Raw genomic sequence first — 144,179 nt, 5'->3', positions numbered from 1 at the left:
TGCAGCTTTATTCATTGTAGTGAGGAGGGGTTGATAGATCAGAGTCTGGGCTTGGGAGTCAGATTGTCGGCACTCAAATCCCACATCGGCACTTTCCTGGCTGTATAACCGTGGGCAAGTCACATCCTCCCTGGGTCTCAGTTTCTACATGTGCAAAATGGGGATAATTACGGAGCTGTTGCCTGAATTCAGTGAGATAATGTATGTAAATAGCTTAACATAGAGATAGGCACATCACAGGGGCTCAATTAGCAAATGTCATCTACTGTTGTTTTAGTAATTTATCTCCTCAAAAGATATCTATTGGATTCTGAACATGAACAAAATTCAAAACAAAAATAAATAAAACAGTAAGACAGCCCTGGGCCTCCAGGAGCTCACCCTCCTGTGTGAGACACAGAGATGGATACGTTTATATCCTAAGTGCTCAAATAGAGGCAGGCATACCCAGAGTACTGAGGCAAAATGAATAAGGGAAAGCTAGCAGCCCAGGGTGGCAGGAGAAGCTTCCAATCATGCAATGTTTTCTTAGTAGGAAGAGAGATAGGGCATCAGCTGGAGCAAAGGTTGGCAACCTTTTTCTGTAAAGGGCCAGATAGTAAATATTTTCAGCTTTGTGGGTCATTCAGTGTCTCTGTTGCAGTTACTCAACCCTGCAGCTATATAGACCATACATGGACGAATGGACATGGCTGTCTTCCAATAACATTCTATTTACAAAAACAGGTCTTTACTATCCAGGGTTCTTCAGAGAAACAGAACCACTAGGATGTGTCCATATACAGAAAGAGATGTTAAGGAATTGACTCATACAATTATGGAGGCTGGCAAGTCCAAAATCTGCAGGGTAGACCAGCAGGCCAGAGCTCCAGGGAGAGGTAGAAACCGCGGTTCAAGTCCTCGAGCTGTCAGGTTGGAGACCGTGAGAAAAGAGCCAAAGTGCAGCTCAAGCCTGAAGGCCATATGCTGCAGAACTTCCCTCCTGCTTTTTGTTCTATTCAGAACAACATATGAGACCCACCCACACTGTGGAGGGTGATCTGCTTTACTCAGCCTCCACTGATATTAATATAAATCTAACCCCAAAACATCCTTCAAGTGGACACATAAAGTCAACCATCACAAGGCCTCAGCCAGATTTGGCCCACTATAGTTTGCCTACCCCTGAACTAGAGAGAGAATTCTTTCTGCTCAGACTAAAGTGGTGGAGATCTTTTTTCCAGAAGCAATAGTACTCTGATTCCAAGGTATTATGCATTAGTCATTGTGTACTCTGCCAAATCCCAAGGCTTAAGGACCAGAGCAGGGAGACTAGAAGGATCTGAGATTGGGTTTGGTTATCCCCAGACCTCTTTCTCCCATCACTGAGAATGGGAAGGCCACTTGGCCTGAGCTTCATATCCAAATAGGACACAGTGGGGAGAAAGGGGAAGCCAGAACTCAGTGGGACACTGCTTTCTCCCCTAACAAATGGGACTGTGGGCAGAAGAGGGAGCTTAGCAGAAGGAAAGGATTATGTAGCCACCTTCCCAAGTGGATTAAACAAAGTCAAGTAGAAAGGGAGCCCCTCTCCTAATTCCAACCCCACATTGATTCAGTGATTTGTTTGGATTCATACAGAAAGACCCCCATCATGTTTGGTTCGAGGTCTGAGAATATGAGACTGTTGGTAAGATAGGAAAAGAAAAAGACTATGGAGGAAGCAGAGGAAGGAGGAACCAGGGAAAAGAATAGAGGGGTATAGAGAGCAAGGTGGGACATAACACAATAAATGAGAGAAAAGGGAAGAAAGGTGATTCTTTTTAAAACGTTTCAAGTTCAGTAGTCACACTCTGCAAATAAAAAAAGCAGGTACAATTCAACTCAACACAGAAGCTTGTGTGCAAAGTTACGGGAAACTGAGACATTGTATAAAAAGCTGGATTAAAGGTGATTCTGTGGTTTTGTGTGTTTTGTTTTGAGGGTGTGGCTCTCTTTCAGTCACCTGAACTCAGCAAAGAAATGGTTATCCTGATGAAATATCAATAGTAAAAACTGAAAAATACTAAAAATTTAAAAAAAAGCATAATTACCCAAAAAAAAAAATTGTCACTTCTTCCTCTCTCTGCACTTTGCTTTTTTAAACTTGTGTGTGTGTGTGTCTTTTAAGTTTTTGATTTTTTTTTTTTTTTAATCCCGAAAGGTAGACAGTAAAAGAGCTCCTGGAAGAAATTACAACCAGCTGCATGAGGGTCTGGGAAGCTGAGGAGCTGGAAGAGGGCTGGGACAAGAAGACAGGAAGGGGCCCTCCCCTCAGCTCTGTAGCCTCACTATACGACCACGGGCCGTGCGGGGTGGTGGTCTAGGAACGGTGATTTTTCATTTCACTTTTTAAATGTAAAACTGACTCTATATCTCTCTTTCTTAGATCTTCTACTTCAAAAACATGTCTTCTCTAGCTCGAAGGGTCTTATAGGCCTTAATTCATTTAAATCACAAAGTATTGATAGTTCAGGACTCTTAGAAGAAAAGTATTACTGAAGTACAGAGCTTAGGTTCATTATTAATAAAATCGGTCCTTAACAGCAGTCTTTTTCAAACTTACTGGCTCCTTGAGACTGTCTAAGGTTAGTAGTAGATGGCCCTCATCTAATAAAAGCATCAAACAAACAGGGGTATGTATGTATCATAACCCCTTTACGAGAGCTTTGTAAGAACTATGATGTCCCACACTAACCTGAAGGAAACATCTTGGTAGAGGGGTAGCTTGCTGTATGTCACAGCTGACCTGAAAAGCTGCATGAGAAAGGAATCAGTGTAAAGTAAAGCAGATTTTAACTACCCCAGACAAGTTTTTATTATTCAGCCCTATGCCAATCAAAAAGCTGTGGTAACTGGGATTTCTGATATTTTTCTAAGTAAATATAATAAGAAAAAATAGAAGAGAAACTCCCTGTCACTGTTTTCACAAACAAGGGTGATTTATATCACTACCCTTTCATTCATTTTTTTAACAAATTTACTGAAGTAGGTTTGAAGTTAAACTATAACCTCTCTGTTGATTTATGGTCAAAAGTATTTTTATTTTCCTTTGAACTGATTTTCTTTCTGTTGATTTGCTGCCCATCTACATTTTATTAGTATGATTTATACAGAGTATTTGTATGAATTATTTGTGTGACATACTTTGTGGAATAACGTGAGATGTAAATAAACATAATATCAATCATATTTATGGAGAAAATAAGACAAAACCAGCAGCTGCCAATTCACAAGAGCAAGCCCTGGTGAATGTTTGTGGTAGTATCAAAAACCTCACTGTGTTTAACCTTCCTAGGAAATTTCCTTCATATTATCTATGAATGTTTAGAGTTTCTTTTCTTGGTTCTCTTGATATGCCTTTCTTATAGCATCTTTTTCCTATTTCATAGCCTGACTTACATCTGTGATGATATTAAGCAATTTTTCCTTTTACTTCCTGCCTTATCTCTGTTTCCTTCAAGTTTCTTTTTTTTTTTCTTTCTTTTCTTTTTCTTGTTTTGGTTCCTTTCTTTCTTTCTTTCTTTCTTTTCTTTCTTCCTTCCTTCCTTCCTTCCTTCCTTCCTTCCTTCCTTTCTTTCTTTCTTCCTTTCTTTCCTTCCTTCCTTCCTTCCTCCCTCCCTCCTTCCTTCCTTCCTCTGTTTTGGTCTATATCATTCAGGTCATAACTCTTCTCAGTGTCTGCTGATCCTTTCCTGTCCATTTATATGGACACAACGTGTCACAACTCGGATCGAAGATGGCAGGCTTTACTTTAGAGTGGTCAGCTGGAGGGAGACTTCTGCTATTGGAATCCACAGGTCTTTTCTTCTAGACAGTGTTTTCCCAAGAAAGGAAGCCTCTGATCACCTGCCTGGAGGTTATAAAGCAAATTGTCAGGTTTCATAGAACTGAGCTAGGTGAGTAAAGAGGATAAAGGAGACTCATAATTCAAGACATAGCTCTCACCATTTAGTGTGTAGATACACATTTAATTCTTCTGGTTTTAATATTTCATCCCACCCTCAACTTTTTCTGATATTCTAAAGCAGAATTTCTGAACCTCTGCATTATTGATGCTTAGGATTGAATAATTCTTTGTTGTTTGGACCATCCTGTAATTGTAGGATATTAGCAGCATCTCTGACATCTACCCACTAGATGCCAATAACATCACCCCCACCCCGCAACTGGGGACAAAAAACATCTTCCCTTGGAGGCAAACTGAACCTGGAGAACCACTGTTCTTAGGGAAGCCCTCTTATTCAAACACTCCAGAGAATAAGTGACTTGTCTTTTTCTGCTATGTGTCTGTGTATGCATAATGAAAGACTAGGAGGGAGTGTTATATGTCATGCTATACAGATCTAAGGATCTAACTAGATGCAAGCATTCAACCAATCTTTACATCTTGATCCCCACTGAATCTTGAGATATCTGATACTTATAATTCCAGGAATTTTACTGGGTTCTGTGACAAGAAACCACTTGTTTCTTGGCTTCCATCATAAAGATTCTTACTCTTCTTTCATCTGCAAAGTCATAAAGAATTGTCCATCTGCTTTCAGCTTCAAAAATTTTCTTGATATGTCTTAACTATAGTTGTTTCCACTCCCATCTTCTTTGTGTTTGAGAGTTGCGAGGAATTTTTTTAACCCCTTTACTCTAATTCTTGTAAATTTGAAGGACAATTTATACATGTGTTCTCTGTCATATTTTTGCATGATTTTTCAATATTAAATGCAAACCTTAAAATAATATCTGTGTTTATGGTTATGTACACAGAATTTGGAAGGTACATTTTATTTTCTCTAGAGTATTATCATTAATCCAGGAACAGGAATCCCTTGTATGTGCATGAAAAGGGGTGCTTATGTCTTTTCAAAACTCACATGTTGAAACCTGTATCGCCTATGTGGTGGTATTTGGAGGGGGTGCCTTTCAGAGGTGATTAGGTCATGAGGACTGAGCCTTTCATAAATGGGATTAGTAACTTTATAAGAGAGATCCCTCACCCCTTCTGCTATGTGAGGACACAGTAAAAATAAGGGTCTATAAACCAGGAAGTGAGCCCACACCAGACACTGGATCTGCCAGCACCTTGATCTTGGACTTCACAGCCTCCAGAACTGTAAGACATAAATTTTTGTTGTTTATAAACCACCCAGTCCATGGTATTCTGTTACAGCAGCTCTAGTGGACTAAGACAAACGGTACAGCTTATACAGCTGGGTGTGGCAATAACTTACTTCTAAGTTTTCAGGATAGCTAGCACATTGCCAAGGCCATCATTAGTGCTTAGTTCATCTGATTGATTAATTGGTTCAGCTGATACTTACAATTGCTCCCTGAAGCTGACTAAATAAATATTAGAACACAGGGAAAGTGAGGCACAGAGAGGTTAAGTGACTTGTTTAAAATGACACAGTTAGGCCCGAAGCCCCACCCACCCTGGCTGCAAGGGTTGCCGGGACAACCCCCATCTTCTTTAGGTGCGTTGGGCAAGCCGCCAGGTGCTGGGGACAGGAGACGCTGCTGTCGCTGTTAGTGACCTGTGGCATGTCTCTGTGGGACCGGGAACTTAAAGATAGCCAGAATGGCAGAAAATGGTGATAATGAAAAAATGGCTGCTCTGGAGGCCAAAATCTGTCATCAAATCAAGTATTATTTTGGTGACTTCAATTTGCCACGTGACAAATTTTTAAAGGAACAGATCAAACTGGATGAAGGCTGGGTACCTTTGGAGATAATGATAAAATTTAATAGGTTAAACTGTCTAACAACAGACTTCAATGTAATAGTAGAAGCATTGTGCAAATCAAAGGCAGAACTCATGGAAATAAGTGAAGATAAAACTAAAATTAGAAGATCTCCAAGCAAACCCCTCCCTGAAGTGACTGATGAGTATAAAAATGATGTAAAAAACAGATCTGTTTATCTTAAAGGCTTCCCAATTGATGCAACCCTTGATGACATAAAAGAATGGTTGGAAGATAAAGGTCAGGTACTAAATATTCAGGTGAAAAGAACATTGCACAAAACATTTAAGGGATCAATATTTGCTGTATTTGATACCATTGAATCTGCTAAGAAGTTTGTCGAGGCCACTGGCCAGAAGTACAAAGACACAGACCTGCTAATACTTTTCAAGGAAGATTACTTTGCAAAAAAAAAAATGAAGAAAGAAAGCAAAATAAAATAGATGCTTAATTACGAGCTAAACAAGAGCAAGAAGAAAAACAAAAGTTAGCAGAAAGTGCTGAAATAAAATCTCTAGAAGAAAAGATTAGCTGCTTGCCGAAATTCTCGGGGGACTTAGATGATCAGACGTGTAGAGAAGATTTGCATATCCTTTTCTCAAATCATGGTGAAATAAAACGGATAGACTTTGTCAGAGGAGCCAGAGAGGGAATAATTCTGTTTAAAGAAAAAGCTAAGGAAGCACTGGATAAAGCAAAAGACGCAAATAATGGTAACCTACAATTAAGGAACAAAGAGGTCACCTGGAAAGTACTAGAAGGAGATGTGGAAAAAGAAGCATTGAAAAAAATAATAGAAGATCAACAAGAATCCCTAAACAAATGGAAATCAAAAGGTCGCAGATTTAAAGGAAAAGGAAAGGGAAATAAAGCTGCCCAGACTGGGTCTGCTAAAGGAAAAGTACAGTTTCAGGGCAAGAAAACTAAGTTTGCTAGTGATGATGAACATGATGAAAATGGTGCATCTAGACCAGTAAAAAGAGCAAGAGAAGAAACAGACAAAAAAGAACCTGCATCAAAACAACAGAAAATGGTGCTGGAGACCAGTAATTTAGTAAACATTTTTCATTCCTTTTAATTAGATTTTAAGCTGCTTTTGTCTTTGGAGGCTTTTAAAAAGAAAACCGAATTAGGTCCACTTCAATGTCCACCTGTAAGAAAGGAAAATTTTTTTGTTGTTTAACTTGTCTTTTTTTGTAGTTGTTATTGTTATCCAAATGAGTATTTTTTAATGTATAATTCTGTTTGTGTTCTTTCAGATTATTCAAATATCAAAAGAAACATCCTTCCACTAAATTGCCTTTGTAATATGAGAGTGTATTAGTACAAAGTAATAAAATGTATACTGCATAAAAATAAAATTAGTTTATATAAAAAAAATTAAAAAAATAAAATGACACAGTTTGCAGCAGATCTAAGACTAGAAACCTAGTTCATTTCTTTTTCACCTATTCTAGTCTTTGTAGAATTAGCATTTCACAAAGAAAGGTCTCACAGCAAAGATGAAATAAGAAGACTGCCTGTTGGTTTTAGAAAGTCAAGGCACTCCTATGGCTTACTCAGTAGAAGTAACCCATGGTTTCTTGGGTGATGATGAGCCCTTAACTGTGTGCAGGCCCTGTGAAGAGATGATAATAATAATAGATAACACCCATGGGCATTTTCCTGAGTGTCTGGCTCTATTGTAGGTTTTTGTATACTTTACCTCACTGTGTCCTCACAACAACTTCTCAAGGCAGGGCTCTGAGTTGGAAGACAAAAGCTGAAACTAGAATCCCTACTGAGAAATGCATTCTTCTAAAAGTATTAGACTTACCCTTTCAAAAAAGAGAAATTATAATTGTTTATGAATAGGAGAATCTCAAAGTCCTATGCTCTCCCCATTGGATGGTAAGCATGGTGCTACCAATATGAACTCATAGTATAGGAATCAAGTCTGTGCATTTTGCTTGTTGGTTTAAGATTCAGTTAGGTGACCCTGAATTTCTAGCTCAAGTCAAAATCCATAATTTTACTTGCCAATTTGGCCACCTGGATGAACCCATAGTTTCCTCATACAGAAATTTTGCAGATTGATTTTTTTTTTTTACCTTTTGAACATAGCAAACCTCTTCAAAACATAGTAGCTTAAAACAACAATCATATATTTTTAGCTCAATATCCTGCTGGTGGGTAATTTAGCTTGGGCTAAACTGGGCAGTTCTGATCTTGCTGGGATCAGCTGATTTCACTCATGTGGCTGAAGTTATCTGGCAGTTATTGGGGGGCTGACTGGCCTAGAAGGGACTTTGCTGGTGTGGTAGACTGAATAATGCCCCCTGCCCACTACCAAGATGCTCACTTCCTGGTCCCTGGAACCTGTGAATATATTATTTTATATAGCAAAAGGGATTTTGCAGGTGTGATTAAGTTAAAGATCTAGAGATGGGGGAGTATAGTGGATTATCCAGGTGGGGCCAGTGATATCATCACAAGTGTTCTTATAAGAGGGAGGTAGAGGGAGATACTTCTACAGAAGAGAAGAAGGTGATGTGATGACAGAAGCATAGATTGCAATGATGAACTTTGGAAATGGAGGAAGAGCCCATAAGACAGGGGATATAGTCAGACACTAGAAGCTGAAAAAGCCTCTCCTCAGAGCCTCAAGAAGGAACCAGAACTCCTGACACCTTGATTTTAACTTAGCAAATCTGATTTTGGACTTCTAACCTTCAGAATTATAAGAGAATATTTTTTTGTTGTTTTAAGCCATTAAATTTGTGGTAAATTTGTTATAGCAGCAAAAGGAAACTAATACAGCTGAGATAGCTTGAATGACTGGGGCCCCTCTCCAAATACATGTTCTTCCTTCCTGCCTTCCCTCCTCAATGTACATCCTGCCCTCGAGCCATACTGAACTGCCAGCAGATCCTATAGCATTGCTATAAAATCTAGAAACATAGATAAGTTTATTTTTTTTATTATTTGTATTTACTTCTGAACACCCAGGCTTACTTTTTTATGGGCTACGTTAAATGTGAAGATTTATTCAGTGAAAATCGGAGGTGTAATTCATCTAAAGCAATGAATCATAGATGCATATGCAAAGATTGATGGAAATACTTCATTAATGCAGTGTAGTCATGGTAATTTTGTGCAGCCCATTTAACTGCACTCTTAGTAAGGAGTGCCACATAGAACGTACCATGTGATGTTTTTGAATATGCCATGTATTTTAATGTAATATCAATAATTCACTTGTAAACATTTATATGTACATTTGTCAATGTTTCCAGACATTATGGACACCATGTATAATGCCCGTGATGTTCCATGCTTCCCTGTGTGAGATGCCCTATCCCCCCTTGATGGCTTTACTATATCCTAATTTTCCTTCAGTACTTGGATCAATTAATTTCTTTATGAAACACTTCCCTATCACTCAATCCTAGTGGCTGCATTGCCATCAAACCTCCTCCTTATTCCCTTGATCTTTTGAATTTAATAAAGTGTAAAATGAAATGTATTCTATAAAGGATTAATACAGGATACATACCTTAAGCAAAAGTTGACTTCAACATGACAGGTGCTATTATCTCAGGGAAGGTAGAAACAAGTCTAATTGGGGATAAATAAACAGAAAAGCTAGTTCTCTGAGAGTTAAACTGTCCACAAAAGGTAGGTAAGCTCCTCTCAGATAATAGAGAATTACAGAAGTTAAATTATGTGCTTGAGAGAAGCAGTCAATGAAGTCTGTCAGCTGGTTAAAAATAAACCTAGAGATGTCGTCACTATAAATTTATTTTTTATCTAGGGTCTTTCCTTTCCCATTTAAAATCATTCTCAAATCTTACATTTTCTATGAAGTCTTCATCTACTAATATGCATCTCTGTTCAATGTTCACAATTATCTGTACTTTACCCATTTTTTTCTTTTTTCATAAGCATTGGGGGCAGAGTCCTACTTTATCTCTATGATATAAAGTGCAGGGTGCATTCACAAAGCTTCATATATAATCATAATAACAATAATCTGTATTACAAATGACAGACATAGAATTGCTATTCCATACCTCAAAATCTCAAATCAGGAGAAATAAATCTCTATGCATTTCATTGAAACATTTCTCTCAAATCTGGTTTGTGGAACATAGATAACAATCTGCCTATTCCTGCAATGTTTTTTTTCATTGAAAATGTGTCTAGCGATTTCTAATACACGCTCACACAAACTTAGTTTGCATTTAGTAAGTAAAGTCAGATGTTTTATAAAAACAGTGAATTGGTTTTATGTTTCATCCGCTTGATGGAATATTACATAGCCATTAAAATGATGAATGTGCAGACTATCCAGGTACATGAAAAACAATATACTGTGAGAAAAGTAATACACAGTGTGATGATATGATCCTATCCATTGTGTGCATTGTTTGTTATATGTAAAGCTTGGAATTGGCCACAGAGCAGTATAAATAGCTGTTTTCCTAGGAAGCTACTGTACTGTTTTTCATATTTGAAGTTTTTTAAAGCAAGAGTATTTAGGTTGGGATTAACATATACACACTACTATATATAAAATAGTTAACCAACAAGGACCTACTGGATAGCACAGGGAATTATACTCAATATTTTGTAATAACCTATATGGGACAAGAATCTGAAAGAGAATATGTATAACTCAATCACTGTGCTGTACACCTGAAACTAATACAACATTGTAAATCAACTATACTTCATTAAAAATACAGTATTTATTGAAATAAACTTTTACCATACCAGGCATATAGATTCTTATAATTTATGTTATGTCCATACAGATAAAAAGGGAAGTTTAAAGGCAGTTTCTTATCTGTAAAATGAGGACATTGGTTAAAATCATCTCTGGGCTTCCTTTGATCATTCAAAATCAGTCATTCATGACGATATTACTAGGAAGGAGGTTTTCCTCTTTATTCTCATGACTGCAAGAGGAAATTACAAACACTGTCTTTTAGAGTCAGACGGCTTGTTTGAAATCATCCCTCCACCTCCAAATAGCCATTGAATATTTGACCTGGGACAAGTTGCTTACGCTTCCTAAATCTTGGTTTCTTCACCCATAAAATGGAGGTAGGAAAACTTTCCCTTATAATATTCTAGAGAGGACTAAATGAGAAAAAGCATATAAAGCAAGTGCTTTGCTCAGAACCTGGTACGTATTATGCTTTCAGTAAAAGTAGTTATCCACACATATCTTGGGGCCATACCTGATTTACCGATAATTTCTTTTTTCAAAGAAAAGCCCAATGAAAGAATATGCCTAAGAATAGTACTCTGCAACATTTAGGCCATTCTCGATGAAATCTCAATCAACAGGGAGTTTCTTTTCTTTAAACGAAATGATTTCATATATTCAAACTTAATTCATAATGAAAGCAGGTTTTTGCATGATGCCTGTAGTAGGTGACCTTTCTGCCGATGGGGCTTTGTGATAGAGTTGCAGGTATCCTGAGAACACATTGAACATTTTGTGAATTGATTCCTTTTGGTGAAAGGCAGTGGAATTTGGGACTAAAGTCTTTAGACTAGATGAAATGTCAATCACGGTGCATTCAACATTTAAATATTTGAATAAATCACTTGTGAGCTTTGTCATTCTCTTCTCCATCCTTCTTCTATAAAGCACATCTAAAATGCTGGGTCTGTATTTTGAGTGTATCTTGTGTTCCCATCCTGACTGTAAGGTTTAGTATAAAGGTGCAGTGAAGAAAAACAAACAGGTAATCAAAAGAATGATTAAAATATGGTCAGATTTCTACATAATTTATATGTCTTACACATCTATCTTAGCCTCATTGTCAATAGGTTTAGAAAACCCTCCAACTTACTAAGAGGGTGCAATTAAAGGCTTTTTGAAACCATGTAAGGGAAAGACTTTTTCTTATCTTTATTATAAAGGTATACAGCTCTCTGTCTTATAGGGAAATATTTAACCTATCCTTACCTCTGTGAGGCCCACTCAGAGAACAGGTAAGAATTTTGAAACAAACCTCTGGCTCTCCAGAATTGGCAATCTCTGATATGTGAGGATCGATTTTAAAGACTATGACACTTGCGTGGGGTTAAATAATCTTGGCTTGTTAAATAATGAGGACTTAGGGAGAACATAGATGGGTTCAAACTAGCCAATGTTAGAACTAGCTTCTTGAGGCTTCTAACAGGTGAATTTAAGACAAAGGAAAAGCTATTGTGTAGCTTTTGTAATCTGCCGCCTCTCTTCAGGCTAGGTTACTGCTCTCTTTTCAGCTCCCATAATTCACTGTATTATAACGATCTGTCTTCAGATCATAGCATGGATTCTTTGAGATTAAGGACCAAGGATTGATTATTCATCTTTGTTCACCTAGCATCTGTTCCTAGGACACTAAACATAACCATGTGACTACCTCAAAAGGTAGAGAGGTCAACATTTTAATTAGGTTCAGGATATGATTTATCTGTAGTGACATAAGGAGAGAACATAGGCTTCAGTGGTTGGTAGCTATTAGAACTACCACCATGGTTTGCAAGAAACCATCTTTTGTGCTTCTGTCAGGAGCAGAACTGTGCTGAATGGAGTATTTTTGTAACCCTGGACTCTTTTCTGAGCTATGGCTTTAAATAATTCTTTAGGTTGATGTCCAGCAGCTTGGAATATCCGTGTAATGCACAGCATTTATCTGGCTTGCACAATAATTAGCAATCATTTAATTATTTTGGACCTCAATTCCATCACCTAGAAAGTGAGGCCCTGGGACTAGACTGACTTCAAGATAAGACTCCACTCTCTGTATGTTTTTACCTGATGATCAATGGTTAGATTTTTATGGCCACATGCTGTTTTTATAACAATAGGTTCTCCTCTCCACCACATCATAACACCTTGATTTTAGTATCCCACTCAAAAGTAGAGAGTAAAGAAAAAAGCTGTTTTCTAACTCAGTACTAAAATAACAGGGGCAAGACTGAAAATAAGTAGCTAAGAAAATTGCTTTTTGTGTCGTATATTTTTTTTTTCAAGTTTGCCTATTATAACTCCTTTTTATTTTCAAGAAAATGCCATCAACTTGGAAGCCTTTCTATTTCCTGCTGGCTGCCTTTTTCTTTTTCCTTCCATCTCCTGCCAGAGACTGTGTACTGAAAGCAATTGTAATGGATGTAACTAATGAAGGGCTGCGTACGTACAGCATTATTTTACGACCAGGAGCTCTTCTAGATCTCTTCTAGACTTTTCTCCTGATTGCTGCAGAGTTTTTGTTTTTGTTTTTGTTTTTGTTTTTGTTTTTGTTTTTGTTTTTGTTTTTGTTTTTGTTTTTGTTTTTGTTTTTGTTTTTTTGCGGTACGTGGGCCTCTCACTGCTGCGGCCTCTCCCGTTGCGGAGCACAGGCTCCGGACACGCAGGCCCAGCGGCCATGGCTCACGGGCCCAGCCGCTCTGCGGCATGTGGGATCCTGCCGGACCGGGGCACGAACCCGTGTCCCCAGCATCGGCAGGAGGACTCCCAACCACTGCGCCACCAGGGAAGCCCTGCTACAGAGTTTAATCACTCTGTATTGTACTAGTTTTCCCATGTGTGAAATGGACGGGGATCTAGCATGCATGTCTCTGGATACTGCTGTTATGTATACCTTAAGTGATCGATACTTGTCTATCATATTAGTATCCCTTGGCAAAAGCACAGCAAGGCACAGTAATCGTTGCATTGCCTACATGTGTCCCTGTGGCTGGTTTGCCTTTTACAGCTGGGGAAGTAGACTGAATTCTGTGCTGCTTTGCTGTGGACAGATGAACTTCATCTTTCTTACTTTACTTGAACTTGACTGCCCTCTTGGGAACTGTTTCGTTCTCTGTGAAAATTCCCAAACCTCATAACTCATCACTGGTAACAAAATAAGCAAGGAAACAACAACAACAAAAATGTTTAATTACAAAAATGAAACCAATATCTTACCAAAGTGAGCAGATTATATTACTTGCCATTGTTACATATCAAAACAAAATGTATAGACTGTACACATTTACTACTGTGACATTAACACTGTCTACTCACCTAATTTGAGATGTGGGGAGCAACTCACTGAATATTAGCAACACAACTTTCCAACAGGTGGACCTTAGGAGGAATTTGGTTTTCCCAGTCATCTAATCCAGTCCGATTCTGTGACCACTTATTGTGCATGGTGTTCCATAGGTATCTTGAAGCATATAAAAATGAATGACATGCATTTCCCATTTTAAACTTTTATTAAATACAACTTGATGTATGACATACCAAAAAACAGTCTCATTTAGAAGATTGGGACCTTTAGGGAACATTGGAGAAAAGGAAGCCATAACTCTTCCTATCTTTATACAAATGGAAAATCTTGGTAGAAAAGTTTGTTAAACATGAGAACTTAAGGTACAGAGAATAATGTAAGGGCATGGATTTTTGAATCAGATATACCAAGGTCTGAATTCTGCCACTTATTTCCCCAGGTATTTAGATAAGTTATTTAATTTAATAACTTATCTTCAGATAAGTTATTTAATTTCCTGAAACTTCACTTTCTCATCTGTGTATAAAATTCCATTTAGTGGTTCAAAATTGGTTGAATATTAACAAGTTAATGTATGACTCAACTTAATAAAAAGGATGTTTATAGGATGGTGGGAAAGACATGATCGAATGCCCAGTATTGAGTATTTGCTACTGCTGGGACTGCTGTTGCTTCTGTTACCACCACTACCATTAGTACTACTACCACCACCACCACCACCACCACTACGACTATCACCAGCACCACTACTACTACTAGTATACTACTATACTATACTATTACTATACTACTAGTAGTAGTACTACTACCACCACTAGCACTACTGCTCCTACCGCCACCACTACTACAATACTGCAACAGTAGTAATACTGCTACTATCACAGCAGTTTCTACTTGCTGTTATCTTCATGACTATCACATTACCAATCACTCTTCTTGTCATTATCGTCATCATCATCATTTTCATTAAGAAAGATGAAGTAATGAGCTCCCCAGATGTGAGAAAAAATATGTTTCTTAAATTCCTCTGAACACTTGGCAAGCTCCCATTCCTATTCTTGGCAGCCTCTACTTTACAGAGCAGTAGCAGTGTAGGTCAGGAAAGAAGTTCAGGGCAGAAACTACCTGTGTTAGACTTCTAGTGATCCCAAACAAATTTTGTTTTAAAATTAGTACCAACAATGAAAATCAAATACAAACAAGGGATGGAAACTGAAAGATAATTAAAGGTAATTCAAGGAACATAGAAATATAGGTCAAGTGGAAATAAAGGGAAGAGAGATCCACCCAACAAATAGAATGTGAGTGCTTAGGAAGAAAAAAAAATGGTGAATCAAGGTAAACCTTCACTTAAAAAGACAGAGAAAAATGAAAGAGAATTTTTTTTTATGAAACAGGCTGAAATAATGGATGACATAGATTCTATCTGCAGTTCTCCTTGGAACATATTACCTGTGTTGAATTCATGCTAAAAATTCTGTCCTGAGAGGCAGCCAGTATAGTGACAATAATCCCAAACTAGGTCCCATGCCTGAATTTATCACTAAATATCTGAGTGACCACGACCAAGTTCTGAGATCCTGCCGTGGGTAGGTACTATGATGATATTCAAAATGCAACATTCCTCAGCTACTTTCCAACTTAAACATGTGAATATTTTTATTAATCAGAAAATAGAAAGGAGTGCCTTGGATGCTGCTTAATTTAAATTTAGAAACAGTCTCTTTCAAGTGAATGTTCAAGATTCCAAGGCAATAATTTAGGAAAGGATATGCCCATTGGAAGAAGAGATGAGAACACATTTTAAAGGTCAAGAATGTATAACATTGTTGTATTGATTCTAGCTGCCCTCTGAGGCCCCATATGGGCCATAGTTGACTATATTAAATACAAACAGTTTCTCAAGCACTGGAGAATTTTGATTGCAAAACGATGACCTGGTATTGTTCTGGGCTGTAAAGTAGTTTCAGATCAATTGGAGGTCCCAGTGTTTAATCGTTGGGGGTGGAGGGTGGAGTGTGGAGGTGATGTGTGATGTGTGAGAGTGTATCTGTATCTGTGTGATAGGGTGAAGTATGAGGACTATTATTTTTTAGACTTAATGCCTGGTCTTTCCACTGTTTTCCTTCCCTGCTCTTCTTCTAAGATATCTGGGAAGATATGCTAGTGAATCATTTTTATGTTGGGGATGGGGATGGGTAGAGAAGTATCCTGGAAGCCAATTGGTTACAAAAAATTTTAACATCTCTAAAAGCACAATCAAGGAACTAATCATTGTTATCTTAAATCTTAGTTAAGTATGTTAAACAGTGTGTACTACCAAATTCCTGTACAAAAGACTAGCTGTACCTCTAAAGAAGTAACTTGCCCAGCACACAGCTCTTTCTAAACTTACTTCAAGAAAAGGTGCATCATTCATTCTCTCTCTACATTTAGCTTAACCTTCATTTTTTCCTCTTTATTTCAATTTATTTGTCTTCAGAAATGACTCATACATATAGTTTAAAAATTCAAATAATACTTTAAGCTTAATGATAAAAATAGCACCCTATCTTTCCCCCTAAATCCTTCCACTTACATTCCCCAGAGGCAACGACTTTCAACACTTTAGCTGTGTGATTGTCTCTGTATCTCTAAATGACATGCTTACACTATTTATTTTTTCAATTTATTATATAATTTATTGACCCCCTAACTATTGACAGTGATTCGTTACACACAGTTCCCTTCTTTTTATATAGGTATAATATAATATGGGATTAGATCAGTAGTCAGTGCATTCATGCACTGTGTTTGTGTAGTGTGGACTGTGTAGCCAATCACTGTCAAGCCATGTAGTCTACTTGAATTTCATTTCCTATCTTGGCCTAACAGAAAGGTCCTTTCTGGGGTTCTGTGGTGCAAATTAGCTTGCTGCTTCTCTTTTTCCATTAATATCATCAGTTTCAACTTTCTCCTACCTGCTGAGTAACTTACCACTCTTTTTCTCCGCTTTCTAACTTAAAAATAACATTACTCTCACTAATAGTATAATTGTTAATATTTATTTTTATTATGGTCAAATTTGTTCATGTATTAATATGACATATTTGTTAATAATATTCATTCACCTATATAACTGATAATTATTAGATATATTGCATATTAATATTAAGTTATTAATATCATTAATGATTAATAACTATTATTTGCTGTGGTTTCCTATACCGTACTCTTTGTCCTTTTGTTAAAAATTATTTTTTTGTCCCTTTATTCTTGTTGTCATGTGGTTTTAGAGAGAACAGAGATAGCTGCATGGATTTCATATTCTGTGTTTGAACAGAAAATGCCAAGTCTCTCTGTGTCAGTTTCTCAAGCCTACATTGTTATTCTCTTATTCATGTGCTGTGCTTCAGTTTCTGTTTACTCCATAAAGGAAGGCAGTGAGTGAGTGCTTGGTGCACATTTGCATTAGTAGGTTAACTATATACTATTAGTTGGTAAGCTAATATAATAATTATTATAGCTAATGAAAATGAAATCATGCAAAAAGTAGTTTTTTCTCAAATTAAGATAAGTATAATATACATCATGATTTGAAAGTTAGGGAAAAAGAAATTGTTTCTATTTATTTGGTATTAACTACATGGTACGTAACTATACTCAACACTTTATATAATAATTTTATTTAATTCTCATAATAACTTTGCAATATAGTTTTTTTTTTAATAGATGAGAAAACTGAGATTTAAAGAGGTAACTTTCCTAACCAGCAAAATTAGTAAAAATCCAAACCTAGTACTCTTTCTACTATACTATGTTTTAATAGGATGGTAGTGGTCAAGAAAAGGCAAGGTTTTATTATATGTTGCTGAAAAAAGTGTACATTGATATAACCTGCATGGAAGAAATTTGGCAATATTTATTAATATTAAAAATTGTATAATTGTTGACAGAAATTAAATTTTTGAACATTTATCCTACAAATCAGGGGCACACATATGAAATGATATAATATCATTTATATTGACAACCATATAATGACACATTATTGCAGCTGAAAGAAAAAGAGATGCTTTTTATGTACTAAAATGACAAGATCTCCTGTTAACCAAATAAATAAATAAATAAATAAAAGGCAGGATGCATAGAACAATGGGAACAGTTGAGAACAGAATGCTATTTTTACATTTAACACGGGGATATGAACACACTGAAATTCAGTTGTATTTCTCTAGATGAACTCTGGCGGGATACTTAAGAAACTAGCAAGAGTGGATACCCACAGGAAGTGGGGGCTGAGAAGAGGTTGGATGGGTGACAGGTATAGAAAAGTTACTTTACAGAATACAGCTTTTTATATGTAAAAAAAATTAACCACATGAATGTTTCATGTTCAGAATATATTAAAGATACTTCCAGTTCTTGATAATTTATGGTAACGTATTCACATGTAAACAATAACGTATGGTACCACACAAAGAAATACCAAGAGTACATGTACATGCCTGAAGATGTAGGTGTCATGTATTTTATAAAATTATTTCTGAATATCATTGATATTGAAGTATTTTAGGAAGACTTTGGGAAATCCCAATAAGAGAAGGAACCAGAAGAATAACCTGAATTGGGAAATGGGTGATAGGAATAGTACTTCTACAATAAGTCTGCCTAAATCAGTGTTGCTCTCATGGCATGTGTAGATATACCTTGGTGAGCTTCAGTACTCTAGCAGAGAAAGGAGTTCTCTAAACCAGCCCCTACATGGCTAACATGGGACCAGTTTAAAGTGTTCTGTGTCCCATCAGCTAAGATTTAAAGCCACCAGGATTGAATATCTGACCATGTGTGTGTCCAAAGTTTGGGGCTTCTTAGACAGATGAGGTACAACAGCAGACACATCAAACTGGGAAGTGGTTTGTCTACCATCCTGACATGCCTTATCTGTGCTTTGATCAGCTGTACATTGGCATCTATTGCCTTCACTCCGATGAATTTTTTCTGGAGTATCAGACCTACTTTCTCACAATCCACAAATGGGGTTTCTTATAAAATCCAGAACTCAAGATTGCAGAAAATCTATAAATATTCAAATAGGTTTTTCACATACTTACTATCCTACAATGGGACATATAACACCAGAGGTAGTGTGCTATTATTCTGACTATGACTTTTGATAAATGTAATATTGATCCTAGGCTGTGCTTCATAGTAAGCTTCTGAAATCTTTTGATTCTATATTAGAGTCTTGACCCTATAAAAAAATTTCCTGCCTGTGAGACATTCATTTTTAGGTCATCCTGCTCAAGACTGTTTATGACTGAAAATGCAATGATATAAATCTTTTGGTGTTCTTATTCTTACGCAAGCTACCTTCCCTTCCATGTAATTAAAGAGAAATATAGTAGAGCAGAACCACGTGTACAATTTTTCTTAGGTTGTCTAGACTTCAGTGTCTAACTTCTTATAAAGTGGAATTTCATGTTTCATTTATTCCTCATAGCAACAAATATATCTATTAAAATGTATTACAGTTAGGGAGGCATAATATTTAAAGAATATGCAGTAAACCCTTCAGAAATCTCTCTACTACTTCCGTCCTAAGGATGTGATGGTATCTTACTGGCACAAATAGTTTAAGTGCCTAGATACCTGTCCAGACCTCCATTCTTTCCTCTCATCAGAATGACCATAATGGGTTGAATTCCCTCAACCATGAATGTACTTTATGGATGAGTTGATTTCAACTTTACAAGAATTCAGCTGCTTACTTTAGAACACAGCTACTACCAAGCAAGAGATCCTATTATATACAAAGAATGTGGCATCTTGGGAATTCCCTGGTGGTCCAGTGGTTACGACGCCACGCTTCCACTACAGGGGGCTCAGGTTTGATCCCTGGTCGGGGAGCTAAAATACCACGTGCTGTGTGGCACAGCCAAGAAATTAAAAACAAACACACACACAAAAAAAAACAGGAATGTGGCATCTTGACAGATTCAAGCATGTTTATCAGAGACCATAAGACAGGATGACCTACCCATCATTAAAGGGCATCTATGTCCCATCATGGCCATTTGTTGCTAGCACCATAATTCAACAACTTTGTGTCATCTGGTGTTTTAAGGCTTGTATAAGCACTTAAAAGAAACACCGAAATTCTATTCAGGATTTTGTAGACATATGTGTTCTTAGTCTTATTGAAAATATTACACAAAGGCATTGACTCAGAAAGTAAACTACATATTAAAATAATCAAACTTTCTATCATAAGTATTATATGGCATCTTTCTTATGACTGAGAGATGAAACTCCTTAATGTACAAACTTTGATACAACTGCAGTTAACATCACAGTCTGTGCCTATGGGATTCCACACTAAAGATCAAAGAAAGGGAAGCTAAATAGTACACACACATATTTTTATACTTAATTTTAAGACATACAAATCATTAGTTTAGTTGTTTTATTTTAGTGTACCTAGATTTTTGCCAAGTCATCTATAATTATGAGTCCTAGTTCACTGGTTTTCACAAAAATTTACTTGTTCAAGGGCAGATGTTGCTTGGTTTTACCTACTTATTTGAAAGTGCAGCTTGCAATACAATCCGATCTTCCCCTGCAAAAAAATGTCCACTGTTAAAGGATGATTATTGCTTAGTCAGCTTTTCAGACTCTCCTGGAAACAGTTATTATGGGAAGAGGAGTGGGTGGAAGATGAATAGACTCAAAGGAACACTTTAAAGAAAAGGTTGAAGCAATTTTTCGTTGTAAAGCGGGCTAATAATTACAAAGAAATTCGTTCTAGAAGAGATCAATAACTAGAAAATTACCCTTTGAACTCATTGTCATAGGAAATCTATTTAATAATATTTTCTCTCCAAAAGACTAATATTTAAATTGACTCATACTGATATTGGCTAGGGCAACTTTTTTTTTTTAACCAAACCACCTTTTTACTTTTATTTATTTCTTTATTTACTTTTTTTTTTAACCAAACCACCTTTTTACTTTTATTTATTTCTTTATTTACTTTTTTTTTTAACCAAACCATCTTTTTACTTTTATTTATTTCTTTATTTTTAACACTTTTGCTGTATCCCATAGATTTTGGGTCATCGTGTCTCCATTGTCATTTGTTTCTAGGTATTTTTTGATTTCCTCTTTGATTCCTTCAGTGATCACTTCACAGTTATTGAGTATTGTTTAGCCTCCATGTGTTTGTATTTTTTACAGATCTATCATCCCCTTACTTGCAGTCTGTATGTGTCTCTAGGTCTGAAGCTATAGCTGTCTACAATAGCAGAATAACTGAGGATTACATCTAGAGTATTTTAAATTTCATTTATACAGGCTTCTTGGTGGCGGCAGCAGCAGCCTTAGCGTCTCATGCCCGTCTCTGAGATCCGCGCTTTTAGCCGCGGCTCGCGCCCATCTGTGGAGCTCCTTTAAGCAGCACTCTTAAGCCCCTCTCCTCGCGCACCAGGAAACAAAGAGGAAAGAAAAAGTCTCTTGCCTCTTCGGCAGGTCCAGACTTTTCCCGGGACTCCCTTCCGGCTAGCCGTGGCGCTAACCCCCTGCAGGCTGTGTTCACGCCGCCACCCCCCATCCTCTCCCGGCGCTCCGACCAACGCCCGAGCCTCAGCTCCCAGCCCCGCCCGCCCTGGCGGCTTAGCCGACAAGCCTCTCGGTCTGGTGAGTGCCGGTCGGCCCTGATCCTCTGTGCGGGAATCTCTCCGCTTTGCCCTCCACACACACCCCTGTTGCTGTGCTGTCCTCCGCAGCTCCAAAGCTCTCCCCCTCTGCCACCCGCAGTCTCCGCCCATGAAGGGGCTGCCTAGTGTGTGGAAAACTTTCCTCCTTCACAGCTCCCTCCCACTGGTGCTGTCCCGGCCCTATTGTTTTGTCTCTGGTTTTTCTTGTTTCTGTTGCCCTACCCATGTACGTTTGGGGTTTCTTGCCTTTTGGGAGGTCTGAGGTCTTCTGCCAGCGTTCAGTAGGTGTTCTGTAGGAGTTTTTCCACGTGTAGATGTATTTCTGGTGTATCTGTGGGAAGGAAGGTACTCTCTGCGTCTTACTGTTCCGCCATCTTCCCGGAAGCCTCTAGGGCAACTTTTTAGCACAGGTAGAAGAAGGCCACAAACATCACTCCAAAAAGCAAGGGAATACAATGATTTTCTTGCTTTTAGAAAAAAGTATATATATATATACCTTATAGGAAAAATTTAAATAACTTCCTTTTACCAATTCAGAAATGGTTAAGGTTTAATCTTATGCTGTCTACTTATATTTATAAAAATGAAAGATGAATTAAGGAGATCTGAAGTAGAGGAAAATATAAAGTGTAGTACTATAGTTACCAGGGAATATATTTTGGACCATTTCATGCATTGAAAGATATCTATAAAAAAGTTTTTTTCTTAGTTTTTGTACAACTCAGCTTTATTGAGGGTACACATGGCTTACAATAAAATTTACTCATTTTAACTGTACATTTTGATGAGTATTAAGAAAGGTATCCAGTTGTATATTCTCAACCACAATCATGATATACATTTCCATTAGCCTGAAAGTAGCCTTATGCCCTTTTGTAGACAGAACCTTCTCTCACCCCCAGTTCCTGACAACCACTGATGTTTCTGTCGCTATGTTGTTTGCCTTTTCTAGAATTCCATATAGGATTTTGGCTGTCTTTTTTCACGTAGCATGATGCTTTACGGATTCAACTATTTTGTTGCATGTATCAGTAGTTAGAAAGTTAATTGCCAAAAGGTATTCCACTGTATGGATCTACTACAATTGTTTATCAGTTCATCAGTCAATGGACGTTTGCGTCATTTCCAGTGCTTTGGCTGTTACGAATAAAGCACCTATGACCATTCAAGTACAAATCTTTTTGTCATCATATGGTTTCATTTTTCTTGTGTAAATACTTAGAAGTGGAATTACTAGGTCATATGGCAAGTCTATGTTTAACTTTATAAGAAACTATAGTTTCCTCCAAAGAGACAAAACTGTTACATTTCCACCAGCAGTGAAGGAGCATTTCATTTACTTCACATTCTCACCAGTATCCTGGGTAGTTCTAGATCAGTGAACTATTTTGATTATGAACCACAGTAAGAATTTCATTTTACAGTACAGCTCATGACGCACACACATAACTGAAACATGTTTTAGGAAATAATACTTTGGTTTACTACAAATAAGACAGTATGATTTCTCCTTTCTGTTCTCATATATTTTGCTAAAAATAAAAATGCATGTCTTAACTACTAAACTAATTGCATAGCATACTAATAGTTTGACCTATAACTTTAAAAACATAGCTTTGATAACATATATACATACCCACACAAGTATCTAATTTTAGGTTTTTGGTTTATTTTTATAATGAGACTGTAGATCTATGGTATAGTGTATATAATTTTCTCTACCAGGGATCAGTTGCTTGAGATTAGAAGGGAAAGCTGGCTGAAGGATTAATCTGGTTTTGGGGTATTGCCAAATAGATAAGAATGACATAAAACAAGGCAAGGGATTGACAGAAGGTGGTTGAAGTTTGAATTGAATCAGGGCTGGATGTGGTAGAAAGTATTAGTGGCAACAAACGTGTAGCAGAAGATGAACACAGTTTGGAGCCATTACAACCATCACCCTCAGCCACCATAGTGGCTACCATTTCTCTTCAGCTGTTCAAACTATTTTCTATCAGAACCTATGTTAAAAGGATGGGTTTAGGAAAAAAAATATATTGGTAATGGTTAAATGTTTAGAAAGAAGACTGAAATTATTACCTAAAACTATTAGGTTTAACCATTTTACTTATTTATACATTGGCCTGAATCTGTTTTTCATGTTTGTTCAGGAATTAGTTACAGTAAAATGATTGATGATTAAATGTGAGAGGCTTAAGATATTAAATGAGGTTGTACTAGAATGATAATTCAGTTGGAAGACAGTGGAGTCATAAAAGGTAAAACATAAACATTTATTTTTCTGGGTAACTCATGGATTTTGTTTCATTTTTTAAAATTTTGCACTGGCCTCTGCTTTTCCTCTTAAAATTCACCAACATTGTTCTTTCCATCAGTGAGTATTCAGCTAAAAACTAAGCTTTTTTCAAGTCTTATATTAGAGGAAACTGTGTGAAGTTGCAGAAATCGTTAGTACACTGATTCAGCATTTCAGATGAGCAAAGGAACATAGTCCAAGGTCACTGAATAAATTACACTGTATCAAAAAATGAAAATTACACCCTGACATTGTACGATTTTAATAAAAAATGAAAATGGGATTTATGACCCCCTTTCTTCAGGCTACTAATGCTCATTGCCAAAAGACGAATCCCTTCTGTGACATTAAATGTGAGATAGGCTACAGAAAATGTTGTGGACTAATTCACTTGCCGGGAAGAGAGCCAAAGTGTATACATGCATGTATTTTTATACCCATCTGCTATCATGGTGAAGCCAAATACGTGTGAGGCAAATAAATTAGGCCAAATAAGGTAATAGTTTTCCCAGTGCAAAAGAAATGGAAATCTAATGAATAAATGAGATGCAGGTCTAACAGAATTAACAGAAGGAAAGTAACAATGCTGATTGGAAAGAAGTGACAGCCGTTTGAATTGTACCACCGAAAAATAATTCAGCATACCCCTTCTAGGAACCGTTGATAGGCTACTGTCAATCTGGAGGGACATGTTTTATTGTCTCTAATCAGATACCTCCAAATATAATATTAATGAATACTTCATTAACAACTCATAGAATCAAGTAAAGGAATATGAAAAGCATAATTTACAGATGGAACAAGTGTAAGGGCCTTGTAACATGATGTGAGTTTGAATCAACGTACATTATACCCTGATTAAATTTGAGAAATTGGTTAAAACCAAGAAGATAAAATCCATATCGTACCAATATAAAATGTCTCGGTGATGGCAGAAATTAACAGATGCCCTCATTTAGAATGACAAAAACTGAGATAGATTCTGCAGGATGGTTGGATGCATAGATTAATGAAGCTGTTAATAAGATACCATTTTACTAAGTATGTCATGAAGGAATATCTTTTCCAGCAGATATTTTTATTTTGTCTTAAAGAGAAAACAGTAGTTTCTGAACTCTAAAATGTCAAGATGCTATTCATCAGTTGTTTCATGAAAACTCTAATTGACAAAAATAGGACACTGCATAGCATAATTAATAAAGCACTTCTTTCTACTGAAGCTCTCTTTGTGTTTAGAGGATAACCTTTCTTAATACAGTATTTGTTTGGTACTGCTCCATCTTTATCACTCCTGTTTAGACTGCCTCTTTTTATTGCCAATGCCTTGAACTTTCCAGCTGTACCTCTGCCTCCATCTCCTACCTACTTATTTCCTGAAGACCCTATATTCAATCTCCTGTTTCCACACTTTGCTCAGATATTTCACTTGCAAGATATTTAAAATGTCCTTTCTAGCTATGCATTGTCTTTTCCTCAGGCTTTATTTTCCTTGAACTCTAACATTTGGCATCAGTTACTATCCACCTCTTTTCTGAAATGCTTTTCTCTTTAGGCTTCTACACGTACATCCTTTCTCCTTTCTCTTTGCAACCCTGGCCCTTCTTTCTTAGTCTCTTTTTCAAGAGCCCCTGCTTTTCTCCTATCTACTAAGAATAAAGGTCCCCAAATGTATGTGCTCCAATCTCTTCTTTCCTGTCTACATTCAATCTATTAATATATTTACTCTTCAGGTATTCAATTAACTTCTCTATCATTATCTAATTCTCCAATCTATATCTCCAGCCTTGAAGCCTTACCTAGTACTCATTCAGTTACTTATCTTACTAGCTTAAAGTATATATTTATTTGGTTTTCCATAGTTGCCTCAAATGTAACACTTTGCCTGAAAGCACGATTCCACTTGTAATCATTTTCTTACTTGGTTTACATGAATAGATGAATAGAACCACTGTTCTCTTCCTCTGCTAGATCTTGACCCTTTCGTTTTTCTTTTCCTTCATTAATTTCTGTCAAGCCCCTCAGATTAGACTACATCTCCCCAGGCCCTGTGTGATCATGTGCTCCAGACACTTCTCACGCTGTGGCCATTCCACTGGAAGGCTTTCTACATGGTCTTAGTGCCTTAACTCTGTCCTGTTCCCACTCAGCCTGCACTCTGCTGCCCCTACATGTCTCCTTAACATACAACTTCCATCCCATTACTTTTCTGATTAAGAACTCTCCATGGTTGCCAAAGCCCAATGCATCAAATCAAAGCTCGTCCAACTATAGTTCGCCCTTTCGTGATCTGTTCCCTTTTTACCAAAACGATTTAATTCCCCACTCATTTCCAATACACAGTGTCTACTTTAGTTAGGCCACCTTCATGTTTATTTCTACCTTGTGCCTTAGTCATGACAGTATTTACATCTGACATAGCAATACTTGAGTTTCAAACCAAGGTTTACTCATAATCATCTGATAGCCTGATTTGCCCCAAAATGTAAGTCCTTTCTTTGTTTCTTTTGGATAAATGATGCCCATTTCCATAGACATTTTTTTCTTTAATTTTCATCTTACTTAGAGTCACTACAAAATAGTTGAGCTATCCAGAATTACTGTAATTTGAATTCCTAAACAAAAAATGAGAAACTTACTGTAGTTTGCTAGGAATAGTTGTACATTATTTTATTATTGTTTATTATTTTATTAAGAATGCTACATATGTCAACATTGTAAAGCTTCTACTTCATATGAAACAGAGTGTAGTAATGCTCAGAATATTACAGAAGAATTTGGTGGTGGTTGTTTTACGTATAACATCAATGTTATTTTCTCATGGTTTTCATTTTCAGTTGCAGGAATGTTTGCTTTTACCTCTAAATCAGCGTTAATTTAGCTCCATCATACTTAATTTAGCTTGTTGTTAGTGGATTCATTAACCCTACAGTATGTAGTGATGCATTTTGATATCACCAAAAATGTTGGCTTATAGTTATTTAATTACTAAATTTTAAGACATTATATGAGTTGCAGTTAAAATATGAATCCACATACCCCTATTTCCAAGTCAAGTGCATACAAAATTTAAAATTGTACATTGGTACATTATTTTTTCCCACAAAGTGGTAACAGGCTGAGTCAGTCTTTTGCCCTGCCTAAAAATACTTTTAGAGTCATTGATTTGAAACATCTAATCAGGACTGGCATGTTTAATAGCTGCTTCTGCCCCAGGTCTTGTTCACAGCTCTCTTATAAACTGTATGTTTGGATCCAAGAATCTCTCCAGGCTACAACTTGTTCTATCTTTCATTTCAAATCTAGTTCTTGTTTATTATTTATTCTTTTGGCTTTGATGAAGGCAGTAGAGCATACTAGTGAAGGCAGTGGCTTAGGAGCCTAACCTATTACCTAAGTTCCCTAAACTTCAGTTTTCTCATCTCTAATATGGGATATTGCTTACATGGATGATCATTTGGGAGGATCAAATGAAGTAGCAACTGACAAGGTAAATCCTCAATGAATGTTGTCACCAATATGCTTTCCTATGGAGCCTACCATTGCCTGGGACTGAGAATTCAGTTCCCCTTTTTTCTTGCACTAGTCAAACTGATTTGGGTTGTAGTTTCAGAAACCCAGTTAAACAAGAAGGACAATGTATTATAAGTATACAATAATCTTTCACTCAGTAGGAAAATATTCCGTGATGAAGCAAAAGATGGACCCACAGATTTGATGGCTTTCAATTTTCTTCCCATGTCTTTCATTTTTTGCTCCATTATTTACATCTGCTTCACTATTCTTCATATTTTCAGGCTGACTTTCTCTGCTTCTGAATCTACAGAGTGGGAAATATATGGCTGTTAGTAGCCTGTGAGCTTCCTGGCTCCCAGTCTGCTCAACCAGACAAAGAAAGATTACATGCAAGCCCAATTCAGAATAGCCATTTGGTCCAGCTAGAGGAAGATATGATTGTCCTAGCTTAAATATTGGGCCCACTTTAAATCTAGCATTTTTAGTAGGGGACAGTAGTGTTATATGGATATGACTGCTTCTGCTATAACTGTATATATGGGGTATTTCCCCCCACCAAATGGAGCCTTTTCCAGAAAGGGGAAATCATGAAGTCTAGTTGCATGGCTTAATAGATGTCCTTCATTGTTATCAGTACTCACTCAACCTTAATTCCCAAGCACCAGTCATAGCTGCAAAGACCCATCTTTACTGGGAGGAGAGGTTAGACATTAAATTATTTACCTTTTCCAACCTCTCCAAATTCTATTCATTCTTAAGGTCCAGCTCACTTAACAATCTCCTCCATTAACACTTTAAAATTATTTATTGTCTATTATCTTTTCAAAAATCTCTGAATATAGAAGTAGGTTAATAGAGTTCAGACAAAGTATAACATTAATTTTCCCTCTTATAATTTCAAGTCTTTGGGCTGTTTTCTTTCTATTGGATTGTCTGTCTTTCTCTTAATGATATACAGGAAGCATTTTATACATTCTCTGTATGAGTCTGGGATGATTTAAATGAATGACCACAAAATTCATCGACATTTCTCCTCTCTTGAGGTGAGATCTTTGTTTTCTACCCTTGATTCTAGGTGAGCTTGTACTTGCTTCAACCAATATAATATGCTAAAAAATAATACCATGTGACTTGCAAGGCTCAGTTATAAATAATGATACAGCTTCCACTTTGTTTGCTGGAACATTGGTGCTGAAGCCCTGAGCCACCATGTAAGAAGTTCTGCTGTCTTGATCAGATGATGTAGGCGATATCTATAAGCATGGAGAGGTCACAAGTCACTTTCTGCCTTTGAGTCTTCCCAGACGTGGTCCCAGACTCTGAGGATCAGGCACAAGCCATTCCCACTGTGTTACTCCTAAATTTTTAACAGCCAAATACATTAGTATATCAAGATGGCTATTTTATACCATTTAAATAATTATGGGGTAATTTGTTACACAGCAATAGCAACTGGAGCAATGTCCCTTGTCAGTTCCATGAACTTTCCCACTTTGCAGCTTGCCTTTTCTTTGTTTTCTTTCTTTTTTTTTCTTTTTGTATATTGAGTTGTATTTGACATACAACATTGTATAAGTTTAAGGTGTACAACATATTAATTTGATACATTTATATTGCAATTTGATTGCCATAGTAACATTAACCAACCTCTAACACCGTTTTATTCTCTTAATGGTGGCTGTTGATGAAGAGAAACCAATTTTCAATCTTATTTTCATGATTGGTGCTTAGAGTGGTCCTGTTTGATAAATGCTTTCCTGCCCAAGGGTTAAACAGATATTTTCTTATGTTAACATTTGGAAGCTTTACTATTTTACTTTTATTTATTATCTGCAATACAAATGAAATTAATTTTATATGACATAATAGTCAAGACTCATTTCTTTTTCCTTATGGCTATCCAGTGGACCCAATACCATTTACTGAAAACCTGATCTTTTCTTCATTTGTGTTTGTATCTATTTTTGGATAATCTATTTTTTTTTCATTGGTCTTCTTATATTTCCTTCCACACTACCATGTCTTAATTACTGTATCTTTATAAGTTTTTATATATGATTGCATAGGTTCTTTGACTTTTTTTGAGAAATTATAGTTCTTGAATATTTTGAGGCCTTTGCATTTCACATGACATTTTAAATCAGCTTTTCAATTTGTACGTGCACACACACACACACACACACACACACACAGTTGTGTGTATTGCAGTTGTTTTTAACCTATGGATCAATTCGGGGAGAATTTACATCTTTACAGTATTGGATTTTCCAATTCATAAACAAGATTTATTTCTCTATTGGAGTATCTTTTAGTTTCTCTCAAAAATGATATAGGGTTTTCTGTGTGGAAGTATTATGTTAACTTTTGTAGGGTTATGCCTAGATATTTGACTTTTATTTTGCATTTTAAAAGATCTTTCATTTTCTATTTTAATTTGATGTATCTTTGTTTCATATACATGGGTGTGCATGTATTGATCTTCTACACAGTGACCTTGCTAAATTTGTATATTTAAAGTAGTGTTATCTCAAGATATCTTTGGATTTTCTTCACACACAATTACATTGTCTAAAAATCATGATACTTTTATTGCTTCCTTTCTAATCTTTTTTTATAGTTTATTATTTTTCATCCCTGAATAGAGCCTTTATTCCTATATATAATAGAAATAGTGATAGCTAATATCCTTTCTTGATCCCAAACTTGGGATAAAGGGCTTAACAATTCAGCATAAAATATGATAATTATCTTATTTTTTTTAGATGTACTTTATCATATTAAGTAACTTTATTTCCTAGTTTTTGAAGTGTCATTTGTTTTTTTTTAAAAATAATGAATAAAACAGAATTTTATTACATGGTTTTTGTCTTTCCTTATTGGTTTGTTAATATGGTCAGTTATAATAATCAGTTCTCAAATGTTAAACCAACTTCACATTCCCATAATAAATGAGATTTGGTTGTGATGTACTATTCTTTTAAAATATTGCTGGATTCTTTTTGCTTTCTTTTTATTTGCATCTATGTGTATCGGTGAAATTGACTTATAATTTCCTTTTCTTGAAATAGCCTTGTCAGATATCAGCTCTGCTACTTATATATTATTTACACACAAGTTTACATATATACAAATATATATAATATACATATATATTTATATAAATAAACCATATATAAACTTTAATGTATATAAAACATTTATATATAAAAACTATATATACTTTAAATAAAATATACTTTATTATAGACATATGTAGTATATTCAGGGAATATGATGTCAGAGTTATGCCAGCTTTACAAAACAAGTTAGACAATTTATTTTTTATGATGAAGACATTGGGGCCTAGAGCTTATTTGCAGGAAACTGTTTGTTTCTATATAGAATAAAATATAATTGTGTGGGGTGTATGGAGTTTTTAGTAGCAAAACATAAATTGTATATGACTATTCAGATTTTCTAATTTAAAAAAATTTTTTGAGGTATAGTTGATTTACAATATTGTGTTAGTTTTAGGTGTACAGCAAAGTTATTCAAGTATTTTTCTCAGATTATATTTTATTATAGGTTATTACAAATATTGAATATAATTCCCTGTGCTATACATTAAATCTTTTTGTTTATCTGTTTTATGTATAGTAGTTTGCATCTGCTAATGCCATACTCCTAATTTGTCTCTCCCTCCCTCTTCCCTTTCATAACCATAAGTTTGTTTTCTATGTCTGTGAGTCTGTTTCTGTTTTGTGTACAGATTCATTTGTGTTATTTTTAGATTCCACATATAAGTGATATCATATATTATTTGTCTTTCTCTGACTTACTGCACTAAGTATAATATTCTCTAAGTCCATCTATGTTGCTGCAAGTGGCAATATTTCATTTTTTAATGGCTGAGTAATATTCCATTGTGTGTATATACCACATCTTCTCAAGCCAGTCCTCTGTTGATAGGTACCTGAGTTGCTTCCATGTCTTGGCTATTGTAAATAGTGCTGCTATGAACACTGGGATGCATGTATCTTTTCAAATTAGAAATTTTTGTATTTTCCAGATATGTACTGAGGAGTGGGAATCCTGGATCATATTGTAGCTCTATTTTTATTTTAAGGAACCTCCATACTGTTCTCCATAGTGGCTGTATCAATTTACATTCCCACCAACAGTGCATGAGAGTTCCCTTTTCTCCACACCCTCTCCAGCATTTATTATTTGTAGACTTTTTGATGATAGCCATTCTGACCAGTGTGAGGTGGTACCTCATTGTGGTTTTGCTTTGCACTTCTCTGATCATTAGCAATGTTGAGTATATTTTCATATGCCTGTTGGCCATCTGTTTATCTTCTTTGGAAAAAATTCTATTTAGGTCTTCTGCCCATTGTTTGATTTTTTTTCTAATATTAAGTTGTATAAGTTGTTTGTATATTTTTAAATATTAACCCCTTGTTGGTTACATTATTTGCAAATATTTTCCCCCATTCTGGAGGCTGTCTTTTCATTTTGTTGATGGTTTCCTTTGCTGTGCAAAAGCTTCTGAGTTTGACTATGTCCTGTTTGTTTTTGCTTTTAGTTCTTTTGCCTTGGGAGACCAATCTAAGAAAATATTGCTACGATTTATGTCTGAGAATGTTTTGCCTATGTTCTTTTCTAGGAATTTTATGGTGTCATGACTTATATTTAAGTGTTTAAATCATTTTGAGTTTATTTTTGTATATGATGTGAAGCAGTGTTCTAATTTTATTGATTTACATATAGGTTAGGTGTCCAGCTTTCCCAACACCACTTGTTGAAGAGACTGTCTTTTCTCCATTGTATATTCTTGCCTCCTTTGTTGTAGATTAATTGACCATAGGTGTGTGATTTATTTCTGGGCTCTCTATTCTGTTCCCTTGAACTGTATGGCTGTTTCTGGGCCAATATCATGCTGTTTTGACTACTGTAGCTTTGTAGTATAGTCTAAGGTCTGGGAGTTGTTTTGCCTCTGGCTTTGTTCTTTTTCCTCAGGATTGCTTTGGCATTTGGGGGCCATATAAATTTTAGGATTATTTTTACTAGTTTTGTGGAAAATGTCATGTGTATTCTGATAGGGATCACACCAAATCTGTAGATTGCTTTTGGTAGTATAGCCATTTTAACAATATTAATTCTCCTAATTCAAGAGCATGAGATATCTTTCCATTTCTTTCATCATCTTCAATTTCCTTTATCAATGTTTTATAGTTCTCAGCATGTAAACCTCACCTCCTTAGTCAGGTTTATTCCTAGGTTTTTTTCCAACACAATTTTAAACAGGATTTTTTTGTTTTAACTTTCTCTTTCTGATATTTTATTGTTAACGCAAAGAAATGCAACAGATTTCTGTATATTAATCTTGTATCCTGCTACCTTGCTGAATTTGTTTATCAGCCCTAGTAGGTTTTGTGTGGAGTCTTTAGGGTTTCCTATATAGAGTATCATGTCATCTGCATATTATGACAATTTTACCTCTTCCCTTCCAATTTGGATACCTTTTATTTCTTTTTCTTGTCTGATTGCTGTGGCTAGGACTTCCAATACTATGTTGAATAGAAGTGGTGAGAGTGAGCAGCCTTGTCTTTTCCCTGAATTTAGCAGGAAGCATTTCAGCTTTTCACCATTGAGTATTATACTGGCTGTGGGTTTGTCATAAATGGCTTTTATTATATTGAAATATGTTTTCTCTATGACCACTTTGCTGAGAGTTGTTATCATAGATGGATGTTGAATTTTGTCTAATTATTTTCCTGTGTCTATTGAAATGATCATATGGTTTTTGTCTTTCCTTTTGTTAATGTGGTATGTCACATTGATTGATTTATGTACGTTGAATCATCCTCGTGACCCTGGAATGAATCCAACTTGGTCATGGTGTATGATGCTTTTTATGTATTGTTGGATTCAATTTGCTAATATTTTGTTGAGGATTTTTGCATCTATATTCATCAAAGATATTAGTCTGTAATTTTATTTAGTGTCTTCATCAGATTTTAGTATCAGAATGATGGTGGCTTCGTAGAATTAATGTGGGAGTGTTCCTGCCTCTTCAATTTTTTTGGAATAGTTTGAGAAGGATAGGCGTAAGTTGTTCTTTGTATATTTGGTAGAATTCTTCAGTGAAGTCAGCTGATCTTGGACTTCTGTTTGCAGGGAGTTTTTTAATTGCAGATTCTATTTCACTTCTAGTAATCAGTCTGTTCAGATTATTTGTTTCTTCTTGACTCAGGTTTGGAAGACTGTATGTTTCTAGAAGTTTGTCCATTTCTTCTAAGGTTGTCCAATTTGTTGGCATATAATTGTTCATAGTATTCTCTCATGATTTTTTTGTATTTCTGTGGTGTCGGTTGTTATTTGGCCTCTTATACTTCTTATTGTGTTTATTTGGGTCTTCTCTCTTTCCTTCTTGGTGAGCCTGGCTAGGGGTTTGTCAATTTTGTTTATGTTTTCAAAAAACCAGTTCTTGATTTTATTGACCTTTTTCTATTGTTTTTTAATCTCTAGCTTATTTATTCCCTCTCTGATGTTTATTATTTCCTTCTTTCTTCTGACTTTGGGTTCTGTTTGTTCTTCTTTTTTCTGATTCTTTTAGGTAGTAGGTTAGGTTGTTTATTTGAGATTTTTCTCAAGGTCTGTATCACTCTGAACTTTCCTCTTAGAACTGCTTTGCTGAATCCCATAGACTTTGTAAGGTTGTGTTTTCATTTTTGTTTATCTCAAGCTATTTTCTGATTTCTTTGATTTCATCATTGACCCATTGGTCTTTTATTAGCATGTTGTTCTTTTCCCATTTTTCTTTCTGTGGTTGGTTTCTAGTTTCATACCATTGTGGTCAGAAAAGATGCTTGAAATCATTTCTATCCTCTAAAATTTGTTGAAGCTTGTTTTATGACATAGTATATGGTCTATCCTAATTAAAATTTTTTGTGTGTATTTTTTTTTTTTAGAAATTTTACTTAATCTTTACAACAGTCCTAAAATGAAAGGAAGGAATGCCCATAAAACATATAGAATAAAAGACAAAAGTCTATTTTCTGTATTATAAAGCAGTTCTTTTCCCCTTTAGATGGTATTTACTATTTATTGAAAGCAACAAAATATGTTTAACTTTTCTAAGATTTTCAATCATGCATTTACTTTGCAAGGTGTTTCACAGCTATTTTCTCCCTATTCTAAGTAAGATATGTGGATAGAAGGTATATTATATTCTTCCACAAAACAAGCATATTTGATTCCTTTTTCAGCAGCTTAATCTATCATTCTATAAAATTGTTTTCTATGGTTTGTTTTTACCCTTTCATTTTCTCTATGATTTTTTTTTTAATTTAACCAAAGCCTCATACTTCATCAGATTTCCTCAGTTTTTTCCTGCTGTTCTTTATTCTGTTTCAGGATTTTATCCAGGAATATCACATGACATTTAGTGATCAGGGCTCCTTAGGCTCTTCTTGGTTGTGACTGTTTTCTTACATTTTCCTTGTTTCTGATGACTTTGATAGTTTTGAGCATTATAGGTTAGGTATTTTGGAGAATATCTCGCATGTAGGAATTTTTTGTTTTTCCCATGATTACACTGAGATAATGTGTTTGGGGGAGAAGACCACAGAACTAAAGTGCCATTCTCATTACATTAAATGAAAGAGACACTCTAGCAATATGACTTATCACTGTTGATGTTAACCTTGATCACCTGGATTGAGGCAATGTTTGTCAGGTCTCTCCTTGGTAAAGTTACCCGTTTTTCTCTCGCTTTATGTACTGTAGTTTTTGAAGAAAGTCATTACATGCAGCCCATACTGAAGTGTGAATTTATAGTCCTTAAAGGTGAGGTATCTACATAAGTCAGAATTGTTCTGCACAGGAGGTTTGTCTATTCTCCCATTTATTTATATATTCAGTCATTTATTTATATCAGGATGATCTCATGCATATTCCCTTTTTACTTTGGGTTATAATATAGTAATGCTTTATTTGTTGCTCAAATTTTTCCAGCTTTGATTATTGGGAACTTTTTAGTTGGATCCTATATTCCTTTGACATACTAACAAACATGGTGAGGTTTTTGGGTTTTGTTTGTTTATTCGTGTTCTGAATATTTTCTTATTTTCTTGTAGCACAACGTGGTCCAGGTTCATCTTGTATATTTCCGATCCTTTCATAAAATCAGCTCTTTTTCCAAGGAATCTTGATTATTTATTTTTAGTTGGAGAATGGCATTAGAAACCAAGATCTGGGTGCTAGGTGTGCTTTCTTGCAAAATTCTTCCTAGGTTATGTTTTCCTAGGTAATTTACATTTTTTCCATTTAGCAAATTATTGGAATAAACTTGTTTGTAATATGTTCATATAATGTCTGTGTGATCTATAGTGATGTCACTGTTATCATTTGATATTGGTTATTTGTGCATTCTTTCTTTTTCCTTGAATAGCTTTGATAAGGGTATATAAATAATATTCTTTTCAAAGAAACAACTGTTGGCTCTGTTGAACCCATCATGGGCCCAGCCACTCCGCGGCATGTGGGATCTTCCTGGACCAGGGCATGAACCCATGTCCCCTGCATCGGCAGGCGGACTCTCAACCACTGCACCACCAGGGAAGCCCTATTGCATGTCTCTTTTCTATTTTTTTCTTAAACTTTGGTTCTTTATTATTATCTTCTCCCTATTTATTTGAGTTTAATTTGCCATTCTTTTTAAATAACCTTTTGAGTTAAATGGGTAGAAAATTAGTTTTTCTATATTTCTAATTATTGGACTTAAGTTTATACACTTCTCCCTGAGCAGAACTTTAGCTGTATTTCACAAGTTTTGATATGTTATACTTTCATTATTTTTTAGTTCCAAATGTTCTCTAAATCCCACTATAATTTTTTTGGTCAATGAGTTATTTAGAAATTCAGTGATAAACATCCAAACATATGAGGGTTATCCAGTTATCTTCTTGTTGATTTCTAGTTTAAGTTCACTGTAATCAGAGACAACAGTCTATGATTTCAATAATTTGATACTTGGTGCTTTTTAGACTGTTTCCTTTATAGCCCAGGGTATGGCCAATTGTGGTTGATATGCCATATACACATGAGAAGAATATCTATTCTACAATTGTTTTATACAGTAGTCTGTATAGGTCAATTAGATCAAGTTTGTTAAATGAGGTAACACAGACAAAATAGTTTTAGAAAAATAGTAGGTATATCACCTCAGATATATAGCAGCAGCACTTGTTTTTCTACATTTTTGTAACATATAACTTTAACTTTTGTAGGAAACTGTTTAAAAAAATTAATTTCTAGGCATGCTATGAGAATTTGGCAAAGTGGAATTAAGGCATTAACTTTAGTCATTGTATGCAAATTACTTAGCTCTATGAGGCCCAAGCAAAGTGAACCAACATCTTTTTTTAAGTCTCCACACCCTTTTTCTTTCTTATTTTACCCCCTACTTTCATGGCTGCCAAGAGCTGCCTTTTTTAAGTATAGATATTGGGCTATTATATGAACCAATTATACTGGTTTCACCCCTTGCCCTCTTGGGGTTTATAAGCCAGAGAGTACCTTTTAAGTATCCTTATACTTTATGTAGGTGAGGATTTAAATGCAAGTCAGATATAAATCCAAAGTATATTATTACCTAGTGGAATATGAAGTGCTATTAATGCCATAAAAAAAAAAGTATGGAAGGAAGGATGAACATGAAGTAACATATTCATACCATGAGATAAAATTTGCAGGTAAGAAAAGGAGGGGGCTGAATACATTTGCAGAAAAATGAATGAAATACGTTAGCTTAAAATTGAGTTAGAAGTATAGAGAGTCCGGGGCAACCTCAGTCATTGCCCACCTGTGAGAGGAAGAGAATGGGGATGGAACAGTGTAAATAAAGACAAAGTAAGTGAGTGATGTGTAAGGGCCATAGGAGGGAGTCAGAGTCATGAGTTGGGAAAAGAAGGAAAAAAGGTGAGAAAGATTGCTAAAATTTGTATGATCAGTAAAGAGTACTTAAGCCTGTGACTTTCTGAATAATGGCTAAATTCAAGGAAAATCGTACAGGAAGGAACAGAAGAATTTGCCTTTCTCCTCAGGTTATTTCCTGTTTCGTTTTCAATCTATTGATCTTTCACTTGAAGAACTTGTAGCAAAAGGTTCCTTTTAAAAACACACACAGTGTGCGAAAGTGTGCTGCAGTCAGAAAGGAGGGAAGAGAATATTCATGCTTTATATGTGCCCTAACAGTGTTCAAAAGCAACTTATTCAATTACAAGACAAGAAGAATAATTTATGCCTTTAAAAACTCAAACAGCTGGAAGAAACAGCGTGAATGTGCTCACACATCCTGAGCTTCTGATTAATGAGTGATTCAGGTATTTCAGGAATAAAAGATGGTGTTTTCAATGGTTGTTCTAAGAGAAATTCTTTTTTAACAGAAACATTAAATCTCAGTACCATAATATTTAAATAATCTCTTGACTTTCCATTTCTATGTACTTATGATTCCAACCTCTATCTCCATATACTATAATCAGTAATTTGGCAGTTGTGATTTTTGGTCTTTAAGATAAGTTTCTGTGTTGAAATTTTGAGGTATGTGTTGTGGGGTGGCTGTATATGTGCACAGTTTTGAGCTATATCTGTGGCATTCTTATTTTCTTGTTTTGCAAAGCTGTCCATATGCAGGCAAAAAGGCTGATGACTTTTATGTTATTATTTCTTTCTATTAATTAGAAAAATCCTTCCCCCCTTTGTCTGTTGCAATGGTTCTCTCTTATTCCCTGGAGATTAATGGGGGCAGATCAGCAAACACAGACGATTCTGCAGCAGGGATGCCAGATTCATTTTCAGGATTCAGTTTTGAGCCAGCATATTGGTTCTACCTGCTGCTTAGTGTTACAGTTATTATTGAATTTAGCAGATGGAAGGGGAGGGTTTTAAACTCGGGAACACAGATGGAGAGCAGACTTCAGAGGATTATTCTAGAGTTTAGAGAAAAGTTGTTTCACTCCGAAACAAATCCTTAGAACGAAAGTGATTAAGTCTCTATGCCTAGACATAGAGAAAATGCACACAATTAAAACCACTCAGCCATCCAAGAAATGTGTTCTGACCAATGGTTTCAGGTTATCCAACAAGAATCAAAACTAACAAACTGGGGCTTCCCTGGTGGTGCAGTGGTTGAGAGTCCGCCTGCCGATGCAGGCGACACGAGTTCGTGCCCTGGTCCGGGAAGATCCTACATGCTGCGGAGCGGCTGGGCCCGTGAGCCATGGCTGCTGAGCCTGCGCGTCCAGAGCCTGTGCTCCGCGACGGGAGAGGCCACAACAGTGAGAGGCCCGCGTACCGAAAAAACAAAATAAAACAAAAAAACTGAAGGCTAGCTTTTTTTTCCTAGCTTAAAAAAAAAAATTAAATCTTGTTTTAGCAGTAACAGCAAAAGTAAGTAAAGAGATTTTCATTGGTATAGCTTATCGAGATTTGGAGGAACAATGTAACATGGGAAAAGGTATTAGATGCTTCTTAAAGGTTTCGTAGGTTAGTATTTAGGGAATTTACAACTATTTATAATATGGCCAAAAGTCCAGCAGATTCAGAAAACTTATCTCCTGGGAAATGACTCACATTAATCAGACTCATAAGAGAATGAGCTATAAAGACAGAATACGAGTTTACTAATTTTCTTTGAGAAATGTAGGTGTATCATAAGAATTGAAATATTCAAGTAATCTCTATGTATGGAGAACAATTTAGAAAAACAAGTCATAACCAGATTGTAACAATTACAGAATTTTTTCCACACAGAAAATTTTTGTCCCTGGGAAGAATATCTTGGAAATTTGAGGAATAAACCCCATAGTTATTTCCACAATGGAGATGACCTTGCTGATGCAACTGTTAAAATCCCTTTTAACTGAGGAGTAGAGCAGCCATGTAGATAGCTGATTCTGGAGCCAGACTGCCTAGATGTGAGTCCCACTGTGCTATTTACTAGCTGTGTGACCCTGGGAAAGTTTCTTAACCTATCTGAGCCTCAGTTATAGTTATTTCATTTAGAGATTAATAATACTACCTGTATCATAGGTTTATTATAAATATTAAATGAGTTAATATTTTCCTGAAAAAAGACTAGAACTATCCTGTAAATAAACACTATGTGTTTGCTAAATATATATTATATATATGTTATTATATATGTTTATATAATACATATGTATGATATGCTCTAAAGAGTAATCTTCTAAAGTTATTTCCTGAATTCAAGTTTTAAAGCTTTGCTTCAGGGACTTCCCTAGTGGTGCAGTGGTTAGGAATCCGCCTGCCAATGCAGGGGACATGGGTTCAATCCCTGGCCTGGGAAGATCCCACATGCTGTGGAGCAACTAAGCCCATGTGCCATAACTACTGAGCCTGCGTGCCACAACTACTGAAGCCCGTGTGCCTAGAGCTCATGCTCCACAACAAAAGAAGCCACCATAATGAGAAGCCGATGCACAGCAACGAAGAGTCGCCCCCACTCGCCCCAACTAGAGAAAGCCTGCACGCAGCAACGAAGAACCAATGCAGCCAAAAATAAATAAATAAATGGATAAACCTTTGCTTCATTATTTCATTGGATAAGACCTTGGAGAAGACCTCTCTAGCCCAGTTATCACATCTCTAAATGAGAATATGAGCAAGGGTACCTTAGAGGGTTGTTTTGAAGATTAAATGAGTTATGCATGTGAAACACTAGGGAAGTGCCTGGCACACAGCAGATATCTAATAAATATAAGTAATTATTATTCTGCTCCTCCTGGACTATACTTAGAAATACTATATCAATTTATTTTCCTTTCCTAATTCTAAATTTTACAGTGTACCCACCAATCTCATTTAATTCTTTTGCTCTTCCAGTAGATATCTTGTAGACCTTGAAGACACTTGGACTTCAAATGTTTCCTCTTTTATTGCTTGTTCCTGTGTTTTAGGTGCTAACATTTATAGAGCTTTATCTGCATGTGTGTGTGCCCCTGAAATAAAGTTTCTACAGCCATCATTTCCACATATCTCTGTGATATACGTACCTCCTCATACTTAACTGATAAAAATTTTAAGGATTAGAGGAGATAAGAAATTTGTTCAAACTCTAGCAGCTAGAATTCAAGCCCAAGACTTTTAGACCCAGTGTATTTGCTCTTGACTACCACTCTATGGCAGGAAGCCTCACAGGAGCTCCCATGTACTGATGATACTGACATGCAGTAAAAATTACTGTGTAATTAACGTGGAAGTGTTAGAGACCACAGTAATGCATATGAATCAAAAATTGCAGATAAAATAAACCATCAATAAAGCAAGGCGAGGTTCAAGTAAGTACAAAGTTCAGATTGAAAAATAATTTAAAATTCCAGTATTGCTTTCTAGCATTATAAATGTTTTAATCAAAGATATAAACTGGCACAGATTGTCAATATATGGCCAGTTCATGAAAGTATACCAAAAAAGTATACCATTCACAGCAAACTTACGTAGTTTTATAAACAATAAACTTAAATGATTTTTTTCAAGCAAGAAGTAATTATATTTTAGTACTAAAGATAGTTTTAATTTAATACAAAAAGTAAAAGCATCTTACATTATTGCAGACTTTAAATTAGTCTGTTCATTTTAGTTCAGTTCAATTTGACTTGATTCTATTTGATACAATTCAAGTCAATATATATTTATGGAATATTATTATGTATGAGGCATTATGCATGAGCTAAACATAATTAGTTTTTATTTTATATGTGTTTGGTTAAGGCACACATAAAAGGAAAGAATGAAGCATTTTATTTTGTTGGCTTTATCGTGTAAAAAATGTTAAAAGTTCTTAACAGGCCCTTTTTTCAAATTTAAAATATAAAACTTTTAAAAGAAAGTATCTTATAAACATGCTTCTGTTTTATATCATCATCTCTTAAAGGATAAAGCAGACAAGGATGAGGAAAGGAGGCAAAGAGACTCAGAGTTAGGTACACATTACTATCAATATAACCAGTGGCGAGCTAGTGACATACTTTCTTTGGTGAAAACAATGTCCTAGATTTGTAAGGTTTGCTGATTTCCCTCCTGTCCTGGCCAAATTCAGTCCACTAATGATTTAACAACCAGCTTGCGAAGTACCTAAATATTTAACAAATGACTTTTAGGAGCCATTTCAAGTAAGAGCAGGCTCCAGTGCACCATTACTGCAACCCCGTGTGTTTCCTTGGTGGAGGCAGATTTGGCCATTATTGTGTGTTTTCTCTATTAGACTGTAAAATCCCCAAAATAGTATTTGTATCTACCATGCATAGCTTTGCAGCTTCCCACACCTGGCCCAGTGCCTAGGGTAGATTAGACTCAGGAAATACTTTGGAATGAATTTTGTTTACTCTGTGTCCCTCCCCACCCCAAACCAGAGGATTCTCCTCACAAGCCTCTTCAGGAAAGGGGCCTAACTACATAATCCTTCATTCTTTGGATGTCTGTATTATAAAAAGAGAACCCTGACAATCATTGGTAATAATATCTACCCACATTTATTCGATTCAACTATTTTAATTTAGGTACCGCCCCAGTGTGGCAAGAATAATGGTAAATTCTACATATACAAAGATGAAAGCTATCAAGAACTCATGAAGGAACACAGTCCAGCCAGAAAGAAAGACAAACATGGACAGTGTTTAGGGCTATCACATTATAGGGAAGAGAAGCATGCACACAGGGCTATGAAAACGGATGGCTCTAGCTCTACCAATGCAGGGTGATACCAAATTGTTTCTTTTAGTTCTTCCATGCCTAGTGCTGTGCTTTCCGATGATAGCGCTGTGCTTGGTTAATATTCACAGATTAAGTGACTGACTTTTCACCCACTCTATCTCAGTGAAGTTCTGTCTCTTTAAAATAACAAGAGATAAAACTTCACTGAGATAGTGTTGTGGAGTAAAGAATATATCTTCTTATATCTATGAGCTCAGATCTTGTTGGAAAATGACTTGAAACCCAGAAAAAAAACAAACAAAAAAAACCGGTGAGTTTAGAGTAGAGCCTGATCACACCGTCCAGCTTTACCAAGTACTTCTGTAGTTGATACCCAAATGAAATGATTGCCATTCTTGAAAGTACCGAGGCTTATCGAATAAAAAGGACTTCATTAGCATTCAAATATGTGGCCATTAGCTGCAGAGCTAGAAGAAAGACTTGGCAGTTTTTCTCTTATTTTATTGAGCAAATTTAAGGAAATGTTTGGCCCGTCCTAGAATAAAATTTTATAAGCAGAAAAGTTATGTTCCCTGTATTTGCAACCGTATGGTCAGTCCACTTAAGGTGGCTGTTCTCTTGCCCTCTGTACTTCCCCTGCCCGAACGGCGCCTGCTTCACCTGCGGCCTACTCACTGACTGAAATTCCTAGGTACTTGCTCCAGGCCCCAGCTGTTGATTGTTCTTATCAAAGGGGCTGTGAGGGGCGTGCCCCTCTGCTGGTTTCCCTGGTAACCGATGAACCAACCAGAGGTCAATTCCCCCATAATTGGCAATCTCCCCTTCCCTCGGAGGAAAGCCGGCCACCATGTTCAGCCCACCATCTCCTGCACACGGTGGGGTATTGCTCCAGAACCTTGCTTCAGACAGGTAAGCTCCGCCATCCATTAAACCATTGATGTCTCTGTCGCTGACTCTTTCTTTGGTCTTAAAGCTGGGCAAGTGCAGGTCAGTAGCAACCATATTAGTAGTCTTGTCCACATCTCTTCCCACAGTGAACACCTGTAAGACAGGTCTTAAATTTTACTTACTTATTGGCTTTTTTGTCTAGCTGGAGGCCAAATGATTTTTAACTTTCAACCAGAGATATATTAATTATGCTCTCAGCTCCTGGTGGAACCGTGCTACCTGAAGGACCCACTAGGCTGAGGGGCCTCTCATTCTTAGACAAAACAGAACCTCCTCCCTCTTCAGACCCTGGCTTCCCCCCATTTAAATCAGCATCAGCTGAGGCACCTCCGTGCCCACGTGCATGTCGTATTCCAATCTGATCTCATTGACTCTCCTACTGGCCGCACTTGGCCAAATGCAAGAACAATTTCATACCCACTTGCTTAAAAACAGCGTTTTGAAAATTACTACTAGCTATTACGATCAGATATAATGTGGTCTTTTATCCCCATTCACCTTTAAAATGCTACTCAACCATCACAGAATTTACAGAAGATGGGCAGAGGGAAAGGGGAACTTGACAGAAATTAAATCGAAGAAACAAAAAGGCCTGAATCCTGCAGCTACCTCTGTTAGGGGGAAAACGAAAGAGAGCAAGTTCCTTTTAAAACCAGGCAACGGGGCTAATGGCTTAACGCTACGAACTCTCAGCCCATGGATGAGGATCCAGCTGACTTATAAAATGCATTCTGTTCAGCTTGCAGTCCTGTTGTTTCTCAAATGGCCTTCCCTGGCATGAACTGAGGCTGGGAAGGGAAGCCACATGTAAACACTGGGCGGGGCCAACAGAATAAGCCTGCATGTGAGCAGCTGCAAACAATCCATTTTAATTCCAAGTCTGTTTAAGGACCGTGGGTGTTATCGTTAGGGTGGTGGAAGTGAAAGTGGAGTTGGATTTGGCAGGCATGTATTTTCCTATGGACTGTGCTCAGTTCTTCTAATCATAGTTATTATGAATGTTCCTTTCCAATTTATTCCTCTTGTCACTTTGTGCTTTCATGTTCTCCCCACCATCTGCTAGTCAAGGGTATGGAGAGTAGTTTTTGATCCTATAAATAATAAGGTGGAAAGGTGATTACTATTGAGCTGTATAAACACATGCACACAAGTCTGCCTGGCTTCTGCCCTGCAGAGCTAAACAATTGCGGACATTTGACAAAGGTTAGAATTATCTGAAGTGTGCGCGGACCTTGGTTGTAATCATGTAATTTTCCAAATACAAATGTCTGAGTGTATCATGGAATTATCTTCAGCTATGTGACCTTGGGCACTTGCCTCCATTCTCTGGGCCTCAGTCTTTCCTTCAGCAAACCAGGAATAATTCCTAAGGTCCTTTCAGGTATGCCATTATTACTTTTATCGTTCATTTATTAGCAGGTCGTCTTTATAATAGTGCTTGAAGTGGGACTGAAGTACAGGACTAGAAAACAAAAGGATATTTGATTATTTAAATTCAATTTCAACCTTTTTCCTGCAGCCTCTATCCTGTGTGTCAGCCCCCTAATTCTGGGCACCTTTTTTTATTCCATCCTTTAATTCACTGCCCATAGTCTAGTCTTTCTGACCCCTCCTATTCTTAACCTCTGGAAACACGTGTGTATGTTAGATTGGGGTATGGATTACACCATAATGAAATTCATGTGGTGGTGGGGACCATTTCGTTACCTTTTATTCTCTGAAAACTCTGTTTTAGCTGAGATATTAAAGTGCAGTTGTTATATGGATGAGTTTTCAAGGCTTTTGAAAAAGTTTCCCCAGTGTGAAGGGTATTAGTAGCTCTGGTATCCTGGCCAAAGTCCAAATGAGTAATTACATTCTTCCCTGCTAAATCTTTCCTGTAGTTTTAATTGGAGATGGCATTCTTTATTTCTTTACCTCTACTGGTATCTATTATTCCTGAGCATCTGTTAAAACTTTGCTGCATTTCACTCCAGTGGTGAATTCTTTGCAGTAGTTATCCTGGTATTAAATGGCCTCTTTAAATACACCCCATTTGCAGTTGATGTGTGGGCGTGAGCAGGTGTGAGTAGAGACTTAAATACAATGATTTATAAAGTGCCTTTGGATCCTGAATGGAAAGGGCAATTTAGACCTGGGTTATCAGCAGTATGTGAAAAACATGCTTCTGTAAACCGGTTACTAATTATGCAATTACCTCTAGTGGCACAAGGAAAAAATGTGATGCTTTTCAGCAAATTCTAGATTTAAGTAAATAATTCTTGGCGACAAATGATTAATTGTATTAAGTAGTCTTTACTAGATGCAATTTAGAGTAAATCATTTTCTAGAATAACAAAAACAAAAAACCTAAAAGAGCATGATAAAATAATTGTAATCTGTAATAAATTTGTCTCCCTAGAAGGAATTTTATATAAAGAAAAATACTTGCTTATTTTCTTTCTAGAAGAGCATTTGCGTACTTTAACTGTACACGGAAAGTGTATAAGGAAAGCTGTTACTTACTAGTAGGGTCAGGTGACATTTTTTGCAGTTAGATGATATTCTCCTGGATCTTATAAACAAAGGTACTCCTAATAGAGGTAATGTGGGGACTGATATTAGCTCTGATTTAAGGACAGTTGCACCAAAGGGACAAATAAAGGCATATGCCACTACTGTCGTAAAACAGTTCTTCCTGGCATGGTAAAAACTAATCCGTAACTCTTCAGTTTGGGGTTCCAGAATTTTTACAGTGATGCTGCAGTTCGTAAATCTACTAGTTAGTTCTTATAAATGTCCAAAATGTCCAGCAGAAGTGGGGACACAGTAGACACCATGGAGGGTGCATTAGACTCTCTGCTAAGTTTGGGGGACTCAGGGTTGTGATTTTTCCCCCTAGCTCTTGATTAATAAGAAATATAGGAAACCCAAATCACTAGTTCCTTCTCGCCAATGGAGACAGAAATATTGGTGCTATTTTCCTGTACCATAAAGGCTGCAGTATATTAAGATGGGAAACATTTTACTCTGGCTTTATAAGAGATTTAAGTATGCCCTGCAAGATCATGGTTCTCTGGCAAAATGAAGTATCTGTACACTTTAGTGAGCCCAAATGACAGACAGTCTGGTGAAATAAATCCAAAAATCATCTCCTCTGAGGAGACTGTCATATTCATCGTTTGCCTAGACCAAAAGGAAGCCTGTGGCCCTGCCCACTTTTAAAAAATAAATGATGTCTATCTAATCTTACCAATCAATACATATCATAAAATGATTAATTGGGCTGTAGTGACCAGGAGTGATTGTGGAAACAACTGAGATTGATGACTTGGCTGTATCCCAGCCCACTGTTCTCTTCAGTGGAGGGCCTAATATAATATCCAGAATGACGTGAACATTCCTAGTAATATTACTGTGTTACTGAAATTGAAAATATGAGCAGCCAGTGGGCAGGGACAGGAGAGAGTATCTTTGGTAGAATTAGCTGAACCCTCACTTGGCACCTAGTGAAAATAAATCTGATTCCACTATTTATCCTTTTGACTTTCTCCAAGATCTGAAGGTGTTGAAAGCCCCAGCTAAGTGTCCTGTTCCACAGAAAACATTTTTGTATTTGCATAATATTTTCAGAGATGCTCAGCTCGTCCTGAGCCTGAAGGGATACGGATGTTCTCTGCATATTTTATGTTGCTTTCATTTTCTACAAAGACTTGGTCTAAATTGCAAGATGGAAATGGATATACAGTGGGTGTTTGTCATGGGCAGTTAGCAGGTCTTTCTGTGATGTATAAAGTAGGAAAATCCCAAACGTAACTTGTCTTATTTGAGTTATAGTGGTCTTGAAAGTTATCAGTGTTTGAACTGAAGAAGGAATTTTCTTTTCCTTATATGTGTTCCTTCTGGACTCTTTAACTTGTTCTTTGTAAGTATAGATAATTGCATATAAAGAGACTTCACATTTCATAGATAGGTTTATTCCAGATTTTTTTATACCGAGTTTATGGTTAATAGGTCAGTCAACATTAAGCTTTAAGTTTCCCTTACAGTCTGTTCAAATCCCAGTTGTCCTCTTACTACTGGTTTATTCATTTATTCATTCAGCAAACATTCATTCTTTGCTGGGTAAGTGCCAGGAACTAATGATACCAAGAAAAATAAAGCATAATCCCTATTCTCAATTGTGTTTCTGTCCACATTCTGCCTAGTATTGGTATTTTTTAGTAGACCATCACTTTAAAAAATCACTTTTCCTATGAGATGTAAATGTAATGAAATTAACAGTGAATTTTTCATGAATTAATTCTGAACTAGGTCTAAGATACAGGATTAGGGGGTAATTCAAGTTATTTTTCTTTCAAATAAAATGTAAAATCAAGATAATCATTTATAGCCATGTAAGAGTCCATGATATTTGGCTTTGAACTGTTTGTTTCCTACCACTTCCCTTTGAGAAATTATATTTCACTTTTCTATATTTTCTTACAGATTCAATTAGAAAACCTTCAATTTCTACTCTTTCCTGTTGTACAGAGTTGCTCTTGTTGTCTGTTAAACAGTAATCATAATGTACTCAAAATGTCCCCATTTCAGTTACTAGTAAAGGGATCCTAGTATACAGAACTCAAAAAGTGCTTCTCAGAACCTTCGAGATATCTGATGATATATTAATTATGATGAACTGAGGGTATACCTCTCTGCTTATATAAGGGACTCAATGTAGTTCTTTTCCCTTGATTTCAGAAATGAAATATGAAATTTATATATCAATTCTTCAAACACTGCCATCATTACACCAGTTTCCTACATGGGTTACCTATTCCAGATTAATGTAAATTCCTCAACCCAGCAGTGAAGATACTCCTTCATAGTTTCTTTTGATCCTGTACAGTCTCTGTGACAGTCAGTATGGCCTTTGCCTTTCACAACACTATATCCGTCTATATATTTAGCTGGAAGTGCTTTTTAAAATTTTCTCTGCCTATTCAATTTCTTTTTTTCTTTTCTTTTTTTTTGGGGGGTGGGAAGTAAGATCCAGCTCAAATCTCACCTAAGTCTTTCCTTAATTTTCTTATGCCACAGTGATCCTTCCCTTGTAATCAATTGTTTCAGCAGTCTGACCCCATCAACCTAGGAAAAAACTCCCTTATGCCTGGAGCTTTGGAACTATTCTCTAGTTTCTTTATACTTTATTCACTCTTATTTATTTGTTTATTCATTCTTTTATTTGTTCATCCATCTATCAATTATTCAACGAATGCCTAGCATGTACCAGACTTTCTGCTAGATTCTGGGAAAACAGAAAGAAAGAAAAACAAAAGAAAAAGGAGAAACAGAGCTTAGCTTATGCTCTGAAGAACTATATAGTCTAATGGGGGGCACAGGAAGTAAATATTCCCACCATGCCCTACCTCAGCCCCAATTCACCCAAAGGATGGAAAACAATTCCATTGGTAACACTGGCTCTCTGTGGTAAAGTTCCCCAGGGATGATGTTAGTAGTCATGGTGATGTGGTGGTGACGGTGGTGATAGTGTAAGTTGTGCTCCATCAATTGGGACTTCAAAATGAACTGCAAACTATGTTCTATCTTGCCCTATAGTCCTAAGCAACTGAAGTTACAGAATAGTGAGGGCATTACCTTGTTACTCTGAGGTATTTGTGTACATGTGTGTGGCTTAAAGTAGTTCCCCATATTATTCTGGGTGGTGTGGAAGTTGGATGGGGCTTGTTACTAAGGGAAGGGACATACATAAAGGAAGGTACACATTATTAGAGTTACATATGATTTCCTTTTTATCTCCACTGGAACAAAAGAAAAATGATACAAGATATTCATAGAATTCTTTGGAAATGTATAGAAGCGGCACCTATCTCAAAGTGCAGGAGTGATGTGACTCAGTATCAGGGAAGAGCGATCATTTGAGCTTACTCCAGGTGAATGAATAGGAGTTCACCAAGCACATAAGAGAAAGAGGATTAAAGGGGAAGTTGTTACAAGTGGAAGTCTTGTCATTTGTAGAAGCTTGATCGTTGGTGTAAATCAACAAATTGTGGGATTGCTGGACTTTGCTTATGACTTGACAATAGGATGCAAGTTAAAAAAGTGAAGAGCCAATTAGGGGAAAATTGTGAAAGGTTTAAATGTTATGTAAAGCATTTAGGATATTATTTAGGAAGTCACTGAAGAATTTTAAGCATGGGTTGGTCAGCCATGAGTTTTGGAAAAATCATTGTGAAAGCAAAATAGAGCATGGATTAAGGGTGAGGGCAGAGAAACCAGTGAGATGCTCTATAAGTTATCCCATTATTTCCTACTGAGCTGAACTAAGAAAGAAGTCTTGGGATAGGGAGAAGGAAATGGATTTGAAAGATAACTGGTGTTTGGTGACTTATTGAACATGAGTATGAGGTGATAAAGGAGTCTGGGATAATTCCCAGGGTTTCCTCTTGGTCCTCAGAGGTCTGTGAGTGGTGCCATTAAGCAAGCTAGGTGATTCACAAACGTGAGTCTGTTTGGGTGATTTCGGGGCATCTATTCTCTCCCCAACCAGAATGTAATATTCTCAAGGTCAGGGACCTTTTCTTTCATTTCTTTTATTCTAGCCATTGTGTGGTACCTACACAAGTTGTATTGACATTAATTGCTGAATAGAATAAAGAAGCACAGATGAGCCATTAGCATTTTACTGAGAGGTACAGTGAAGCATAGGAAATAGTTAAGAGAACCACATATATATTTGCATTAAACATGCATTACATTTGCATACAATTTGAGTAAATCTCTCAAAATAGTTTCATTTTTCATGTCCATTTTAAATATTCAAAGTCTATTATTGATGTCTTTTAAAGGAGCCAATATCCATAATAGACAAAATGTCAGTAGTGTGCTAAGGACAAGAAGGGGCAAACCCACTAGCATTTATTCATATTCAGATAACTCCCAAAGGGCTATTTACTCCTCTTCCTAAAGGTTATTTGTTATACATGTAATTAACACATTAGTTGGAGTTTAACAGGGATCTGGTGAAATTCTCTCTCTCCTGCCTCAGAAAACCTCGGCAGTAGTTAGTAAAGTTCAGTTACTGGCAACCTAATCATGGAAGGGCTTAGAGAAAGCATATTTAGCAAGGAGAATATAAGATTGTACCCTCCTGTCAAATTACGGACATCTTATTCTTCCATTTTGTTTTAATGTATCTAGAAGGAGCTGGACACCTATTGGGAGGATTCTTGGCAGTGAATGCAAGTTAAAAGGGAAGAGTGGGGCTTCCCTGGTGGCGCAGTGGTTGAGAGTCCGCCTGCCGATGCAGGGGACACGGGTTCGTGCCGCGGAGCGGCTGGGCCCGTGAGCCATGGCCGCTGAGCCTGCGCGTCCAGAGCCTGTGCTCCGCAGCGGGAGAGGCCACAACAGTGAGAGGCCCGCGTACCGCAAAAAAAAAAAAAAAAAAGGGAAGAGTGATTTCCAACGGCCCCTCCTACTTATGCCAGTCTGGCAACATTACAATCACCCATAGAGCTCATCAAAAGACAGATTCACAGTCTGCATCACTGGAGATTCTCTCCATACAGCTGAGGGAGGGTTTTGACATGTGCAGTTTAAACACTGAGGCAGAGCCAGGATTGAGAATCATTGAAATAAATGACCTTAGAGGGCTCTTTGTACCTAGTATTTTCAGTATTTTTCTCAATACCTGCTTGCCGTGGAGCAGTGAAGAGACCAGACTGTGACTGACTCCTCACCAAACCTGAGAAGGACTCTGGGGCCTAAACACATGGAATTATTGAGTATAATCTAGATCATGCACTGAGCCTCTGGGACTCAGAGATGGGTCATCTGGATTCCAAAAACTCAAGGACCCTCTCATCTGACCATAGTAACACTAAGTAGAAATCTTGAGCTTCTTGAGCCAAGCTTGGGCCTTATTTTTAACTAGCACGTTATATATAAAATACTTACACTTGTCTAATCATATGTGAGCTCTTTTTATATAACTGCCAAATATTCAGTTTCTTTCCTTCTTCCACCCTCCCTTCCTCCTCTTCTCTCTTCCTCCTATCATTTCCTTTCTTCTGTCAAAATTCAGAGAGCTTTCCTTGATATGAGGTATTTATTGAGCAAGAAGGAAACTATTCAGAAACAGGGAGACTTCCAACCAAAAGTGGTTGAGAAGCTTGGCTCTCAGTAGCTATCGCTCAGTACATAAAGCATGAATGAGAAAGTACATTTGTTGTGGTGGTGTGTGTGTGTTTTAATGGTTGGTTATTAGAAACTTACATTCCTTTTCTCTGAGTAAGCTTACTTGCTTGTAGCTGATTATCTAAGAACTGTAATGTCATGCTGACATGCAGAAAGCATTTCAGGGAAATCAGGGCAGTTTTACGTTTTGGTTACTTGAGTGTTTCATCCAGGGGTATGTTCAAACTGTGGCTTCCACTTTGGTTTTTCTTAACACTTCCTTAACAACAGGAGCAGAATATTGAGTTAGTCACATATCTCATATTGTGGTCCACTTTCAACCTTGATCTGTGCATGGCCACTCTCTGATTTATTTTCTTCCCATTACTCATTTCCCTTATTCCTACCCAGACATAATCAGCTGTGCTAATATGCTAGGTATGTATTCTTAAATATGTGTCTGTCTTTGTTCAATGAATAATGCTGGTTTTGTGGGTCATTTTACATAAATGATGTGCTAAAAAGTCTGTTTCTTATTTTCCTCTGAGTATAATTTTTAGTATCTACTCATTCCATTGTATTTACATTTAATTTGTTTCTTCTCGTAACTGCATTGTATTCTGTTGGATGACTCCAATGCATTTTTCTTATCTGTTCTCGCTTTTATGAATGTATGGATTGGCTTCAGTTTTTGCACTGACATAAACAATAGTGATACAAACATTCTTGTTCAGATCTCTTCCTAGATCTGTGAAAAAGTTTCCCCAGATATATGTCCAGGAGTTGCTGTGTCAGAGGCTATATGTTTAATTAATTGCTCTAAGTACTGCCAAGTTGCTCTCCATTACATTATACTAGTTTACACTCCCACCAGCAATGCTTGGGATTCCCTATTTCCCACTTCCCGCTCACTCCACACTTGGAATCATTCAGATTTAAATTTTGCCAATTTCCATTTTCCACATTTTTCTCATTTTGGAAGAGTTTGCATGTGTTTTCATACTGTTTTTTAACCATGTAGGGTTCATCCCTCATCCATTTTTCTTATGGGCTCCCTGTCTTTCTTCTTGTTGATTTTAAAGAGTTTCTTGCTTAAGCAGAATATTAATCATGTGTCATTTTATATAGAACAATGATCTCCCAATCTTTCACTTGTTAACTAGACCAATGGCACTCTTCATTAAATGAAAGTTTCAAAAATTTTTTTGTTGTACTCAAAACCATTCATTTTTTAAATCTAATTGTTTTTCTTTGGTGGTCTTATTTAGAAAGCCTTTCTCCATCCTTAAGACATATTCCCCCTCCATTTTCTCCATTTAGCTTTATATGTTTACCTCTTATTTTTAGGATTTTAACACATTTTGAGTCAATTTTTCAACATGATATGGGAGAGAAATCTAGGTTTATTTTTCTCCATATTTGTGGACTAGTTTTCTTAACATTCATCTACTAAAAATTAGTCCTTTTCCCATTGATATGTAGAACCACCTTTATAATACTTCACAATTCATATACTTAAGAACTTTTCTGTTGCAGAGGTGTATCTCTGTTTCTTCATCAGTACAATACTGCCTTTTCGGTGCTTTTCATTATATGATAGGAGAATGTCCCTCTTTGCTCTTCATTATCAAACATTGGCCTTATTTATTTTTTACCCTTTGCGTGTGTGTGTGTGTGTGTGTGTGTGTGTGTGTGTGTGTGTATGGTTTGCTAGGTTCTGCAAAATATAATTTTCTTGTTGGGATTTTATTTAATTTATAGAATAAATATTTTTAATAAATATTTTTAATATACTCATGGATTTGATTAGCTAAGTAGAATTTTCTTATGTATGTTCAAAATTTTAATGGGCCTATAATTTCCAGTTGTTGTACTGTTCTTATTTAATTCTTTGAATTTGAATAAACCAAGTTACCATTTTCCTATTTTGTAAAATAATTTTTTAAATTTAAGAATTATCTCTTGAAATTTTAGGAAGATTTATCTATAAAATCACCTGGGCCTAGGTTTTTTTTGTTTTTTTGTTTTTTGTTTTTTTGGGGGGTTTTTTGGGAAGAAAATCTTTGATTACCATGTTATGTAATTATTTATCTATTAAATTTTCAATTCCTGCCTTGATTTATAAATTTCTTACTTTTCTGATATACTTTTTGTTTAGATTTGGAAATTTCTTATATAATAGTCCTTTATAAACATTTTATTGTTTTTCTCATTCTCTGTTGTGTCTTTTTCTCACTTTCCATCAGTGGCATATTCTCTCTGTCTGTTTCTCTCTCTCACTTATTGTGAAAAGTCTCTGTATTTTATTATTTTTCTCAGAAAACCACGTTTTTGGTTTTATTAATTACCTCTTTTCACTTCAATAATTTCTGTTCTAATATTTTCTTTATTTTTGTATTTACTAAATTCTTGACTTTAAATGTTTAGCTCATTTGTTTTTCAATTGTTTTTCAATATTTTTTGTTTTCAGATAAAGCACTTAAAGCTACAAATTTCTCTCTGTTACAAGTTACTGTGCCCAATGATTTTGAATGTACTATTTTTAAAGCCACTTAAGTATTTTTTAATTTGTCTTAAGATTTTATTTGTCTTCTATCTTATTTTTTATTTTTTATACAATTTTAAAGGTTACTTTCCATTTACAGTTATTACAAAATATTGGCTATGGTAACCATTAGCTTGTTCTCTATGTCTGTGAGTCATCTTCTTTTTTGTTATATTCACTAGTTTGTTGTATTTTTTAGATTCCACATATAATTGATATCAGACAGTATTTGTATTTCTCTGTCTGAGTTATTTCACTTAGCATAATGCCCTCCAAGTCCATCTATGTTGCAGCAGATGACAAAATTTCATTCTTCTTTATGGCTGAGTAGTTTAAAAAAGAAAATCTGTAATTGGTGAAAACTCAAAATCTTTTTCTTTTCCTCTTTTTTATTTTATCTTCAGCCAAAGACTTGTTTAGAAATATCAGTGACTTTTTTGTCATTACCAGACAAACTGTGGCATCTTAGCTCTACCTTTTAAGAATAATTTCTCATTTTATTGTATTTTTGTCAGAGAATATTGCCTTAATGATAAATCTTTTGAATTCATTTATGCTTTCTTTCATTAGTATATAGTCAGTTTTTATGAATATTCTCTATGTACTTGAAAAGAGTATGTATCTGTCGGTTATAGGAGGTGAAGTTCTATATTTGTCTATTTAAATCAAACTATTCAAATCATGTTCTTAATATATTCCATATCTTTCCTCATTTTTTTCTTTTGTCTGCTTTTTCGGTTGGTTCTGGGAAGTGTAGTTTAAATCTAAATAAATATTTGATTTATATAATTCTCTTCAGTCAGTTGTTGGTTTATATATTTTAGAACTGTATGGTTAGGTGTATATATATTCATTCTTGTTTTATCTTTCTGATATATTTTATAGAATTTCTTTTTGATTGGCTCATATATTCATTTGCATAAAATACCTGTATCTCCAAAGTCAAAAGTCTTTATTATCTCTTTCCCCTCCTTAGCACTATTGCTATAACAGTTTCATAGCTAGGTATTAGCAAGGCCAACCAATATGAATAACTATCCCTAGCTTTTTCTCCCTACTTCCCAGTATTCCTGTGCTTCCTAAGTCAAGTAGTAGATTATGCGTATGTGTATGAATCAATGAGTGCTGAATTGTCCCTGCTAATGAGCACCTCACTCCCACATTCTGAGTAGAGTGGAAAAGAGAGGTTTTCCCCCAACTGAAAATGGAGGAAGATGCTAGCCCCTGGAAGGTCTCATTGTTTGAAGGGGGGTCGTAGGACATGGGCTAATGGATATCAAGTATAAGCGTAGGCATGTGGCACATGCATGTTGCTTCATTTTTTCTACACCTTTTCCAAAATAGGGCAGGAATGGAGGTTCAGTGAAAAAACTGCATTTACCCCATCTCACAGAGCCAGTTAAGTGATGGAAGTGAAATAGAAACATTGGTCATTCTGATTCTCAAGTTCACATTCTTTGAATCAAGCCAAACTGCCATTCTGTCATTCTATATTAAGGAAATTTGAGGTAAGGGAGTACCTTTTATCTTAGGATTCTCTAGGAATTGAAAGTCAGGGTGAAAATATCCTGGTTTTATACTTCGGTCTGTAGATGGATAGGATGACTCTACAAAAAGAAATACGAGGGAGATGGGATTGCTTTTAAAGCAACTCAGCACTGTTGACCAGCCTAGCACAGCGTTACTGAATGTCTTTCAAGGTTTTTCTTTAAAAAAAAAAAAGTAACAGAGAAATTCAAATTGTTAAAGTTAATTTGCAGGATTAAATTGCCATTTGTCAACAGCAATGTAATTTGTATTATAAATTACAGGACTGTAGCTTTCAGGCATATTTTATCAATATGTTTCCAATGATTTAATAACAATATTTCTCAAAAAGAAGCCAAGCCACTTTTTTCCTCTTTTTAAATGAACATGTTCAGAGGGTTTTCATCAGCATGCTAGCCAACTCTGCAAAATTTCTAGTAAATAAATTATCACCAGGAGGCTCAAAATCCATTACCATAAAAAAAGCCATTTTTCCCTCCCTAATCGATTGCCCACTGTACAGCTGCTAATGGGACCATACACACATGTTGTGCAGAGGGAATTCATTTTCAGGTTCTCTCTCTTTTCTAGAATTTATTTTACAAAGAATTTCTCACTGAACTCATAAATTAGTCAATGCGTAAAATGAACACTTCAGCTTCCATCAGGAGAAACATTAAGGTGGTACAACTAGAGAATTTCCCAAGCTGGTTCCCAAGGAAATGGAGGTTGCACTAGGTGCTTTGCAAACACCACGGCACCTTCCTTCCTGAGAGAGCCAGCCCTTTCCCGGCTCCCAACAATATTATAGTTTGTCTGCTTATGTATCCTTATGGACACACACATTTCCTATATGTGCTGATAGGTATTCCATCTGACAAGGGCACTGAGCAATATTGGCCTTTGAACTTAGAAGTTTGAAAGTCATCTTGGGGCAACTAGATCCATTTTACCAAGTCATCTCAGTTCATTCCCACAATCCCACATTTTACCTCCAGTTCCACTCTTCTTTCTTTCACAAATGATATTGCAGTTGTATAAATTCCAATTTATAGCCTTCTATAAGCCCAGAGCCTTGGCTGTCAAATCAGCCTTGCCTATGCACAGTATAGCTAATCTTAGTGACTAAAATAAGGCAATTGATATGGGAAGAACCTAGCCTGCCAAATTTTATCCCAACTGAGAGCTATTAAATCTGATACTTTATTTAGAAATTATTTATTTTGGCCACTCTGGTTGCCTTCCCTCAACAGCTTAGAATTCTGAAGCTAGAAGCTGACTTAAATTCAATTATTTAATCACCTTCAGTTCACAGATGGTTTGCCTTGATAAAGGTGGTACTCTAGTAAGAAGTAAAGTCTGGAATCTAGTCTAAATTTCCTGATTCTTTATTTTTGAAATGAAATTACCCATTTTGAGGAACATTTCAGTGGTAGTGGAGTTCAACCAGCCTGAGAAGGAGATAACTGCAAATACTGGTGTGAAGTGAGGGTAGATAGGAGAAAGCAGGCCAGGAATGGGGAAACAAGGAACATTTAAAGGGGTTTGGAAAATAGAAAGTTATAGTGGGAATACATAGTGGATTTAGTAATGTATCTATGTGTTCAGACCCTGCTCTGCCTATCAACATATATGCCATGCTTAAGATGTTTTTAAAGTTCTCTGATAGTAACTTTTTTTTTTTTTTTCTCCTTCTCTCCTTAGGTAAGTTGCCTTTCCTGCTTTTAAAACTATTGTTCCAGAAAAAGTCATGTGTATGGGGCAGTAGTCATAACCACTGTATTATGTCTTCTCGACTTTTCATCTTCAGGTAACAACTTCTCTTTGCGTATTTTTATTTGGCTAGAGACCTAATTTCACAGAGTTCAGAGTTTTCATTTATTTAAGAATCTGATGGTTTAATCCTTATGCAAGCCAAATGGTCATTTGGAGACTGTTATATAAGGATTACAATGTTGGTTTATATATTTCTGTTTACTGCTCAGTTTCTTGTGAGTTTCTCGCTGGGTGTTGTCTGACAGATCTTGATGAGTTCTCAAAAACTAAATGAGACTCCTTCTCCTAACACTTGGTCATGCAAAATGGTGTTATGCAAAATTTTCAGAAGAGCAACACAGTTCATTTCTCTATACCAAAGTTATACAGCTATGGTATCATTGTGATTTTCATTTATCAGTATACTGTCTTAGATGCATGCTGACTCCTCAGAAATTCTTATATGATTATGATCTGGCATAAATATAGGTAACACATTTTAGAAATCCTTTTGTCTTTTCTTTGTAAATCTTAAGTTAAATTATCCTTTCTGAGGGTCTCCTGTTTATTATTTCACTATGCTTTCATAAATATAAGATTTAAGGATATATAGGTAGGTAGGTAGATAAAGAAAAGAAGAAAAGGATGGAGAGGGGAGGAAAGAAGGAAGGGAGGGAAGAAAGGAAGAAAGAAAACATATTAACTTGAATAACTATCAAGGAATAAAACTGTGGCTATTATTAAAATATCATAAAAATCACAGTGTGAAGGATGGAGATTTATAATTTGTATGGATTTTTTTTTTTTAACCACTGGAGAGTGTTAATGCCCTGTTATTTGCTCTAATGTGTCATATCCTAAACAAACTAAAATATTCACAGCAGTTTTTCTAAGTACAGAACCCCCAAACACATTTTGTTAGGAGAGAGAGAGACAGAGAGAGAGAGAGAGAGAGAGAGAGAGAGAGAGAGAGAGCGTGTGTGTGTGTGTGTGTGTGTGTGTGTGTGTGTGTATTGAGACAGGATCCAATCAAATCGGAATCTTAAATGGAGTTAACTGAACAATTTCTGTCCCGAAAATAGCCACAGATCCTTAACAGTTTGAAAATAAGTAGCTGTAGTGGGATTTATGGTATTAAAGCTTTGGTCTAATTACAAACATTAATTTTCTTTAGTAGCACTGCTATAGCAACTCTATAGCTAGAGGGTCTCAGGCAAGACCCAAATTATATATCTTAGAAATGCTTTCCTCAGTTATTAACACCTTGCATTATTGGAACTTTAAGATTATTTTATATTCAAAGGGCATTTCATCAACTACATAGTTTGTTTGCTCTTTTAAAAAGTTTTTAACTATTTAAGATAGTGAAATTTCTCCATGTGTAGGTTTTTCACTTTATTCCCTCCTTCTCAGATACTACCTCAAGTTTCCTTTGTGCTAGGTTTTCAACACCACAGGAGAACAAATTTTTAAAATATATATTTTCATTGATATTTTCAAAAATAAATTATAGTTGCTTTGGGAACTTTAACAGAGTTTTCTGACTCCTGTGTAATTGTCATCTCAGTCTTATACATTAGCATATTTTTGCATCTAATTTTATAAACAAATGTAAAACTCCATAATAATGCAGTCTTGAGTGGCAAATCTAAAACCATAGAAGTTAGGTAATTCCTAAACATAAGCTACCTTGGGATAAGAATGGAATATATCACTATATATATTATAACAGATATACACGTATGAAATAAAATAGCTAAAATTGTCAGTGGTTAACATTATTTCAAGTTAGTAAACAAATATAGTTTTTATTCCTCTTCATATAGACTGGTTAGATTACACATTAAAAATAAGCTTAGCTGTAGACCATCTTTTTATCAGGAAGGTCCAAGTCAATAATCATTTAATAAACATCTCTTTATTATTGGGAACTATGTTAAATACTGTTGAGAATAGATAGATGAACAAAATAAAGAGGTTCCCATGTAGCCCTTAATAGAGTGGTGAAGATAAGCAAAGTCAGATATAAAAATAATATAATGTAGAATACATAATATATATATAAACCCAAAATTAGTGTTATAAATGCAAGAAAAAATAATATTTTGGATTGGGAATTAAGAGAAAATTTTATGAAAGGATTACTTGTGAGGCAGGGTTGGAAAATGGATAGAAATTTGATGAAGGTAGTTTAGAATCACACTAGATAGAAAACCCCATGAGCAAGACCCAGGAGAGGAAAGGTCATTTTGGGGAACCCACTGTGTTATAAGAAAAGATATTAGAAGGTGTAATTGTCTATTAAGAAATAGATTAAATAATTCTTAAGTATCCAGAATTAATTAGGTATTTTTGGTGTATGTGGTTTTGAAATTGTAAGAATCTTGATTTCATGGCATTCTCTTCTCTTTAATTTAACGCTGCACCCTTCATAGGAGTTTAGTAGTACACATTTGACAGTGAGCTAATTGTCCCCACAAAATATAAGTTCCTCCACTGGCTTATAAAGTCATTGAAAAGGAGATTGTAAATTTAAGGAAAAATTCATTCATCTTTTTTACGTCCAGCTTTTAGCTAAGGTTTTTGCATGTAGTGGACCTTAAATAAATGTGTATCATTGTCTTCTTAAGACTTTTTTTCGTTGTATTTACTTCTTACTTCATCAAGCTACAACTTACATATTCCTCCCTGGGTTCCCAAACTATTTGACCATGCACCCTAGAACAGAACAGCTGGACCTTACAAATATCTAACCCAAGGTAGTGGTGTTTAAGAGTAGAAACTCTGAAATTGGTCTGTCTATGATTGAATCTATTTCACCACTACCAGCAGTGTAGTTTTGGACAAGTTCCTTAATATCTTTGTGCTTCAGTTTCCTCATCTTTAAAATGGGGATGAAAAAATCACAGTTGTTTTGAAAATAGAAGTCATTGGTATATATAAACAGATAGAAATATGCCTGGCTCATAATAGCTCCTTATGCTATGTTCATCTTTGAATGCTGAAGTATTTGAAAAACAGCTTTAGTTTAGATGTATTAGAGGGTCTTTTCTTAACATTAAATATAATTAAATAGGCATTAAAATAATTTCTTGGATTTAGTTAATGAAATTCATACTATAGACCGTGTTCCTGTTTTAACAATCACTGAGCATATGTATATATAAAAATATTTCATTTTATGTAGAATCGTCCCTGAAGTTGTTTTCAAAGAGTAAATCTGAAGCTGGAGAAATTTTAGGTGCTGTACCCTTTGCCTATAGCTCAGCATCTTATTCTTAGTTAACGTGCTGCATATTTGTTCCTGTGACCAGAAATTTTACTAAGGAGGTCAGACTTATCACCTTTAATTCTCTTCTGATGCCTCTTATTTGTACTTGTATTGCCATTCCTAACAAACAGTCGTGCGTCACCTAGCTTTTTTTAGTATTTCATTCTGCAATGATAACTGAGAAGTGTATTTGATAATAACAGGTATTGCTGTTTTCATTTGTCTCAAGTGCTATTTTATTGGCATCTACTGCAGTGTAATGACACAAACCTTGGCAGCACTCTGGGATGAGCTGTGTAGTAGGCAACACTTGAATGAGAAGGAAAGACTGATCTGCAAAAACATAGAAATGTGAGTTTTCCTTTAGAACAGACTTTTCCAGAAGAAACAAGGACTCTAATGGGAATGTTTTCAATGTTGTTTCTCTGTTCCACTACATAATAGCAGGAAAATATTGAAAAATACAGTTCAATAAAGGTTCATACATTTTATGAACAATTTTATCAGGAGTACTGCTATTTTTGTAAATAGCATTATTATTAGTCTCTGGATTGTGCCAGAAAACTGTGAATATGTCAAAAATGACACAGTCACTTTTACTTATAGTCCAAGGTGCACAAAATCAAATTCTGAACCAGAGGTAAAGTACACACAATGATTTCATTTAATGAAGTTCAGTTGCCTTTCCCTTTACTTTGGAGAGTGAGGGGAGAATGTGTTTGAAGCAGAATTTGCTTGAAGAAGTGAGTTAGTAAAATAGCAGAAAATAATTCAGAACCAAGAGTAAGGGATAGCTTAGAAGAATGCTAAGTATCAGTATGGATGAGGTGACCAGTAGGGGAGAGGCAGTGTAGCATGTAATAAGCATAGGAACTCAACCTTTTATTCCCCGCCCCCCCCGTCCGAGTTCCTAATTGAGTAATGTTTAGAGATAGAATTTCATTATATACTTCAAACTTGGGATTTATTTTCTCAAGGCAGATAGCTATAAAAATCTTTCTGGATTGTAAAGAATTATGCATACACACATAAAAATATTTTGTAGAGTTTGTTATTTAATTAAATAGTGACATTCACCTAAGTTTTGCAATTCAAGATGTTATAGTCCTTTGCTGACTACACCCTGACTATATTTCAAAGTTTTAGTGCGTGTATGTGTGTATATGTATTTATAGCAGATAGATGGATAGTACATAAATCACTTGTTCATTGTGTTTCAAATTTATTCCCCACACTTCCCCCTGCTCTGCTCTGTATCACGGGTCCCTAACCCTACAAACTGTATTTCCCTGGTTCTATTGCCAAGGGGCTTCTGTTAAGTTTAGCAAACGGGAGGCACTGGTAGGAGATTGGCTGTGCGAGCAGATAAGCCAGGCTATTTCTCTCATCTCTGTGTGCTTCTGCATTTCCTCCATAGTCCCAGCTCTCACAGGGCAGCCTCTGCCGTGATTTTGGTTCCTACTGGGTGGCCTGACTCCCAGCCCATGACAACAACTTCTTCTCCCTTGGATTCTAGAGATGGCAGTATCTTTCTGCTGTTGCTAATTCCTGATTTACCTTATCATCCTCTGTTTAGTTTTCAGCTCTTCCATCATCATATAACTTCTTTCCTAGATTAAATGCCTTCTAATGAACTATCTGCCGAGGATTCTGTTTTCCTGACAAGACTTATACTAAATTTATAGGTTGGGCTTAGAATATGGAGTCTTTGTATAAGTCTAGTCCATGAACTTTAAAATGGATATCGAGCCACCATACAGGTGCCAGCATATCCAACCCAGCTTTCCTAGATCTTTGTATCACAAGGCACAGCTTCACCTCTGATACCTCCACGTCAGCCTTGCAGCTTTTCAAGCAGCCCCAGCAATGTTTTCATTCTCTTGCTCCTTACTACAAATGCCATCCTGACTGGAGAAGCAAATCGCTAACAGGCTTTAGAAAAAAATTAAAGAAAAAACATTCCAAACAATGTGATGTTGACTTAAATTTTAATAGGAGTTTAAAGAGGGGGGAAAAGGATTTGGAATTTTTAAAATATTTGACTTTTTTAATGGAGAAGGTTAAGCCTCAATTATACCTGAAGTGTTGGTGGAGCATGGATGGGAAGTGGCCTTCTAGGTAGAAAAAGAATGTGAGAAAATGGGTATGGTAATAAGCACAGGGCGCTGTAAAAGTCTGAGATGGAGCAGACTGTGTGTGTGAGGGGCTTAGGGAAGTAATGGTGGCTAATCAGAAGTAAGACAATGAGGGCTTCCCTGGTGGCGCAGTGGTTGAGAGTCCGCCTGCCGATGCAGGGGACGCGGGTTCGTGCCCCGGTCCGGGAAGATCCCACATGCCGCGGAGTGGCTGGGCCCGTGAGCCGTGGCCAAGAAGTAAGACAATGAAATGTACACAAGAGAGCTCACATTGGCTGGTCTCCAACTTCTGTATGAAGAAGTAGAGGAATTCAGATGAAGAGTAATGGCTGGAATGCAGAGTAGTTGGAAATTCATGAATGAGGAGTAAGTTTTCAGTCATTGCTTAGAGAGTGGTTGGTCAATAGGTGATGAACCTTAGAATTGACATCTTGAAAGGAAGGGTAAGGATCATCAGAATCAACCTCTCTTGGGCCAAGTAGACTGTATTTTCCACTAAAAATTCACTCTTTGAAGCATTGTACAATATCTTGTGCTCTGATGTATACCATAGGATCTAATATAGGTTTGGGGAAATATATAGACTTAATGGGCTCAGTGGCACATGCCAATTTATTGAAAGATAAACCAGTGGCATTTTTTCAGATTTTTGATAAAACGTATCCAATGCGTATAGTTCAATTTGGATGAAAGACATAATTTACCAATACCAAAGCATCAACTTAGGTGCTGCACAGCCAGCCAATGGTAGGAATTATTGTTTTTACTAAGTAAGAATCATTTGTGGTCTGCTCGACCTTAAAAATTGTTTTTGCCTACAAACAACCTGCCTCCTTGGGGTCTCTGATTATAGGATAACGTTTGGTAGATATGTACTTAGTCAAGACTGAAAAGAGTTGAATGAATCTGATGCTTCTGATCACTTTGGGAAAATAATACAAGAGAAATTCAAATTTAAAATGAGCAATAGTAGACTCAATGTGTTTTCTTTTCAAATTGTATTATGGTGCATACTATAGTACATACATAGTATATATGTATAGCACATCGTAAAATTTAGAAAGGCTAACAAGGTAATATTGGCACTAAAATATGTATTACTCTTAGAAATTCACAGTGAATTTTAGAGAGCAAGTGAAGGGTTACTTTCTTTCAAGGATCATTTACATCAAATTATTTAATTTTAGATGCCACTCTTCTTGCTAAAGTCTGTTAAACCCTTGCAAAAAAGATGACGTTTATGAATTTAGTGGTCTCCATTACTTCCTTTGGCTTCTTTGGCTTCGACTTCAAGCTATTAGTTTCAAGGCTAGATTCTTTTCATATGATAGATGTTAGGGCTTATCTCATGCTTCTGTGTGTTCCTTCCTTCATACAACAGGAGATTGCCTTTGAGTAATAACAGAAAAACTTTAGCCCTAACAAAGTGTCTTGTCATATCCATCCGTCCAAAAAAAAAAAATAATAATCTGGACCTCAAATTCCAGCAGTTCCATTTATTACCTGTAGGACTTTAAGCAGGTCATGAATTTTGGGAACCTAAGTGTCCCCAAATGTAAAATATGTAAAGTATTATCTACTTTGTTGGATTGCTGGATTATTAAATAAATATTGTAGATGAAAACTTGTAGATGCTTTATAAACTTTAGAGGGGTATATCAATATTAAGGTTTTCTTTCTTTCTTTCTTTCTTTCTTTTTTTTAATTAGTTCTTACCCTATGGAAAGTCTAGGTTAGGCTCTGGTCGGGGAGGTAAAAAGTGAAATATGGGGCTTCCCTGTCCCAAAAAAAAAAAAAAAAAAAAAAAAAAGGAAAAGAAACATGACTTCTCACCTCAAAACGTGGTAATACAGTTAAGTTGAGCTAGTCAGCTTGTTTTATTTGGTTTATAAACACCCTTGGAAACAGTTTTCTAAGGCTAACACTTATCTTGAAAACTAGGCTTGATCTCTAATAGTTCAAATAGGCATAGTTAGAATATCATGGAAATCAAATAATATCAGGGTTGAAAAGATTTCTAGCAAGACTTTAGTCCAACATCTTCATTCTAACAGATAATAAAACTACAGCCTAAATAAAGTTACTTGTCCACACACAGTCATTCAGAAAGGTAGTGGATGAGTCAGGGATAGAATTCAGTTCTCTTAACTTCAAGCGCAGAAAAATAGGATTACTCATTCTACTGATATTTGTCCCAAATTCTGTTGATCAGCACCTTTGTTATACTCTCATATGTGGAAACTTTGAAGATGATGTGTCAAAAGAAAAATGCATAGAATAAAAGAAGACTGGCAAACCTAGTGGTCCTTTGTTACAGGCTTAGTGAGAAGGATAGTCCCTCTTCAAAATTGCCCATTGGAAAAAATCGGTCAGAAGGTATTAGATTGAGAAGTGTTCAGATCTTAGGAAAGGTCATAGGATTATATGACTGTTGTGTGTGGGTTTTAAGTAAATTCAAGAATAGGCCAATAAACAGCGATTTTATTGGCTTGAAAATCCTAGGAATTATATACTGGTGAGTACTATAATGGTAGTGAAATTAAGACAATAGGAAATAGAAATGTATTTCTAAGTATCTCATCCTAATTTCCAACTGAACCCTAGTTCTATATTTCTAGTTAGGTATGAGATATTGCCAAGTTTATATCACAAATTTCCAATACCACACAGAAGTAATAAATGTATTTACTTTGTTTTTTTATAAATAAAACATTATAAATTGATAATCCTCTTCTTTCCTATTCCCTTCCCCCCCCCTTTTTAAAAACAACTTATCTGTAGCCTTATGGTTATTTCTGTAAATCTAAATGTTTATGATTTCTACTATTTGCTGGGTGTACAATAGATGTTTAACAAGCTTTTTGATTCTAATTTGAAAGAACAGCTTACTTTCCAGTGTCTTTAAAAGTTTTTGTCATTTCTGATCTATTTTATATTTCATCTAATTTTCAAAATCTGGGATTCTAAATATTAAGAAAGAGGCATAAAATTTTAAAAGCACTGAAAGACAAGGTATTTGCCACTTTTTTCATATTCTTACATATCTCCATTGTTCCCTTTGTCTCAAACCTTATTATTGTAATTATTGCTTATACAACCCTTACTTGATGATGATGATGATGGATGACTCTCCTCTTCTCCTGCCTCCCCCCCTCCTCATTACTATTATTATTATTATTATCATCATCATCACCATGTCTTGAATATTTCAGAGAATTCGAGGAGAAACCAGAAGAGGAGAGTCAAGTCAGACCTGCATATGACACCTGAATTGCTTTGGTGGTGTCTTATCTAACTAGAAAATGCCTTAATTCTAAGTTTTCCTGAAGCAAGGAAGACATGGCCTTAGAATGAATTTTCTATACTCGATTTTAAGGATAACTGAACAGAAGAGTATCTGGAATCATGGTTAACTATGGAAGAGGCAATCCCCCTTATCATAGTTTTTTGTCATTGTTGAAATAGTTGGATGAGAGTTCTAAGTTTTCAAGCTATAGCAGGGAGAAAGGAAATGATACAATGGTTTCTTTCCACCCAGATGTTAAAACCTAGAAAACAGTCTAATCTCAGATTGACACGAAATGTAAGTCCTGTTCTTGAATATAGATAGTGTCCCAGTTATCCATACTCTTTTTGAGCCCTCTGGCTATGTGACTGTAATGGGTTGGCCTCATGACATCTTCAAAGGCCAGTAGGAAGCTGGGGAGCCACAGCAGGGTAGAAAGATTCAGTCTAGTCTGTATTGAGGGTCAAGCAACGCATGTGTTTGCATGCGTTCCTCTACCAACTCCCAAGTTAGTATACAACTCGAGGTATTGACAGGTCTGAAAAGCCATCTATGGTTTAAGTATCAGTGGAGCCTGTGTACAACACAAATCACAGAGAGCAACTGTGGTTCTATTATTTCAGTTTTCCTAAGATCTATGTTAACTAATTGCTTTGATTTTGTTTCTGCAGGGTGCTCTGTTCTCTGTTAACCTAATACAATGCTATTATTAAAACCGAACTTAAAATCAGCCTATAGTGTTACTATTGAGCTATCTGCCTACCCACTTAGGTAATGGAATACTTGGTTCCCAGTTAGGACATTCTTTTATAAAAGAGTCACAGTGCCTCTTATAAATATTAACTCATTGATTTGCTCTGGCATCCCTCTGTGACTCCTAGAAATCATTATTTTTTCTCAGTTTGTAAAGGGAGAGAGAACACAGGCACATTTTCCTAAATTCACACTGAAAAGAGGCATAGGCAGAAGGAAGAGACAATCACATGCTTCTCCTAACATATCATCAGACACCCCAGAGCTACAGCATTATTTCTTTCTTTGAACTTGTCACAATCCAAAAAGCTTACCCAGGTCGTGTCTTAACACTCACTAACGTGTGATCTCAGGTGAATGGCCTTGTCTCCAAATCTCAGTTTCCTCATATATATATATAATATGGTTTATTAGGATTGTTGAGAGGACTGCATTAGATTAGATCCTTTTTGTAAACTGCTTAGTAGACTCCTTTCCTGGTATATAGTAAGTGTAAGAAAATGAAAGTATTTCTTAATCAATTAAATTTGAGCCACTTTCAAACAGTCACAGTGTCTAATAATGGAAGCGCTATTTTATAAGGTGGTGAATTACCCATCACTGTCAGGGTGTATACAGAGACTGATACCCATTGCTCACCTATGTTAGAGGAGAGGCCATGCATTGGTGTGTTGCTCCTTGCTTAGTTGGTGTGAGGTCTCTTCCAACTCTAACGGTCTAAGTAGTGGTAGGTTGTGAGGCATTGTACTGAAGGATCATGAAAATCCTTGACACTTGCACAGCTTTGTATAGTTTAAATGTCCTATGATTATGTATATTCTCATTTAATCCTCATAATAACCCTATAAGGAAGATAGGAGAAGTATAATTATCTTCCTTTTTTTATATGGGAAAATATTAACATCAGAGGAGTTAAGTGACTTTCTCAACGTCATATGTTTAGAAAGTTGGAAACCTGGGACTCACACCCTTTTTTTCTGACTCTGTGTTCTAGTATCTTGCACCGTGTGTGATCCATTCATGTTTCTGTTATTAGATGGGTGCCATTTAAACACCATTTAAAAGTTTACCTTCTTTTCAGCATTCCTTTCCTGTGCGCTCCACATCTACTCAATTCTTCCAGCATCCACAAAGCACAACGTTGCAATGCTCATATGCACTGGTCGAAGACCTAGAGTGACACTGAAAATTGGGAAGAACATTACCAGCCCCCGCAACCTCACCTTCCTCCAAATTTTGCCCTGACATCCAGAATAAGATGAATGCCAAGAGCAGATACCATCCTGTGTTATTCTCTGTGTAGCAATGGCATTCTGAAAGGTCATGGGGTGAGGGGAGGAACATTTCTTGCTGTGAATTGATCTTGAGATGAAAACTGCTTTTTAATTTAAATCTGTGGTTCTGTAGTCATTCAGCTGGTGACTAATTGGGATGGCTGTGACTGAGGTGGTAGCAGGAAGCCAATTCTGTGAGACTAAGAATGGGCTCCCACCTTGCTGTAATTTACTGCCATAAGGAGAGGAAGGAGAAAAATGCTGTGTTTAATAGCTAGGCAAAGTGTTTTCAGACCTGATTTGTTTTTCCTTCATGAAGCTCCAGATACACATCACAAGGAGAAGTACCAGTTGCCATTTAGTTGAGATCATTTCAGCCATTTTTTTCACTTTTCAAGCTTAATTCACGCCATCTTTTTCCATTTACTGCAACACATACTTTATCTGCTATCTTAAAAATGAGTTAAACACCATCAGCTAGTGGAGACATTGGATTTGCTCTTCTTCATGTCTCCCCAAGGCAGTAAAACAAAAGACTTAAAAAGGCATGAGTGCTACTTACAAGGATTAGAGATGCTGAAACTTTCTTCCTGTTTGTCCTGATGGGAAGTAGAAGTTTGAACTTAATCCATGCAAAGGTCCTTCTCCGTCTTGTGTTTGGGCCATTCATCCAGTCTCATTGTCTCCCTCCTGTGAAGCAGTAAGGCAATCAGACTAGTTGTAGGAACACATTAGCTCAGTTTATGTGTTTGGGCAGGTCGTACATGTATTCCAAGTCAGAATGATTTGTGGAGAAGGCAACACCAAGAAAGTGAAATCATCAGGAAATCGTGAAAGGAGAAGTTCATTCCTTGTTTTATTCCATCTTTCATTCATTTTTTTTATTCAATAAGCCCTGAACACCATATAATTAATATTAAGATAAATTATAAAACTTTGAACCCTTCTAATACCACTCAGACTCTCATGGGAGACATATCAGTAATAAGACAGTGAACTGGGTAATAATAGATGCGAATTCAGATGTTTCAAAAGCAGAGAAGAAGGGACTCTGACAATGTCTGAGGAGAGCTGAAGAAAGGTTTTCCCAGAGGTGGAGATGTATGAATAGAGTCTCACAGAATGAACTCATGAAGTAGATTTAGGAAAAGGAGTCTTTCTAGACAGCAGGATATACCAATTCATGAACCTGTGAGGAAACATGACATGTCCAAGGCAAATGGTTTGGTGTGACGAAAGCAACGTGCCTACGTGAAGCAGTGGCAAGAATTGTGGTTAAAGAACTATGGAGAGGTAGATTTTAAAAGTCCTCACATGTCTTGTGAAGGAGTTTAGAATTCAATTGCGATGAGAGGTGATCTGGTTAAGTTTCTACATTAAGGCAATACCAAAGGCCACAAGGCCCTAGCATCTGATCTATGTGAGTAGCAGCTGGTCGATATCCCTTTCTTCAGCTTGCTTCCTGTTGAAACTGAGGTTGAGACACTGAGGTTGAGACACTGTTGAGAACTTGATTGGCATCGATATAATTCATCTTCATCTCTATGCCGAAGGGGTAGACTCATCTAAGTGGCAAGGTATGCAAAAGCACTTCATAACTTTAAAGAAATCCTTTTTTTGTGCTGGACTAAGGCCATCATATTGGGTCTTAGAGAAGCGAGAGACTGGAGGGAGATGATACGAGGTAAAAAAATAGGAGGACTTTGACTACAACTCAGTGAACCATTTGGATTCAATGTCAAATGAAAACTGGAACCTGGGCTATGGGAGAATGATAACATTCCCCACTCCGAAAAAGGAGCAGGCATGTGGAAGAACTGTGGTAGGGGAGAAACAGCCTAGGATCCTATATTTCTTATATTGAATTTAAGTTGATGGCTCACACACAGCTCAAAGTATCTAATTGTCCTTGATGTTTCTATAGCAGTGTGTGTGGTAGGTTTTAAATGACTATTACTTCAGTAACATTATTAAATAGGTCCTAAGTAGCCCCTAAAGTTCCTTAGGATTACACGTAAGCCAGCTTGTGGGAACAAGAGCAAGGGGGTCTATATGTTTATGCTAATAATAAAAATAATTTATTTATAATAATAATAATAGTAATGAAACATACTATGCACCAGGCCTGTGTTAAGCGTATTACATATATAATATATTCTATATATTAATACATTATATATTTAATCCTCACAACCATAGGAGGGAGGTACCCTCATGATTAGCATTTTATAGAAGAAAAAATCTAAGAGTTGGTAAGGTGAAATGATTGCCCAAGACCTCAAGCTAGCAAATATCATTAAGTAGGATTTCGACCCAGGTTTGGTTTTAAAAAAAAAAAAAAAAAAAAAAAAGGTGGGGTGCAGTGTGTAATGCTGACTTTTATATCAATAACACATAACATCGGTCAGCCTGTCATCATGAAGCTTCCAAACAAAAAGTCTTTTTTTTTTTTTTCCCCTGAATTGTTTCTTTAAGAAGTCTAAACTTATTAGGCCAGTGAGAGTATTTGCAATGGTAATTCAATAGACGGGGTGGGGGAAGGTGGGGAAGAGAGAGAAAGAGAGAGAGAGAATGAACAAGAAACTTTTTTCTGTGTGTAAAGACTTCAGAAACTACCATTCGATGAGAGTATTTTGTCACAGGTTATAGGGAAGTATGTATTAGGAGTTGGTGGATAGAACCACCCTTGAAGCAATCCTGAAGAAAACAGATCAGATAATTCTGCTTTTACTAATGAACTGTCTTTGCTCACTGGAGATGAATCTCCAGGCTGTTCCCTCAGGCCCTGCCACTGACATCCTGGTGCCCAAACAGAAGAGCTGGCTGTAGACAGCTGCCTTAGCTTTCTTCACTAAGGAGAACTGTGGAGTGGCACCTGCTAACTAAAAAGGGCATCAAGGACATCAAGGGCAGTGAAAAATGTAGGTAGGTAGGTAGGTAGGTAGATAGGTAAGTAGGTAGGGAGGTAGGTAGATAGGTAGGTAGGTAGGTAGATAGATAGATAGATAGAGGCATCTGGGTTTCACTAATATTAGAAAGTAAAGTTTTATAAGAACCTTTTTTAAAAAGTATTCTTGACAATGAGCTTTCAAGTATGATGTCAGATTCCACCCTGTCTTCTTCCTCCCAGTTGTCCTTTTTCTAAAGTTATGATGATGGAAGAAATGTGCTCCAATATCTTGACTTATAGCCAAACCAGGAAATTCTATTAGGCTTCCAAAATTAGTTTTTCCACAGTTTCAATTAGGATGGGAAGTCTTCTTCATCCCCTACTTTAGGAAAGCATGAATGCCTGTTCCACTAACTTCATTTGGATGAAGGAAAGCAAAAATATACTTGCTGAGAAATATATTTGAAAGCCAGGGGGTTGAAAGATTTTCTAGATTTGTGGGGTTATTGCTGTATTTCTGTGAAAATCTATAGCCCAACCTCTGGCCTTTTAGGGGGAAAAGGGTGCTGTGAAAATACCCAACGGTGCCATTACTCCCAACACAAGGAAGTAAACACATAAATAAAATATTAGTGGTGATTGTAACAGCATGTTTTGTTTTTTTTAAGTCTGTTATCACTTTAAGTAGCTGGAACAATGCATTTTGAAATTCACCAAAGGCATTGTGCACACCTCTTTGCGCAGGAAATTAGTGCTCATCAACCTTAATTGAGACTTAAAGAAAGTATTTGAACTGTATTTGGCTGTCATTGTGGGATATCTTCCTTATGTTACATATAAAAAATTCACTTTTTCTGACTTTCCTATTGACAAAGGAATAAAGGGATAGCTGGTACCTGAGCAGGAGAGACATGCAAAAGGCAAGCAGTATTGAAGGAGGATTATGAGAAAATTAAACAGATAAATTTAGAGAAACACCAAATAATTTTTTCCATGCATTTCTTTATCTCTTCCCATTATTCTCTTTGAAGAGCATGAGCCCTGTAATTTCTCTCTTCATCTTACTTGTCCTCCACTGAATCTCCGGGACTTCTAAAACAAATCAAATCAAGAATTAACCTTTTAAGCTTGAAATCTATCTTTTTGCTATGCTCTGCGTGTCCTCTATAAATCATTCTGTGGGAGAAGTGTGGGAGATCAGCGCTGCTCCAATCCTGAGGTGACTAGTCGGGAAGTGCTGGCAGCGGCCCCCCTCGTTTACTATGAGAGCCTTTCCCTGGCTGAAATACTGTTGTGCTACAGCCTTGGATAGGAACAAGCATTTCAGATAATTTCCTCGTGCACTATACCGCAACACCACAATGATAAAACCCGCACGGTGGCGAGGTTATAGGCCCAGAGGAAAGAAGGGTAAAATATACTTATTTGTGAGTAGCAAAGTAATTCCATGACCTAAAGTGGTTGAACCACGCTAAGACTGAATCACAAGGGAAAATATCAAGGAGGCAGGGCAATCCCAGGTTCTTAGCCATTTTTCCCATCCAGTGTTGCCCAAGGCTGCTCTCCCTGCAGAACTCTGAACTGCTAATCCTAGCCTGCTCATCACCCCTGCCCACAACAGTCATGATAATAGCAATGGCAAGCATTTACTGCATGCCTAACCTAGACCAGGCATGGCACACTGTTACCTCGAATCCCTCCCTCAGCCCTGCAGAGTTGGTACAGTGAGAATCTGATCATCGATATCATTGTGCAGAGACATTAAATAGTGTGCCCAGGGTCACACGGTGGGGGGAGGGTGGGAGTGGCTGACCCAGGATTCAAACACAGGTCAGCTTGACTCAAACTCTGCTCTTGCCATGACTCACAAGGTGAGTGAAGACTACCCATAGGTCTTTGATATCTTTCCACTCTCTGTAAGTAGCTATGCTCTAAAATGCATGTTTAAGAAAAGGAGAATTCTAAGAGAAGAGGATTTTTCTCTAAGACAGTGTTTTCCAAACTTTTTCAATGTTATCATACCCCAAGAGCCTTTTTAAACAATTTTTTTTTCTAATTGCCCCTCCTTCCCATGAAATTTTGATACAATAATAGATGGTATATCTTTTTCATGTACTGTGACCCTTTGGGAGACCACAAATCACTGTAGTAGCCAAGATCTTTTCCCACCCCCTTGGGGCTGGCATTGCTCCTGTTGAGAATGCATGCTCTTAAGTGACACAGCAGGCCATCGAAGCTCTTCTTTTATTCAAAACCCCCAACAACGAAAACAGAGGTCTTTTTGCCCTCCTCCTCATTTGTAGAAGAAATACTTTGTGAAAGAATCTCATTGGCGAACACGTACACTTGATCAATTTAGGAAAGAAGGGAAGGTATTCGGAGCTTTCTGAGCACCTTGCAGCCTCTCGAAGGAGAAAGACTGAGGCCAGGGAAAGCAGAGCAAGTGAGGCTGCAGTTGTATAATCAAAACCATTGCTGACCGTTAATTGTTTTTCTTGTAATTGTTGATTGATCTGTAATTTGATTGTAGAATCCAGGCTTTTTAATATAAATCTTGAGCTGAACTATCCAATTAAGAATATAGAAGCTCAAAGGAATCCAAGCACATGACTGGATTTACTGAGAGACTGAGGTGATTTTTAGCAGAGGGACCAATTAAAATCTCCTGGAAAGTGGAAGAGATTTAGATTTAAATTGAATTAGCCTTTATTAAGCACCCACACTACACCAGATATTGGTCTGGATGTTTTAACATGATCATATATCCTAAAGAAACTCTCACCTTTTACGGCCCAGGAACCTGAAACTCTACACAGATATCCAAAACCTGCTTGCTCGAGATGGCATAACTGTCAAGCGGCAGGGTAAACAGCCAAGGCCCGACATGCTTCAATAAAATCCCAGGTCTTACCGTGGTTTGGATTGCAGTTATTCTCTGCTTCACACGAATCTGATCTATGAAAATGTACTTTTATAAAAAAACACCATATAAATCATGAAATATTGGCATATATATATATAGAAGAATTACATCAAAGTTATTTATAAAATTTGACATTAACTTGTATGGTTTGTACTTTTTAAATGAAGAGCTTTCAGAAACCATGCATTTTAAAGGTATCTGTAAACTGCTGACTGGTAAGGAAAGATGATTTTTTTATTCTCTCACCAAGCTTCTTCTGGTGTCTTAATTTCTTTTTCCTTTATCTAAAACTGTCACAGATCAAAACTCAGAACAAAGGAGCAGAATATAAATTACTATGCTTGGGTATGGGAGCTAAGCTAATAAGAATCTGTCTTAAATTGACTGTAACATGCAAAATTTGGGGAAAATAACCCTAAGCATCTCAGCTCCTTGCTTAGTCTTTGGAGAACAATACACTACACTTGTTTTCTGTTAACCCTTTGTATCCTGACCAAGCATCAGGAAGAACAGCTACTTAGAAAATCAGAGCTGACTCATTCATTTGCCAAATACTTAATACATAACTAAGATGTGCCAGGCTGTGCTAGACACTAACTAAGCAGAAGTATATTAATTAGACAAGACTCCCTGCTTTCCAGGAGCTACAGTCTAGGTCAAATTAAACAAGAAACAAGTAGATGAATATCTACTTACAGTGTTAATAAATATTTGAATAGAAAGACCAGGGTGCCTTGACGGGGAATAAGGAAGGGGATGGTGTGAGCCACTTAAGAAGAGCCAACGTTAGTTCTGAGGAGATGGGACCTAAGAGTGGATGAGAACTTGGCCATGAGAAAGGAAAGAAGGTGGGCTTGCAGCTTGCAGGAACAAGTAGGTTCTGAGGAAGAAATGGATCCGGCATATTTGAGGAAAGAAAGGAGGCCAAAGTGTCCGGGGTGCTGTGGGCAAGGGGAGAGTAGCCTGGGAGATACTGGAGAATCTAGGAAGGCCACTGCAGGCTACTGAAGAGAGATGGAATCTTATTCTAGGTGCTATGGGGACCCTTTCAAGGGGTTCAAGCCAGAGAGCAGGAGCCGCTTTATATATCTGGAAGGTCACTTTGGCCGATGGAAAAGGGAGGAGAAGGCAACATAGATATCAGTAAATAGTTTTCTGTTGTATCGCAGTGTCCAGACACAATGTGTTGGTTGGCTAGACTGGTGTGGTAGCCAAGGGAAATGGAAATGAGTCAAGGCCTGATCTTTGATGCATCGGGAGGCAATTCCCTCCAGCTCCACGTGGTGAGGGGGAAGATATCTCAGTGATGAGGACGCTGCAATCACTCCAAGGCCAGCTTGTAATTGAGCAGACCCCACATTTACCAGGACAAAATTCGTATGTGGTTGCCTGTCGCGTAGCTCTCTCTGGCTGCATGTATTCTTTATGACTTTCTTCCCTTAAAAGCAGCCTTGGGTGTTGTCACAGTGTTCCTCAGGAAAAACACTTGTATATAAGTATCAGAGATAGGGTTGGAAGAGAGGAGTAGAGATGTTGATTTGCTCTGTGATATTTCTTTATAAACACTATTCCTAAATTATATGGCATTAGATGATTTTTTTAAGTATTTGATTTCTCCCACCTTAGCATCTTAAATCTAGAAAATAAAAATGCGACCCTACTATTCTAGGAAAAGTAATGGGAAAGATGAATGTAATCACTTCTCTCCTCACATATAAATTGGGGTGCTAGATGTGTTTGCTAATCGGTACATTTTGCAGAACCTATCCTGTCAAAGCAAAACGATGAAGCAGATGACAACTCTTGGGTCCCTGCTTCTTCTGGGGTCTCCAGCTGTTTTGCACTTTCTGGGCAATGGCTGGTGTCCATCCTTCTGCATTCCCCACCTCCAAAACAACAGCTTCTTCAGTGTCTGACTCTAGCTAAATGGTAGTCATATTAGCCAGCAACCTGATAAGCCCCCATTTTAAAGTACTCATGAGTCTTTGCAGCCTAAAATATGACTCCTACAGGGATGTTGCATTATGATAGAAAACTCCTAAAGCCCAGATCCTCAACCTAACATATAGGCATTTCTGGTGGAGAAACATCTCAGGGCCAGGCTGATGGGACTGTTATCTGAGGGCAGTAGTCTTTAGAGCAGCCTCCCTTTAATCAGATGGCAGAGCCAAACGGCTGTTCCATAGGCCTGGGGGGCCAGCCCTGCTGCTCAGGATTCTAGATGGTTTGTTTTCTCCTCTTATTTATGTACTCAGAGATGACAGCAGCCCCTCAGCACTGGAAACTGGCCAACAGTCAGTCAACTGACAAGTATTTATTAAACAGCCTGGAGTACATTGCCTTCTCGAGGCCTGGTCTGATTGCAGTTTCTGTACTTTTCTCTGAGCCATACTTTTCCTGACATGACTTAGCTCAGGGAGGTTTTGCATTTTGAATGCAAATGTTTATGGGTTAAAAGCTTATTTAAGTGTCCCCAGGGTAGGTTGGTTGGGAGACCACCACTGCCTTCTTGTCACACATACTCTATCGGGAACCAGTTAAAGACCAGAAAAATTGCTTGAGGAAGCATGTGGAAATGTAAGAGGTAGAAAGCAATCAAGGCAACATTTTCTGAGAATAGTGTTAAAATCATGATTGGAAATAGAAATAAATATGAATGAGCCTCTTTTTCTCCCCCCCACCCCCCATAAAATCACCAATACAATTTCCTAACTATCTGGGATGGTTCTAAGGGTGAGTAAGTTGAATTCCCATGTTAAGTCACGTTTTATTTTTTCTTTCAAATGTTATGGATTGTTCTCACAGTGAGTGGATATAGCTGTTGCCTGTCATAGGAAGTATGCTAGGAATAGAGAAGACTCAAGATATTGCTTAGGAGCCCATGGTGATATTGGCTGAACACACCTTCCTGAATTGCTGGGCTTATGGATTTAGGGCTGATGACTGAATGTCACCAGTGCGTTGCCCCTTGGAGGCAGAGGCTACCTGCCACTGCCATTATGAGTGGAGTGGAGATGACATTTCTTAGCAAGGATACTGGCTCTGAGGTGCTATGACACTAGGGTCTTACTAGCTCAAAGAAAATAATGCATTCTGTGAGGGAGTGAGCCCCTGTGTGTGTGTGTACATGTGTGTGTGTATGTGTGTTTCAGGGTCGTTAGAAAGAGTCTGAAGAGGTCTAACTAAAATTCCTGTCCAGGCAGAAGAGTGCTGGCAAAGTTGTCCCTCCCTTGATCTGATGCAATTTTATTCCCCGTGTTTTTCCTTAATGTTAAAGTCATCTACAAAATATTTATAAGATAATATTCTATTCAGACATCCACGTATTGAAGAATTTTTATCTTCAACATTTTCTAATCTGTTGCCTTCTCTCCATCCCTGATGCTGTAGCTCAGGCCTTGTAGCATCTTATCTAGACAATTTTAATAGCCTTCCAGCTAATTTCCTTACTTCCTATGTCACCTCTTTCCACCTTATCCTTCTACTACTGCCCAAGTGTTTATTCTAAAGCCCAGATTTTATTGAATCACTGCCTGAAATCACTAAGTGGCTTCTAATAGCTTTAGCTAATACCTAATAGCTGACAATAATATTCCTTTTTTTTTTAAATGTGAAAGTTTATTTTTTTCTTTTTTTGGAATAATATTCTTCATTGATCCCGACCTATGTGGTAGACACCATGCTAGACATTTCCACATGGATTCACTCATTGAAGCCTTACCTTTTCCTTGTTTTAGGTTATAGGACTAATTTGCATCCTTTAACATAAGGAGTGAGTTGTAAGATTCAGAACACCAAGAGACAAACATCAATCAAATGGCGTTCTAGTGTATTTTCAGTTTCAATCTGAAATAATATTAAGCAATATCAAGATTTACGCATCTAACATGCTGAGACCTATGTCATTTATCACATGTCTGAGTCTATCTATGGGATAAGTTCCTAAAAGGCATTGCTCAAAGGGTTTGTATGACTTCACAAATCAGAAATATATTGCCAGATTACCTTCCATAGAGGTTGTACAGTTTATATTCACACCTGCAATGCACAAGTGCCTTTTTACACTTATTTCCTTATCAACATAAACCTCTTGATTTTTGCTACTCTGATAAATGAAAAATAGCAGCACCTTGTGGTTTTAATTTTGTGCTTCGCATTACCTGAGGGAAGTTATATAAAAGGGGAACCTGTGCAATGGTCTCCCAGAACAATTGGAAAATGGGTGCTATTATTATTCACCCCTTTGTAGGGAAAAACTGAGTCAAGACACTGTCTAGCTGAATTCTTTACCCTGTTATCATTGTTTAATTTATTTAGTGAAGTGTCAATGCTTACCTGTTGTATTCAGTATTGTAGTCAATGCTGAAACATGTGGGCTTTAATATCCCCCACCATTCACAAGCTCCCCAAATGCACTGTGTCTTCTCTACCTCCACGTCTTGGCACTTGCTGCCCTGACTGTCTGGAATGGATCCCCTCCGTCCCCAATGAGCTAATTCCTCCTTATCCTTCAAATCCTTGTCCAAGCATCACCTTCTCCAGGAAGACTTCTCAGATTTTCATTCTTCTTTATGCTTCCAGAGCACCCTCTTCTGACATCAAGCCCAGCCCTTAGCACCCTGCACTATAGTTTTGTTTCACTGTAAGATTCTTGGTGGCAAAACTACCTCTTCTTTGGATTTGTTTCCCAAGTACTTGGCCCAACATTTAGCATGTAATAAGTGTTAAATATATGTCTGTTAAATCAGCTAAAGATTGAATGATTGAATATAAAAAACTAATTGAAAATTCAAAGAATGGAAAGAAAAGATAAATTTTGTATATTACTTTTTTTCCTCAAGATGATGCAGTGCAACTTATTGTTAACATAATTGTATTTTCTCAAAGGCTTTATACCTTTTAGAAGCTATTACTTAGGGTATTCTGGCTTACTCTTCATTTGAACAGAAGACAGAGAAAAGGTAATGTATTTCAGGGGGTTTCAATTGTCTTAGGGACTTGGGGAGCCCTTTGAGGGACCCTGAAAGCAACAGTGGGGTTGGGATGCTCTACTACCCCTCCAGATGCCAGCCCAAGCCCCTCATGCACCCTCACCTCTTTAAACAAAGCAACGTGTCATCTGTCTTGCACTTTGGATTTCCATGTAAGCTTTTTTAATAGAAAATGTCTGTGGTTCTAAAATGTTTAATGGTCTTTAGAAGAGAAGAAAGCCCATGTCTTTAAATCGGGAAATGTGGGTTCTACTACTGCCTCTGCCTTTAGCTAGATGTGTGACCTCACACATTTCCTCATGTGAGGCCCAATATCTTCATCTGTGAGATCAATCATTTGGGCTCGATGAGACGAAAGTCCCTTGTAGCTCTAGATCAATGAAACTGTTTATATCCATGTAGTATATTTAAAAATCTGAATCTTCTCTAGTTTTGAAAACTGTAGTTAAAATTTTCTCTTCATTCAGCACTTTAATAATAGAGCCCTGCAACTCTCTCCATCCTTTAAAAAAGTCACTCTTAGTTTCCAGAGTCTAATGTCTTAATGGCACTTTTTCTTGTCCTCACCTTCAAAACCTGTAACAAGGGACACTGTACTAATGAACACTTTTATCTTGTTGGTCCTCTTGTGTGCCCACTCTTTGCATTGATATTCTGTCACTCACACCACCTTTCTTTCTTTTTTCTTTGCATTTAATCTTTTTTTTTTAACATCTTTATTGGAGTATAATTGCTTTACAATGGTGTGTTAGTTTCTGCTTTATAGCAAAGTGAATCAGCTATACATATACATATGTTCCCATATCTCTTCCCTCTTGCGTCTCCCACCCTCCCTGTCCCACCCCTCTAGGTGGTCACAAAGCACCGAGCTGATCTCCCTGTGCTATGTGGCTGCTTCCCACTAGCTATCTATTTTATATTTGATAGTGTATATATGTCCATGCCACTCTCTCACATTGTCCCAGCTTACCCGTCCCCCTCCCCGTGTCCTCAAGTCCATTCTCTACATCTGCGTCTTTATTCCTGTCCTTCCTCTAGGTTCTTCAGAACCTTTCTTTTTTCTTTTTTTTTAGATTCCATATATATGTGTCAGCATATGATATTTGTTTTCCTCTTTCTGACTTACTTCACTCTGTATGACATACTCTAGGTCCATCCAGCTCATTGCAAGTAACTCAATTTCGTTTATTTTTATGGCTGAGTAATATTCCATTGTATATATGTGCCACATCTTCATTATGCATTCATCTGCTGATGGACACTTAGGTTGCTTGCATTTCCTGCCTATTGTAAATAGAGCTGCAATGAACATTGGGGTACATGAGTCTTTTTGAATTATGGTGTTATCAGGGTATATGCCCAGTAGTGGGATTGCTGGGTCATATGGTAGTTCTAGTTTTAGTTTTTTAAGGAACCTCCATACTGTTCTCCATAGTGGCTGTATCAATTTACATTCCCACCAACAGTGCAAGAGGGTTCCCTTTTCTCCACACCCTCTCCAGCATTTATTGTTTGTAGATATTTTGATGATGGCCATTCTGACTGCTGTGAGGTGATACCTCATTGTAGTTTTGATTTGCATTTCTCTAATAATTAGTGATGTTGATCATCCTTTCATGAGTTTGTTGGCAATCTGTATATCCTCTTTGGAGAAGTGTCTATTTAGGCCTTCTGCCCATTTTTGGATTGGGTTGTTTGTTGTTTGGATATTGAGCTGCATGAGCTGCTTGTAAATTTTGTAGATCAATCCTTTGTCAGTTGCTGCATTCGCAAATATTTTCTCCCATTCTGAGGGTTGTCTTTTTGTCTTGTTTATGGTTTCTTTTGCTGTGCAAAAGCTTTTAAGTTTCATTATCTTCCATTTGCTTACTTTTGTTTTTATTTCCATTTCTCTAGGAGGTGGGTAAAAAAGGATCTTGCTGTGATTTATGTCATAGAGTGTTCTGCCTATGTTTTCCTCTAAGAGTTTGATAGTGTCTGGCCTTACATTTAGGTCTTTAATTCATTTTGAGTTTATTTTTTGTGTATGGTGTTAGGGAGTGTTCTAATTTCATTCTTTTACATGTAGCTCTCCAGTTTTCCCAGCACCACTTATTGAAGAGGCTGTCTCTTCTCCATTGTATATTCTTACCTCCTTTATCACATATAAGGTGACCATATGTGCATGGGTTTATCTCTGGGTTTTCTGTCCTGTTCCATTGATCTATATTTCTGTTTTTGTGCCAGTACCATAATACTGTGTTGATTACTGTAGCTTCGTAGTATAGTCTGAAATCTGGTAGACTGATTCTTCCAGCTCCGTTTTTTTTTCTCAAGATTGCTTTGGCTATTTGGGGTCTTTTGTGTTTCCATACAAATTGTGCAATTATTTTGTTCTAGTGCTGTGAAAAATGCCATTGGTAGTTTTACAGGGATTGCATTGAATCTGTAGATTGCTTTGGGTAGTATAATCTTTTTCACAATGTTGATTCTTCCAATCCAAGAACATGGTATATCTCTCCATCTGTTTGTATCATCTTTAATTTCCTTCATCAGTGTCTTATAGTTATCTGCATACAGGTCTTTTGTCTCCTTAGGTAGGTTTATTCCTAGGTATTTTATTATTTTTGTTGCAGTGGTAAATGGGAGTGTTTTCTTAATTTCTCTTTCAGTTTCATCATTAGTGTATAGGAATGCCAGAGATTTCTGTGCATTAATTTTGTATCTTGCTAATTTACCAAATTCTTTGATTAGCTCTAGTAGTTTTCTGGTAGCATCTTTAAGATACTCTATGTATAGTGTCATGTCATCTGCAAACAGTGACAGCTTTACTTCTTCTTTTCCAGTTCGGATTCATTTTATTTCTTTTTCTTCTCTGATTGCTGTGGCTAAAACTTCCAAAACTATGTTGAATAATAGTGCTGAGAGTGGACAACCTTGTCTTGTTCCTGATCTTAGAGGAAGTGGTTTCAGTTTTCCACCATTGAGAACAATGTTGGCTGTGAGTTTGTTATATATGACTTTATTATGTTGAGGTAGGTTCCCTCTATGCCTACTTTCTGGAGGATTTTTTATCATAAATGGGTGTTGAATTTTGTCAAAAGCTTTTTCTGCATCTATTGACATGATCATATGTTTTTTCTCCTTCAAACTGTTAATATGGTTTGTCACATTGATTGGTTTGCATATATTGAAGAACCCTTACATTCCTGGGATAAACCCCACTTGATCATGGTATATGATCCTTTTAATGTGCTGTTGGATTCTGTTTGCTAGTATTTTGTTGAGGATTTTTGCATCTATATTCATCAGTGGTATTGGCCTGTAGTTTTCTTTCTTTGTGACATCTTTGTCTGGTTTTGGTATCAGGGTGCTGGTGGCTTCATACAATGAGCTTGGTAGTATATTTTGGAAAAGTTTGAGAAGGATAGGTGTTAGCTCTTCTCTAAATGTTTGATAGAATTTGATAGAAACCATCCAGTCTTGGGGTTTTGTTTGTTGGAATATTTTTAATCACAGTCTGAATTTCAGTGCTTGTGATTGGTCTGTTTATATTTTCTGTTTCTTCCTGGTTCAGTCTCAGAAGGTTGTGTTTTTCTAAGCATTTGTCCATTTCATCCAGGTTGTCCATTTTATTGGCATATAGTTGCTTGTAGTAATCTCTCATGATCCTTCGGAATTCTGCCATGTCAGTTGTTACTTCTCCTTTTTCATTTCTAAATCTGTTGATTTTAGAGTTCTCCCTTTTTTTCCTGATGAGTCTGGCCAATGGTTTTTCAATTTTGTTTATCTTCTCAAAGAACCAGCTTTTAATTTTATTGATCTTTGCTATTGTCTGCTTCATTTCTTTTTCATGTATTTCTGATCTGATGTTTATGATTTCTTTCCTTCTGCTAACTTTGGGGATTTTTTGTTCTTGTTTCTCTATTTGCTTTAGGTGTAAGGTTAGGTTGTCTATTTTAGATGTTTCTTGAGGTAGGATTGTATTGCTATAAACTTCCCTCTTAGAACTGATTTTGCTGCATCCCGTAGGTTTTGGGTTGTCTTGTTTTCATTGTCATTTGTTTCCAGGTATTTTTTGCTTTACTCTTTGATTTCTTTAGTCATCTCTTGGTTATTTGATAGTGTATTGTTTAGCCTCTTTGTGTTTGTATTTTTACAGATTTTTTTCCTGTAATTGATATCTAGTCTCATAGTGTTGTGGTCAGAAAGATACTTGATATGATTTCAATTTTCTTAAATTTACCAAGGCTTGATTTGTGACCAAAGATATGATCTATCCTGGAGAATATTCCATGAGCACTTGAGAGAAAGTGTATTCTGTTGTTTTTGGATGGAATGTCCTATAAATATCAATTAAGTCCTTCTTTTTTAATGTATCATTTAAAGCTTGTGTTTCCATATTTATTTACATTTTAGACGTGGGTCGTTAAAGTCCCCTACTATGATTGTGTTACTGTCGATTTCCCCTTTTATGGCTGTTAGTATTTGCCTTATGTATTGAGGTGCTCCTATGTTGGGTGCATAAATATTTACAATTGTTATATCTTCTTCTTGGATCGATCCCTTGATCATTATGTAGTGTCCTTCTTTGTCTCTTCTAATAATCTTTATTTTAAAGTCTATTTTGTCTGATATGAGAATTGCTACTCCAGCTTTCTTTTGATTTCCATTTGCATGGAATATGTTCTTCTGTCCCCTCACTATCAGTCTGTATGTGTCCCTAAGTCTGAAGTGGGTCTCTTGTAGACAGCATATATATGGGTCTTGTTTTTGTATCCATTCAGCTAGTCTATGTCTTTTGGTTGGAGCATTTAAACCATTTACATTTAAGGTCATTATTGATATGTATGTTCCTAATACCATTTTCTTAATTGTTTTGGGTTTGTTACTGTAGGTCTTTCCTTCTCTTGTGTTTCCTGCCTAGAGAAGTTCCTTTAGCACCTGTTGTAAAGCTGGTTTGGTGGTGCTGAATTCTCTTAGCTTTTGCTTGTCTGTAAAGGTTTTAATTTCACCGTCAAATCTGAATGAGATCCTTGCTGGGTAGAGTAATCTTGGTTGTAGGTTTTTCCCCTTCATCTCTTTAAATATGTCCTGCCAATCCCTTCTGGCTTGGAGAGTTTCTACTGAAAGATCAGCTGTTAACCTTATGGGGATTCCCTTGTGTGTTATTTGTTGTTTTTCCCTTGGTGCTTTTAATATTTTTTTTCTTTGTATTAATTTTTGAGTGATTCATATGTGTCTTGGTGTGTTTTTCCTTGGATTTATCCTGTATGGGACTCTTTGCACTTCCTGGGCTTGATTGACTATTTCCTTTCCCATATTAGGGAAGTTTTCAACTGTAATCTCTTCAAATATTTTCTTAGTTCCTTTCTTTTTCTCTTCTTCTGGGACCCGTATAAGTTGAATATTGGTGTTTTTAATGTTGTCCCAGAGGTCTCTGAGACTGTCCTCAACTCTTTTCATTCTTTTTTCTTTATTCTGCTCTGTGGTAATTTCCACTATTTTATCTTCCAGTTCCCTTATCCATTCTTATGCCTCAGTTGTTCTGCTATTGATTCCTTCTAGAGAATTTTTAATTTCATTTATTTTGTTGTTCATCATTGTTTGTTTGCTCTTTAGTTCTTCTAGGTCCTTGTTAGACGTTTCTTGTATTTTCTCCATTCTATTTCCAAGATTTTGGATCATCTTTACTGTCATTACTCTGAATTCTTTTTCATGCAGACTGCCTATTTCCTCTTCATTTGTTTGCTCTGGTGGGTTTTTACCTTGCTCCTTCTTCTGTTGCGTATTTACCTCTCTTCCCACTTTGCTTCACTTACTGTGTTTAGAGTCTCCTTTTCTCAGTGTGCTGGTTCATAGTTCCCATTGTTTTTTTTGTCTGCCCCTAGTGGCTAAGGTTGGTTCAGTGGGTTGTGTAGGCTTCCTGGTGGAGGGTACTGGTGCCTGTGTTCTGGTGGATGAGGCTGGATCCTGTCTTTCTGGTTGGCAGGACCCTGTCTGGTGGTGTATTTTGGGTTGCCTGTGGCCTTATTATAATTTTAGGCAGCCTCTCTTCTAATGAGTGAGGTTGTGTTCCTGTCTTGCTAGTTGTCTGGCATAGGGTGTCCAGCACTGTAACTTACTGGTTGTTGCGTGGAGCTGGGTCTTAGCATTGTGATGGAGATCTCTTGGAGAGCTTTTGCCGTTTGATATTACATGGAGCCAGGAGTTTTCTGGTGGATCAATGTCCTGAACTCATCCAGGGCTCAGAAGAAAAGGGAGAAAAAAAAAAGAAAGAAAAAGAGAGAGAGGGAGGGAGGGACGGAGCGGGGTGGGGGGGAGAGAGAAAAGGATAAAAATAAAATAAAATAGAATAAAGTTATTAAAATAAAAAATTTAAAAAAATTAAAAATATTTAAAAAAGAAAGAAAGAAGAGAGTGACCAAACCAAAAAACAAATCCACCAATGATAAGAAGCACTAAAAACAGACAGAACCCTAGGACAATTGGTAAAAGCAAAGCTATACACACAAAATCACACAAAGAAGCATACACATACACACTCACAAAAGGATAAAAAGGAACAAAAACATATATATCTTTTGGGAAGTCTGAGGTCTTCTGCCAGTGTTCAGTAGGTGTTCTGTAAGAGTTGTTCTACATGTAGATGTATTTCTGATGTATTTGTGGGGAGGAAGGTGATATCCATGTTAGTCCTCCACCATCTTGAAGGTCTCTCACACCTTTCTTTTCTTACCTGCTCCCCTAGACCTGGAAATTCTTTACTCTTACTTTATTTATTTGTATTATAAAACACTCGACCAATTAGGCACAGTTCATAAAATCAACTCCATCATTAAGGGACAGTGTTTATTACTTCCTTTCTGTTTTACTCATAGGTCAAAGTACCCTGTCACCATAGACCTCATGAATAGAAAATAAAATTCTTGTTCACATTTACTTTTTTACGGAAAAGTCTCTTTATTATATACATCATATTGATTAAGACTACAAGTTCCTTGGAGACTAAATTTATGTCTGTTTTAATTACTGCATAAATTAGCACATGTGAAACACTTATGTGAATGTGTGCATTTATAGCTTTCTGTGTCTAAAAGGAATCAGATTTAAACTACAAGGCATAGGAGATTCCTGGTTTGGAATTACAAACACTTTGAAAGTAACATATAGTTTAAAAATTATTCTCAAATATAGGCTTCTTAGTTCTTTTCTATTATATCTCCTTCCCTGTAAAGTAAGGACACCTATAATTTTGTGAATATCAATAATGTATTTTCAAAGAAGTCCCCTCTACATAGTGATAATATCCTGGAAAAGGAGAATTCGTTTGTAGAGTATAAGGAAAACCCACTTCTGCCACTTCTTTTGTTTTGTCACTGTTGAAAGCCTACAAGATTTTAAAAAGATCTGTCTCAGGGACCCTTTTCACTACATCCTTTTTCTATATCCTCATCTTTTTGCTACTGCTTGAAAAACAGTAGCCTAACTTCTGAAACAGACGTAGGTGGCCAAGTCCTCTGATGTGACACATCCCTATTAATAAGCCAGGGTGGCCCCAAGAGGCAGTCTGGCTTCCTCACCAGGGCCCCAAGTGCTTCTGCAGCAGTTCAAGTAGATCTTTGTCTCTCCCCCACCTCCACCTAATGAGCTGACTCTTCCCTTTATCTGGGACAACCTCAAAGCTCCACTCCCCCTGAGCCACCGTGGGGAATGGCTTTCTTACTATCATTTTTTCCAACGAGGGTGATACTTCTACCTCCTGTGGGACAAATTACTCTCTGAGCTGCAGCATTCTGTCCCCTTCTGTGTCTCAGAGAGCAGCAGCTGCTCCTTAGACACTGGAATCCATACTGTGTGTCACCACCTCTTATAAAGCTAGACATCCCTCCTCTTTTCTTACTACTTACCACTGGCAGTTTAACTTTCCGTCCTGGGAATATTCAGTGGCACATTCAGTGAGTAGACTAGACAACATAGTCGAGCGATGCAGTGAGAAGAAGCTTTTTCAGTAGGAAATCACACTCTTTAATCATTTCCAAAAGCATATTTTCATCCTAAGAGTTTCAGCCCAATACAAAATGACCTAGCAGGCTAAATAAGCACCCAAAGCCCTGTGTACTTACCTATGTCATTCTTCTAATTGCCCTGACATTGGATCATCAATAGATGGAATGAGCTCTAAGGTCCTCTTGTCTCAGCATCCTTGATGCCGAATGGAACAAGAGGAGGCAGAGCGCCAATAACCCTCTCCCTCACCACCATCCTTTAACTCTCCCAGTGTAAGGGAACCCTCTGATTTTATGGTTTAATTCATTTTATAAGTTTCTTTTCATTGGTTAATCAGAAAAGGCAACACCATTCCACACACATGTTCTAAATCACTGTAGTAACCGAGCCAGATTCTTAATGCCATTATGCTGATTTGGGTCTACAGAGTTCTGATTGCACAAATATGGTGTGAAATGTGTGTGTGTGTGTGTGTGTGTGTGTGTGTGTGTGTGTGTGTGTGTGTGAGGCGGGTAGAGAGAGAGAGAGGGAGAAAGAGAGAGAGGGAGAGAGGGAAGGGAGGAGGGAGGAATAGAATAGAGAGAGAGAGAGACGGAGAAGCATGCACACGCCCTATATGCACATACAGAGACCTGTTTCACCAATTCCTCGTTCTCAAGATCTTCAGAACGTCTAAAGAGTATGGAAACAGAGGGAAATTACTTGGATTTTAATACTGTCACTTGTTTGTAATGTGTTTGAGTGGAGACAAAAAAGTAAGACAGGAAGAAAGATAAAATTACCTTTTATAATTTCTTACCTGTCATGGATAGGAAGATTGAACTGTATCACAGACACAGGTTATAGTTTTGTCTTGTTTTGTTTTGTTTGTTTATTTTACTTTTCTTTATGACCCTCAAGCTTTTCAATCCACTGACTGGTTGGCTTCAAGAAGCCTTCAAATTGTAGGTAATGCATCAGCGGTGGGATTTGGGCCCAGTCCCTTTTCCTTCCTGCTTGCCATGCTCTAATATGCTCAAATTCTGATCAGGACAAAATTCAGGGGACCTTTTTGTATGTTTGATACAGAACCAAGCTGAACTTGTCTCTGGGTATTGCACTCATGTTGGGACTATGCTTACATCCTTCTGTACTTCTTTTGAATAAAAGACAGCCTATGAGATGCTGTTTGGTGCATGCAAGAAAACATTTAAAGGTGCTTCTCCGATATGCACTGTGATACGGAGGGTCCCAACTGGCCTGTGTGTAGTAAGTTCTTAAGATAATCAGTTTAATTTTTTTCTAGGCAGTGATGTATCAAAGCTTTGTTTCTTTCTTAGTCAGAAAACTCCTAGAAGCTCCTCATTACTAATGTTGGTTGATGTTTTAAGATGTTAATTATAAATAAAGGCACATATAAATCATAATTTGAGCCTCCATGTCATTCCAGTCATAATAGCAAAATTTTAATTTTTAGTGCTCAAAACACTTAGAAGGAAGTTAGCGAGTCCCTTTTTACACAATACTTTCTACCCTAGCCCCCTTCCTCCCCACAGTTGTGAACCATAACATCAAACATATATAGAATTGGGGGCAAATAAAACTGGGACATTTAATGTTTGAGTTAGTACTCAAAATTATATGTGAAATACAGTTGTTTCTCATTATCCGCATTCGTGATGTTCTGTAAAATTGCCGTGAACACTGAATTAGCGAATATTGAACCATTGCTCCTAGGATAAATACAGGATTAGATTCCCACAAGTCTTTCGTCACAACGTTTTCACCAACTGATCAATATATAATCTTGTTTTATGCGTGTTTCTGTTTAAAGACACCATATTGAATGTATGTTGTTGATTCATTAACACTAACTTAAACCAACAGCGTCATACCTCATGCGTGAATGAAACTTGTCAAACTCACATCCCATAAGGCATATCACAGCCTTCCTGTACTTAGGAACAATAGACAGCCCTTCAGCACTACACTTGGGGGCCATTTTGAACAGTGAAATCACCAATAAAAACCACAAAAATATGAAAAATGTGGCACTAAATACACCACAAAAAGAACATTTATTTATAGTTTGAGAGCTGAATCAGGAAGGCAGCTCAGCTGTGAAAGTGTACATGTGTTGGCCATCTCAGATTTTTCGCTGCTCTGTGCGTGTCCACAACTGACTAGGAAAGTACAGCAAGTATTGATTTGGGGATTACAAACAAGGTCTAGTGAGTAGGCCAATTCTCAAATAATGGAATCCCCAAATAATGAGAATCAACTGTAACTTATAATTTAGACCAAAGGGCCAGATGATGCAGGCTTCTAGAGAATAGACAATCCCACCCCATAGATCTCCATGACCTACCTGGTCAATCTCCTTTATCTTCCAGAAAACCCTTCCATGGGGCAGAGACTTCTCCAAATAGCTCTGGAGTAATGAAGAAGGTTCATCAAGTATTAAATATGACAGTGTACCTGGAACTACCAGCTGTTCTGTTGATGCCTTTGGTTGAACCTGATTCTTATAACGTTCAGCTTTTAGCTTTTTAAAATTCTTTTTAAAATACTTAACTTTCAAAAAGAATACTTAACTACCTAAAATCTTACTTATCATTGCATTTCAGGCTTTGCCTAGTGCTATCTCAAACTTGCTTTGCCTTCCTACCTGAAGTAACCAACAACCAGCTCATCCTTCATGCCTCTAGAAGGGTACCCTTCCCAGCCCCGGGACTCTTGGCACCTGAGCCAAGTGCACAGCTTCATCCTTCCTCAGAGCCTTTTTAAATGGAAAATACACATTTAAAATGGATATACCCATACCTATAAACATATATACATACGTATGTGTGCGTATTAAGGAGAAGAGTTGTATTTGCAATAAATAGCTCTGAGATTTGGGTTTATTTCAATATTGAATTTTAAAATGAAAACAAAATATCCAGGCAGTATATCAGTTCTTTCTTCTCATCTTAATAGCTGAACTTAATGTAAAAAAATCAAGGACCCTTTCAAAAGATGATAGGCGATGGGACTTCCCTGGTGGTGCAGTGGTTAAGAATTCTCCTGCCAATGCAGGGGACGCGGGTTCAAGAATAATAATTCTTTTCAGACTTTTAGCCTCGGCTAATATTTCTTGAGTGACCTGAACAAAACAAACACCACTTTCTGGCTGCCACTGGTCTTGTAAAAATCTGTCTGTGACTTCCTGTTTCTAATCCATCTAATGCAGTTCTGCTTGGAATTCTAGGTCTCACATACCTGGTCAGGGTTGTTCCTTCCTTTTCTCCAATAGAACAGTTCTGAAACTTTAGGGAGCATCAGAATTCCCTGGGAGGCTTGTTAAAATGTAGATTCCTAGGCCTCAGTCCTACTTCTGATTAAGTAGTTCTGGGGTGTGACCCAAGAATTTGCATTTGTAGCAAGTTTCCAGGTCCTGCTGATGCTGCTGGCCTGGGGACACCACATTTTAGGTACCACTAACCATAGTACAACAAGCCCTTGGATGCTTTGGTACAAGGCCTGCCACATTGTAAATACTCGATAAATGCTTGCTCTATATCACTTTAATTTCCTTACTCTCCAATGAATATGCCATTTTCAACCTGTCCTTGTTTAGTTGCCCACACTTTATAAATCTGTTTTTAACCTACCTAAATCAACCTTCATCTACTCAGATCCACCTTGACTAAGGTAAAATCCCAATCAATTTTCTTAAAAACTTTGAAGTCATCACTAACTCTCCCTTTCCTGAATACACATTGACCAATGCAGTTATTTTTTTTTATTATCTATTGGCATAAATGTGTACTAATTTGTTTCCTTAGTAAAATTGTTTTTCCATCTAAATGAGGAGGGGTGAGGCCTTATCTTCCATATCTGTTCTGTCCATCACAGTGTCCAAAATAACTGTTGAACGAACAGGATGGATTATTTGCTTTTGGGTGCTCACATATGCATCTATTTTGAAGTTTTTAGTGAAACTCATAAAACTATATATTTGGGTAATAAGAGGGTAGATGGCGAGTGCAAATAATTATGCAATTTCTCTTAAAGTACTAAAGGGAGACTTGAAAAAAAAATACTTCAAAACTCAATTCTATTGCCAACTTAAAATTTGCTTTTTTGAAGTTTGAGTGTTTTGAATCTCAAATCCTACTGCATCGCTGAACCTCTTATCTTCATTATAAATATTTAACATAAATATATATTGTATGAAATTAGTATTAGTGAGATATATATATATATATATATGTATACAGATATGTGACTTAAATGCTATAGAGGCTTTATTTTATTTCCCTGGAGTTCTGTCTCCATGTCTTACTATTAAAATCAAGCAAAAGGCCTGGAGAAAGACAATTTCAGGGAGGCCCTTTTTGCTGCTCCCATCATTGAGGCCTGAAGTACTGTTAGGATTTCTGGGCACCAAGCCATATTTCATAAAGTTCTCCATAATTTTTTTCAAGAAAGCTGAGGGTTTCTAATAAAGGGATTTCTCAGTCTTTTTCTCATATTTTAACCCTTTCCTTTCAAAAGAGACATACAGGCAATTACCCATTGAATTAAGCAACTTCTCTTCAATAAGTGCTGACTCCTCTGCTTTTAGATGGTTAACTTGTAGTTAATTTTGAACAGAAAGGAATTAACTTGAACACCATTAGATTTATCAGATATCTCTCAAGGAAGTAACTTTGGTTTAGAAGAAACTGAATTGATTCATTTGTTAATTAATTCAGTAAACATTTATTGAGGTCCTATGAGTGCTGGGCATTGTAACAAACGTTTTAGAGGATAGACAGATGCATCACATATGGAGTCTGCTTTCAATCAGCTTATGCCTGGTAGAAAATATATGTCCATAAAGACCTACATTTTGAGCAGAAAGAATTAAGTGTCATAAAGGAGGCTTTATGTGATACATTTTGAGAAAGAGTACAAAGTCTCCAGAGGATGTTAGGGGAAACTTTACTGCAAAAGCTGTGTTTAGTTGGGTCAGCAAAGATACAGATGACGTGTGGAGTTGGGGAGATGAACTGCTTTTACTAAACCTGGCCACTCTTCACTCCAGTTGAATTCTGGAGAGAGGGACCTACCAGGGATGGAGGGATGTGAAGAAGGCTGGAAGAGCTGGCTGGTGCCATTTCAAGGAGGGCTGGCACCTTTAGGCCAAGGAGAATGGGTTTATGCTATGTATAATGGGAAGGGAAATGAAAGGAATCAATCTATACTTGAACAAGATTACTCTGGCAATAGAGTATAAGTTGAATTGTCTATAATCTCCCTTCTGGTCTCACATCTATGATTTTGATGAATTGGTCTCTTTATGGACCATAACCTCTCCCGAACCTTGAGACTTAAAGGAATTTCTTGGGCAGTGTTGCTTTCCTAAATAAAGAGAGGGCCTAGAATCCATGACCACCTTATTGAAAGGAGGATTAAAGTGGATTAAATAGGTAAGCTTCCTGGAAGAAAGCCTATGGCTCAGTTATGTATATGTATGCTTCATGACTCAACAGGTATATCATGGGCTTCCAAAAAGTATTGAGAGAACAATCAAGAACTGTCAGCACTGCAAAAATATGTAGTTTTCAGTAGCAGAGGTGATTTTTATCCAGCCTCAATTGCTCCAGACTGTCTGAGAATGGAAGAAATTAAGTATATGCACAAGGTAAATATTGACATCCTGCAGATAACCTTCGACTCTCCTATGGGGAAGGAGTCCAGCAAATAAATACTTTAGATATATTATTAAGTTATTAGGTGAGATCTAGAGAGTTGCTGTTTTAGCTTTATATTAATGAATTATGAAGGGTCAGGATATGCATTCAAAGTGAGAGAAAATATGTACTCCCAGAAAACATAATTTTCCTTTCACGTTATTCTGTACCTAAACTAAGGTGAGAAATTAATTACAAAGCCAATACAGCTCCCATCAATGTATTACGAGGCTGAGAAACTCAAAGTCAGCTTTCTAGGTCTGTTTTTAAAATTGATGCACATTTGTGGAAATTAGATAGGTATTAAAAATTACAGAAAATAAATGTTTATTAACCCTACCCATATACACTGACAAAATTGAAAAGTTACCCCGTTTGTTCTGTAAACCTAATATACTTCATCACACAAAAAGCTTTTGAGTTTGATGTGTGAAATGTCATTTTTTTTCGTGCTTCTCAAAGTTGTTTGGGGGCTGCTCTGTGTTACAGGTTTTAGATCTGCCAGGCCCGCTCTCCCCTGCTTCCTGGCCCCCTCTTTATCCGTGTGCCCCCTCTCTGCAGATGGCTTGGTGGCTCTTTTCCAGAGGCATTATTAGGTAGGATATGTTGCAGAAGCAGAACAATTGCGCCCTCAGCTGGTCAGAGAAGTGGTTACATTCTGAGATTACCTGAGCTTGGGCAGAGCAGCCCGGGGGGGCTACAGCATCTATTTTAAGATAGGAAGATGTGCTTTCTTGTGAATTCTAAAGTTTAGCGATTTCCCAAGGCACACTCATTATTGTTGATATCATTACCCCTTCCATGTTATTTCTGGAATTATCAAGGAAGAGAGAAGAAGGTATGCCGAGCTCCTCAAGGAATACTACTTATCACTGGCATTTTCCAGCCTGCCAGATAAATGGAGTCAACAAAAGTTTACGTTCCTAATAGGCACGTGGCAGGCCTATGATAAAAATCTCTGGACAGGATAAGTGAATGACTCATAACTATGTTTCATTTGTCTCTCTAATTCACCTGTCTGCTCTTTAGGAGGAAATCAGCATTAAACTGATTTAGTACTTTCTAAATCTAAGGATGGAAATAAGCATTTGATGTTCCCTCCTGGCCTCCCCAGACTCGATGTGAAGAAAGGAAATAATTTTCCAGGGCCCAGGCGGGATACTGAGCACGCTGACAGGGGGTGGGAAGGCCCTGGATATGCAGCCTGGGCTGACGTGCAGCGGCAGCTCAGCACCCTGGCGGTGGCCCCGGAGGGTGTGGCAACCGCCCTGAGGCCTGTGGCCAACCTCTGACCCTAGTCCTCATCCTTCAGCTCCCCACCCCCAGACCCTTTATCCTAACCCCGTCCCACTCCAGTTTTCTCTGAGTGTGCCCCCGTTTCCCTGATGCTAGCAGAGGACATGACCACAGGACCCTCTCAGACTTCTGAGGAACAGTTGAGGGTCCCACCTGCATGGACACTTCAGGGGAGTGACAAGCCCCAGATGAAAATTTCCATCATCCTGGCTCTTGGTTGTCAGAGGTGAACAAGAGACAGGGATGGTAGGGATGGCAAAACCACCAACTGCGCTCGGTGGTAGGTGGGTGAAGATGGGATGCGTGATGCCAACCTTAGATGTCAGCTTGAAGACCAGCCGAGCTACGTCTCAGGGACCGGTGGGGGAAACTGAGGCCCAGGGTGGATAGTTCATTGCCCAGTTTGGGTTCCTCTCCCCCCATACCCTTAGCAGGTCTCAATTCCTCCCTGCCCTCCCCCAAATAAATCAAGCCTAGCTATTTTCCCTGAAAAAAAAGCTGAGGGACCCCAAGCAACCAAGTCGGTCCCTTCCACCGAGGAGAAGAGCCACATTCTTTCCATGAGGACTCGGAAGGGACAATAACAGGGGCAGAAACGAGCTCTTTGCCTGTGACGCTCAGCTGCTTTGGAAGGGGCATCTCGGGTACTTTCTTCCTGGGCTCATTGGGTGTAACTGGGCTGTCATTAAGAGCAGCTGGGCATTCAGAGTCTCAGTTATTTACATCAAAGTCGTCTGTCAATTGCTAATTGTTTTTCTAAAAGCCATTCACAATTTTAACTTTCAAAAGTGCACTTATACCTTAATTCAGACTGCTGAATTACGATGCATTGATTTGGGCATACAACGTTTCCAACTAATTTATGCAGAATTCTGGTGAGCAAGGGAAGAAGTGTGGTAGTAGATGTAAGAGGAGATAGGTCCCCAGTTAGAGCTGTTTTTCTAGCAAGACAGATACGTATATTACACTGTAATTAATTGGTCCTGAGGCTGTGATAACAAACACACTGTCAGAAATCTCTGAAGAACTGGTATATCCAGCTCTGACCTCCCCCTCCTGACCTAGACCCAAACTCACAACCTCCAACAGGCTTTTTTTTTCTTTTTTTTTTTTTTTTTGACTTGACCCTCTGTTACCTGAAATTCAGTACTTTGTACTTCAAAAATGAACATTTAAAAATGAGCAAAACAGCTTTATCATCTTCCTAGTGAATCCACTCTCCCTCCCGACTTGTGTTTTCTCTCTGTGACAGCATATTTTCTCAGTAATAGATTCATTTCTCACTACTCTTTCTTTCGAGCATCTGTTTTCCAAAGAGATCTCTATGCTACCTTGATACTCCTTAAATTTTCTTCCTTTTCTCCTTCTTCCACTCACACTCCTACCACTGTAGTTCTGTCCTGATACATGAGTAGGTTATACAACAGCACTGTGAGGCAGTCTCTCCATCTGTGGTCCATTCTCACAGGATGCTCACCAATCACTGAAGGAAAGTCGATAAGCTTACTGTGGTTTTCAGTGTGTTCTAGAATCTGCCTCTGGTCTTTGCTGCAGAAGCTCCTACTCTGTGATTTTACTTGTCAGTGAAGCTGGTCCCTCGCACATGCTCTTTGTTAGCTGGATTCTAGGCTTTTGCCATGTAGTTCTCCCTGCCAGAGATACCTTCCCCTCACCTTTCACTTTTTCAAACTATATCCATCTTTCAAGGACAAGCTCACATCCTACCTCTTTTATGATAACTTCTCTGAATGCCATGCCAAGAAAGAGATCCTATAGTCCCCTCACCCAGCCCTCTATACCAAAAAAAAAAAAATGCGTAATATTTGCCATGCCATACATATGGTGCATATGGTATATTGTATCCTTCAAGTATAGTTCTCATTTATTTTCCTAGAATATGTGATATTTGGAGCCTCTTTCATCCTTACGACTCATTCATCCTTATATGCTATCAAGTATCTAAACGTTTAGCACTCTGTACATAACTATTTCTGTTGGTAATTTGAACATATATCTATTTTGAACATATATTTTTAGGGAAAATGCACTTATAGAGAAAATACTTATACTTAATTTTTTCCTTTATATATCAATACACCACGAGTTTCAGCTAGATACCTTGCTGAAAGAAAAATAGACTAGCATCTTACACAGTCATAGGTCTTACAGAGTACTCTAAGACAATTCTTTAGGGCAATTGCTCCAGTGAACAGGTTAAAATCAAATAAAGTTATACAGTGATCATTTATAAGTAAATAGGTACTTTTTTTTTTTTTTTTTTCGGTACGCGGGCCTCCCACTGCTGTGGCCTCTCCCGTTGCGCAGCACAGGCTCCGGATGCGCAGGCTCAGCGGCCATGGCTCACGGGGCCAGCCGCTCCGCGGCATGTGGGATCTTCCCGGACCGGGGCACGAACCCGTGTCCCCTGCGTCGGCAGGCGGACTCTCAACCACTGCGCCACCAGGGAAGCCCGTAAATAGGTACTTTTAAAAATAACACTTGGAATTTTTTTCCCCTTGATTGTTTTTAAACCCATATTCTGACACTTAACAAGAACAGCCAGTTAAGCTTAGCAAACCCTTTCTTTATAAACACTCCATCCAGCCCATATTCAGACACACATTTTGCAATATTAGATATCAAATTAATAAAATTCTTCTGCATTTCTAATCTTACCTGAACTGTGGTCTCCTGGATGCATTTAAATAGAAATGTGGTGAGATACTTGTCATTCAAGAAATATTTACTGAGCAACCAATATGTGTCTGGCACCAGGGAAACTGGTGGTTAGCAAAACAGACAAGGCCCTTGTCCTCATTTCTAAGCTTTATGCTGGGAATATGCCTTTTCTATTTTATTTTCTGTTTGAAATACCATTTTAGGGACGTGAATGATTGTTTAGAAGAGAATTAAGGAATGTAAACTGGTTAGCTACATTTCTGTCATCTGCTTACTTCCTTCTAACTTAAAAATGACAGAATAGTACCATGAAAACTTATTTTTATTTTTGCTTTACATCAGAAAAAATTACCTGAAAAGAAAGCTTAATCACCAGTGTTAACAGAGGACGTTTCTGGGTGTCTCCTGGTTGAGTGCATGTGATTCAAACTTTTTCGTCTTCCTCCTCTCTTCAAATCATAAAACATAACAATAATGTACGTTTTGGATAGATGGAGAAACTAAACAGAAAACTTTATAAAAATTTAAATTTAGAGTTGAAAGGGACTTTTGAGAGCATCTAGTCCACCCACCTCATTTTTCCATAAAGAAAAAGAAAACTCAGAAAGAAAATGACTTTCTCAAGAGTTTGCAGTGAATTAGTCGTAGATCCCAGACCAGAAAGTCTTCAGACACCCCATTCAGTTTTTCTTCCTCTAAACTACATTGTTCCTGACAGCTACTTTTTTCACTTATTCATTCCACACGAACATTGTTTTTTTCTACTGTGTCTAGCATTCCTTTGCAATCGCTGTGGATAGAGTAACAAAAACCCAGTCCATACTATTAAGAACCTCACAACCTGGAGAAGGAGACTGCCTGCTCTAGGGCAGTTTGTTAAATGCTATAATAGGAGATTGCACAGGTTATTATAGGAGCAAAATGGAAGAGCATCTGACACACAGTGGGAGGGCTAGAGAAGGCTTCCTGAAAGAGGAGAAACGCACTCTGGATCTTAGAAAAAATAGATAAATAATAATTCTGACCATGAGGATAAAGCCATGGGTTGATATTCCAGACAGAGGGAACAGTTGTGCAAAGGCTCAGTATGAGATTACAAGGCGAAGTGTATAGGACGTAGAGTCTGATGGGCATAGTAAAAGATGAATCTCAAAAGGTAGAGAGCTAGATCAAGCGTCTTGGATGCTTTGCAAAGGAATTTTGTGGGTTTTTTCCTAATAGTGATAAACAGCTTAAAAATTTTATTTCTAGTGGGAAGTGGTGGGTGTATGCGTATGTTAAATGATTAAATCTTCACTTTCGAGAGATCATTACTGTAGCAGTGTAGAGGACAGAGGTTGATCAGACTGCCAGCAGAGAGACCAGATAGGAGATTGTGGTAGTAATTCACGCAAGTGATGATAAACAATCTAAATCTCATTCTCATTACTCATGTTGACCCAAAGAAAATGCAAGCATCGGGCATACAATCCACAACAATACCAGCCCACAAATCCTAGTCTATGAATGGACTTCAGGAGTACATAAGCCCCTGAAAGTGAAAACTGATTTGGTGCATGTGGGTATGTACATTTCACTGAAAAGGTAGGTATAAAATATTTCAAAGAGGTGAGACCTCCCACCCCCCGCCCAGTTTTTAACATCTACTTCACCAGAAGCCTGAAAGAGCTGAGGCAGTTTCTCTAGTGCCTAACACCGCACCTAGAGAATCCTAGTCTTCCTATAGATAATTAGGTTGGGACTTTACATAGAAGAGAAGTCATTTTTTGATACGTGTATCTTTTGGCTAAAATCGATGTAGTAGATCTGTAACTCTGTAGAAGCAGTGGTAATTATCATGACTCTCCCAGCAGAATTTAGGCAACAATTCATAAAAGTTGAGAGAGATAGAGTCTTTTTCATGGTGGAGGTGAAGAAACATTGAAAAATGCACATTTGGTTGACATCCTTTGGTATAATCAGACTTGCTGGAATTTCTGAGACACAACGTAGCAGCAGGATCCCAGTTTATCTTAAGTCTTAATTTAGATTATTGGGATGTATTCTACACTAGTATAACTCTTCCCTTGTGAGGAACCAAAATGCTATGGGTTTCAGAAAACAGTAAAGATAGTCAACAGTCTCAAAATGACTCAGATTGACTTAATCTGGAGTATGCAATATTGCTACATAAATAGTTTATAATAGATAGGACTTTTCTGTGTCAACATCAAAACTGCCTGATCATTATTCAGAAAAACCAATGAAATGTGTATTTCTTTGATATTGGTACATAGTACTAAATGTTGCATACTGGATACTACAGACATTTAGGAAAAGATGTCAACTGAATGAAATAAAATGCAAATTGGGGCATAAATGCTACCTTCCAAATGCAGTGTGCTTATTGATTGCTTCCTATAAAATTAGTCTTCAGTTATGGAGAATTGTAACTGTAGTGTCATAAACATACTGTGTTTTCCTATTTGGGGGAAATAACATCTATTAACTGAGATTTTACTATGATTTTGCTTTACTTTGTGTTTAATAATTCAAATTCATGGATATATACATATTTATGTTTGTACTCATATATTTATTACATACACACACAAAAATATAAATTACAAAGTAAAATTTGTAACAAATAGCCAAACTAAGGACTGAGATAGTGCCCAAATTTGCTTCTACCTATATGCTCCTTTCCTGCTTCACCCCCTTTTCTCTCCTTAAATGTAACCACCAAGCTTACCTATTTTACCTATTGTAAAAATACAATGAATTTTGTATGTGTTGTTGATTTGCTTTTTGATAAAATATCTATGTTTATATATATATTTATAATATATATTTGAATATATATAAATATATATTGACTATATACTGAACATATATTTAGACTATATATACTGAAATAATAAATTACTTTGTTTTACTTGCTTTTAAGCTTCATAACATAATATTAAATATATGTAGTTTTCTGGAACTTCCTCTTTACTCAGCATTATGTTTATTTCTCATCAGTTTATAATATTCCATTGAGTGAATATTCCACAAGCTATTTACCCATTCTTTTATCAGTGGACACTAAAATTCTAATGGTTCCAGTATGAATGTTATGTAAATGTTTTAATTGCATTTTTGCAGATAATTTATTATTCTCATTTTCATCATCTAACGTAACAGTGTCTAGACTCTGAATCTACGTCTCTGTAGGTATAGACAGTGACACTCTTTGCCTCAGAACTGACTCTAACTTTTGACCTATTATTTTTCCTTCCTGGAAGTATTTCTCCTATCAGCTGACTTTCTGGCCACTCAGTTATTCCCCTTATTTGTGGAGTAAAGAAAGACCAACTGGGGCTTCCCTGGTGGCGCAGTGGTTGAGAGTCCGCCTGCCGATGCAGAGGACACGGGTTCGTGCCCCGGTCCGGGAAGATCCCACATGCCACGGAGCGGCTGGGCCCGTGAGCCATGGCTGCTGAGCCTGCGCGTCCGGAGCCTGTGCTCCGCAACGGGAGAGGCCACAACAGTGAGGGGCCCGTGTACCGCAAAAAAAAAGAAAAGAAAAGAAAGGAAAGACCAACTGTAGGATAGCCTTGGTGGTATATAGGGTAACCTTCCTAGAGAACGATGTATTAAATCAAAGGCCAAAGCATCTTTCTTTTAAGAGATATTTTTGTGATCTAGAAAAAAATATGCTTCTTTATTGGTTGGGCCAGCAATAGTACTTTTTCACCAGCATGGAAATATTTTTATTATCTATAAATCTACAGAGCACAGGGAGGGCCTTCAGCTCCCTCCTCTGTCTCTTTTGCATGGAGATTGTGGATAAGATGTGAAAGAAGAGTGTCCTTCAGTCCACTGGACATTTTTATGAGTGTTTTGGGAAGCGTTTACCCTGAGTTTGTATCATACATCTAAGCATCACTAGCAGTACAACTCCAGCATCATCGCTCTTACCGCCTTTGTCAGAATTGCCTGTAAACCTGAGACCTGGTAGTTCTCCTGTTCCTTAATGTTCAACTTTAAATAGAATTCTAGACATTAAGCAACACTCCAAGTTGAATCTTCAATGATACTACAATTTTGGCATTATGAAATATTATTTATAAAAATATTGTATATTTTGAAAAATACCTTGGTCCTCTGATAAATACAAAGAGATGATATCATCAAACATAAAAATGTAAAAAACATTAACATGACTAACTGCTTCCTTATAAGCGTTATAAGCAGTAACATGACTTTGTTCTTTTTGAGTAAATTGATGGTAATCACAAGTTTAAAAAAAAATGGAGCAAATCTGAAAAACATAGGTATTTTGTCCATCCATGAATATGCTCTATAAGCAGAAATTATTACATGATGATTACATTTTCCTAGTACTGAAATTTTGGTCACTGGTGAATTTAGCAAGAAACACATCAGTGGAACTGTGGTGGGTATACGCCAAGTTGGAGAGGGATAAATAATGGAAGGAAGGTAGAAAATTATTCATAATTCAAATTTAAAATAATAAAGAACACTGATGGTATGAATGGGGAGTGAGAGTGGGGGACAGCATGGGCTTTTTGTGAAAGACATGAAAAGTAAGACTGTAGCTTGAGGGCGTGGCATCATAGTCTCAAGGGTTTGTGTTGGCTTGCAATGTGTGTTAGAGTTTATTTAAATGCTGATGGCATTTAAATGTTTGGTGACATATCAGCAAATGATTAAAAAAATGCATGCGCCCACACACTGTGTGTTGTTACTTGCTTAAACCAAAAGGCAGTGTGGTTAACTGGCACTTACTAGAACAGCACTTGACAATACTAGAATAGCACTTGACAATACCTCCAAAAGAGACGCTGACATAGTGCTGGGAAACTGTTCTGGGATAGACTGGGCTCAAAGATAAATATTCTGAAAAGCTCAGAACACTGTATTGCAAGGTAGCTGCTAAATATTGCTTAACATTTATTGTATTTCCCTTTTTAGTGCTATATCTTTTGATAACATACGTAAACCAAAATTCTGAAATTACTCACATATCAGCCACCTACAATTTCCAATGCATTTATTTTGCTTATTCATATGGCATCGTTACCTATATTGGAGGCATTGGCATGTGCTTTTATGGGAAAATACAGTGACATAACAACAGCTCTCTCCACAGGGAAGACACCAGCTAGCAAATGGCACAGTTCTCCTTGTCTGCTTCCCATTATCTAAACTACAAATCTGCCTTTACTTAAAATTTTATTTCTCTCCTCTCTAGTTACTATGGAGAAAGCATCCCTCCTCCTTCCAAAGGTGTAGCTCTTCAAATTTTCTGAATCTTAATCTCCCCCTCTTTCTGAGAGACACTATTCCATCAGTTATGGAACAACACACACACACACACACACTCACTCACTCACTCACTCACTCGCTCATACGAGCACACATAGAATCTCCCAAATCTTCTTATTCTCTTTTTACTATACCCTCGCCATCAGCATTTAAATAAACTCTAACACACGTGGCAAGCCAACACAAACCCTTGAGACTATGATGCCATGCCCTCAAGCTACAGTCTTACTTCCTTCTTGTCTTTCACAAAAAGCCCATGCTGTCCCTCCCTCTCTCACTCCCCATTCATGACCATCAGTGTTCTTTGTTTATTATTTTAAATTTGTATTATGAATACTTTTCTCCCTTCCTTCCATTAATTGTCCCTCTCCGACTTGGCGTATACCCACCACAGTTCCATTGATGTTTCTTGCTAAATTCTCCAGTGACCAACATGTTGCCAAATTCAAGAAGCACTTTGCCACCCTCATCTTATTTTACATCTAAGCAGCTTTCAGCACATTTGCTTTTGCCTTTCCTCTTGCAACATTGTTTTCACTTGACTTCTGTGACCCCAGTCCTCATGATATTATTCCCATCTTTCTGACTGTTTCTCATTTTCCTTTGTGGGTACCTTTGAATCCTCCCAACGTCTAAATGTTGGACTGCCTCAGATCTCAATTTAGAATCCTCTTTCTTTATTATATTGTCTTCCCAGGTCATCTCACCCGCTTTTCTTGTTTTAGAGACCACATGTAAGCCAAGGCACTGCACTTTCTTTCTTCAGCTCCCTTCTGAGCTCCAGATTCACACTTTCAGATGTTATGTGACATGGCCACTGGGATCCAGGGGCTTAGCTGTAGGTTACAGGTAAAACCCCTTTTAATATCCACCTCCATCAGCAACCACATGAACTATATGAGTTTCAATGGTCAGAACTCTTTGGATAATTGAAGATTTCCATGGAAGGTAGATGGCTAGAAGCACTGTGTAATTTGGAGAGTAAATAACAATGACTAATGATAGAGAATAAAGGGAGAATGGTTCTCTCCTTTGTGCAACTCTACCATTTTCCTTCTTCCTTTTCATAATATTCAGCTATGATGCTGATGGAATTTTTCATAGTTAATGGACCAACTAATAACAGTACCTCTCTTGTAGGTTCATACCTTTCTTTTTCTAATTAGTAGAGGTTGTTCTCTAAGAATTCTTCTGATTATATTTTTTTATTCATGGCTATTCTATCCACTTGAATGTCTGTTGAAGAAAGTGCTGGCATGTACCTCTGTCAGCCTGAGGATGATATCGGCATGGTATTTCTGACAATGATTGCTGCATGAGGGAGAGCATACTGGGCAAATTGAGAACAAAGGCCTCTCCCACAACAGGCACACACAGACATAGTCACACAAGAGACACAGACACGAGCTGGGGGAGGGAGAGTGGGAATGCGTGAATGAGCAGGGGAAGAAAACAGCGGGAGAGAAAGGCAGAGGAGGGGAGAGGAGGAGAGAAAAGGGTCGCGTGGAATATAGAGGTTGTATCCATATGACATTGGGAGGCCAAAACCCAGAGAAGGAAAGGTAGCATGTCAGTGGAAAGACCAATAGAATATCAGGGTGAGTCAAAATGGATTGGGGATGCCATCCTCTTAATTCGGTTCTCTGTGTCCCAGCTTAGAACAGATCTTTTCAAATTCATTGCTATGTGGAGTACTTCATCCTGCCTTGTTAGTACTAACCTTGGGACTTAGCATGCCTCTTAGACTAGCTTTAGGCTCTTGCCTTTCTATGTCAGCAGCGCCCCTCATCCTGCCCAGATCTTTAATTAATTCACAATTTCTCATGGCAGGTATTCTTGTGGGGTGCCTGGCCCCCTTCCCTGATTCTCCTAGTCCTAAATCTTATCCTTGTTAGGGTGAGGAGAAAGTTAGGAAGATACTTTGTGACTTTTGTGCAGTGATAAAATGTCAGAAAATATAATAGTTTCCAGCCAAGCAAGGTTACTAGGTAGATACATCAGCCTCGACACATAGTCAATCTGTGGACGTACAGCTAGGTGAAGACTTAGATGGATATTAAGAGTGACTGTGGGTTTGAATCGTTTTCCTCTTCATCGGGATCCATATATAAAGCATGTCTGTGCTGATATTCTAACCGTGGCAGAGAATCTCTGACTCAATTGTTCTCTTTTAGTTATTACATGTGACTAAGAAAAACAAATATACAAACTCAAAGAACTTCAAGGAGAGAAAGAGACCATAGGGAGGGAATGGCAGAAAATCATTACAATAGTGAATTCTCCCCTGCCCCTCACCATACTCTGTCCCCCATGCTGCCGTTTTTAAACCAAACCTTACTAACTTTTATAGACTCAAATATTCTTGAAGCCTTAGGGGTTTCCAGTGATTTGTTTCAGAATCTTGTTTTTACACAATCTCTCAAGTGCACCTGGTTTAAAAAAATATTTTAAGGAAAAATGCTCAGTTTAGTTCAGTTGAATTCAACACATATGGATTAAGTGCCTGCTGTGTATTAGGCATTGTAATAAGTACTAGGGATGCCTCAGAGATCAAGGCTAACGCCATCCTTGCTTTCATGGAGCTTATGGTCCAATCTGCAAGACAGCATTTAAGATATAATTGCTAGAGAGATTTATGTTTTCAAGGAAGAAAATTCAACTCAAGTGAGATGAACTGTAAAATAAAAATGGCTCTGGGATTTATTAAATTAATAACTATTATATACTTTGCCCTCCCCTGGAGAGTTGTGATTCATATTATCATGTTTGAAACTCTAGGAAAAGAAACTGTCGTAGTCCATTCAAGCTGCTGTAACAAAATGTCATAGACTGGGTGGCTTAAACAACAAACATTTATTTCTCACAGTTCTCGAGGCTGGGAAGTCCAAGATCAAGGTGCTGGCAAAACCAGTGTCTGGTGAGAGCTCAGTTCCTGCCTCATAAGGCGATCTTCTTGCTGTGTCCTTACATGTTGAAAGGGAAAAGTGACCTCTCTGGGATCTCTTTTATAAGGGCACTGATCCCATTCATGAGAATTCCACCTTCATGATCTACTCACCTCCTGAAGACCTCACCTCCTAATGCCATCACATTGGGGGTTAGGATTTCAATAAAGCTTGACCCTTCAACAATGCAGGGATTAGGGGTACTGACCCTCTGGCACAGTTGAAAATCTGCATATAGCTTATAGTCAGCCCTCCATATCTGTTATTCTGCAATCATGAAATCAACCAACTGCAAATTGTTTATTACTGTAGTATTTATTTTACTATCAAAGTCCACGTAAAAGTGAACCCACCCAATTCAAGGGTCAATGGCACATGAATTCTGTTGTTTAAGGGTCAAAAGTACATGAATCTTGGGGGGATACAAACATTCAGTCCATAGCAGAAACCTATTTGATTTGTTAAAGGCTATTATGGATAGAGAGTTATTCTGATGTGAGACAGTCTGCATTTTATTTTTTATTGAATTTTCGTTGGCTGTTTTGTGTTTACAGCACCTTGACCCATGTGCTTTCCTAAAGTGCAGTTTATGTTATATCTTAAAGCTTCTAGGAGTGAAATGTGCCTCAGACTTGCATACCATACTTTTGATTGCTCCAGATATTACAAACTCCAGAGTTCCAGTGGGAACACACTAATCCAGAGGTTTCTTATTTCTTTCTTATGGGGATAGTGTGTTTGGTGCTATTGGTTCAAGGCAGGTTAAGAGCATGAGCTGTGTTCTCTGGGTTCAAGTGAGTCTGAGTCTCACATATTTATTTCTCTGTGTTGCTAGGTAGTGGTCTTTGTTGTGTAATAAGATACTCCAGAAGGGAGAAACATTAACAATAGAATATGTGGATTCACAATAGAGGAGCTATTGAACTCCCATCGTGAAAGGTACAAAGTGAGAAAGCAGCACCATCACAGCATCTTCAAAGGGTTGAGAGAAGGGAGTGAAAAAAAGAGATTTGGAGGAGAAAGATAAGTATGTGTTGAATGGCAGGCTGTCCTGGACAGGAAGTACACAAAGGGGAAGTTTGAGTCCAAGATAGATGGCTAAAGATTAGTGCAATCAGCATCTATTGAGCAGTTACAATGAGTAGTACCAGGGATGTGTCAGAGCAGGAAGCAAGACAGAGGCAGGAAACAGAGCTTTCTCTTCTCTATGTAATCTGGGGGAAAATGAGAGAAGGACCCTGCAATATTGTTTCAGTCCTTTTTATAGCCTCTGCCTCTAACATATTGCCTGATCAGAAAAGATAGCAGATAGATGCTTGTTCATTTCAGTATAATTTTTCAAAATTAAGACACATTCAACTCTTACTGTTTTAGCTACTACAAGTCACATGTTTCTAGTTAAATCCATTGACCTGGCCTTATGAGGAGGTTAGGGAATGAAATTGAAACTAACATGTATTAACTACTTCGAGAATAATTTTCTACCGTGTGAGGAAAAGTTATATATGTACTGACATATATTTTCTTTTTAATTCTCACAAGCCTAGGGAAGCCTGTTACTTTATTTCCCGATATTAAGAAACCAAGGCTCTGAGAAGTTAATAAACTTACCCAAGTAATACAAATAGTAAATAGAAAAATCATGCTTCCAATCCAGTAAGTGGAAAATTGTCATTTGCACTGAGGTCAGTATGACATGAAAACCCCATCCTTAAATTTGACAGCCTAGTTACAGAAATAGGAAGGAAAAAAAATCCTAGATATCTACAGTGAACAAGCACAAAGACAGTAGAAAATAAATGCTAAATTATTCATAATAGATTGTTGATTCTAGACTTTCAGCGAACAGTGGTGTGTGTACATGTTAATTAGATATTATCCTTGGTGCTTACTTCATTAGCCATAATCAGACACTAGTCACAAGGAATTAGCAACTCAAAGCGGGTTAGAACTCACACCGGCAACTAACAGTATGTCCAGTAGAGGGAGCCTCCATCTCACAATTGAGTCTCCTACTACAGAAGGTACAAAATCCTGTTTTCTACAGGGGCCCTGAGATTTCCGGGAAAACAAATTATCTTCAAGTGTATATGAGGGAAGAGTTACTACTATTTTAAAGCCGGTCACTGCCTAGATACAAAGAGGAATGCATAAAATTATTTGCTCATCGTCTAAATTAAAGTTACTGAAATCCAATGGAGTGTTAGATGTTGCCTCTGATTCACTGTATTTTTCAAAGTCTAGAAATGGCCAGTGTTGTCGTGGTCATTACTGAGGAATTTTATTCCCCAGGCTGTGCTGTGGCATCTCCTGGCCTCATTAAAATAGTGACTAAAGGTGCCAACCAACCTTCAATAGGTCTCCTCCTCCCATATTCTCATTTCATCTGATTCCTAAAGGAGAGAGTGAGACAGATCAGGGAAAAGGATAAAATAAATAATAAATACACATAGTTCCCAGCTGGGTGGAAATTTGGGAATAAAGAAGTATCCTAAGGTCAGGTAGAAAAAACAAATCTTAGTTTATTTACCTTTTAGTTGCAGTTCATCTAGAAGATTCTCTGATAAGTGAACTGGGGGAGTAGAAGAAAGAGGGAGACACAGCACATTCTTTTTAGCCTGCATTCAGGGGTTGTTGTTGCTATTGTTGTTATTTAGCAGTTTTCATAGAACTTATTTCCTTGTGACATGGTCCCATCTTTTCCTCTGAATTTTTTGTTGCTGTTGTTTTCTCTGCATTTCACTATTCCATTTTCTTCTCTTCTCTAAGACATCTATTATTTCTTTTCTTTATCTAACTGGTTCATGTTCTACCATTTCACACACAAATTAACTTAGCGAGCTTTTTTACAGAAGCTGTCAGTCTTCTGAGAGTATCCTATATTGTACTGCATCAATTCCATATGATTTGCAATAGTGCAAGAAAGGACCTACCCAAATCCCGCATCCCGTTCCGAAGAAGATGATCTCTAAGAAGGCATAGTAGCTTCTGAGCTCAGGTACTCTTACCAAGCGATGGCTGGGTCACTTGCCTTGCCTCTAATTGGGCAAAGTGGGAAATGGACACAGGGTGCTAGAATTTGATGTACATGAACGAGGGCAGGAAGAGAGGCTAAAACAATTAAGAGGAAAAGATGCAAAGAATGTAGGTATCTGATATTTAGAGAAAAAACCTTGCTGATCGTAAGGTTAAAGTTAGTATAAGAATGCTAACTCTCCTTAACTAGCTGTGTTATTTGATTAGGTCTCTTACATTCTCTAAGCCTCAGTTTCCTTATTTATATAATGGGAATAAAAATCTTCACCCCCACTGGTGTGCCGTGAGAATAAAATAATCAATGTGTATAAAAATGCTTATTAAGGAGCTTGGGTATAACTAAGAGTATGGTTTTGAAAGATGGTGTGATGATGTTGAAAGGGCATAGCCTTGGCCAGCAGAGGTTCTGGTCTCTGTAGACACTTAATCTCCTGCAGAACTTAGGGGCAGATGCAAAAGCTGCAAACCCAAGTTCTGCTTCTGACATGTTATGGGATCTTGGATAAGCCACATAAACTTTTGAGTTTCTATTTCTGTATCTAGAAAATGAGCATAAATAGTACCTGCTTTAAAGTTGACAAGATTGAATATGATGATCTATACGGAAAATTGCTGTAGTCAGGAAGGCAGACTGCTTGTCACCTCTTTTATTCTCCAGCACGACAAAGCCTTGTCACCCCTCCTGTTGGGATCTCAATTACTTCAACCTGGCACACAGCCTGCTCTTTCTTGTCATAAGAGCTCTCCAAAATCTGTTCTACCCACTGTTCTAGGTTGAATGTTCCTCCATTAATCTTCTGCTGTACAAAGTGTACCAATTCCCAAGCTTGGAACACAATCCCGTGTCACAATGGCTCTCCAGGTTCTAAATCACAGTGCATCCTGGAAGAAGATACAAACACTGCTATACTCCTGACTCACCACAAATCATTCTGGCCCTATGGCCAGTGAGGCAGCATTATGTTATCTCTAGTAGATGTTCTGGAACCTTCATGCAAAGACTACTGCAGAACTTTCTTGTCAGTGTCCCAATAAACACCACTTTCAACAGATTTAGCTTCCTCCTTACTCAAATGATGGAGGCCATCTGGTGTAACCACCTCTTCTTACTAATAATTCTCCACCTTTGTGTGTGTGTATGTGTATGTGTGACACACACTCATATACACATACTTTTCTTCTATCAACCTAATATCTGACCATTTCTTCTCTGTCTCCTTAATTCTGCCTCCTTTATTTTCTCATCACTAAAATATGGACATTGTTAAAGACTTAGGCATAAATACTTCTATTCTCCTAGCTTCACTTGGATGTTTTAGTACGTGCATCTATTTTTGTAGAGTCAACAACTTCCTTTGTCTAGGTGACTTAAGGTCAGTACCTCCAGCTTTGTTCTCTCTTACAGCTCTAGTGTTTTACATCCAGCTGCCCTCTGGACATTTCAAGGTTACTCTGTGTTGGTTACAAGATGGTTTATAAAGCAAAACAAGAAATGCATTACCCTGTTCTTAGAGAGTTCATTATTTTTCCATTACTGCTATAACAAACCTAGCAGCTTAAAACTACACAAATTTATTATCTCACAGTTCTGTAGGTAAGAAATTCAGCACAGCATGGCTACATTCTCTGCTCAGAGTCTTACTAGGCTAGAATCAAGGTATCTGCTGTGCTGTGTTTCTCATCTGGAGCTCATGGACTTCTTCCAAGTTCACTGATTGTGGGAGAATTCATTTCCTTCTATGCTCTCCAGGTGGCCTTCTTCATCTACAAGCCAGCAGTGATAGGTAGAGTCCTTCTCATGCTTCCAACCTCTCTGATCTTGTTTTCTGCTTTTAAAGGTTCATGTCACTACATTGGACCCAACCTGGTAATCCAGGAGAATCACCCTATTTCAAGGCCTATTTTTTTGTAATGTTAATTATATTTTCAAAGTCCCTTTTGCCAGGTAAGGTAACATATTCACAACCCCAGGGATTAGAGTGGAGATTCTTATTTGGTGCCAACCATAACTGAAGACACATCTGCTACCTTTAACATAGAAGATTAGAGTTGAAAAGAGTACTAGGTTCTTTCCCATTATAAGTCATTACAAGATGTTGATTATAGTTCCCTGTGCTATATAGTAGGTCCTTGTTGTTTATTTTATATATAATAGTGTGTCTAAAAAGAATATATATGGGGCTTCCCTGGTGGCACAGTGGTTGAGAGTCCGCCTGCCGATGCAGGGGACGCGGGCTCGTGATTTTTTTGCCCCAAAAAAAAAAAAAAAAAAAAAAAAAAAAAAAAGAATGTGTACGTGTGTGTATGTGTACATATATGTATATATATGTGTGTGTGTGTATGTGTAATGAATCACTTTGCTGTACACCCAAAACATTGTAAATCAACTATACAACAATTGAAAAGAAAAAAAAAAAAGATGGGAGAAAAAAGAGTACTAGGGACCACTTGGTCCAATATCTTTATTTTTCAGGTAAAGAAAGTTGTTCAGTAGTAAATAGACTTGCCAAGGTTGCACACTGTTTAGTGATAACATTAGTGCTCTTCCCACTACTTCCCAAGTGCTTCCATCTGTTTCCATAATTTCACCTCTTGAAAACCTCACCATTTTGTGTGTGTGTGTGTGTGGTACGCGGGCCTCTCTCACTGCTGTGGCCTCTCCCGTTGCGGAGCACAGGCTCCTGACGCGCAGGCTCAGCGGCCATGGCTCACGGGCACAGCCGCTCCGCGGCATGTGGGATCTTCCCGGACCGGGGCACGAACCCGTGTCCCCTGCATCAGCAGGCGGACTCTCAACCACTGCGCCACCAGGGAAGGCCTCACCATTTTTAAAATTCTGTTGAAATGATATTCAATCATGACTCTTCCATCTATTACAATAACTGTCCATCTCAGCTTTGGAATTTTATTGAATGAAACCGTTAATAAAAACATTCACAAAAATTATTTTAAGCTTTATGGAGACCTGAGTGAATCAACTAGAGAGAAATCATAATGTAACATGTGAATAATAGTATGTGTGGGCATATGCATATTTATACACACACACAGGGGATGTGGAGTGTAAGAGCTGACACAGAAGGAGTCAGGAAAGTCTCGCTGGAGATGAGTTTTGAAGGAAGATAAAAACATATTGGCAGAAAGTAGAGAAGGTGCTGTTACAAAGGAAGAAGGCACAGATGTGTGAGTTAACAAGTCAAGAGCATCAAGCAGATTGGATTTCATTTCATGAAAGGGAAGGACTCCTTTGAGGAATAAGACAGGGGTGATTTTGGATCCATAAGAATGAACCATTTACCAGAAAGCTTTGCATCTGAGTCCATAGATCAGTTTTTTGGAAAAGCAAATTGAACGATGTATTCCAGCTGGCTCTCTGTCATCCATGGGTAGGATGGAGAGAGACACCAGGGAGAACCAACCAGGGAATGGTTGCAGGAATCCAGACGTGAATTAAGAAATGTGGAAGGGCTGTGGAAATGAAAAGAATGAGCAAATCAGTGAAACATGGGGAAGACTGAGAAGGATTAGTTTGCTGATTTAATATGGTACACATAAGAAAGAAAATAATTCAAGAATAGGATTTTGAACTGAGACGATCTGGAGGATGAATATGCCACCACCAGAGATGGGGGAATTTGAAAATGGCTTGTTTTCCTTCATTATATGTGTTACCTCATTCCAAGGCTGTCATATGTCAACTTGAAAGACATTAAAAATTGTAGGCAGTTACACAAGTCATCGCTTTTATTCTTTTTTCTCACAATAATACCAACCATTTACCCCCTCCCAAAAAAATCATTAAAGGATAATATAATTATTTGGACTTTGTGGTAGGTGAGGAGGTTTCTGATACATATAAAATTAGTGTTGGAAGAACTTTACAGAAAATGGAAAATATTCTTTTAAAAGCAGAGACTAAGGTGTGACCCTCTAGACGTATTACTATATTCTAATTTGTAGAAGTTTCTTTTAAATTATTTTCTCATTGTTGCCCTGCAATGCTCACATTCCCATTACCATCAATGCCTATGCCTTCCTCATCAATATCACCTTAACTGCATTTCCATAGGATTGGCAAGTGTATCTCATCAGGGTTCTCCAGAGAAAGAGAACCAATACTTACTTGTTTGTTTGTTGATATATGTATCTGTTTACTTACATCTATCATGAGGAATTGGCTCATATAATTATGGAGGCTGAGGAGTCTCACCATCTGTGGTCTGCAAACTGGAGATCCAGGATGGTGTAGTTCAATCCTAAAGCCTGGGAACCAGGGGAGCCAATCAATGGTTCAAATCCCCATCTGAGGGCAGAAGAATATTTGATGTCCCAGCTCAAACAGTAAGGCAAAAACAGACTTCCTCTGCCTTTTATTCTATTCAGGCCCTCAATGGATTGGATGGTGCCAACCCAAGTTGGATAGGGTAATGTGCCCTACAGAATTCACTGATTCAAATGCTAATCTCATCTGGAATTACCCTCACAGACACACCCAGAGATACTGTCTAATCTGGGCACCTCATGGCCAATCAAGTTGACATATAAAATCAACCATCCCAGTGAGTGAATTGGGATACACTGACTCCATCCATGATTTTTAATAATCTGACAAAAGCTTCAAAAGTGTGAACGACTGGAGACAAAACTGCCCATAAGGAAGGAAAAAGTTGGAAAATGCTGATTTATATTCTGTCCATCTGTTTATCATAATATGATTATCTCCTCACCTCTGGTTTCTACCTCCTCCGTTCCTTTGAGTGAATTTCCCCAAAACCTTTCTTTAACATTATCACTTTGTTAAAAAAAAAGAAAAAAAAACCAAACAACTTTTTAGTTGCTCCTCTTTGCCTAAAGTACGTAACTCCAATTCTTAATGTGGTCAGTTTTCTGAGATGGTGTTTTGTTTTCTCTCCCAGTTCTTAATGCTCCATTTCTTCTTTCAAGCAAGTAGCCAGACTCTGTTCTCCCTTGTCTCAGGGGAGGTTTGTGACAGTGAGAAGATCAGAAAGTGCCCTCAAGGTGTGTCTTTTCCTGGCTTTTGTTTCTAGTGCATAGCACAGGGAGATCAGCTCGGTGCTTTGTGACCGCCTGGAGGGGTGGGATGGGGAGGGGGGGAGGGAGGGAGACTGCAAGAGGGAAGAGATATGGGAACATATGTATATGTATAACTGATTCACTCTGTTATAAAGCAGAAACTAACACAACATTGTAAAGCAGTTATACTCCAATAAAGATGTTAAAAAAAAAAGTTGGAGAAGTTTAGGATAAATATCTTGGAGGGAGAGGAGAAAAGGCTAAAAAATACCAGGTATGGGTAACATTTAGAGATTTTAACTGATGTTGAAATCAGTGTGAAGTTGGGCATATGGTAGAGTTAAGTACATTCATTTTTGTATAGTCAAAAATCACTTCCACCCAGATGAATGCAAGGCAGTATCTCCAGCTTTGTTCTCTTTTATAAGCTTCTGTTCTTCATATGCAGTTGCCCACTGGGCATTTTGCAGGGGGAGGATAAAGGGGGTAGATATTTTTGAACAAATTCCTAACTTGCTACAATTTTGTTATAGAACGTTTATTTCTGTGTTTTTTGAGATAATTGCATATTTGTTGTCTTTTAAATCTGGGAATAGAGTGAATTAAGTCTATAAATATTACTTTCTGATGCCTGAGATGAAATCAACTAGATTGTAGTGTATTCTCTTTTTCACATACTTCTGTGAATTTTTTTATTGGTATTTTGTTTAGAAGTTTTGTTCTAAACAAAACTAATCTAAGGTATGATTGAGATTGGTTTATACTCTTCCTTTTTAATATGATCCTTGCTTGCTTTGGGTATCAGTGTTATCCTAGCCTCATGAAATCAGCAAGTGTTCTTTTTCTGTTTACTAGAAAAATATATGTAAATTCACTAGAAAAAAATTTATTTATTAGGTTAGCATGACCTATTTCATAAAAGTTTGATAGAGCCTTCTATAAAACTAAGCTAAATCATTTCTTCATGGGAAGATTTTTAGCTGCTCACTCTGTATTTTAGTGATTGATTAGAGGACTCTTCAAACTCTCCAGTTCTTGAATCAGTTTTGATATGTTGTATTTGTATAGGATGTATTTGTATAGTCCAAGCTTCTTAAATTTTCAAATTTATGGGCATAAAGGTATTCGCATACTTCTGTTACTGTAATTTTAATTTTTTACATGTCTATTTTCTCTATTTTTCTTAATCAGTTTTGACAAAGTTTTGTCTATTTTTAAGTGTTTTCATAGGAATATATTTTGCCTTTGTCGAATGTCTTTATTTTATCATTATTTCCTATTTTATTAATTTATCCTACTATATTAAATTTTTTTTTCTATTTCTTTGGGTTTATTCTGATGCTATTTTTCTATACTTTGAACTGGACATTCAGCTCACATGTTTAAAGACACCCTTGTAATTTTTCTGGAATACAGTTGTATTGCAGTAGAGGGGTCTCTCACAGTGTCTGGTTTTCTGTACCGCCCCAAATGGAAGTCCTTGAAGTAAAATTTATTGAGCAGTTGAGGCAAGAGAATAGCTCTATTCCAGCTACTCTGACCACACCTGAAGTATCAATATTATATTGAATTCTCTTTACATAATTAAACCATACATTAACAAATGTAGGACGCACATTGATATAGGTAAATAGGGTGGTAGAATGTCTGAGATTCATGACATATGAGAAAATACTGAAAGAACTATTGATTATTTAACCTGGAAATTATAATGGGGGAGAGGATGAGAAAGTCTTCAAAATCTTGAAATGCTGTAGTATGAAAGAGAGATTAGATACTTTTTAAAATTCTAAATGACAATAATTAGTTTACCAGGTAAAATTTAGAAACTAGAGTTGTATTCTAGAACTAAATAACTCCTAATAAGCTACCTGATGGTAGGAAATCCATTATGATAGGAATCGGTCAGAGGCTGATCCACCACATAAGGAAATATTGTAATGGAATGTCACACATGATTCAGAGTTGAATTTTACTTGGGATTTTATGATTTTAAGCTCATTGACCTTTGAAAGGAGAGCCTGTAACACCTCCTGCTTTTGTTTCCACTACAGGATTCAAAACTCCCTAAATGAGCTCTATGAATACTGGAAATGAATGTATAAATGAATGAGTGAATCAGTCATAACAGCGGCACATATGATGAGCGGTCTCTCGCCTTTCCCATCTTGTCTATAGTTAATACAACCATACACTTAAAACAGTGTGTGTGTGTGTGTGTGTGTGTGTGTGTGTGTGAGAGAGAGAGAGAGAGAGACAGAGACAAGTGGGAGGAAAAGATAATCTGTTAAAATTCAACCCCTGGAAGTGATTTCTTATTCAGGGTGAGTAAAATCCTCCAATGTTTCAACTCAGTGACACCCTGGGAATGTTTTATGGATCAGGTTTCATCACCTGTTAACAGTGGGACTGAGCAGTGGAGCTATTTTTGATGGATGGCCCTTCAGAGTCTGTCTTTAAAACAGTACCCTTGGCTCGCCCCTTCTTAACTATTCCCTTCGTGCAGTATTCTGATAATCTTCCTTCTGCTGGCTCCTGAGTCAGTATAGGACATCTGCTTTCTTCAGTAAACTCTGTCTGCCTTCCTACCTTCACTGTAAATTACTTATCGGACCTGTAATTCTGCCTGTTTTTCCACGCGGGGAGAGAATGGTGTCGTGTATTCTCTGATTTCAGTCATCATCCTCTTATGCCCAGTCCTCTTGCTTCCAGTTTTGTCTCTCACCTCCAATCCAATTTCTGCTCTGCATCCAGGTGATCTTTCAACAACAAAAATGTTGATGATGAAAAAACAAAATGTTGATGATGTAACTTCCTTGTTTACCCTTGTGCAGTGGTTCTGCATTACCAGATAAAGTCCCAAATCTGTAGCATAGCCTAAGAGAGGCTGCAAAATCTGTAACCTGAGTCTTTCCTCACTAAAACCTATCTACACAGGCTGTGAAGTCTTCGATTCTTTGATGCGAACCATTCTCTCTATCTCTTCTCTAGGTGATTACGTAAATTGTTCCTTTTGCCTGGAACCCTCACTGATAAAATGAGTTTCATTTGGCAAAAACAATTAGAAATGATGGAGATGTATGACCAGGGTAAACATTAGTCAACAAAGCATACAAAAAATTATTCTTTTTTTTTTTTTTTTCCCATTAAATGAACTTCATCTCAACTCCAGGCCACAATCTTCCACCTTGGTCAGATTTCCATCAGCACCTTACTCATTCTGTTAGCTGGTTTCTCTGATTCCATTACATGATATAATACCTTCTCTATATTTCTATAAGAATACTTTATTGGGGTTTCAAATATAGTTATGTCGTTCCCATCTTTAGATTCATCAATAGCTCTCTAAAGTCAGTAGTGCCAGTTGTGCTCTCAATATCCGTCCTTCCCTTGATCTTGGAACACTGACTACTTAACTACATTATCTCTCAGCATCCCTTTAAGCTACACCTGGCCCTTTAACTAAGCTCAGGATGATGAGATAATGAATGGAAGTGATGGGTGCAAGTATGGTCATCTCAAGTGCAGAGCTATTATGCTACAGAGTATTCTGTTCCCTCCTTACCTCTCTAGTCTCATATACTGCACTTCCTGAAAATTTTATACTCTAATCATATCAATTTGTGGTTCCCAGTCGCGTTGTGTTATTGCATGCTTATGAACTTATTACTCCTTCTGCCCACCTAGTATGAAATACCCTTTGTCCTTTCATTATCTTCAACTTTTAGAACTCCATCTCCTCCATCTTCCTATCTCTGTTCTGGTCTGCGTTAGATACCCGCCCTTGTGAGCTCCCACCATACCAGGTATATTGAAATTTTTTATTTATATATCTAGTTTGTCGATTAGGCTAAAAGTTCCTGAAGAAGGCTACTGTGTTGTATCCATGTCTGTAGCCTTGACACCTAGCCAGGTGCTTCTTTAATGACTTTGATATTGCAGACATTCAGGTAGCAGAGACCACTGAAACATGATTGGTTAAATGTGTGTGGTAAGGAACTGGGAAGAATAACGCTGTCCAGGAGATATTGGATGTCTCCTTAACTTGGCCATCTAGAAGAAATCAATTTCCGCTGTAAGGGAAAAGAATCTTTGATTATACGTCTCCATTTCTTTCTGCCTTGGGCCTCCCCAGCGGCATTCGTCATTCACGTACACTGTTTTTCTCTCACTCTTTGTCCACATTTTCTTTATTCAGCCTTTTTTCAGAGCATTCTGCCCTCACACTTCAAATTTGCCAACACGAGGAATACATTCTTATCACTGTTTCACAAAGTGTTACAATTCCACTGGGCCAGAGAAAGCAATATAGTTTTAATTTTTTATTGGCTTCAAGTACAGAGAAGTGACGAGATTGGTGAGGCGAGTGTGATTGAGGACAGGGGAGAAGAAATGTTTGGGGGAAAAGATTCCTTTTATGGCACAACGTCATAATGTCATGTCACAGTTGTCACAGGACAATTGTCATTTGCTTTTATATCATATTTATGAATCTGAATCCCTAGCTGACTGAGTGACTCAGATTGTTAGCAATCCATCAGGCCTTCTGCTCACAGAATTAAGCTTAGAGTTTAAAGGTTGTGCTCCGTGCTCCCTTTCAGAGGCCAGGGGAGTTTTAATCCTTCATTTTTCATCTCAAATATGACTGATGTTTTTTTTTTTTGTTTTTTTTGTGTGCGTGCGGTACGCGGGCCTCTCACTGTTGCGGCCTCTCCCGTTGCGGAGCACAGACTCCGGACGCGCAGGCTCAGTGGCCATGGCTCACGGGCCCAGCCGCTCCGCGGCACGTGGGATCCTCCCGGACCGGGGCACGAACCCGTGTCCCCTGCATCGGCAGGCAGACTCTTAACCGCTGCGCCACCAGGGAAGCCCTGACGGTTTTAGTGGTTGTTTTGATAACTCTAATAGTATTGGAATCTGAGGCATTTCTGCTTCATCTTCACACAATGGAGACTGCACACATCTAACTTTCCTATACGCAAATTTTAGCAAGAAAGCTGTTCATTCATGCAAAATATATTTATGGAGTGCTTTCTAAATTTGTGCCTTGACTGATGTCTTAAATTCTTATTTTTTTTCTTCTCCCCAGCTTTTCTGGGTTTTTTTGGTTTGTTTTTTGATATTCTTGTCTGATAGCAGCCTTCCCCAGAGGCCCTGCTAAACTCTCTAGAGCCTTCTTTCCTTTGCCTCATAAGGGGGTCCTGGTTATTTGACTTGCCCCCTGTGGCTCTAACTGACTATGAAGGTACTGACCCAGCCAGGCTTCAGGGCACCCTCCTTGCCTTGATGGAGAACACAGATGCCTCTTCCTTCCATTCAAGATCTAAGTTAACTCTTAGAGTTTGAGGTTTGCCTTTCAAAGACATGAGGCCTAACAGGGCCTCCAATTACGACCAGACTCTTGAGCCTGAGGAGAACCTTTCCCTCTTTCCCGCATGCCTTGCGATAAAACTCCCTCTGTCCTTTTATTCCATTGCCTTCCCTCTTGTGTGGATCTGTAATGAGTGCTGGAGTGCTGGGAATTCATGCTAGTAAAGAGTTCTCAAGAGCAACTTTCCGTTTTTTTTCCTTCTTCTTTCTTTCCTTTTTTTTTTTCTCGAGTGGTTAGCTCTGAAAAGAATAATTTATCAAATCACTTTTATTCAACTTTGGAGGGAGAAGAAAGAGGAAAAGGGAGGGAGAAAAGCCCTTTTGCAGTTTTAATTGCTTTGCAGTGTCTGCAGGAGGCTCTTTTCAGCTTATCAAAGCTCACACAGCCAGGGCCCTGCGCCCCTGGCTCAGTGTGACCTCACTGGAGTGGCTGGGCTCCACTGATGGACCAGATAGGGCCTCAGCTATCTGATGGCTTTGGCACTTAGGAGGTTAATTCAAGTGATGAATTAAAAAAATTTGGGAGGGTGGGAGAAAGGGGATAGAGGCTGTTTTCAGGATTTTTAAAATTAAGATTAAAAAAATAATAAAGTCCTGTTCCTCCCTTCCTGTTTTCCAGGAATTGATGAATTTGTATATGTAATGGGGAAAATAAAGTCTTCTTGAGTGCTAAGATCATAGTATGAATTTGAATATATTGTCTAGTTTACCATTATTTTTTTCTAATACTCGGGAACATCTCGGCAGTATATGTCTCCTTGAGGAAACTGAAAATCCAAGGGGACGTTAAAACCTACAGAAGAGAAGCCTGAGGCACAATGAAGTATTCCAGTGAAGACATGTAATAGGTTGATTTAAGGAGATGTTGACAAGATGGTCCCAATCTCTAGGAAGGCAGAATAGGGGAACATATAGTCAGGTTTGCTGTGAGAGAAACAGATGAGCTGTTGTTAGAGACTTATAAAAGTAAGTGTTTTAAAACTAGTGGTCACCAGCGGGGAAAGAGAAGAGGGAGGGACAATATAGGGGGAGGGGAGTGAAAGGTACAAACAGGTATAAAATAAGCTACAAGGATATATTGTACAAGACGAGGTATGGCCCATATTTCATAATAACTATAAATGGAATATAACCTTTAAAAATAGTGAACCACTATGCTATATACCTGTAACTTACGTTGTACAGCAACTATACTTCAATTTTTTAAAAAGTGTTTTTTAAAAGGGGTTTGGGAACAGCTAAATCACTGGAATCACTAAAAACAGAAGGACTTAAAAGTTGATATTTTAGCTGGAGAGGGTGTGGAAAAAAGGGAACCCTCCTACACTATTGCTGGGAATGTAAATTGGTACAGCCACTATGGAAAACAGTGTGGAGGTTCCTTAAAAAACTTAAAATAGAGTTACCATATGATCTAGCAATCCCACTCCTGGACATTTATCTGGAGAAAACTCTGAAAGAAAAGATACACTCACCCCAATGTTCACAGCAGCACTATTTACAGTAGCTAAGGCATGGATGGAACCTAAATGTCCATTGACAGTTGAATGGATAAAGAAGCCGTGGTACATCTATACAATGGAATATTACCCAGACGTAAAAAAGAATGAAATAATGCCATTTACACCAACATAGATGGACCTAGTGATTATCACACTAAGTGAAGCAAATCAGAAGGAGAAAGACAAATATATGATACAAATGAACTTATTTACAAAAAAGATACAGGCTCACAGACATAGAAAACAAACTTATGGGTACCAAAGGAAAAAGGGGGTGGGGGAGAGATAAATTAGGAATTTGGGATTAACATATACACACTACTACATTTTAAATAGATAAACAACAAGGCCCTATTTTATAGCACAGGAAACTATATTCAGTATCTTGTGATAAACTATAATAGAAAGGAATATGAAAAATAATAGATATATATTTATATAACTGAATCACTTTCTTGTACAACAGAAACTAAGGTAACATTGTAAGTCAACTATACTTCAATTTTTTCAAAAAAGCTTATATTTAAAAACTGGTCTTTATAGGCAGGAATGGTAGTCAAAATTAGCTTGTAATTGTTTTCTTTTTTTTTTAAGATCTTACGTTATCTTGAGGCAGTATAGTATTTCTTTGTGGGGTAGTATAAAAGCCTGGCCAAGCACCAACAGAGAAAAAACACACACCTGTCTATGTGCAACCCTCTCACTGTACTTCAAAACACTCTTGTCTTCTTCCGTAGTGGTTAAGAGTGCCAACTTTGAGACCAAGCAGCCTGGTTCACATCCGTGTTCTACCACTTAATAGCTGTGGCACCTTAGGCATGTCACCTAACCTCTCTGTGCCTCACAGTTCTAATCTGTAAAACTGGGATAATTACAATCACGGCAACATAGCGCTGTCATGAGAATTCAATGAGTTAATATTGTAAAGTGATTGGAATGGTGCCTGGCACACAGTAGGCCCTCTGTGATTTAAGCTGTGTCCATCCATGCCAATCCATTGTCGCAGTACAAAACAGACCAGTTCTTCCTCAGTCCAACTATACTGAGTCTAGATATGAAGCCTCCAAAGTTCCTAACTCCTTGCACACAGATGCTGTGGCCAGTTCACTATTATTGGTGTTACTAAGGGTTTTGCATATTATTATGGTGATCAATTATTAGTACTATTATCTGTCCTTAGGTGGGTATAGATACTTGAGTCAGGTCAAGGCAGGCCAGGAGCTATAGAGTATAATAGAAAGTGCATGGACTTGGGAATCCGTCAGACCTGGTTGTGTTCTATCTCAGCTTTTTTCTCTGACTGTGAGTGATTTACTAAACCTTTGTAAGCCCCAGTTGCCTCAATGTAGAAAAACTATCTTGAGGATAAAGAGGACAATGGTGCTGATTTGAAATGCAATCACTGCCGTAGTAGACTCCCTTTACAGAGAAATCAGACAATGCCTTCTTCTTACCGCAGAGTCTGGTATTATGGGTAGCTGCAAGGGGAAAGGGTTTTGTGTGAAAGATTTTTTTAAAATAATATGCTTAAATATTTTTTGAATAAGATAATTTATAGGTGTTATGTCTGTCAACCCAGTTAATACACATTTAATATTTTAAAAATTTAAAGAACATTTTAACTACTATTTCAGTTGTTTAATTGGAGTCAGAATGCAGGCTTATTGCTTGTCACTTATATCTGATAAAGAACCTGTGTTTTCTGGTTAATTCAATTTAAAATAAATCCCATCACTTTAAATATATTAGGAGAAAGGGGGAAAAGCCTTTCTCTCTTGAAAGCAACAATGGAGCAAGCTATTATTAAATGTAGAAAAGGATGCTAATGCAACCTGATGGCTGAGATTTCACAGCACAAAAATCAGGAAATTCAGAGTTCTGTTTCCCACAGCAACCATAACTGTTCTCCCCTTGAGCATATGTAACATTTCATATTACCAAATATGCTCTTAAATCTAAATGATTACATGTGCACAATGGGGCCAAATTACAGTCACCATGGGCACCAGAAATGTGAAATTCCTGACATGTGTGTACTTGAGAATTTGTTTCAGTGGTGCTTATTATTTTTATTTTATATTCATTTTTTTAGAATTCTCTTTTGAAATATTGAAAATGTTGCCACTGCCTGCAGCCTTGAGCTTCGGTATATGGTGCAATATATATGTCAGAAAGTTTACGATAATTAGTTCCTCTGTGCATGAATTGGGTACGTACTACATGTAAAACCCAATTCTGTGCTCTTTCATTGTCCTGCAGTTTGTCCTACTTGGCCCTAAAAACCATCAGTCAGCAATGATTAAGTTCTACACCTAAGTCCACAGTTTTTCTGTTTGAAAGTGGTATTTGGAAGAACTCACCCTGAAGTTTACTATAATTAATATTCACAGCCCATGTCCTATCCTAATGTACTTACTTGATTAAGAAAAACACAACTAGCCATTCAGCTATTAAATTACTTTAAGATATGCTTTTCAACCCCTCTGCTATGTCTTCGTTCCGTATAACTAAAATCCAAAATAAAAAACAAAAAAAGGAATCAAACAATATTAGTTACTATTAAAAAAATCCATGTAATTCCAGTTTTTAATGATATTATTCTAGATCAGTTCTTTGGTACTAGAAAGCAATCCACAGGGACATGTAGTCTCTTGCCAACCAGAGGGAAAGGAAGTTACTAAAATAGTCGGGTGCTTAGAATCCAACAATCTTATGGATCATTGTATTATAAATTCTGCTTCATGGAATTTGTCCAAACCATCTAATCAGAGAAGGAAACCAAGGTGTATGTGCAGAAACAAGCATCATAGCATACATTATAATGTTAAAAAAAAAAAAAAAAGTGGAGATGAAAAAAATACCCTGTAATAAAGACTGGTTAACTAACTGTTGACACAACACTGTAATAAGCCACATTTAACAATGATAAGTTAGATATACGTTTAAAATTTGTCATGAGAAGAGTTCCATAATCCATTGTTAAAGAAGAAAAACACAAATTTCAAAGTCTGAATACATAACATGATCTAATTTGGGAATATGGATATATATATATATATATATATATAATCATATGTGTATTCTCCTATTTATATAGAACTTGAAAAAAATGTCTGGAATAATGCCTATAAAACATTGGCAATGATTATCTCTGGGTAGTAGAACTTCAGATAATATTTATTTTTCTCATTATGTTGGTGCATGCATTTTTTCCAATAACTATATTATCACTTTCATTATCAGAAAAATTAATTAAATTGCTTTAAAACAATTGTATGCCTTATACATAAATATGTATACATAGATATGTTGCCTAATCTGGTGCCTTTCACTGTATTAGAGAAAATACACAGCGGCCACAGACAAAGACATGGTCAAAGCGCATACCATCCAACACTTGAGCCTTTGCTTTTGGACCAAATCATGACAGTTAATCAACCTCAAATAAAAATAGAGTCCTACCTAAAGTCACTTGGGTGGGCATCCAAGGATCATAGATGTAAGGCCCAAATTTTCAAGATGTGACACTTTTATATGATGCTGAGTAGAAAGGGACCAGGAAGAGTCCTGGCATTTTGTTATGGCTTGAGTGGAAGGGCACTCACAGGGAGCATGTGAAGGTGGGAGGATGTGGTAGAGTGGGTGCTGTAGCAAAGCAGTTCTAAGTGGGTGGGATAGAGATGAGCTGAGGGAAGCTTTTTAGTGGGACATGGATATGGTAGAAGATAAGTATAGAATTTAAGGATACGATTTGAATTGATTAGCAGGAAGAGTGGCTGTCAAAAGCCTAGACTTAGACTATAATTCAATCAGGATTTATGGAATGCTTATTCACCAAAAGGCCAGCCAAGCACTGAGGCAGAGATGTAGCCATCAAGAGCAAGAAAAAGGAAGACATCCTAATGAAGTGAAGAGATAATGTGTAATGAATGAGCACTGAGGCCATGCCTAGAACACTAAGAGGCAACACCTCAGCAGAAAATCTTCCATTGGAATTTTGCACATCATCTTCCTTTCTTTCTTTCTCACTGCCATAACCCTCATCTGGGCTGTTATTTTTCTTCACTCACTCATTCATGCAAAATGTTTGTGTTTTCTGCCATTTGTCAGACATTGTGGCAAATATTTGCATCATGATGACAAATAATACACAGCCCTGACCTCGGAAGCTTATAATCTGATGGGAGAAGCAAACAGGCACTCTTCACATATTTGAAGTGTAATGACATGGAGAGATACAGTGGTAGCAACTAATTCAGACAGGTGAATAGGTTTTTGTTTGTTTGTTTGTTTTTTCCTATCTTATTTCTAGATTCCTTTAGTGGCTTCCTAATTGCTAGACCTTGTCTTCATTCCACTTGAAGCACCTTAATGCTGGTAATAGATCCAAATTTTCTAAAAAAGGAATTGCATTCTATCACTTCTTGTTCACGGACTTACAATGACTCTGTAATTTCTTTTATGCATATTTTAAACTGTTGAGTTCCTTCCACATTCTGATTGTGTCATACTTCTACCCAAACCCATAGTTCTTCACTCATTCATTTACTTAGCTAAGGTATTTGTTTCCACCAATACGGGGGATGCTGAGGTTGCAAAGATGAGTAAGATATAGTCCGTGTCTCTAAGAGCTTATATTCTAGTAATACAGAGTAGAAATATATAAAAATGAGTACAATAAATGTATAATTCTATGGTCAGAGTATATATAGGACACAGTGTAAAGGAAGGAGTTATGAATTCTCTCTAGGCAAAGGAGAATAATATTAGTAGAAGAGGTAGAGTTTGGCTAAATCTTCAAAATGAGATGGAGCTTGCAGATTAAAGAACAGCTTTCTTTGTTAAAGGATGAACATGAGTAAGAGCATAGATAAATGAAGCAACCTATGAATTGGAAGAGAAGCTGACACTGAGATTGAACTCAAAGTACACGGAAAACTTAGGCTGTGGAGATGAATAAAGGCTACATCATAATAAGGTCTCTTTATTATACTAAGTGGCTTGTAGTCACTGACCTCTACTGAAGTCAGAGTCACTGACTTCACTACTGAAGAGAGAGTGACATGAACAGATTTGGATTTTTTAAATTTTTTTTTTTTTTGCACAGTGGAATAGAGAACATTGACAGGTGAGATGAGAAACAAGACCAATTAAGAGCCTACTGTAGTTATTTGGACAACGGTGCCTCAACAAAGGTACTAAGACAAGTTAATAAAGGGAGGAGACTGACACAAGAGCAGGTGAGGCTCTAGCAATAAGAATTTGTGGTATAATTTCAAGATTTTTTTCACTTGGTAACTGGATAGATGGTTGATATTCACTATAGAAGAGATTATAAAAAGGTTATAGGATGCAGAGGAGGTGATGCAGAGATGTGGGGAGGCAAGATACTGAATTCGGTCTTAGGTATGCTGAGTTTGAGATGTTTTGGGATGATTCAAACAGACAGTTAAATATATGGATTTTAAATCTAGGCGAGGGTCCTAGGCTAGAGAAACAAATTTGGAAACCATATAAAAAATTCAATTGAAATCATAGGAGTAGATCCATTTATTCAACAAATATTTAATGGAAGCCAATTATAGACCACAGTCTTCTAGGTGCTGAGGATTTAGAGTGAGCAAAAATACAAAACAATTCCAACCTCTTATAGAGCTTGCATTTTTTGCAGAGGGAGCCAAATAGTAGTAAGTAGGTAAATGTATAATATATCAACTGGTGATAAATAGAGCATGGAAGAGGGCACACAGAGTACAGGGGTGGTAATCACAGAGAGGTCTGCAATTTTTTTAAGGGCAGTCAAGGGAGACTTCACTGAGAGGATGGTGTTTAATCAAAGACAAAAAGAGAGGCAATAGCTGCTATAGTGATGTGTACAAACGGTAAGGCTGAAACTATAAGAGAGGAGGAAAACCTAATAATGTAAGTTTGCAAGTCTCTTTTGAATTTAAAAAATGTTCCAAATTTTTTTTATGTAATTGCAATATATGTTTGGTGATACTTTTAAGTTTAAAATGGAAATGTCATCTGGAAAACGTTTTTATGCCTGAAGTGTAAAATGCTGATTAATTGTTAAAATAATGGAAATTACCACAAATTTGGGAGGTTTACTTAAACAGTGAGAAAGGATATATGAAATTGAGATAGTTTAGAACATCATTCTAACATGTCGTTTTTATCTTTATATCTAAATACGCATCTTTCCATCAGTATACGTGTTCAAGTAACTTTGGATCATGTCTTTAAGTTCATACTCCGTGTCTCTAACAAGTCTACACTGACCCCTCACCATGGTCAGGCGGTCATATTAGGAAACTCTGTACTCCACAAGGGCTGAGATGGAAAGATCATAGAAGAGATGCCTAGAGACGTCTAAAACATACTATCTCCAACACCTTCATGGTTTCTGTGTACCTTTTTAACAAAAACCTCTCATTTTAGACATATAAGTTTACTAAAAACTGTGTGGACATAGTTTAATCTTTTCTTCCTGGTAACAAACAAAAACAAAATTTGTGTTCATTTGTGATTGATGTCCATAGAGCTAGAATAAAGCATTAACTTTTACTATTTATTTACATATTATTTGCCTGTGTCTAACCAAAACAGTAAGATTAGGAATGCCTAACATGGCATTATTTTAATATACCCAGATACTGTACCTCCTGTCCTAACCAGACAAATTGAATTTCTTGATGTAAGAGCAGATTTTCAGATACATTTATCTTTTTTGCCCGAAAGCATTCATTATATGTAATTCATTCCTGTTAACTTCATTCCTCTCTTACTAATATCTAGATATTTATTATTTAATTTGAAGGTCATAATTTTCTCAAAGTATTTGATGTAACCAATGCACACAACCTTTGAGTATAAGTGTGAATCTCATACATTCTCACGATTAGAAGAGATTGTCTGCCCATTGTCTTTATCTTTCCCAGAGATGATACCAAATATCCCCAAGATGCCCCTGACCACTTGTGCTCCCTAGAGCTCAACAGTTCTACCCACAGACACTCTTTCTCTATCCACAGGACTGTCATTATTATGGAAATCCAGAAATCTCAAAATTTCCATTTACCGTCGGATGTAAATCTCTTACTCAGCTGCTTATTTCTTTCTGTTAACTGGATTATTTGTGTGTGGATCTCAGTATTGTGATTCATTATTTAAAAAAAAAAAAAAAAAACCTCAAATACTCTGAAGCCGTCCTGTTTAAATCTCCTTTTGCTATTTCCCTCTCTCCCTCCCTCCCTCTCTTTCACATAGCGCTTATTTTTTGCTCTCTACTTAGCGGTAGTGGACAATTGGACGCAATTATCTAGAAACCAGTTTCACAGGCATGAATAAATGTATTCATTATATTTATAGGGTATAGGAAAAAGTTAGATTAAAAAAAAAAACAGCAACTTTTATTCTTCCCTGTCAGCTTTTCGCTTTAGCTCATCTCTGTATTATTATCTTTATGGGGGGTATATATGTATTTTCCAGTGTACCTTGGGCATAGTTTCTTACTACCAAGCCATATTAGATGTACACTCCTGGAGTCCACAGAATGAGCCCATGGAAGACCATGACTTGAGTTAAACTACTCATAGTGTTTGAACTTCCCTATTAGCACGCAGATGCTGCCCTTCAGTGGTGTGGAAAAATCAAGCGTTAACTGTATTTGCCTTATGAATATTGCTACCGTAAATCTCCATGTTCTCAGCCTTCTCAAGTAGTTTAGAGTGCTTCCTCTGCCAGCTAACTGCAGCTTTCACCCTCACTAAAGATTCTCAAGTTCAGGCATGAGGGAACCAAAGATGGCCAGTAGCCTGCAAGCTCAGGATAAACTACACCATAAATGTATGGCAGATATCTCACAAAGATACAGTAATTATGCAACAAATACCTCTTTGCTAAGCAATGAATTATAGAGTCCAATATCCTGTCATTACAAACTATTTGTATATCTGCTTAAATTACTGTGGGTGCCACTTAGCATAATCACTTTGGTGATTAATCAAACATTATGTACAATATGGAATGCTTCAGAGTTCACAGGTGTGCATGTTTTTCCAATGCTTGCCCTAAAGTATCAAACTGCAAAGTTGCTAACATTTTATTTTCCCCACATTTTGCAAAAGTTTCTATAATCCCAGGTATTTCTTGAACTACCATGGCTTTATGCTTGCTTTGGAGACATTTGGGAATATACCATCTAAGTTTCAATGGTTAAAAAGCTTTGTTTTAATACCTACAGCTTTCAGAACTTCAACATGTAGACACTTCAGGGGGTTAAACCAGAAATAAACTCATCTTGCCAAGGATTTGTTTTGGAGGAAGCTTTAGTGGTGCCTTGAGCTTCTGTTCCCCTGAGCGAGACCTTTCACAGCTTAGTCACAGAGCATTCAAGGAATTGGGCCAAGTGCCTACCAAGGTGTTCCTAGGGTAGGGTACAGTTCTGCCCTAAGGCTGCGGATAACAGGGATTAGTCCAGGACTGTTGGTCTGAGCTCTTGCATTTTGGGCTGCCAAAGACTTTAGTTTAATCTTTCTGGCAACAGTTAGGTAAGGGTCAAATTGGATTATTCTAAACCAATATGAGGATAATTTGAGAACAATTGCTGGCTAGGGAGAGAATGTCATGCAACTGAATTACAGTAAATTATACAGAGTCTTGCCTTGGAAAGGAATAATTTGATCACAAGACCTGCAAGTAACAATTATTATTGATTGCAGCAGACTCCCTTCAGCAGCTCATATGAAAGCATCCTTAGGCAATAAGCTACCTGATCTCTTTGGTTTGTACATGATCCAAATACATGAATCAGTTGATATTAGATTATATTATGTTATATTATATAATTAACATTTGCTGTGGCAGGTACTATCCTAAGTGTTTTACTTATATTAACTCATTTGATCTTCACAATTACTTTATGAGATACATACTATCATTACCCCATTTCGTAGATGAGGAAATTGAGCATAAATCTTTTCAGTAACTGGTTCATGTCTGCTAAGTGGCAGTGCTGGCTTTTCAACCTAGGCAGCCTGGCTTCTAAGTCTGTGCTTCTAAACGCTATGCTATAGGAGCCTCTTTTCAAGTCTAAAACGAGCCCTGTCTGTAGCCGTATTATTGATTTTAATGGTGGTTGCATCTCAGCTGTATTTAATCTCAGAAGTCACATTCTTCCCACCAAAGCTTTTACAGAGCTCTTATTCGTACAACCATGCAGGAGCGTCTTGGAGCTCCTAAATTTTATTACATAGTAGTTTGGACCCAACTCACACTGATGTGTACTATGACAGAACAGATCGGGGATATATAACTGGCAGTATAGCTTGTTGGTAATTTAGTGTCCGGGCTATCAGGTAATTTACTGGTGGTGTGACTCTGTGCAGTGGGCTCTATCAGTTGCCTGCTTCCTTTTTTTGTCTTCTCCTTTTTTCTCCCCTTTTTTTAATTCAAGAAAAAAAACATCATCCTTAGACTGTAAAAATTAGGAAGTTGAACTCCAGACATTAGGAATTTCCTTCTCCAGCATTAGAAAGGCAGGAATCCAAAATTGAAAAGCAACAAACTATTTGAAAAGACTTTCAAATAAATAAATTTGATATGGAAATGTTATAGAAATCCTGGATCGTAAAAATAACAGAGAAAAGGAAGGTAAACTGAGGGGATGGAGTGCTAGAAAGAAAAGTAAAAATAAGAAAACCACTTTCATCGGCACTAGAATAATAAAAGCATTCATCTTTCAAATGAATTTGTTCTGGCAAGTCTGCTTTTGGTGAGTGTAATAATAAAGCACCTTTGATTATAAGAACATAAAATATTTACTGGGTCACTGTGGACTGGCTTTATGCAAGGCTGAGGTGACAAGTACAGAGGTATGCTCAGGGGGTAAAAGCAGAGAGAAGGAATTTGAAAAGTAGTAGTTATTAGAAAAGCAGAAAGTTAGGAAACATGGGCAATTTGTTAAGAAACATGGGAATTATTTTATTATTGTTGAGATAGCAAGAGATGAAGAAATTAACTGCCAACAGGCAGGTAGATTGAAAATGTCTTGAAAGTGGAGAGAAACCTCCTAAGGGAATTTTTTCAGGTCAGGCAGGTTCTGGAAAAGAGACTTGATAGATTGATTAAAAGGTTTACTAGGAAACTCTTGACATCAATTTGAAGTTTGAGTTGTACAGATAAAGCAATCCAACTGATTCCTTCATTCGTTCACTCAAACAAATGTATTGAGAATTGATACCACATAAGATACTGTGCTATGCGTAGCCCCTACCCTCCAAAGATCAGAATTCAGTGAAGGCAAGAGAAATAACCTCAACTAGAAGTGGTCTAAAAGTGCTGTAGTAGAACACACACACACACACACACACACACACACACACACACACACACACACACAATCCAAGGGGATATTGCCAAGGGAAAGGAAAAGATGGTTGGAAAAGAATTAACAATAGAGGTAACTATGAATGGGCCTAGGTAGGTATAATTTTACAAGGAGAAAGGGAAGAGTCTAATATAACCTTTTGAGGACAGGTGTGACCTTGTGGGTTTGTATAGGATCTACAGTGCCTAGTAGTGATTCTCCTCTGTTAATAAACATGGACTCATTCAAGACATTTTTTGATGATTTGTAGTGAATTAGGCCCCATGTAGTCTACAAAGGACACCAAGAAGATGTCTCTGTTTCAATGGGTTCTGACATAGTTGGGGTGAGATAATACACCAGTAAACAGATAAATTATGATACAACAAGATATGACTGATAAAAGCAGAGAAGTAGGGAGTAAAGTCCTGCCTCAAAGTGACATTTGAACAAGGCTTAAATTGGTGGGGAGAGTTTGGCAGGCGAGAGAACACCATGTGAAAAAGTCTGTAGTTTTGCTTTGTAAACCGTAATTAGAAATGGATCACACATCATCTCACACCCAACTTCCATTGTTAGTTTTCCTTGCATGGGTTGGGTTCCAACATTGAACCCCTCTAAGAGGAAATTATGCCTATTTTTCCTATCTTCTGTTGGTTCCTTTGCCCAAGTTTAGAAAATGGTACCCTATCTACTAGGCCTATGACCAGAATCTTCATTTTTCAGCAGAATTGCATTCTACCGCACCTCTTATTAAACTATAATTTTACATAACTTAAGACAATAGTTTTGAAGTCAGCACAATACATTCTATGTCATATACACCATCTGCTTAGCTCTACCTCAAACTTTGTTTTTCCCTCCTTTCTTTGAGCTGTCAATCTGCATCTCACTGTGTGAGTTTGCAGGCACGCGCACACGTGCGTGTGTGTGTGTGTGTGTGAGAAAGAGACAGAGAGAGAGATTCTGCATTGTATATTTTTAATACCTCAAACATTTTAGAAAATCTAAAACATTGAAAAGTAGACAGAATCTTATGTATTGATCAAGTTTCAGCAATTGCCAATTCCTGAGTAATTTTGTTTCATCTATATTCCCACCCCACCTCTCTTCCAATAATCTTAAAGTGAGTCTTCATATCATTTAATCTAAACATATTTCAGTACATTTCTCTAAAAGATAGGGGCACTTTAAAACATAACCTTAAAACCATTATCACTCTGTTAACTAACAATAATTCCTTAATATCAAATATACACTCAGTATTCACATTTCACTAATTCATAAACAGGCAGGTAGGTAGGTAAATAGCCAGATAGCTAGATAATCACAGTTTGTCCAAATCAAGTTCTAAGTCATTTCCATTTCCGTTATGATTGGTTAATAGTGTATCTGCAGTCTCTTTTAATCAATAGTAGGGATCAGTAACAACAGCCTATGAACCAAATACAGCTTATAACCTGCTTTTGTAAATAAAGTTTTATTGGAACATCAGTATATGTGTTTTCTCTGGTTGCTTTCATGATACAACTTTAGTGTTTAATAGTTGTGCCCAAGATAATATCACCTACAAAGCTAAAAATATTCACTATCTGTCCCTGGGCAGTAAAAGCTTGCTGACTCCTAATCTGTGGTCCCCCCCCCCAACTCATTTTCATCTCATTTGAAATGCAGAGTTATTCAGGATAAGGATCTTATATACTATGAGTACCAAGTCTGGCTGTAGAAGAAGTGCACCCCCTCCCCTGGCTTTTTAAAAACAAAATGGCATCCTACAAACCATGCACAATTTTGGAGGGATGCAGAAGAGAAGCAGATAAAAGGAGATAGTTTGGCTCAGTCTTCACAAAGTGGAAGTATCTTGCAAAGGTCCCCAACATTATACGTCTTTGCCACTGTCCTCAAAGATGATCAAGTCTTGGGGACTAATTCCCACCTCTCTAACTCAACTTCTTGTCAGCATAATAATTTGTAACGACAATGATAAGATTTACATTTAATTGGAATTCAGGTGTATTTCTAGCACTACTCTAAATACTTTACATGTATTAATTAATTTAATTCTCATGCACACACATTGTTATTAACTCCACTTTATAGAGGTGAAAACTGAATCATAGAGAAGTTAGTGGAAGTCTCAGGCTGAGCAAAAATTCATGTCAGCTTGCCACTGCATCTCCTCCTCTGTTAGAAAATCTGCATGGGGAGCCAGTTATATTAATCAGAAAGCTGCTACGTGAGCATGGAGCAAGAACAGTGCAATTCAGGTAGATTTTTCTTGGTGGTGAAGTACATCAAGATTATAATGGTATAATCTGCACTCCATTCCATCAGTAGATATAAATGTGCCAACCAGCGATCCATGTTTGCTCATCAAGGAACCCTCTGACCTCTATTATGCCAAAGATACACTGACATCATTTCCTTGCCACTTGGCTTCCTTTATGTACCTATGCAAACCACTTTCTTTTTTTTTCTCAGGTTGGTTAAAATCATGTGACTGGGTTTCCCCTTTCCTTTTCTAGTCCTGTTTTTGTAAGCCTTTGCCCAAGCCATCTTACTTAAACTTGGGTACTTCCAAATCTGCTTAGCTTCACATTTTATAAACTCTTTGGCACTTCTACAGATGACTAATCTCTTCTAGTCTGTGTCGCTTCTTGCTAATTTCACTCTCAGTGGGTAAACCGATGTCCATATTCTTGGAGGCACTCTACATTACCTCTACCTACTCACTAAACTCTCGAGAGGATCAACTCTGTCAGACGGATTTTTGAAGACAGTTTATTTAATTTCTGAGTCCACAATACCGTATATCAGCATAGTCAGAATTGTGTCTTCAAATGCTAGAAGTTCACTTTAAGTGGAACTGTTTTCTATTGATTCTTACAGATACTTGCACCCTCCAATATTCTGCAAAATGTTGATTGTCTGTATTACCTAACATCCTAAGAACACCTTGTCTTCGCTTACTTTTCCCTAAGGATCCCTAGCAACCTTTGTCTTGCGTTCTTATCTGTGTTTCTGCCTTCATTTCTAAAACCTAAAAACCTTCATTTCTTAATTGGAGTGCAACAGAAACACAAATCCTTCTCTTGTCCCCTCTGATCCACCCCCACAGAGCAGAAATGTGGATGCTATACTTCCTGTGTTAAATCTTAAGTGTCATTCTTCCATCAAGAATGAGATTCATAAGTTTATGTTCAATTTTGAGTTTTTGTTTTCATTTTGACTACTGGGCTTTTGGTGCTTTTGAGAACTGCTTTTTATAGGGAGAAAAATATGATCACAGCCTTTACTTATGTCTAAAATGTTCTTACACATTTATTGTATAGCTGTCAATATCAGAGGCTACAATAAAACTCTTTTTTTTAATTAATTAATTTATTTATTTACTTTTGGCTGTGTTGGGTCTTCACTGCTGTGCGTGGGCATTCTCTAGCTTCAGCAAGCGGGGGCTACTCTTGGTTGTGGTGCGCAGGCTTCTCATTGCGGTGGCTTTTCTTGTTGTGCAGCATGGGCTCTAGGCACGTGGGCTTCAATAGTTGTGGTTCACGGGCTCTAGAGCGCAGGCTCAGTAGTTGTGGCACATGGGCTTAGTTGCTCTGCGGCATGTGGGATCTTCCTGGAGCAGGGCTTGAACCTGTGTCCCCTGCATTGGCAGGCAGATTCTTAACCACTGCTCCACCAGGGAAGTCCCTAAAGCTTCTTGTTATTATAGTGGCAACAGAAATGACCACTTCTTTTTTTAACCATATATGGTGGGTTGGGGGGCCTGTGTCTTGTTATGGGTGGGTTTCATCACACAATTTCTCTGAAGGCACAGCTACAAGAGCAAAATGCTTAGATGCTTTTTGTATCAGGATGCGGAGCCAGGCTGTGAAGGCAAAGCAGGGCATGAAGCTCCATGGAGGTTTCTATATTGTGCTTCTTCCAGTAAAAAGCTGTAGGAAAATAAACTGTTGCCTGTTGCCTTAAGGACCAGTATTGCTTGTGACCTTCATTGAATATCTCTGCGTTCTTTAGCAACATTGCTGAGTAAGAGGAAGGCATGGATTGGGGAAGCATATTCTTGGAGACTATTGTGCACAGCCTAAATAACCATCATAATGCATAAGTGTGAAAAAACACAAAGCTGCCTAATTGTAAGACTTGAGCTGAAAGAGAAATCTGGTGGCATCAACAGGGGCCTTTGGCTTTGGGGTTGTTGAAAAGGTTTTGTGTAGGAAGCACTGATTGGCGTGATTATGGGTCCAGAAACCAAGCTGTCAGCTGTGGAAGCGTAGTGCTTCCGCCATCTTACCTGGGCTATCAGAGAGGAGACCAAATGGATGCTGGGACTAGGAAATGCATTCAGTTTCATAGCTATTAAAGCAGAATAGGAAAATGTCTAGATCAAAAAAACAGTGGCTGAGACACTGCCTGATTGTAGCTTCTTAGAGTCCTGCTGCTTCACCTCTCCAAGTCATATAGCATTGAAATGGCTGATGAATAGACATGGTGTCTCTGTATATGCCCTTGGTCTGACCCTGGCCAATGACATGTAGCAAGACAATTATCCTTGCATTCTCTGTCTCTGTCTGTCTGTCTCCTTTTCTCTTTCTCCTATTCAGCAGTGCTTCTGCCTCTGCCTGAATGACATACAAGAATGATTTCTAAGCTAAACCAGAGACTCTTGTGACAGAAGTAATGGAAGTGAATACACTAGGCAGCCTTCTCATATGGTTCTGCTCACCCATGCAGTGGACACTTGATATATTTCTTGCAAAATTATGACACAATTATTATGAAAGATGACCCCACTTATATTACTGACTCTAAGCTTAAGCGCCTGACTGTTTTAAGACACTTTTTTCAAAAAACACAAATACAGGGTGCACATTATTGGCTTATTTTTGGCATTGAGGGAGAACTCATCCTCATAAAACATTGTGGCTTGCAAACTCATACAAGGATATTTTCATTTTCAGGAATGGATACCTAAGCAAATGGGCATGTTCAGTTAAAAAGGGAATCTGAAATTTGTAGAAGCAAGTGTGTGGTAGGAACAAGACACAGGAACCAGCTTTACACATGAGGCACAGAATAAGTCACAAGTTTCCTTATGATCAGACTGAATCTGGCTTTCCTCTGAGCACACTTTGGGCCTGGAACACTTAGTTAGCTATAGATCTTGGTAGAAACTTTCTTATGATACTCACTCCACTGTTTTGATTCCTTTTCATAACCACCAACTTTGGGAGTCCATGGATCTTGCTAAAGAACTTAGGGGTCAGTACTGTTCAATGTGGAGTCCTTCACATATTCATTTATTAAACAAATAATTATTTGTGATAGAAAGATTACAAAATGGGAGGGAGACAGAGTCAAGATGGTGGTGTGGGAAGACACGGAGTTAGCATCTCCCCACAACTCGGGTGCCTGCCAGCTGCTGGTGCAGGACTCTGATGCCCAAGAAGATGGGAGGAACCTCAAAGTGAACCGGTGGCTTATGGGACCTTGGTTCACAAGCCCGGGATCAGTCCGAAGCTCCTGCAGTGGGACCTCTGAGTCCGCACCACTGGACTAACAGAGAATCTCAGACCCCAGGGAATATTCATCGGAGTGATGTCTCACGGAGTTCCTTATCTCAGCACCAAGACCCAGCTCTACACAATAGCCTACAAACTCCACTGTTGGAAGCCTCAGGACAAACAACCAGTAAGACAGGAACATAATCCCACTCATAAAGAAAAAAAAAAAAAAGATGGCAAAAAAATATGTCACAGATGAAGGAGCAAGATAAAAACCTACAAGACCAAATAAATGAAGAGGAAATAGGCAATCTGCCTGAAAAAGAATTCAGAGTAATGATAGGAAAGATGATCCAGAATCTTGGAAATAGAATGGAGGCATGGATTGAGAAAATACAGGAAATGTTTAAAAAAGATGTAGAAGAACTAAAGAACAAACAAACAGAGCTGAAAAATACAATAACTGGAATGAAAAATACACTAAAAGGAATCAATAACAGAATAACTGAGGCAGAAGGAATAAGTGAGTTGGAAGACAAAATAGTGGAAATAATTGCCGAGGAGCAGAATAAAGAAAAAAGAATGAAAAGAATTGAAGACAATCTCAGAGACTTCTGGGACAACACTAAATGCACCAAATTTTGAATGATAGGGGTCCCAGAAGAAGAAGAGAAAAAGAAAGGGTCTGAGAAAATATTTGAAGAGATTATAGTGGAAAACTTCCCTAACATGGGAAAGGAAATAGTCACCCAAGTCTAGGAAGCACAGAGTCCCATACAGGATAAACCCTAGGAAAAACACACCAAGACACATATTAATCAAAGTAACAAAAATTGAATTCAAAGAAAAAATATTAAAAGCAGCAAGGGAAAAACAAAAAATAACATACAAAGGAATCCCAATAAGGTTATCAGCTGATTTTTCAGCAGAAACTCTGCAGGCCAGAAGGGAGTGACAGGATATACTTAAAGTGATGAAAGAGAAAAACCTACAACCAGGATTCCTCTACCCAGCAAGGATCTCATTCAGATTCGATGGAGAAATCAAAAGCTTTTCAGACAAACAAAAGCTAAGAGAACTCAACACCACCAAACCAGCTTTACAACACATGTTAAAGAAAATTCTCTAAGCAGGAAACACAAGAGAAGAAAAAGACCCACAAAAACAACCCCAAATCAATTAAGAAAACGGTAATAGGAACATACATATTGATAATAACCTTGAACGTAAATGGATTAAATGCCCCAAGCAAAAGGCACAGACTGGATGAATGGATACAAAAACAAGACCCATATATTTGCTGTCTACAAGAGACCCACTTCAGACCTAGGGACACATACAGACTGAAAGTGAGGGGATGGAAAAAGATACTCCATGCAAATGGAAATCAAAAGAAAGCTGGAATAGCAATACTCATATCAGATAAAATAGACTTTAAAATAAAGACTGTTATAAGAGATAAGGAGGGACACTACCTAATGATGAAGGGATCAATCCAAGAAGAAGATATAACAATTGTAAATATTTATGCACCCAAAATAGGAGCACCTCAAAACTTAAGGCAAATGCTAACAGCCATGAAAGGAGAAATTGACAGTAACACAATAATAGTAGGGGACTTTAACACCCCACTTATAGCACTAGACAGATCGTCCAAACAGAAAATAAATAAGGAAACACAGCTTTAAACGACACAATAGACCAGATAGGTCTAATTGATATTTACAGAACATTCCACCCAAAAGTGGCAGAATACACATTCTTCTTAATTGCACATGGAACATTCTCCAGGGTAGATCACATCTTGGGTCACAAATCAAGCCTCAGAAAATTTAAGAAAATTGAAATCATATCAAGCATCTTTTCTGACTACAACGTTATGAGATTGGAAATGAATTACAGGGAAAAAAATGGTAAAAACCCACAAATACATGGAGGCTAAACAGTGCACCACTAAATAACCAAGAGATCACTGAAGAAATCAAAGAAGAAATTAAAAAATACATAGACACATATGACAGTGAATGATGACCCAAAACCTGTGGGATGTAGAAAAAAATTCCAAGAGAGAAGTTTATAGCAATACAATCTCACCTCAAGAAAGAAGAAAACTCACAATCTAACCCTACACTTAAAATAACTAGAGAAAGAAGAACAAAGAAAACCCAAAGTCAGTAGAAGGAGAGAAATCATAAAGATTTGAGCAGAAATAAATGAAATAGAAACGAAGAAAACAATACCAAAGATCAAGAAAACTAAAAGCTGGTTCTTTGAGAAGATAAACAAAATTGATAAACCCTTAGCAAGACTAATCAAGAAAATCAGGGAGAAGACACAAATCAATAAAATTAGAAATGAAAAAGGAGAAATCACAAGTGACACTGCAGAAATACAATGGATTATAAGAGGCTACTACAAACAACTCTATGCCAATGAAACGGACAACCACGAAGAAATGGACAAATTCCTGGAAAGGTACAATTTTGCAAGACTGAAACAGGAAGAATTAGAAACTATAAACAGACCTGTCACAAGTAATAAAATTGAAACCGTAATTAAAAATCTTCCAACAAACAAAAGCCCAGGACCAGATGGCTTCACAGGCGAATTCTATCAAACATTTAGAGAAGTGCTAACACCAATCCTTCTCAAACTCTTCCAAAAAGTTGCAGAGGGAGAACACTCCCTAACTCATTCTACAAAGCTACCATCACCCTGATACCAAAACCAGAAAAAGATATCACAAAAAAGAAAATTACAGACCAATATCACTGACCAACATAGATGCAAAAAATCCTGAACAAAATACTAGCAAACAGAATCCGACAACACATTAAAAGGATCATACACCATGATCAAATGGGATTTATCTCATGGCTGCAAGGATTCTTCAATATATGCAAATCAATCAATGCGAAACACCACATTAACAAGGAATAAAAACCATATGATCATCTCAATAGGTGCAGAAAAAGCTTTTGACAAAATTCAACATCCATTTATGATTAAAAACTCTCCAGAAAATGGGCATAGAGGGAACGTACTTCAACATAGTAAAGACCCTATATGACAAACCCACAGCAAGCATCATACTCAATGGTGAAAAAGTGAAAGCCTTTCCACTAAGATCAGGAACAAGACAAGGATGTCCACTCTTGCCACTCTTATTCAACATGGTTTTGGAAGTCTTAGCCATGGCAGTCAGAGAAGAAAAAGAAATAAAAGAGATACAAATTGGAAAAGAAGTAAAACTGTCACTGTTTGCTGATGACATGATACTATACATAGAAAATCCTAAAGAAGCCACCAGAAAACTACTAGAAGTAATCAATGAATGTGGTAAGGTTGCAGGATACAAAATTAATGCACAGAAATCTCTGGCATTCCTATACACAAACAATGGAAAATCAGAAAGAGAAATTAAGGAATCACTCCCATTTACCATTGCAACAGAAAGAATAAAATACCTAGGAATAAACCTGCCTAAGGAGGCAAAAGAGTTGTACTCAGAAAAGTATAAAACACTGATGAAAGAAATCAAAGATGACATAAACAGATGGAGAAATATACCATGTTCTTGGATTGGAAGAATCAATATTGTGAAAATGACTATATTACCGAAAACAATCTACAGATTCAATGCAATCCCTTTAAAACTACCAACGGCATTCTTCACAGAATTAGAACAAAAAATTTTACAATTCATATGGAAACACAGAAGACCCCAAATAGCAAAAGCAATCTTGAGAAAGGAAAATGGAGTTGGAGGAATCAGACCCTCTGACTTCAAACTATAGCACAAAGCTACAGTAACCAAGGCTGTATGGTACTGGCACAAAAACAGAAATATAGATCAATGGTACAGGATAGAATGCCCAGAGATAAACCCACACACATATGGGCACCTGATTTACAACAAAGGAGGCAAGAACATACAATGGAGAAAAGACAGCCTCTTCAATAAGTGGTGCTGGGAAAACTGGACAGCTACAAGTAAAAGAATGAAATTAGAGCACTACCTAACCATACCCAAAAATAAACTCCAAATGGATTAAAGACCTAAATGTAAGGCCAGATACTATAAAACTCTTAGAGGAAAACATAGGAAAAACACTCTTTGACATGAACCACAGCAAGATCTTTTTTGATCCACCTCCTAGAGTAATGGAAATAAAAACAAAAATAAACAAATGGGACTTAATGAAACTTAAAAGCTTTTGCACGGCAAAGGAAACCGTAAACAAGACAAAAAGATAACCCTCAGAATGGGAGAAAATATTTGCAAATGAAACAACAGACAAAGGATTAATCTCTAAAATATACAAACAGCTCATCGAGCTCAATATCAAAAAAAACAAACAATCTAGTTAAAAATTGGGCAGAAGACCTAAATAGACGTTTCACCAAGGAAGACATACAGATGGCCAAGAGGCACATGAAAAGATGTTCAACATCACTAATTATTAGGGAAATGCAAATCAAAACTACAATGAGGTATCACCTCATGCCGGGTCAGAATGGCCATTATCAAAAAATCTAGAAACAATAAATGCTGGAAAGGGTGAAATGGGAACCCTCCTGCACTGTTGGTTGGAATGTAAATGGATACAGCCACTATGGAGAACAGTATGGAGGTTCCTTAAAAAACTAAAAATAGAACTATCATATGACCCAGCAATCCCACTACTTGGCATATACCCTAAGAAAACCATAATTCAAAAAGAGACATGTACCACAGTGTTTATTGCAGCACTATTTACAATAGCCAGGGCATGGAACCAACCTAAATGTCCACTGACAGATGAATGGATAAAGAAGATGTGGCACATATATACAATGGAATATTACTCAGCCATAAAAAGAAACGAAATTGAGTTATTTGTAGTGAGGTGGATGGACCTAGAGTCTGTCATACAGAGTGAAGTAAGTCCGAAAGAGAAAAACAAATACCATATGCTAACACATATATATGGAATCTAAAAAAAAAAAAAAAAATTGGTATTGATGAACCTAGTTTCAGGGCAGGAATAAAGAGGTAGACATAGTAAATGGACTTGAGGACATGGGATGGGAGGTCAAAGCTGGGGTGAAGTGAGAGTAGCATTGAGATATATACACTACCGAATGTAAAATAGTTGGCTGGTGGGAAGCAGCAGTATAGCACAGGGAGATCGGCTGAGTGCATTGCAATGACCCAGAGGGGCGGGATAAGGAAGATGAGCAGGAGGCTCAAGAGGGAGGGGATATGGGGACGTATGTATGCATATAGCTGATTCGCTTTGTTGTGCAACAGAAACTAACACAGTATTGTGAAGCAGTTATACCCCAACAAAGATCTATTTAAAAAAATATTACAAAATGGTTCACAAGATAGACATGATTTCTCCCCTTTTGGATCTTAGAGTCGAGTAGAAGAGATAGATATTAAACAAGCCAACACTTAAAATACATAATCTTCAATTACGCTAACTGTACAATTGTATACATACGCTAACTGTACAATTGTATACAATTGTATACATTTGTATCAGTTGTACGATAATACAGTTTTTGTAAGATACATAGGACAAATCCAACCATTGTTTTTTAGAGCAAAAACTTGATGTATATGGCATTAACTGTTAGTTGTTTTTCAATATCTATTCTTCCCTTCTTTTGCAGTAATAGAACTTTTCTCTGGGCACATGGCCACCCAGATAAAGAGTACATTTCCAAGCTTCCCTTGCAGAAAGGTATGGTCCAGTGACTACGTTCTGGTTAATAGAAAGTGAGCAGGAATGGTTATGTTCAAGTTTGAGGCTGTTTTCTTAAGAGGAGGAGACATGTCCTTCCTCATTCCTTCTGGCCGAAATGTGTTCATAATGATGGAACCTAAAACATCTTGGATCGTGAAATGGAAGCCACATGTTGAAAATGGCAGACTGACAATACCCAATACCCTCAAACCCAAATCATACCAAAACATACCAAATCAAACCACCATACGATACCTAAGTCATCTACCTAGACTTTTATGTGAGAGATCAATTTCTCTGTTATATATATCACTGTATTTTTCTACTTCTTTGTTATAGCAGCCTAATCTGTAGCCTAATATAATATGTTTCTTCTCCTATCATACTGATACCGATTTTCAATTGAAAAATTTTTAATTGCACGAAACCAAAATGGGCATTTTTGGGGGGCATTTTCCCTCGTAAAATTTGGCTAGAATATTCTTATATTTCTAAATTTATATTTGTCAGCATAATTATAACTAAATACTCAATAATGTGCATGAAACCCATATGATTTCATTTACACAGTGTTCAAAACGAGGCTAAACAAATCTGTGGTGTTAGGGTCATATTAAAGGAAGCTAGCCATTCAAAGACAATCTTCTAAAGATTTTGGAGAGCAGCGAGTCATATGGCATTGAGGAAAGAGCTGAGAAATCAGGTAGATGCAGAATTAGATGCTAGAGAGCTGAGTTCAGACACCATCTAATCTGTTTTTTTAGGGCTGTGAGATGGCGAAAGAACTTTAAGTAGTGACACCCAGGAAGAAGTCTCAGAAGCCCCCTCCCCATTGTGTAAGAATGTTTATCTCTTTCATCCCATTCTAGACAGAAGTAACTCACTGGATATATTAGAAGCATTAACTTAATTTAATCTTCATAGAAATTACATTCCAGGACAAATTCTAAAAATTTTTGACTTTTCAGTTGAAAGTATATTTCATATCTTCCAAATCAGCTGCACTCATAAATGCTTTATTGTATTTTTACACTGATTATTTAAAAAGAAATAATCGGGGATAGGAATGAGGATTTCTTGGAATAACTATGTGCATTTAGCGAACCAGTTTAAATGAAACTCCAAATGACAAATAATGGATAGTGTGAAACACATCCTATGTATCTTTTCCATCTATAGTTCCCATGAGTCTATTTTACTACTGATATTATGGGAGACATGCTGTCCACTAAGAAAAATAAGCTAAGAATGGAATCTGCCACATTTATGTACACCATGTGTTTCTTGTTTAAAATCTTTTATAAAGTTCAACAAGAAAATAAATTAACAACATGAATTTCATTGCTGAGGTCTGAGCACCACAGTCACAAAGCCATTGGAAAGTTTTGTACCTACATCAGAAGAGACAATAACCTTGAAGTTCCACTTGTAAACCTCAGACCTCCCAATAATAGTATTTTGGCAGCGATTAGGGTCCAAATGAAGTTTTGGTCATGAATTAAAGTGAAACCAGTTAGGCTAGCTATATGTTTTTGTTACCCCACCTCCTTCCTGGTACCATTTAGCTGCTCCTCCATAAGCAAGGCAAAGGAGACAGATGGGTTCAGCAAGGGGATGGGAGGTTCTGTGAATGAAGGAAAATGGCGAGGAAGAGAGGTAAAGGAGTTAAGGGTGATTATAACGATGACCCATAGAATTTCAGACAGATTGCAGCAGAGCCAAACATAAAACTCTTCTTCCCAAGCTACTAGTCTTTTTGTTTGCATTTTTAGCCTACCACTGTCTTTTACTGTTTACAGAATATTTTCATGACTTTAAGACTCATTTTTTCAATGCTCCAATCTTCCTTGAGGAAAGATACCACATCCTATTTTACTTTTGTTGCATCATAAGAATAGGCATACCGTAGGTGCTCAATAAAGTGTACCAAATCAGTGAATTAAGGATGCAGATCGGGGCTAAACTCATTAAAAGTTTTCCATTAAAATTGTCATCCCACTGCCAGAAACTTACCCAAGAAATATTTATTTAGTGTGGGTATTTACAGATACAGTACAGTGATTTTAGTGGGATTTTAATTTAGGTTTCATGTAGTATTCCCAATCCATCTGTTAATTGCACTGATTACATCCTCTGGCTGATTACACTGAAAATTGCTATCCATGCCTCAGGTCAGGCAATGAGAAAGTTGTGGGTTGAGTTGTGAGGGAGGATAAATCGATGTGAATTGAAGTAACAAGCAACCGAAAATAAAGGCAGGGTATGTTTGGAGAGAGTGTGCTGATTAGTTCCCATGCTGAGCATTTCGCCTTCAACAAAATCTAACTCTGTGGGCAGATTGAAAGCCTAAACTGCTGACTTACTGCGATGCCACACTGTCCCTTAAAGTTAAGTTATCAACTCTCTAAATTGTATTTTATGTTATGTTTAGTAGGAACACACCTTGAAGTCCTTCCGTGAGGAATGTTTCTTACTGCAATAGCTGGTCTCAAATCATTGTTTAAATTCCCAAAGTGAGTCACTTAACTCTCTAATCTGACCTCCTTGGGTGTCCAGTGAAATCCTCTATGTTCTGAGATGTAGTATAGTGTAGTCCAAGATTTAGGGGGTTTAGAGCACGTCTAACTTAGGCTTGAGTCTTGTCTTATTTGAGTATTATCTTGAGTCTTGGGTATTATCTCTAGGCAGAGGAAATTGGAAGGGTGAGAAACCAGAGTGAAAGTGAGGATTCTTTCAGGTCTGGTTTGTTCCCCCAAACACAAGAGCCTTGCCTAAGGCCAGTAAATGGAAGAGAGAAAATAAGAGAAGATGGAGCATTTAAGCAAATCAGTATTTGGCTGATGAAATATACTGAAAGTCTCTATCAATCTGCATTTATTTCTGCTTTGAGCCTCTTTCTGTTTGGTAATTTCAGCAGTGATTTGGATAACAAAATAGAGGGCCTGCATATCAAATTTTCGAAAGTCAAATTTGTGAGGGCTATCCAGTACCCTGAATAACAAAATAAAAATTCAGAATGCTGTCAGCTTAAACGGTGAGCTAAAGTGAACAAGCTGAAAATCAGTGGGAATAAAGGTAAAGTCCCACACTTAAATTAATACTTCCATTGCATGAGACAGGTTTAGGGAAATGTAACTTACTATCAGTTTATGGAAAAACAGACATCAGTTGTTCGCACAACTTCTGATAAAGACTAGACTGATCTTACAATGAGCTAATAGAAATATA

General features: G+C 37.4%; 1 pseudogene; it reads left to right on the top strand.

Annotated features, from left to right (window-relative positions):
- Positions 1-5,593: 5,593 nt before the first annotated feature.
- LOC112400683 (lupus La protein pseudogene) lies at positions 5,594-6,890 on the top strand (annotated as a pseudogene).
- Positions 6,891-144,179: the final 137,289 nt, after the last annotated feature.

Source organism: Neophocaena asiaeorientalis, unplaced genomic scaffold, assembly GCF_003031525.2.
Source record: "Neophocaena asiaeorientalis asiaeorientalis breed wild unplaced genomic scaffold, Neophocaena_asiaeorientalis_V1.1 scaffold153, whole genome shotgun sequence".
Classification (NCBI taxonomy): domain Eukaryota; kingdom Metazoa; phylum Chordata; class Mammalia; order Artiodactyla; family Phocoenidae; genus Neophocaena; species Neophocaena asiaeorientalis.
The sequence above is the reverse complement of the archived record's forward strand: the minus strand, read 5'-3'. Positions and strand labels throughout refer to the sequence as shown.